Source organism: Uranotaenia lowii, chromosome 3 (assembly GCF_029784155.1).
Source record: "Uranotaenia lowii strain MFRU-FL chromosome 3, ASM2978415v1, whole genome shotgun sequence".
Taxonomy (NCBI): Eukaryota; Metazoa; Arthropoda; class Insecta; order Diptera; family Culicidae; genus Uranotaenia; species Uranotaenia lowii.
Window position 1 is genome coordinate 70,406,673 of NC_073693.1, and position 144,179 is coordinate 70,550,851.

The following is a 144,179-nucleotide window of genomic DNA, read 5'->3' on the forward strand; positions in this document are numbered from 1 at the left end:
GCTGTACAAAATCTGATGGCAGGGGTGAAGCGTAAGGCCCGGCAATTCTGATTTAGAAAAGCGGAAGCCTAACTGAATATTTTTCCTGAATTTTATACTTATTAAACTTGAAGAACAAATTTGATTTGATTTTTTAAATTAACGATTTCACAGATTTACACGCGTTTTCCCTTGACAAAATTTTGACCGTATCACCCTTTACTGTTTGAGATTCATAATACTAAATTAGTTGATATTGTACATAAATATTTAGCTAAAGAGGTGCAACTTCGAATTACTATTCGAACGTTTCATAGATTAGTTTAAAAATTCAAATCGATTAAAAAATTAAACAATCAAAATAATAGAAAAATTTAAAATCTGAAGATGTTTTTGTCAATTTCAATAATGGGTCAAGGACAAATGATGCAATCAATGTTTTTCTTTTTTTTTTATATTGTTTGAATTTTTTCTGAGAAAATTATGTTTAAAGAACACATAAATTCAGAATCGAGAAATAAAGACAAACTTATCTAAAAAATTAAAAAAGTTTAAATAGTGAGACTGTTCAATTGAGAAAATTGATTGTAAATTAATAAACGGAAAAGATAACATTTTAGAAGGAAAATGTTTCAATAAAAACGTCTTACTCTTTTTAAATCTTAACAGCATTTCATGTGTCTATACTTTATGTTTTAATGATTGTGATTTCAAAACTTTTGTTTCCTGAACCCAAAGATTTTGTCAGATTTTGTTTTTCAATTCAAGTTTTTGTGCTATGTATTCATAAGTTTAAAAATTAATCTTATCCGAATCTGAAGAAAAGGTTGTAAATTGTTAACAAAATGCTAATTAATATAAAAAATTTAGCTTTATTTTAGTAATTTTACCAATTCCTCGATACAGAGGATGAATGACCACGAAGGTTAAAATCCTCTTTAAATAAATAAAAAAAGAATTGAATAGAATAGATCTGAATCAAATTAATCACTGATAACTGATAAACCAACAAAACAACATAAATGTCAAAACTGATTACGGATTTTGTTTTTCTTCATTCAATCAAACAATAATATTTTGCCAAAATTAAAAAGGAAATTTTTTAGTTTAATTCTACTGTTTTTTTTTTAATTCTGAAAGATATAATTAAAATGCTTCTATTCTTTTTTCGCAGAAGTCAAAATTTCTGGCAGGCTTTTAAAAAGTTTATCATTGTGTAAAATCTTTGTTTTTAAAATTGTTTGTAACGTTATACAGTTTTGACAGAAAAGTGCGGAATTTTTTAAGGAGTCTAGCTTTTTTCAAAAAGTAATTGAAAAACAAAAGCTGATGGATAAAAAACGAATAATTGTGATTTGGATTCAGGGCACCCAAATAAGTCAAAAATTAGCTTTCAAAGTGCGCACTTCGGAAAACTGTTAATTTTGTGGCCTTGTGTAATTGATGTTAAAATGGTTGGTTTCTAATTCCGAAATTGTTATGTTGCTACAGTTCTTAAAGAAGCCAAATTACAAAGAGGAGATAGTGTTTTTGAGTGTCAAGATTTTAGTTTCAATACGAAAGGTTTGCAATTCGAATTTTACAATGAAAAATTAGCTTCAAGAACGCATATAGTGGAATATCTTAATTTAAGAGTGATATAGGATGTGATGAAGTACAAAATTCTGCCAGAGGCGAACCAATTTTATGACATGTTTGTTAACAGTTACTTTTAAATACCTTTTGAGATCAAGTAATTTCCCTTTACTTTTTCGATTGCTTTGATTCAATAAAAATCTTTTTTTTAGAGACAAACCCTTTCAAAAGTATTTTATTTAATGATACAGTTTTAATTTCGACATTCGTTATGGTTTAAAGTAAAATTGATAAAAATTAATTGACACCAGAATCTAAGCTGATCCAGTATGTTCTTTGATGAAATCGTAGAAGTATCCAACATCAACGAACACATCGGGTTTGTCGGTTCCACAGGCACCATCAACAGTGTAGCTAGCAATACCGACCAGGGCATTATCACTGACAGCTGGACCACCATAATCACCCTAAAATTTGATGAAAATTATTTAAAAAAAAAAACTTCGAAAACCTTAAACTTTCAACTTACCACACAAACTCCAGCTTCCTCGGTCTTGGCACAGAGAGCTCCCTGGTAGTAACGATCTCCAAGCTCGGTTTGGCAATCTGCTTCCGACAGAACGTTCAAGGTGCCAAACTTCAGTTTGTAGGAAGTGTTCTCCAGCTCAGCAGTGCGTCCCCATCCGGCCACAGTAATCGGACCACCCTCGGAGAAGGCCGTTTCATGAAGAGTAGCAGCACCCAGAGCATCGGTGAATTCTACGGGTTTGTTCAACTCCACGATGGCCAGATCGTTCTTGAGAGTGGCCTTTTCGAAGTTTTCGTGTTCGGTGATGGCCTTGATACGACGATGAACTCCGGCGATCATCAACCGTTCGCTACCCAGGAAGGCTCCCAGCCTCTGTTGAGGAATTCTAGAAAAAAATGGGTTAAAATTTTCAACAGATGACTTTAAAAAAGAAGTATTCACTGGTTGTCGCCATCATAGAAACAGGAAGCAGTCGTCAGCAGGAACTTTTCAGTGACCAGAACAGCACCGCAGCGCAATTGTCCCCGGAAGGTGATGGCGGCCTGGAAAGGAAACTGTCCACGTTCGGCAAACTCTCCTCCCACAACTCGATTCGATGCTGCCAGGGCGCTTCCAAACAGAGCCACTGTGGCCAAAACGGACAGGAAAGCGTTCATCTTGAGCTGTTTCTACTGCGTGTAGGAAAATTGGTTCCAAAAGCACCTAACAAACCTGCTAACTGACTTGCTTGCTCTTCTGCCACCATCCGGAGCTCCTTTTATATTAGTCCAAAATCTGCTGATTAAACTGCTTTCTCAAGGACCTCTCGAAAAATTAATCCCCTACCCTCTCAAGGCTGCCTGGCTCAATGCATTTTGGAACTCGACAAAAGTACTTGTACACATGTAGTCGGGCGAATGTCCCTGCAGCTTATTTTTTGCCATTTATTTTTCATTCTCAAAACAACAAAAAAGGGTTCCTCGGTTGCCGACCGTATAGTCGAAATTGCACCAATCAATCTACAATTCTACAATTGCACAATCAATGCTGAACGGGCGCGAGAGTTCCAAATTGTAATTCCGCGTCGTCAGATTTTCCTCAATTTGCCTATATTTGATGAAATAAAAAAAAATCCTACAACAATCCATATCGAGTCAATTAATGGATAAAACTTGACGAAACCCATTGTTTGCCATTCCCAATACTCATTGAGGCGAGAAGTATTCTTGAGAACGCGCCGGCACCTACATTCCTTCTTTGCATTATAATGTGCTGGTTCTGGGATCTGAAAATTTCTCATTCCCCCGGCTAAAATAATGGAGTTTTTTTTTCAACCGAGTAACAAAACAAAAGGGTCAAAACAATGGTCCTGGTACAGCAACTTGTTCTGGAATTGCGTTTGTGTGCAGAAAATTAATTTTTCATTTATGGTTTTCCGTGGCTTTAAATTGAATTTGCTGACCAGATGCTTAAGTGGATAGAGCTGATCAAACAACTGAAAGAATTGCGCGGAAAAGAGAAGCAATGCAGTTGAAGGTAACACATTAAGGAAATAACATAATATGAAAATAACCGAATAACGAAATTGTCATGGAAAAAACGAAATATAAAAAAAAATTTAACAGAATTCTATTAATGGAATTTTGACATTGCACTAAGGAATAATATGAATATCACAAGCCCTTACCACACACTCATGAGATGTCTACCGGTACAAAATGAATGGCATACTTCAAAGCCATTTTCCATACTGGAAAATCGCATGTTGTTCAATAGAAACAAATGTTAATTTTACACATATTTCAATTAGAACTTTTAAGTTCCTTTCAGATTTTAATATTCAGTAAAATTAAAGACAAAAATCTTTTGAATTAAAAACTAAATCCTATTCCAGATACAAAAATTTGCAGTATCTTGCACAAATACATACTACAGATAGAGGATTGCTTAATTTTTAGTAAGCTTGTGGATTTGAAACTTAAGAGCTAAATCTTTGAAGACGAAGAAATGTTTTCAAGGATGATTTTAGAAGCTAATGGATTTTTATTGCTTCAGAACACATGAAAAATAAAAAGTGAAAAAAATTCGGATTGTCTCCACCCCTGCATCTATGTACCACCTATAATGTGAATGTCAAAAAACATGGCAAATTTGAAAATTTATATAAACAGCGAAAACGAAATTATTGCGACACATTCAACAGGGCATAACTTTTTTACCATTGGGTAAAAACCAACCAAATTTTGCTCACTTTCTCATTGATGTGTATTGTTTACATGCTGTCAAACTCTAAGTCGTGTTTTTCGATTCAACGAAAATGGAGGTGAACCAACACAAGTCGAGAAAACAAATTCTTTCCAAACACCTGGAATTTTCAGACCTGTCAGCAGTTGAGAAAATATAGATCATTCACCATTCAACCGTCTCCAGAGTGTTGAAGCGGTTCCAGGAGCAGTTGACGTTCAACCACGGCAAAGGAGCTGGAAGAAAACCGGGACGAGAACAAAAAGATGGAGGGAAAGATGAAGCGGATGATTACAGCAAATCCCAACGTCTCAAGCCGTAATTTGGCTCAAAAGATCGACATGTCGCAGAGCTACGTCCAGAATGCAAAGAAGAGAGTTAGACTACATACATACAGGGTACAGAACTTCCCAAATCGCAATGAGTGGCAGCAATCGACGGCTAAAACTCGGGCACGGAAGCTCAACGAGAAGATGCTGACAAAATAATGGCTGCTGTGTGATGGACGACGAAACGTATATAAAAGCCGATTCTAAGCAAATTCCGGGGTTGGGGTTTTTCACCGGCAAGAGCAAGTTCGATGTGGACGACAAATTTAAGAAGAAGAAAATGTTGAAGTTCGCCTCCAAAAATCTCGTTTGGCAGGCCATTTGTCTTGCAACTGAGGAGTGAGCCTTTCGTGACAAAAGGCACAGTAAATGGCGAGATCTACAAATTAAACTTTTTTGGCCACTACTGCTACTATTCTAAAATTTTCCTGGAGTGGTAAGAGGCCAGATTGTTTTAGTTTGTTCATAAAATGACTTTCCTACTTCAAATTCCTCACCAAATTCCAAACGAAATCGTTGATTGAAAGCTTAGAACATCAAATTTATTAAACTTTGCTGACAAATTAAACAAAATGACAAACTTTCAAACATCTCCAAAATCGAAAAGAGGGCTTCCATTCAAAATAACCAATAATTTGACTATTAAACCGATCAACGTGAAATTTGGTGTGCAGCCGATTTCAAGACCGTGAATTGTTTCTATAATATTTTCAAACCCTTCAAAATCCAAAACTGTAGGGGGTGGGGTAGACTGCCCAAAACATGTGAAACGTTATGCGCTGCAGGCTGAAATTGATGCTAGTCCTAGTACAAGATCTCATGGCAAATTTGTCGAGGCGGTCGAACATATGAACGCCTCATTAACAGTGCTGAACACCACCTTTAAAACAGTTATCCCATTTTTGAAGCCTAATAACTTTTTTATCTCAACTCTTTTCGAAATGCAGTCTTCGGATGGAATATTTTTCATAATTTAGGCTTTGAGAAAACCTGTTTTTGAAAGAAATCGGCAGAGAGAAACCAAAGTTATTTATGAAAAACTGGTTTTTCATGTTTCTTCCGAACAAAATGTCTCATAATCTTATACAAACTTCAGGCTCGTTGAGCGACCCCTTCCCGTGATCCGATCTCGTCCAAATTTGGCATGAGATCTTATACTAGGCCAAGGATCAATTTTAGCCTGCAGCGCATAACTTTTTCAAAAGTCTGATCATTTGGTGCACTCTAGGGGGGCTCCCACACAAAATTAACAAAAATTGACCAAATTTCAACAATCCTTGAAGATTTTTTGTTTAAAATTGATAAACGTAAGCATTTTGATATAATTAAATGACTTATTGAATAGAAAAAAAAAAGTTTTAACAAAATTTGATGATTTATTGCATTGATAGACGCTTCCCATTTTCATTAATTTTCATAAATGAAGATTCTCACATTCAATAGATGTAACATACATTTAATTTAAAAAAAACAATGTCTTAGTGTTTTCATAAAGTTTGGAAAACTTTTTAGTAATGTACAAATTCGCCTGAATTTAAATACTCCGATCGTTTTTTTTAATATAAGCGTTAATTTTTTGTATTAAAGAATCGTTGAAACTCCAGGCAATCTAGAACATTTTGTGGCCCTCGAAGCTCTTTTTGTAAAAGTGAATGTTTGTCTTAGTCTGCATATATCATTTGGACAAGTATACATGCATCTACACTGACTAAATTACAAAACAAAAATCTGAAAATTTCTTTGAATTGATATATGCCAAAAAGGTACAAGTGAATAAAAACTTTTTTCGAGAAAAGACGCTTTTCAATTGTTGTGTTTGGCCATTTTCCACACATTTTTTGAATCCTTCTCTTTTGAACGTAAAAGTATGCGAATATAATTTTGAAAATCTGAAAAAATCACCAAATATAATTTAAAACATGGAGAATCGTTAAAAGAATTATTCATTGTAATATCATAAGATTGTAAACGTTACATTTTTTCAACAATTTCATTCTTCTTTTTGTTTAATTTTATCAATCAAATTTTTTTTTTTTTTAATAGTTTATTGACGCTTTAACCTCAGAGGTCTTTCGCGTCTCTTTTTTAAAATAATATGTAAAATCTACAACTATTACATAACTAATTTCTTAAGTCTACTTCACAAAAGTTTGAATAAATTTGTGTCTTTCAAAAAACTAATCACTAATTTTTCTTTGCGATCCTCATTCGTTAATATGTCTTCTATCGAGTTTCCCAAATTAAGCTTTTTAATTTTACTGAGTAGCATGGAACATTCAAGGAAAATATGGTGGATAGTCAAACGAGTTTTACAAGTACCACAAAGAGGGGGATCAGGGGTGAAATTATGAATCCTATTCGATTCGAGTTACCCGTTTCGAGTTGAACTCGAATCGCATTAGAATCAGTATTACGAATCTCGTTCGAGTTCCAAATTTTAACGTACTAGATTTCTAGTAAATCGGGTAGTAGATCATCGCGAAACGTTCCATTCGAATCGAGATCGGTAATGCCAAAGTTGGTCGAATCGAACGAAACTCGATTGTTTCGAGTTCCATAATCCCGCCCCAGAATAGGGGGTGAAAAGGAATTCATGGGTTGAACGACTATGTCCGATTCTCAGCCTAGTTAACACTTTCTGTTCATATGGGCATTTACGATCATTAGGTTTAGAGACATAATTCTTCACTTTGAGGAGATCAGGACAAGGATTTAAGGAGGTCCATTCAAGCTGCCATGCCTGCCAAATTTTTCTCTTGATTTCTGCTTTTGCATCGTCCCCAGAAAGCTCATCGAAAATTCTCCATTCTGATTCACTAGCTTTAGCTAAGGAATCGGCATTCTCATTTCCCGAGATTCCAGCATGTCCGGGTATCCAAACCAGTTCAATGTTTTTATTTTTCAAAGCAGCCTCACATAATTGAATCCACGAATGTTTGGACTTAGCAGATTCTAAAGCCCTGAGGCAGCTTGCGCTATTAGTGAGGATCACACATTTTTTATTGTTAGGAGCATATTTTACCGCGAACCTAATTCCCATGATCTCCGCACCGAAAACGGAACAACTTTTTTTCAATTTCTTACTGTACGAAAATTCCGCTGAATATATTCCAAAGCCGGTATTGGTATCTGTTTTAGAGCCATCAGTGAATATAAGAGTGTGGTTTGGGTATTTTTCCGCTATCAATATATTATAAACAGGTTGAACTTTTGCTGGGCTATCTCCAGCCTTGACTTGATTTGCTATGGACCAGTTTATTTTAGGAGGATGGTAATCCCATTTGGGAATACCCCATCTCCATAAAGGAGTGATGTTTGGGAAATTGGAAGACGTAATAGCTTCAAACGAATTTTCGGCTCTTTTAATCATCACTAGATTTTCAGAAGTACGACCCATTTCTAACATGCGTATGGCAATACTCGCTTCGGCGAGTGCAACTCTATATCCAAATGGTAACTGGCCAAATTCACATAACGTTGCCTTCGCCGGACTAGAAAAAAAAAAAACAAAAAAAAAATTTTTTTTTTTGGAGAATGGTGAACTTGAAAACTTTGGAAAATGGACGATCATATACATTAGTGGGGAGCAAGGTTGCCGAAATCACAGAAAATTCTATAATTTCACAGAATTTTGTGCAACTTTTCATCATAGAATCTGTGTCACAGAACAAAGAATTTTGGAAATATTCACATATTTCACAGATTTTTTAAATTTTGTACGTATTCCCAAAATTATCAATTTTCAGACAACAGAAGTAGTTTTATTTAACTTTGTTTTTTTTTTAACAAATTAAGATCGGAAATGTAAGTTTTTTTTTCTAAAGTGAAATTAAAAAAAGACTCATTTCTTTGTGATTTTTCAAAGAAATTTAAGCTGTTTCCATCACAGAAATACTGGTTGAAATCACAGAAATTCAGAATTGTTATTTGCAAAAACACAGAATTTTTTTTTCGGCAACCTTGGTTGGGTAGGATAATTCATTTCCAATAACGTAATATTTCTACCATTTTTCAAATGGAGCAAATTTAGTAAAAAAAATTCTAATAACAAAAAATGACTTATTACAATGAATCTATAAAGTTTTTTGAAGCAAACAAGAATATTTGATTTTGTTTTTTGTAGCAAATTCTGTTTTTTAAAGCAAACAAGAATATCTAGGCAGAAGCTAATTGAATGAAGGATGACATAAGCTTGCCAGGCATCTCGGTTTAATCCAGACTTGTCCGGATGTTTAATAGAACATTTGTCAAGTTGCCCGGATTTCATTGAAAAAAGCCCGAATTATGCCCGGATTTATTCACTTTATTTTCCAAATCAAACCAAAAATAACGAATGGGTTGTTAATTTTTTTTTTTTTTACGTACAAAACGAATTTTTTTTGGAAGCCTAAAATACGATTCAAAATCTGTTGATGAGTTTTGATGAAAGACTTTGAACTTCCATTTTGTTATAGCTAAGTCCCTAGTGATTGGATATGCAAAATTTTGACAGCGTTGTGTTTTCTGTAAGAAGTAGGTACTAACCAAAAATTTTTAAAATTTAAAACTAACGTTTTTCCGAGTTATTTAAGATGCAAGAGAAGTAGACAAAAATGATTGTGTGCGGTTTTCTTCAAATCCCTCATTATGAAATCGAGACCTGACAAAACCGTTTTATATGCCGAAAATCACTATGCTTCAATGGCGAAAAAGAATGAAAACACTGTCAAGAATGTTCACAAATATTAAACCAAGTGTTTGAGTGAAGCACGTGAACGGAAACTACGTCTAAAGATCATCAGGGAATTCAAAGCTCATACCTAGATTTAAAATTAATCGTAAGCAAAAAACTCAGTGTGTTTGTTATTCTGTAACATCTCTGGTTCTGACAAGGTCCCTAGCTCAATGAAGTTATATTTGCTGGTTGTTTTAGGAAAAGTATCATAATTCAGCAAGACTTTGCTCCCGTTGGAAAAAAAATTATGACGAATACTTTTGATTTCGATGTTTACAAAAACTTGAAAAAGTAGCCTTTTTCCTACTATTTTTATTTTTACTATGCTGACTGATGTTTCATTAAAAATGTGTTTTAATGAAACAAAAATAATCAAGTGTTGGTAAATTCGAAACAGAAGAATCCGCCAAATTATCACCAGTGTCTGCCAAATAAGAAGTATTGGTCAAAACTGTAGCGGAAATTGAAGAAGAAGGATGTAGTCACCTAAATAACCGCTTAAATGAAGTAATCCTGGGAAAATCTGATCAATATCATAACTGAAAAAAAGTGTTCGCCGATTGATGGCAGATACCAAGAATAAAGTATGATTATTTCTGACAAAAAACGATAATTTTTTTCATATTTTTCCATCAATTTTCATTTCTATCTCAGGAATTTTCTTGATCAAACGAATGGTTTCCCAGATACGCGTATTTATAACTGTCCAATTTTTAAATGAACTAAGCATTTATTTTAAAAAAATAAAAGAAGTATGTTTATTTTTAAGGGAGTTGTTTCCAAAAGCGATCAAAACAGTCACAAATGAGTGAATTCACGTAACAAAAAAAATTAAACTTTTTAATTTTATGATTAAACTTTTTCATTTTCTAACAAAAAGAATACGATGAGACGATTCTGAAACACAAAATTTTATCGAAATCGGTAGATCTAGTTACAACAGCGCGAATGAGTGAATTCAAGAAGGGTGAACTTCTACAAATCGAACATAATTTGGTTATATTTTTTAATTATTCATAATTTAAAAAAAATCGAAAATATTGGAATAAAAATTAAAAAATAATGAAAGATTAAACTTCAAATATGGTTTGTGAAAACAGTAGTAATTTTAACGTACTTTAGCGTACGATTCCTCAATATGTTGTTATGCAAGTGAGAATCAAAATAAAGAAAAAGTTAGAAAACGATACTGAAAATTTAAGATTAAACAAATAGGATGAACAAGATATCACTCTACAGAAAATTTAAAGGCTTTAAATAATGGATCGGAGTAGCTAGGAATTTCGTGACGTTAATCCAGCACACAACCCTGTTTTGTTTATACAAAGTGACATCGTGTCACAACTTTAAAGTGGCATAACTTTGTTGTAGTTGTTAAATCAGAGAGCTACGTATATCAAATTTTAGGAAATAATTTCATGCAGAACTTGTAATAAGAAATCGGGATTTTTTTACTCCACCGCAACCCATAAACATTTAGTTTTTTTAGTTACCTTACTTACTGCTTTCTTAGTTTAAATTCTACTTAAAAATTCGATTCTTCTTATCACGTGTTGGAGTTATTCTTCCTGTCGTTTGGCTGTAATACAGATAACAAAGATCAACACATATTCCTAATAAAGGTAGCACCGAAGAACTGTCAACAGATTCGTGTTTCGTTAATTGTAGAACCTAAATCTGAAATCTGGATGTCTTAAAAAAATTTAAACATTTCCATCACATAAATTTAGTTTTAAACTAAAACAGAGTATTCAAAAAGATAATTCTTCAATGTGGCTTAAAACAAATTATTTTCTTCTTGTGAACAAAAATTATCATATAAGATTTTTTAAATGTCCTCTATTTGTGATTTACAAAACCATTCGAGTGTACGACCAACTTAGAACGGTCACACTCCGTCAGTTCCGATCAATTTACACTTGATTTGATGCGTTCAATAATTTTCGCATTTCTCACCAGATTTTTTTTGGGATAAATTTCCGTTCTTTTGCTTTGCCAGAGCGACACCTCTAATCCCTTTTCCCATGTCGCCGAGTACTTGGGCTAGGTATCCATACCGGTCTCTCATCACTTAATCCCTCCGGCTTTTGAATTTTGACAAAAATACGTTCATCAAGCACACGTTTGCCGTTTTATTTTCGCCAGCATTTACCACAGGATGGACGACGAGCTAGCTATTTATGCCTGACGTATTTTTTTTTCTTTTTGAATGATTTGTAATTTTTATTTGGTTTTGATTGAAACTTGATTAAAAGACTTGAAATAACACATCTGAGTTAAGAAGATCCCACGCTGGATGTTTGAAATAAGCCTTGAAAGGTTGTAAAAATCTCTAAATTTCAACTATGGTTTCAAGATAATTTTTATTCAAGAATATATCGTTTCGTTATCCAGCTAGTTGAAAACATCCGACAAAAACTTAAGTGCACCAATTTGAACCGAATTATTCTTCATGATTTGCTTGCCTAAATAAAGGCACTTTGAAACAATATTTTTTGTCGTATTTTTGTAGTTGAAATTTGGGTGTTTCAAAACTGCCGGATTTGCCTCAAATCTACGTAAGAGCGTTATCATTAGGGTCAATCGTTCAAAATCAAGGAATTTTGAAATTATTGTCAACATGTGACCGGTCACGGAAAAAAACATCACACAGATTGGTCACCCTACGTGGGCGATTTCACACTTGAAAATCGCCAACCGAATGCGGAGAATCCGTCAAAATGCGTTAAGAAGTTGCACTTACGCTTATCTATGGGTACAGGTATCGCTTGGAGGCGTATCAAGTTTACCTTAGAGGCCAAGTGAACGCACTTCATGAGAATAAGAGTAGGTACTTGAAGGTGTGAGCACCGACCTTAAGCACACATTCTCATTGTCAAAGGATTTGGACATTTTTTTTCTTCATTCGCACTTCTTCAGAGCTCATTTTCATCGTACTCGAAAGCCCCTTTGAAAAAACTGTGTTTTCATCTTTTTTGTCCCCGCAAAAAACCTCTTAATGCCATTATTGTGCGAGGTGTAAAATACCTTGCAATAATACAGAGAAAGGAGCTTTACTCGACTCCTCACTTACCGACAAGGATTCTCGAAAAGAAAACGTGTATGGGAAGGATCTCTCATTCGGGCCGATTTGCAAGGATAAAAGGTAATTTCACCGCTTTTCTGACCATAATTAGCCGGTAATGGGCGGGATGTGTTTGGCTTTGAGAAGTGATAATGAGTTTGAGCAGCTTATGGTTTTTCTCCTCCATTCAGGGAACAAATTTGTCTCTGCCAAAAATAGTCTCTGTTCAAGGTACCACTTCTCTACTTGCTGTTAGAAAATGATAAAATCAGAATAGTTGATGTTCGAAAAATATAAGGTTATGAAACCATATTTTCTGGCGAATATATCAGGACTCAAAAGATTCAACAAAATTATTTTTAGAGTTATTAAACTTTGTTTGTAAAATTTTACAAAATGTAACTTGAAGATCATTTTTCATCACTTTAAAATGTTTCTTACATGGAAAATTTATAAAGAAAATATTCATTTCAGTATATCAATCGTTAGGGTGTAATCAGAACTTCATAATGACAAATTTTCAAAGCAATGGAAAACTCAACTTTTTTCAGAAAAAGTTATCTAAAATGTTCATTATGGGTACAATTGATCCCTATAATTCAAAAAGGTATAGTCTTCTTCTGAATGGATCATCATTGCTGATAACGAGATCTCTAATATTTATCCAATAATTGTCTAAAAGGGCTAAATAAATTGATTTTCTCCTAATTATATAAAATAGCGCCTATAAGTATGCAATCTCATCAGTGGATGAGACAAAGTTATGGAATTTTCTTCTTCTGACACTTACAAATTGTGAAATGAGAAAAAATATGACCAAAATAGCCAATTCACATTCCATATTGGGTTTTAAGTTTGACTTTTGTTTCCAAAGATAAGGGCTTCCTGATTAAAGGATCAAGTCTCCTTCAATAGAGCATCAAGTCTGACTCAACTTCCAAAATATTTTAATTTTTCTACTCCCACGACAATGCTTATAGTTCATCTACGGGTTCATGTATCGTTCTAACTTTTGGAGCATGAAACTTGAAGCTTGAAGTTAGGTACACGCTGTCAGAAAATGTAAAAGGGTACGAGCTGCTAAATTTTTCCAAAAAGATATGTTGAAAATAAGAAAATGGGATCCCCAAGTATCCCCAATCTCCCCTAAGGTAAGCATATTAAACCTGGCATTTTTTCATTGAAACACTGGGTTGCTAGGTGCCCAGATTTGTCTGTAAAACACAGACTTTTGACCCTTCGTCCAGATATTGGTCAGACACAGATTTTGCCCGGTTTTTTTTTTTGCTCAGAGTGCCCAGTTTTTACAGATTTTCAAAATTGAATGATGAAATAAATAAATATTCATGAATATGATATTATTCGTAATTGCAAGATAATAATTAAAATTTAGCTTATATGCGTTGATATTTCATAGATAATTCATTAAAAATCAAACAAACACGAAGAATCCTCCCCCCGCTCACACATATCGTTGAAATTTTTGTTTGATTCCAAATTTATAATCTTTCTTGTGCACAGATGAACAGACTTTTTTCCCAAATTCCTCAGATTTTATATGCCCAACACCTGGCATCCCTGTTGGAACATAACATTTACACTAATTACACACATTTACACTAATACATTAGGATGGCACCAGAAATGTACATTCAGAAAAATACTTATACGCATGCCATAAGATAACTTGTGTCAAAGGAAAAAAAATTAAAATCATAGGATTGTTTTAAGACCAAAATGAATTCTTCAGATGAACACCTACTTCAATGAGTCGTTGTTGGTGAGTCTTATAGAAACAGGATTTTGGATATTTTCATTTTACTTTCTGGACAGTTTGTATGCAAGACCATCATTTCACCATCAGCAGCACATCAACACTCGATTCCAACGAAATTGTTTTTTGCCACATCCGGTCCTTTGACCTTGCACTTTTCCGATTATTATGCTGAAAAGTAAACAAAAAAGCATTGAAAGAATTTCATAAGACTCCAAAGAAAAACAATTTTGCTCTCTAAAAGCGATTCATCAGACGCATCTTAAGAAAATTATTATAAGAATTTGTTTAAGTGTAAGTAAAATTAACACACTCATTTTGTGGAACGCTTTAAAATTGTAAAAATTACCCATTATTGCGAACGTCAAAGATCTGTCAAAAAACGGGTCATTTATACACTCTTTTAAGAAAAGCGTACAACTATTTGTTCAGGAATTTTAATAATTTTAAGGTACCGTAAACTGGGGGAACTTTGATCATCAGGGTAACTTTGATCAACATGAAATTGTTGCAGATAATTATCATTAACTAAGTCTGAAGTTTAAATATCTGAAAACTGTTTTCTTCGTTTGAAAGCCTATAAATTTAGTTTTAAATAGGCTGAATTTGGTTTGCAGTTGGAGATTATTTTTATATTACTTTTTTCGAAGACTCCCAAACAAACACCTCTTCTGATAAAAGATAGCATTTAGAAGCAAATGGGTTGTTTAATATGAATGTATAACTTTTTTTCTTTGCGTAGGTATAATTTTTGAGTTATTTTTACGGTCATTCTATGATTTTTTTTGTATATTTGAAAACACGGACATTGTCTTTGATGATTGATTCAGTAAAATAAAGTACATAAATACTACAACACATTACAAAACAATAAAGAAAATGGTTTTAAGAGATATGTTTCGACACCATATGTACCATGTTTAAGTGAAAAACTGCAAAAAATTCTAGTAAAACATGATATGACACTAGCCACCAAACCGAAAGAGAAAATTAAACACGAAGTTTTCACTAAAATGAAAGACACTATTCCAAAAGAAGAACAACGAAATGTGGTCTATTCCATACCATGCAAAGACTGCCAAGATCTAGTGTACATTGGCCAAACAGGTAGAATGCTCGAAAAAAGATTACAGGAACATGAAAAATTAATCGTAAAAAACGAACCAAAATCGGGATTAGCGCAACACGCAATAGAAGCGCAACACTGTTTCGACTTCAAGAAACCAGGAGTACTCGAGCGGAATCTGGGAGTTCGGGAAACCAGAGAAGCTGCCGAAACCCTACACATCCAAGTAAGAGGAAAGGAGCGAACAGCGAATCAACAAACCGAAGTAGGAAAACTAGCTACCTACAACGGTCTCATAGACAAACTGAGAGGAGAGACAGTAAACAAACCGACAAGCAGCCGAACAGAATAAAATTGGGCTGCTTTATTTTTTGTAAGTGATGTGAAGTATTGTAATTTTTATAAATGTAATTTAATTTTTAAAAGTTTAAAGTTATTACTAATAGAAAAGCAGCGGCTAGACCAGCCAAGGCAAGGTACTCTAAGAGTACGGAACCTCAGGGCCGACTGGCTACTGGGTAACCAAGGACTTTTACGGATAAAATACAAGAACCCGGAAATTTCATGTTTCTATGTTTCTTTTTATTAAAGTTTTCTTGTGGCGTGTTGTCTGTGTGTATAAAACAATGTTCTGTGTCTTGTGTGGCGTGTATTTGGCTCACTAACTGTGGTTGCGCTGCAGTTGCTGTTGCGTCGCGACGTCGTTGTCCCGGAAAATCCGTTCCGGAATCAGGAGGGCCGTCGAGGTAATGGCGTATCGACGGGGTGCCAAAACCGTCGGCGCCAGCGGGCGTTGCTGGACTCGGTCGTTGCAGGCGTCTTCCTTCATAGGCTTTTAATCGATCTGCCCACGAGAGTGCCCCGTATCCGGACAGACCGAGAAGGGAAGTTCTCCTTGGTAATTAGGGGTCCTCAGACCCCGAGAACATTGTTGCTGATCCTTTACGTTGAGGCGCGAGACCACAAGGGATCTGCGGGCCGAACCGTGAAGAGGTCAAACCGGTATTCGGGTGAATTCCGTGGACGTTCACAAACACTATACAGAAACTTGACTACACTCACGGACGCCTGGTACAGAAGAGACCTCGAAATATGGAAGCAAGCTTCCTTTTCGACTTTTCCATTCCATTTTCCACATGATCCTCCTTTTCCTCCATTGACAGCAGCTCGTTGCATATGTAGCCTACTGTGGTGCTATCTTGGTGTCAGACTGAACAAGGAACATGAATTTTCTAGAGCTAAACATTCAAAACTACAAACGAAGACAAAAATCTAACGATTTGTAACCAACCGGTTACAAAGTGTTTAATAAAAGTCAATATTTTTAGACGTCTGATGATGGGTGAAGAAAAGTAACCCGAAACGTTACGTAAAATTTAAAAAAGTTGTTTCACTCACCGAAAAAACTCAATAAGCAAAAACCGTATAAAAAGTACCGGTGATAAACTTTAATTCATCAAAACATTAATTTGCAAACTACGTTAAGAAAAAAAGTCAAGAACATGCTTATTCACTTGAGACAGAACTGTGTGAAATAAATTCTTATCAAATCCTGATAAAACTCAATTTGTAAATGTATGTTCTTTAGAAAGATGTTTTCAAAATGGTAAATTTGGCATTTAACAATTGGCAGGTATTAAGTGGCAGTTTTTCAAAAAAATGTGGTAAGTTCAGTTTCTTTTGAACTGGAACACTTGATTAAGTTTGAACTTTTACTGTTGAAGGATTGCGCAAATATTATTTTTCATTCCTTCGATGCCTACGATCTGGCATCTCTGCTCGCGCAAAAGAAGTTTGCTGCTCATGACCAGGGGTGCCAGGTGGTTTTGCCAAAATCAGGACAACGTGAAGAAAAAATCAGGACATTATTCAAGACACCTAAGAATTTATGAATTTAACATGCAACTCTTTTTAGATTGCATAAATTAAGGAAAATTACAGGTGCTGTCTACGCCCTCATTTATGCAACACACGTAAGCAGCTTGTTGGCTGGCCTGGAGTTCATATCGATAAACACCATTTAAATATCATCTGAACCGAAGATTACCATCGGTAGGGTATAGCTTTCCTAAATGGGCCTTTCGGGTTATTTGCGCCTACGGCCGTTTGACGTAATGGCTGACAAGACAACATATCTAATGAATGCATTTTGCGGGTGATACGCTTTTAACATAAGGGTAGAAAGAATTTTATGAATAAACCAACTCAAAAAAACAAAAAAAAACTAACAACGTTTTGATACCTTTTGATGTAATATTTTGACTTTTAAAAATTTAACGTAAAGAAGCTCACAACAAAAACTTGGGTTGTTTTGATTTCTTATTCAAATGAGCTTTAGATAAATCAAATTTAAGCTTTGGTGATGGTTTAATAAATATTGGAAAGTGTAGAATAAATATATGATTTTTATCAACATTACTTTGAATCCAAGCTCTAATTAACATCTTAAGAGAGAATTGAAGATCTCTAAACGGATTTGATAAAGTTTTTCTTATAGATGAACTGCCTCCATAATACGGCATCCCTAACTTTTATTTGATTCTATAAAATAATAAAAGAAATTGAATTTTTTAAACTTCAGCTTTGTCGTATGAAAGTTATCAGTTTCTAGCATTTCCAATGAAATTATACGAAAATATTGCCAAAAAAACACAATTTTCGCCTGAAATATAAATAGTTATGATAAAATCGATTTCTCATAAACTGAAGGAAATTTCAACATGAAATTTACTCCAATGTATAGAAAACAGATGTCTGCTCATGTGTATATAGTTTGTGAACACATATGCGATGTAATATTTGATTAAATCAGTATTATTTATAATAGGCGCATATAGCCCGATTCTCCCCTAAAACGAGTTTAACTTTTTTTTTTAATCGCAGGTTTGTTCGAAGTTTATATAATTTACTTTCAAATTCGATTATAATTGAGATATTTTGCTGAAAATTAGGACATTTTAAGACAAATTTTCAAAAACTTCTGTTGAGCTTCGATATTTCACAATAATCAGTCTGTATCATTTGTCTTGATGTGCTCTTCATACATACTGATCTAGCATGTGAAAACATCCACCTGGACAATACGAATCGCTGATTCCCCGGATTCTCTTCCATTCGCATCGCCCTAGTGCCTTTGATATTTATCGCCTCGAATCAAATGCTTTCCGCCGTTTATCAATCGATTAGAAGGGGAAATTAATTTCATTATTTACCAACACTGATCCACTTTGGTTCCATAATAGTGTTATCAGTCGTGTACATTTACATATTCGTCGGTGTTGATTATCTGCTGATTATTTCGTGTGGGAGGGTTCGCGTTTGATTACATTAATATGATTTATTAATGCTATAAATTACTGTTCCCGTACAAAGAGCCGAAGGTACCGATTACTACCGATACCTTTTTTCAGCCAGCGATGTTCAAATGAGTATTTCTTTCAATTGACGTAAACAGACTGAAAGCATTGTCGACTCAAGTTGGAAACTTCTGTCGTTCTAATGAAGTCATCAGCGCGGGAAATTTTTTAAAAGAGCAACATCTGGACGACAAACCACACATCTTGATCGGGATCGGCCTTGCCTTCTTATCATGTCGGATTAATCAGGATAGTTGAAAGTTTGCCATCCTTCATTACATTGATTGAAGTTGACCGCCTACGACAAGGCGGAAGAACAAAAATTTTCCCGCGCATATCAGCACTTTCGAAAAGACACAGAATCAGATTCGATCCCTGCTTGCTTACTTCGAAAGCTTCTTGCGGTGGTAATAGAAGCAGATTTTCCAGGTCAATCGACGTCCCGGATTAAATTGCCTGGACCCGAAAAAGAAGAAGTCTTCAAGGGACTGAGAAACTTGATACAGTTATTTGCTGCGCGTTTCCTATTTTACGCCTACAATTATTATTCTGTTTTGTCGTTGTGAATTTATCGTTTTATTTGTCTGTCAGAAATTGATACTGCCGCAAATCCTTATTTTGGGTGTGGTACGAAGTTTTTATGTTCTTCTTCTGAAAGAAACTGTTTCCAACAGATGACAAATCAAAGAATGCAAACTTCCGCCAGTTGGGACTGAATAAATAATTTTGAACCAAAACCAGCCCAGGATACGATTTTTCTCGTTCGTATAGCTTTAAATGAAAGTTTTCATTGAAGGAAATACATATTCCGAAGGCTGTATAAGACTGTTTCAAGTTTCCAATTTTGTGAACTAATTTTTTTTGCATGTGCTAAAAGTTCTACGATAGATATGAATTAAATATTTGAATAATTTTGAAAGATTTTCATATTAAAACGTGAAATCCTGTAAACAACTTTTTTCTGCTTCTGAAAAAATTTAAAAAAATGAACCAGCTTCCGGATCAGGATTTTTAATTCCCGTTCCCTCTCTGAATCCGTCATGTATCGATTGAAATTAATCAACCGTAATTATCGCAAATATAAGCACAAGTTGCAGAGCCGGAATCGAATGATGACGACGCCGCACTGCCGGCCGGATTTTTTGAATAGAGGTTCCCTGCTGGTTGGAGACAAATTCACTTCCTCTCGATTTCAAATTTCTCGAGGCAAGAATGAAACATTCTCCGTATCCCTCTTTGCTCCTATCGGCGTCTTTGGATTCCAGACTTCCTCTCATCAGAAAGGTAAACTAAATTCTCTGCTGCAAATGAGACGCAAAATTTCATTTCCTAATGATTAGACGTAATCTGTTAGGCTGGGAAAGTTTGTCAATTTTTTGGTAAAAAAATTTCAAATTTACAAAATTTTGAAACATTTAAAAAAAGAAATCAATAATTGGAATTTAAAAGTTGAGATTCGATATTTGATATTCAAAATTTTGAATTCTATATTCGATATACGCCGAATAAAGAAAATTAGTACTTTTGAAAAAACCAAGGATAAATAATGAAACGGGAAACCTAGAACAGAGAGAAAAATCCAAAATCTTCGTATCGGAATCGAGTAGAGTTTTGAAAAATTTTAAAGTTATGAATTTTTAAATTTTGAAAAAATACAATAAGACACGAAAAACCAATAACAAAAACCAAAAACTTCTACGAAAAAGTTTTAAATTCAATTTTAAATGCATTGATTATTCATTCATAATTTGAAAAACAAACTAAATGATTAAATCTGAAAAACTAAATTATTATCATAGTATTGAAATTTAATAAAAAAAAAAAGGTTTTCTAGATAATAAAACAATCAAGAAAATCAAAAATCAAAACCATAAAAAAAATATGCAAGTAAAAAAAACCAAGCAAATTGAAGAAAAATCAAGAAAATCAAAAAAATCTACAAACCAGAAAAAATTAAGAAAATCAAGAAATACAAGAAAATCAAAAATATCAAGAAAATCAAGAAAATCAAAAAAATCGAGTAAATCAATGAAATCTTAAAAAGCAATCAAATCAAATCAAGAAAATCAAGCAAATCAAGAAAATCAAGAAAATCAAGAAAATCAAGAAAATCAAGAAAATCAAGAAAATCAAGAAAATCAAGAAAATCAAGAAAATCAAGAAAATCAAGAAAATCAAGAAAATCAAGAAAATCAAGAAAATCAAGAAAATCAAGAAAATCAAGAAAATCAAGAAAATCAAGAAAATCAAGAAAATCAAGAAAATCAAGAAAATCAAGAAAATCAAGAAAATCAAGAAAATCAAGAAAATCAAGAAAATCAAGAAAATCAAGAAAATCAAGAAAATCAAGAAAATCAAGAAAATCAAGAAAATCAAGAAAATCAAGAAAATCAAGAAAATCAAGAAAATCAAGAAAATCAAGAAAATCAAGAAAATCAAGAAAATCAAGAACATCAAGAACATCAAGAAAATCAAGAAAATCAAGAAAATCAAGAATATCAAGAAAATCAAGAAAATCTAGAAAATCAAGAAAATCAAAAAAATCAAGAAAATCAAGAAAATCAAGAAAATTAAGAAAATCAAGAAAATCAAGAAAATCAAGAAAATCAAGAAAATCAAGAAAATCAAGAAAATCAAGAAAATCAAGAAAATCAAGAAAATCAAGAAAATCAAGAAAATCAAGAAAATCAAGAAAATCAAGAAAATCAAGAAAATCAAGAAAATCAAGAAAATCAAGAAAATCAAGAAAATCAAGAAAATCAAGCAAATCAAGAAAATCAAGAAAATCAAGAAAATCAAGAAAATCAAGAAAATCAAGAAAAACAAGAATATCAAGAAAATCAAGAAAATCAAGAAAATCAAGAAATCAAGAAAATCAAGAAAAACAAGAATATCAAGAAAATCAAGAAAATCAAGAAAATCAAGAAAATCAAGAAAATCAAGAAAATCAAGAAAATCAAGAAAATCAAGAAAATCAAGAAAATCAAGAAAATCAAGAAAATCAAGAAAATCAAGAAAATCAAGAAAATCAAGAAAATCAAGAAAATCAAGAAAAACAAGAAAATCAAGAAAATCAAGAAAATCAAGAAAATCAAGAAAATCAAGAAAATCAAGAAAATCAAGAAAATCAAGAAAATCAAGAAAATCAAGAAAATCAAGAACATCAAGAACATCAAGAAAATCAAGAAAATCAAGAAAATCTAGAAAATCAAGAAAATCAAAAAAATCAAGAAAATCAAGAAAATCAAGAAAATAAAGAAAATCAAGAAAATCAAGAAAATCAAGAAAATCAAGAAAATCAAGAAAATCAAGAAAATCAAGAAAATCAAGAAAACCAAGTAAATCAAGAAATCAAGAAATCAAGAAAATCAAGAAAAACAAGAATATCAAGAAAATCAAGAAAATCAAGAAAATCAAGAAAATCAAGAAAATCAAGAAAATCAAGAAAATCAAGAAAATCAAGAAAATCAAGAAAATCAAGAAAATCAAGAAAATCAAGAAAATCAAGAAAATCAAGAAAATCAAGAAAATCAAGAAAATCAAGAAAATCAAGAAAATCAAGAAAATCAAGAAAATCAAGAAAATCAAGAAAATCAAGAAAATCAAGCAAATCAAGAAAATCAAGAAAATCAAGAAAATCAAGAAAATCAAGAAAATCAAGAAAATCAAGAAAATCAAGAAAATCAAGAAAATCAAGAAAATCGAGAAAGTCAAGAAAAATCTATAAAGTCAAGAAAATCAAGAAAATCGAGAAAATCGAGAAAATCAAGAAAATCATGAAAATCAAGAAAATCAAGAGAATCTAGAAAATCAAAACAATCAAGTAAATCAATGAAATCCAAAATATCAATCAAATCAAGAAAATCAAGTAAATCAAGACAATCAAGAATATTAAGAAAATTGAGAAAATCAAGAAAATCAAGAAAATCAAGCAAATCAAGAAAATCAAGAAAATCGAGAAAATCAAGAAAATCAAGAAAATCAAGAAAATCAAGAAAATCAAGAAATTCAAGAAAATCAAGAATATCAAGAAAGTTAAGAAAGTCAAGAAAATAATGAAAATCAAGAAAATCGAGAAAATCAAGAAAGTAGAGATAATCAAGAAAATCAAAATAATGAAGATAATCAAAAAAAACAAAAAAAATCAAGAAAATCAAGAAAATTAAGAAAATCATGAAAATCAAGAAAATCAAGAAAATCATGAAAATCAAGAATATCGAGAAAATCAAGAAATTCAAGAAGATCAAGAAAATCAAGAACATCAAGATAATCCATAAAATCAAGAAAATCAAGAAAATCAAGAAAATCAAGAAAATCAAGAAAATCAAGAAAATCAAGAAAATCAAGAAAATCAAGAAAATCAAGAAAATCAAGAAAATCGAGAAAATCAAGAAAATCCAGAAAACCATGAAAATCAAGAACATAAAAAAAAACAAGAAAATCTATGAAATCTTAAAAAGCAATCAAATCAAGAAAATCAAGAAAATCAAGAAAATCAAGAAAATCAAGAAAACCAAGAAAATCAAGAAAACCAAGAAAATCAAGAAAATCAAGAAAATTAAGAAAATTAAGAAAATCAAGAAAATCAACAAAATCAACAAAATCATGGAAATCAACAAAATCAAGAAAATCGAGCCATCAAGAAAATCAAGAAAATCAAGATAATCAAGATAATTAAGAAAACCAAGATAATCAAGAAAATCAAGAAAATCAAGAAAATCAAGAAAATCAAGAAAATCAATAAAATCAAGGAAATCAAGAAATGCAAGAATATCATGAAAATCAAGAAAATCAAGATAATTTAGAAAATCTAGAAAACCAAGAAAATCAAGATAATCAAGAAAATGAAGAAAACAATGAAAATAAAGAAAATCAAGAAAACAAAAAACGAAAAAAAATCAAGAAAATCAAATAAAATCAAGAAAATCAAGAAATTCAAATAAATCAAGACAATCTTAATGAAAAACAATTAATTCAATAGAATTTTAATTCATTAGATTAATTGAGGAATTTCAAATTAAAATAAACAGAATGAAAAAAAATCGAAAAAATTAAGAAATTCCAAAACCTAAATAAAAATCCTAGAAATTGAAAAAAACAACAGAATCGAGAAAAAAATAAAAAAACACACAAATCAAGAAAATTAAAAATAATCAAGAAAATCAGGAATCAAGAAAATCAAAATAAATCAAGAAAATGAAGAGAAGAATACCAAGAAGATTGATAAAATTTAAAAAAAAATCATGAAAATATGGAAAATCAAGAAAATCCAGAGTACAAACAAATAAAAAATATCAAGAAAATCAAAAAAAAATCAAGAAAACCTTACAAAAAAAAAATATTAAATCGAGGAAATCCACAAAATCAACAAAAATTCTACCTAACCAAATTTTTGAAGGAAAATCGAAAAAATCGGAGTAAGCAGATTGAGAGAATTTCATATCAATTCACAATCTCATTTTGAATTCAGATTAACGGTATTGAATAAATACTTTGAACTACAACGTAGTGTCTTAAAATTTTTTCCTGCAAATTTGCCGTTTTCACCCGGCCTATTCCTCCAAGAAGAAGGAAACAGTTTACAGTTGTTCGTCTTGATCCCGGGTGACAGTTTTCCCTTCTACACAGCTCTCGGCTGATCCGATCATAAACACTCCAAGTGCTTTTCTGTTTTCACAATTAAATTCGGTTTAGCTTTATGTGTTTACACCGCAGCATTAGGGACGGGAGCCGGCAGAATGTAAGTTGGCTGGGCCAAGGATTCGATCGAAAGAGGAAAGGGAGGCTTACCTCGGGACTCAGCGGGAGGCCTCTTCTTCGCCAGAGACTACCGAACGAGAGCTTAGGCCCTCCGTCATGCCCAAAATCTAGGATGTGTTGTCGGTAAACAAGCTGTCGGCTCTTATGTTGCCAAAAGTTGATATACCTAGCAGATATAGATTTTCAAAGCAACTCGACATTTGCGAGATTGGCCTCGGGCAGAATTTATCTGGGTTACATTGCCGGAAAATATAATTATCTTTCTGTGAAGTTTCCAAGATTCGATTCCGACAGGGTGAGAAGTACCGCTTGATGAAATATTGGAGTTTTTAAATAGCAATTATGGAGGATCAAACATACGGGACCTGGTGAGATTTTTGTCGTTAAATACTGCTGCACAACCCATTCATACCTACGTCTTTGGAAGGTTTTTTTTTCAATGATTCGACCCTTTTCAGCTGTGAATGGGATACATTGTAATTTTCTATAACTAACAATGGGTACTCGACTAAAAGTTGTTGAGATATCGCTCCATGGTGGCATTTTGATAAATTTGTACAGATGATTCAATTTTTAATAACGACCGTTTGTTGGTGAAACATATCTTTTGTTATTTAGATAAGTGGTAGATTCAGAATGAACCAAGATGATAAAGATATGTAGTCATTTTTCAAAAATAATTAATTGATTTAAAAACATAATGATTCCAATTGCATATTTTGTAAGTCCGTTTTTACACCTTTTCGAAAGTTGGAAATGAAACACAAAATTTAAATAGTTTGCATTCAAAAATTCTCTTGCTTCTTGAACGTCTCTGTTCTTTCTCAAAAGTACTGAACAGCTATCTTTTAAAGTGTGTAATGCAGTAAGCACACCACTTAATAACTGACTACTTATGATTTCAAGTACTTACTTAGGCGCACAGTTCTCTAGTTGCCAACACCATCGACTTAGTAACGCCTCAAGAAAAAAAGTAATCTAATAAAACGAAGCTTCTTTAAGATGTTTAGGTTGGACCGTGGAACAAGTTCCATTTTATGATCCCTAACTTGAGAAAGTTGTACTTAGACTCTCAGTAAAAGCTAAGTCTTAAGTTGAAACATCCACCTTCGAAGTATAGGAGGCACTTTAATTTGAAGTACTGCTTAATCTAGTATACCTATAATCACAAATGATAACGAAACGATGTGAAGTCAACTTTTAAGCAGAGCTTCTGTTTTGAATAATGTTAAAAAAAATCGCATAAATAAAGCCAATTCTTCAAAATCTATCTCTAATTGTCTATAGATTCGAATGAGCCAGTTAATTCGAACAGTCTAAATATAAACTTTGTGTTTTCTATCAGTTGAATATAGAAACCATAGACATAATATTATCGATGTTTTTAATTTATATAATAGAAAAACTTATTGCTATTTAGTACATTCACTGATCGTGTATGAACCGCTTATTTTAACTTTCTCATATAACTCATATTAATTGATTTTAAAATATGCCTTTAAGATTTTTCATTAAAGAGAGTGAGGGCAGTGTCCTCTCTATGAATAGTTTCCTCGATTTAATGTGTAGATCGGAATATTTCATTGGAGCCAAATTTGAATTTACATTTCATACAAAATTTGTTGTATGATTTTCGAAACCCATCTGCATTTTCAATAATTAGATGACAATTTTACTAATTAAAAAAAAGAAAATAAGGAACCATCCTGAGTTTTTATTTCGAGAACTTTCGAGATTGATTTCGAGATTTTTAGCATCAAAGCTTCAAAACGGCGATTCAAAACTAAAAACTCAGAACCAGATTCACTATCTAAAATTTTCAGTAAAAGTTAGTTCCACAAGCCGGATTGATTTTTTTTTAAATAATTAATCCAGGTTGAAAGCAAAAACTTCAAAATTTAAATTACATATTAATGATTCAGGAAATGGAAAGCAGATTTCACATCTTAAATGATTTTTAAAAATCTGATTTAGAATTCCAATTCAGAAATCGTATGAAAATTCAAAATATAAATATCAAAATTATTATTTTGTTGAGGAATACAAATCGCAAATGATCGCAGACATATCATTTTGATAGAAAACTAAATTTACAAGTTGGGGTGGTCGTTTAAGCCTAATGGCTAACGTGTCTGATTTATAAGCCAGAGGTCCAGGGTTGTATCCCACCACCCTAAACTCTAGGTTAGGTTAAGGAAATTTTGCGAGTCTTCGGACGTAAAATGAACACAAATATAACGAAATTAATCGATGTAACCAAGAAAACTAAAGTTGTAATCTATACGGAGTATGAAACAGATCGCATATATGAATCAGCTCAAGAAAAAAAATCAGATGAAAATCACAAATATACAGAAAATTTTTAGTTTAATTGAAAGTTTTGTCTTATGAAAATCCCTGATTTAATAAAACATTCATTTTAAAAGGCACCTGAGCACAATGATGTTGGAAATTGTTCTTGATTACCAACTTTTGTCACTGACTGTGCGTATTCAATTTTTAATGAAATTTATCACCCAGATAAAAAAAAAATTCTCATGAAATAACTTTGATAATCGTGTTTAATTTTTCTCAAAATTGATCCAAAAGAATTACGTGTTGTCTGATAAGTAAAGTTACAAATACTGTTGCGTGAAAACATTAAACATGAAACCAAAGATCTATAATAGCAACCTTAACAAAGATTTCTGTCTAAGATTTGAAAAAAAAACTACGATACGAAGAGCAATATGCCTAGAATCGTTAATGCAATCTAAATTATAATTTAACAATTTTGATAAGCTATATAAAAGGCAAATCTCTTCACCCCCAAACGAAGGATTAAGCCTCCCTAAACTTTAGAAAAAGCTGTATTTTTTATGCTCGACAAAAATGCTTTTCATGATTCTCTAGGATCACCTATCGTTCAAATCGTCCCGTTTCTTCACAGCAACTCAATGAGAGTGTCCACCCAGGGCATCCCTGAATACCGAAAACGATTAACAAATCCCGGAAATTTCCAAACCCAATAGAAAATGATAATTAAAAAAAAACAATACACGATTTGAATTGGAAAAATGGGTCGGAGGGAAATGTTTTATTTGTTGTCGGCGGAAATCATTATGTTTACTTGGAACTAAGAAATTAATGCCAAAATACTTTTTTTTATAATTTTTAATGGTTTAAAAAGTATATTTTTTTGTTGGTTTTATATTTGATAATTGAATTTTTGAAGCTGGAAATTATTCTAAAAACGTGAATACACCACATGTTAATGGTTTCGTACGCAGAAGAGGAAAAAAATCTCCTTTATGAATTCTTTTTGCAGGATCTCAAGAAATCGAGAAAACTTGAGAAGACATGACGAAAACAGAATAATATGATGTTGCTTAATTTTTCAAGAAACAGACCTATTTACAATAATTCTTTGTACCTCATTAGTGCCTAAAGTGTATCAAGATGTATTTCTCTATGTGAATATCTCTACGCAATAATGTCCCACTTGACAGAGTTGCATGAAAAAATCTGACTTTTGGAAAAGCAATTCATTATATTGATTTTCATTTATTTATTATTGGAGGGTTTGAATAAGTCTTCACCTTTTTATTGTAAAATTTTCCCTCGACGTATGATTTCATCTAAATAGTACTAAAATTTGTTTAAGGTTTTTTTTCTTCTTTTCTGTCTGTCTGTTTCGATTTTGTGTTAAAGGGTGATACGGTCAAAATTTGGTCAATATCAACTTGACGTATTTCTTTCAATTTTGCATTTAAAAAACCTGAACACCCCTCATTTTGAAGGTGTGTGTGTGTGTGTGTGTGTGTGTGTGTGTGTGTGTATGTGTGTGTGTGTGTGTGTGTGTGTGTGTGTGTGTGTGTGTGTGTGTGTGTGTGTGTGTGTGTGTGTGTGTGTGTGTGTGTGTGTGTGTGTGTGTGTGTGTGTGTGTGTGTGTGTGTGTGTGTGTGTGTGTGTGTGTGTGTGTGTGTGTGTGTGTGTGTGTGTGTGTGTGTGTGTGTGTGTGTGTGTGTGTGTGTGTGTGTGTGTGTGTGTGTGTGTATGTGTGTGTGTGTGTGTGTGTGTGTGTGTGTGTGTGTGTGTGTGTGTGTGTGTGTGTGTGTGTATGTGTGTGTGTGTGTGTGTGTGTATGTGTGTGTGTGTGTGTGTGTGTGTGTGTGTGTGTGTGTGTGTGTGTGTGTGTGTGTGTGTGTGTGTGTGTGTGTGTGTGTGTGTGTGTGTGTGTGTGTGTGTGTGTGTGTGTGTGTGTGTGTGTGTGTGTGTGTGTGTGTGTGTGTGTGTGTGTGTGTGTGTGTGTGTGTGTGTGTGTGTGTGTGTGTGTGTGTGTGTGTGTGTGTGTGTGTGTGTGTGTGTGTGTGTGTGTGTGTGTGTGTGTGTGTGTGTGTGTGTGTGTGTGTGTGTGTGTGTGTGTGTGTGTGTGTGTGTGTGTGTGTGTGTGTGTGTGTGTGTGTGTGTGTCTGTGTGTGTTTGTGTGTTGAATGTTGCTCCTATTTCGATTTTCGAATTCACTCTTCAGTTGTCAAAATGCCGTCCAAGGAATAAGAGCAGCGTATAAAAATTTTGCTCGCGCATCGCGAAAATCCGAGCTACTCGCACGCGAAGCTGGCATAATCGCACGCAAAGTTGCCAAATCAACCGTTACAAATGTAATTAAAGTTTTTGGGGAACGTTTGTCGACAACCAGGAAGTCTGGATCGGGGGGAAATCGAAAACCGGAAGCCGCTGAGACGACAAAGAGAGTTGCCGGTTCTTTCAAGCGAAACCCTAACCTCTCTCTCTGAGATGCCGCAAATAAGCTGGGTTTATCGTCTACAACCGTGCATCGGGCCAAAAAACGAGCTGGACTATCGACTTAAAAGAAGGTAGTGACTTCAAATCGCGATGATAAACAAAATACGACGGCCAAAGCGCGAACCCGGAGGCTGTACACGACGATGCTGTCGAAGTTTGACTGCGTGGTTATGGACGACGAAACCTACGTCAAAGCCGACTACAAGCAGCAGAATGAATTTATATAAAAAAAAAAACAACAATTCCTAAGCTTTCAAATGCACCCTTCAGATCTGCAACACGATGTTAGATGAGAAAGATATGAAGGAGATAAATTTGCAAGTTTTTAAAAGAATGATCCCAAACTTTTGGCCGATACACCATACTGAGGGGTGATCCCAAACTTTTGTACGATTACTTAAGTGTCTATTTTATTAATTAAAAGTACATTCTTAAATTTTTACACAAAAGTTTTTGATTGTGTTTTGAGAAGTATAGAATACGGATTCTAATGCAACTCAAATTTTGAAATTTGGATCACCCTATCGCGAGATGTTTGGCTTTGAATATTGAGTGCGATTTTTTGAAATTGTTCTAACTATAGGTTAAGTTTAAGGTGCAAAACTAAAACATTATTTCTGGGTAAAATACCTCTGAAATAGCTATTGCTCATTATCTTTCAATTGCTCATTATCTTTGCAAATCAGAAGATTTGCAATATGTCCTAAGACGGCTGAGATATGAACGATCCTAATTTGAATGTTTTATAGCGTGTGATCCCAAATTTTTGGTCGGCAGTGTACATTTATCTATTGAATGCATCATCAAATCATAAATACATCCAATTTTTTTATATTAAGTTTTTTCTCAAAATAAATTAAATGTTTTAATGCTTGTTTGTATTCTCATTGATGAAATCGTAGAAGAAACCAACATCGATGAACACACCAGTAGCTCCGACTTCACAAGATTTTCCGACAATACCGTTAGAGATTCCTATCAAGAGATTATTGCTCACAGCTGGACCACCGAAATCACCCTTAAAAAATCAAAATACCATTATTTTAAAGAGAATTGTTCTGCAAAATATTTTTGTTTTTCAAAACTTACAGAACAAATGGCAGCATCATCAGATTTGGCGCAGAAAACTCCCGGGAAGTATCCATCGCCCAAGGCAGCCTTGCACTCCTCTTCGCTCAGGGCGTTCAGGTTTCCGTACTTCAGCTTCCAGTTGTTGGTATTTTCCGGACCGTTTCCGGTGTTTCCCCATCCGGTCACAGTGATTGGAGCATTTCCGGTGAAAGGAGTCTTACTCACGGGCACAACATTCACCAGATCCGAGATCTCAACTGATTTGTGGAGTTCAACGATGGCGAAATCGTATTTGCCCTGTCCGGAAGCGATATCGAAGTTGTCGTGCAACCTGAGAGATCTGGGGTGCCGAAACCATCCATTAATGGCATCACTCAACTCCGTGGCACTGTAAAAAACTTGAAGACGATCGAAATCGACACTGGAAATAAGAGTCCATTAACTATAAAGGTTATTCTTCTAAAAGATAAAACAAAACTTACAGATTAGTTCCGTCAAAAAAGCAGGAAGCCTGAGTCAGCACGAATTTCCCAGTGATCAGAACTCCTCCGCAGAGCAGGACTCCTTCAGGTTTCCGGATGGCCACCTGGTAGGGGAACTGCCCCTTTTCGGCATACTGTCCTCCAGGGATGCGAAGTGCGACCGCGTTGGCGTATCCAATAGTGGCCAAAACCACCACCAGGGCCAGCAGCATCGTTGTGAAGGTATTCATCGTTTGTTTGATCCAATCGAGTTTGCGAAAGAGTTCCGAAGTCACCGAGCGATTCCGTTGAATAGCTTGAATTCATTCGTTTTGATAAGAAATTTATAGTCAATCTAGTTTAATTTTAGAATCTTTGGAAAATGAATTGAGGTCTGATGGGTTGAAATATCACCCTCAGAATTTTTGTTTTTCCAAAGATAACACACTCAATGATCAATGTTAGTGGGTCTTACGACTGTAATCTAATCTACTCTACCAATTTAAAACTGAAGTATAGAGGCATTTTACCCCACAAATACGCTTCGAACAGAAATCGAGTTCCTTCCGGTTCTCTAGTGGATCATTGGAACTTTAGATGTACGTCAATGAGAAAGACCGTCAAACGAGGGTTTTTACCATCTTGAGAACATCTTGAAGAATGCTTCAAATCTTGCTTACTCTTCATGCCACTAGCAACTAACTTTTATGAGAGATGTGACAGCTTTTGTGCACGATTGTTCGATATTTTTATATTTTAAATACGAAAACTGTTATGATCCTTTTAAGTTTTAAAATTCCTTTAAATCTTAACTCAAATAATGCATTTTAGATTTAAAAAAAAATAAATTTTACTTGCTTGTTTTTTTAAAAACATAATTTTTTTTACATTTTTTTTTTGAAACATAAAAACATTTTTTTTAAACATAATTTTAAACATGATTTTGGATTTAGACAATGTTCAGCCATAAACATTCTTTTGTCCGATATTCAAAGTCGGAAAAAATAATTGAAAAAAACATGCGTCTTAAGAAAACAGTTTAAAAAAAATAACTTTGAGCATAAGATTTCCCGGTTTTTTCCGGGTTTGCCCAGATTTTAAATATACAATTTAGGAAAAGTGTGATCCGGTCCGGTTGCCAGGATTTCATTAGAAAGCTCGGATTTTGATTTATTCTGATTCTCATTCTCAAGTCAAAAAGCTGCCACTTGTGGCCTAGAGGATAGCGCTCAAGTCTTCTAAGGCAACAGTCCTTAGATCGATTCCCGGTCACGGCATACCTACATAGTACACATTCTGTGGGCTGGGGGTTTTAACATTTGTAAAAGATGCTATCCATCATATCCTCGAAAGAGATACGCTTAGTGTTGAATTTTAAAGGAATCTCTTCGAGGGAACGTCAAGTTTCATTGAGATGCTATATGTGTTTGTGTTTGATTTTTTAACTTTAAAAAACAAATTGTATTGTAAAAATTTTAAATTATGCGTCCAAAAAGAAATAGTTAAAATTTCTTTAAAATTATCATGAAAGGATTTTTGAAAACCTTAAATGCAATTTAAAATCTGCCAAAAAATTAGGATGAAAAAAAATTGTTCAATTTTCTTTTCTAGATTTTTGGTAAGTAAATCCTAGGTTTTTACTAAATTTGCCCGGATATTGCCCGGATTTAGGTTGACTATTTTGAAATCTTATTCCCAGATTTCACCTGGTTTTTTGATATAATAGCCCGGATACGTGCTAAAAAAATACTGGTAAGTCTACTCTTGAATAATCGTACGGAATCATGAAAGTTTTATTAGGTACTATCTGATTTTACCCGGCCTTGCTCGGGTTCACATTAAATATATATCAAAATGAGTCTGTTGACTTTTCGAAATTTTGGAAGCTTTGTAAGTTTGGTTATTCTTTTGAAGATTTGATTGGAATTATTTACAGAATGTATCGTTTTCGTATTATTGGAAAACTGTTAGTTATGCGGTTCGCCAACATTTCTTTGAATCCTTATTCATTATATCTCGAAAAACATTTTGAACCTCCTTGTTTTTAGGAAACTTGAATAGATTTAGTCTTATATTTTTAATATTTTTTTATTCATCAAATGCTATCTTTTTTTAATATATTTTCCGTGTATTATCTAATAAACATCTTAAGCTTGTAAATACATGTGAACGATCTTTTTTGAAGATTAGCCCACTTTTCAAGATGGATGATCTCATCGTAGATAAAAATATTCGAGTTTAATTCACTTAGAAGTTTCTAAAAAGTCTCCCGCTGAAGTCTTGTTGAAGACTTACTGCATGTTTTCTGTATTGGCTTTTTTTTTGTTGAAATTCACATTTTTTCTAAGAAGTTAAAAGTTCCATAAAAAGTTACAAACCCAAGGAATATTAATAGAATGTAGTGCCAAGGCAGCCCTGCTCTAGTAGGTATTGGTACAGGCTGCGACGTCACAATCACGAAAAATCTATTAATTTTCAAGGAAACTTGCCTTTTTGTAGATATCTCAAAGAATATGTTGGTAATTTTCCACTTTGATAATCATTACATAAAATCGCATTAAAAATGATAGCTCAAATCGTTAACAATGTTAATGCGATTCGCAGTTCCTACCAAATAAATAAACGATCGTAAAAATAGTTACTTAAAGTCGGTATAAATCGGATATGATAAATGGTCCGCCATGTTTGCAAATTTGTTCTCCCGCGCGGGATTCAAAAGAGAAAACAACCTTGTTCTCTGCGATAAGCAGTGCAACCAGATTGCTAAATATCCTGGGAACTGAAATTAAGGACGAAAATTCGTCAATGATCACACAAATTGTGCAGCCAATGATTGAATTTGTGGCAATTTCATCAAATGCTATCTTTTTTTAATATATTTTCCGTGTATTATCTAATAAACATCTTAAGCTTGTAAATACATGTGAACGATCTTTTTTGAAGATTAGCCCACTTTTCAAGATGGATGATCTCATCGTAGATAAAAATATTCGAGTTTAATTCACTTAGAAGTTTCTAAAAAGTCTCCCGCTGAAGTCTTGTTGAAGACTTACTGCATGTTTTTTTTTGTTGAAATTCACATTTTTTCTAAGAAGTTAAAAGTTCCATAAAAAGTTACAAACCCAAGGAATATTAATAGAATGTAGTGCCAAGGCAGCCCTGCTCTAGTAGGTATTGGTACAGGCTGGTACAGTGCAACCAGATTGCTAAATATCCTGGGAACTGAAATTAAGGACGAAAATTCGTCAATGATCACACAAATTGTGCAGCCAATGATTGAATTTGTGGCAATTTGTTAGAGAAAATTAGAAGGTTTAAGTTCAAATGTGAGAAACCAGTGCTCAGAGAGAGTGAAAATGTGCAAATTGTTGCAACTTGTGAAGCAGTTGTGGAATTTCGATCATTACCACTCCAAATGCAAAGCATTCTCTCTTAATTTCAATCCCTTGTAAAAATCAGATCATTTGGAAAAATTGTCCTATGAGAAAAGCAGCAAATATTTTATTGGCGCCCTCTAGCATAATTTCAGGTTGTACGAATAAGGTGTTGAATATCGTCCAGTCTGTATAATTCTTATAGCTTAAGCCAAAAGTAAGAAATATGTATTGATATATATTGAATCCACTTTGGTAGGTAAATGCTGTTTTTTAGAGCTTTATACGATGATTCTATGATGTATATGAAACTTATGACAAAATTTGTTGAGAAATATACCTTTAAAAATGTTTGCTGGAATGTTATTTTTGAAAGCTTCTATTTCTTCAAGATCAGTACAAAAAATATTTAATTTTTGAGTTAGTTTTTCAATAAAATAAACTATCAAAGTTTAAAAAAAAGGTGGACTTTCTCAACTCAAATAAACAAAACTTGAGAATTATTACAAAAAGTTATCATAAACCTACTTTTTTAACAAAATCTTAAACTTTTATTGTTATTTAAGTAAACTGATGTAAACAATCATATCATCTAGATCTTTTTAAAACGATTTTTTTATGCACGTTTAAGCTTCAAAATGACACTCCATTCAATGGCCAACAAACTTCATCTCATAATCAAATAGAAGACTTACAGAATAATTAAAATGTAAAAAAAAATTGGAATTCATTTTCGTTCAAACACGTGTCCTTCAATGAAACTTTTCCATACAATTCAATTTTGTATGGAAATTTGTATGGAAGAAGAAATTTTTGCACATTGAATCATCCAGAAAATTTCAATAAGCGTGGAATGAAAGTGTACTTTTATTTTGGGTTTTGACTATTCTTAAGCATCATTTTTTGCTTGCACGACAAAAAGCTAAGTACTTCATGGAAAAAGTTATAAGCATTTCAAAATAAAAAATCTAAATCCATTGAAAAGTATTTAAAAATGGCAGACTATGCTTGCTAAAGCTATTAAAAATTAAATGAAATGTTTTTGCAAACGATATATAAATCAATAAATTTCCTGGCTATGCAAAGCAGTTTTCTGCGATTTTTTATTCTCATCGTTTATACAGCTTTTAAATAAGCTGTCATAAGCGCAAAAATTAAAAAAAAAAATTGAAAAAAAATAGTATAACATAAAATATCTTGACTGAAGTACAAGTTTGGTTTGTGCATAGTTTGTATGAATTGTGCTGCAAGAATCAATTATTATTTTTTATCCAGAGTAATATATTTTTTTGGGACTTTTAGTACATCTCTGGTGATTTTCGAGTGGAAAAATTTTGTTTTCCTTTTCAAATTTCCATACAAAATTAAAATTCGTTGTGCTAATTCAGAACTTGATGCTTCCAAAAATTTTACTCAATCAAACGACAAACGTGATGGAAGGTGTACAAATTTAAGAATTTGAAATTTCCATACAATGCTTGTTTTGGAAATCAATTTTAATGAATTCTACCCGTTCATTTCCACCATTTTTCATTTCTTCTATAACTTTCTATCCGTCAATACTAAAAAGATCTCACTTTCCACCGACAAGGACGATAAATTAAGTTATTATTAATTTCGATATAAAATCATAAGTAAAATAAGAATTCCAAATGCTATCAAACGTGTATTAGGAATTGACGTTTCAATGATGTTTCGAAATAACAATAAGAAATTCTAGTGCCTAAAATTTTTTTGTATTTATCGCTCAATTTGTACAAGTCTTAAATGCAAAAAAAATTTACCAAAGGATTTCAAATTTTTCTCTCAATTTTGCTTATTTTAGTAAAAAATATTTTTAAGAGAATGTTTTTTGCGGATTTTTTTGTTTTAGTTTTGTTTAGGATAGGGGAGAATAAGGACACTTGATCCCTGGGGATACTTGATTCCTTAGCTATATCTCCAAACTGGAATGTCGTACAAAGATCAAATGTTCTAGAAAAATGTGCCAAATGGAACAAAACAGCAATGGTTGAAGCTCAAAAAAATTTAACAACATAAGTGTTTGGGTTATTGAACTTTGTTTGAAAAAATGTAAATTGAAAATCATTTTAAAATGTTCCTAACTAAGAAATATTAAAACAAAAATATTTATTCCAATACATTAATCTTTCGAGTGTAAAATGAATTTTAAAATACAATATTTTCAAAGCGATGGAAAACTCCCAACTTTTTTCAGAAAAAGTTTTCAAAAATGTTGATTTTGGGTACAATAGATCCCTAATATATGGGTACAAATGATCCCGGTATATTCTTCTTCTCAATGGATCGTAGTCATTGTTGATTATGAGATTACTAATATTTATTCAATAGCTAATATTCATCCATCAATTATCTGAAGAAAATGGCTAAAATAATTGATTTTCTCTTGTTTATAAAAATAGCGCCCGTAAGTATGCAATGTCTTAAGAGTAGAGAATAAGCTATAGAATTTTTTTTTCTGACAATTATAGATTGTGAAATGAGAACAAACATGACCTAAATAGTCTTGGGGTTTTGTTTGATTTTTTCCATGGATTAGGGCTTCCTGAATAAGGGATCAAGTCTCCCTTAACTTCAAAAATATCGCAATTTTTTTACTCCCACGAAAATGCTTCTAGTTCATCTAAGGGTTCAAGTTTCGTTTAGGAGCATAGAAACTTGAAGTTACACGCTGTCAGAAAATGTAAAGGAGTGCGAGTTGCTAAATTTTTCCAAAAAGATATGGTGAAAATAAGAAAAAAGGGGATCAAATATCCCCACTCTCCCCTACAGTTTATATAAAAAAAATAGGAACCTTCAAAAGTGAATTTAATCTACAATCTACTCTCTGTAAAGACCTTTAAATTCAATTCGAACAAATTTGTCAAAAAAAGCTCACTCAAATATTAAAGGAAATCACACCAACGAATCGGTCAAAAATTCAGGTTTCATGATATTAAAAAAAACACCTTGGATTGGTGTTTTGGATGACATGTAGATTGATATCTATTCTGACGATCATTTTATTGTCCTTTCTACCAGAGCATCTTTATGCCATGTTAATAACTCAAACCAGGGCCGTAGGAAGAACCGCTTCATGGGGGGGGTTTTGATGGCAACTTTTTTCCTATATCATTTTTGCTTGAACAATACATACACAAGTGAAAAAATGTATATGTACTAAGAACAAATAATTCAGGTTAAAGTTATTTTGCATTAAAAGATATTTATTTTTGAAAATAAGTCCCACTCCCAGGTTTTTCATGAAGCTTCAAACAATATGGGGACTTGGGTGTGATATAGCTTAGTTGGTGAACCAGTTGTCTCCTGGGCTTATTTCTGTGAGTTCCAGCTCAAGAGTAATTTTCGAATACAGTAACAAAAAAAAAAGGATTTTGAACGCTTCATTCAGAAAAAAAACATGTTTTACTCACTTACATAAGCAAGCTTATTCATTTGAACCAAATGTGGTGAAAATGTATAAAATATTCAGAAATTATAACAAAAAATTAGGTTTACGGTTCAAATAAGGTTTATTTTCTAATATTGTAAACTCAATTAAAATTAAAGATTTTAGTTAGAGCTTAGGATTTGAAGAATCTTCAACATATTTAAATAATGTTAAATAAAATTTCCAGCTGAATTTTAACCTGAGAATAAAAAAAAACAAGTTCAACAAATTACATTTCACAATTTAAATCCTGTAATCAAAGTTTTCACAGCTTAAATCAATATTTTTCAAATAACAAACTCTTTTAAATTAATCCAGATCTTATTTTTTATATGTGATCTTCACCAAGTTTGTGTTTCTAAACTGACTTTGCTTGAATTAAAAGTTTTAATTTTCAATCAAGAATCAAAATTATGAAACCGCGATCTCCTTCAATTTGAATCCTTAATTGAATTTTAAAATTGATATTTAAATATTGATTTCAAAACTTAAATTTGAGCTTAATCTGAATACAAACCTTGGATTTAAGTTCCAAGTCTGAATTTTGCATTTTGAACCCAAACTCAAAACCTGAATCTAAATTCCATATAAGAAATCCCATGAATTTGAAACCAAAAAGCGAAATTTTTATCAGAACCCTTTACCAGAAATATTTTAATTTATTTTGAATTGATTTTCAATATGATTTTTTTTTCATATTCATTGAACATATAAATTCAAACAAAATTGTGCATGATGAAATTGATTTACATTTTTCAATTCTTAACTCATGAAACTTTCTTATGTTTCAACGCTGAATATAAATTTAGGATAAAAATTTCAGATCAAAATCTTCAAAATGGTTTGAATTTTAAAGATTTTTTCTTTCATATTCCGAAAATATGAGATTCGAATAAGGAAAACCTTTTACATTTATGATTGAAATAAAACACCAAGGTTCGAAGCAGGATTCTTTATCGATGATGATCCAAACTGAAAATCAAGAACAATAAACTGGATACTGACTTGACTTTTTTCCGCAATTATCCGGGCTGGGCAAATCCAGAAAATTTTATTTTAAAATTTTCCCAAAAATCTAACGAATATACTGGAAAATTTCGGAATTTTTCCATTAAAGTCAAGAAGAAAAACACAAGGGAAACTGATTTAAATTTTTTTGAAACACATCAGCCGATTCAGAATCATCAGATGAATCAGGCTTCCAAGAAATATTTTATGTTTATTTTGACAAAATTTGTTTAAAAAAATTATTTGGACGCAAGATACATTCTTCTGAAGACTCAATTGAAATTTTCGTTTGATTTTACAAATAGAGTGGGAAAATCTGGTTAAAATCTTGACAATCTGGTAAACTTAGTCTAACTTTATTGAGATTCAATATTTGGGACTCAATTATTATCAATAAGTGAGAAATTTTTTGAAAAACTGTTGTAGAATTGTGGTCCTGGAATGAGATTTTGAGGGTTTCGAGTAGAGATTGTTGCACTTTTGTTACTCTTTTATAATTTTAATAGGTTATTGAAATTTGATAAGAACTTTCAAATTTTATGCTAAGCAAAAAAAATTACTTGGCATTTTTTGACCTTCATGGGGGGGGTTTAACCCCCAAAACCCCCCCCCCCCCCCGTTCCTACGGCCATGACTCAAACCATTGTAAAATTATACTACAATCGACATGAACGCATGAGTAATGATTAAAAAAAAGGCGATAGAAGCAAGTAGTGACGAAGGGATTTCCCGAATGCAAGATCTCAAAAAGTTTTTTCTCAAGTTGATAACAACCTTTAATTTAATTAACATTGCAATTGATAAACACGTACAGAGTTCCACTTGAAAGTCTTACTAACGTGCAAGGGGTTTTCATGAGCGTCTAGAATATTTTTCTTATCTTGAAACTTTTTGACTATAAATAACTTTCTCAGCCAGATCGCTTCAAGCCATTCAACGGAATTGCTCGGTGACTTCGGAACTCTTTCGCAAACTCGATCGGACCAAACAAACGATGAATACCTTCACACCGATGCTGCTGGCCCTGGTGGTGGTTTTGGCCACTGTTGGATACGCCAATGCGGTCGCACTTCGCATCCCTGGAGGACAATATGCCGAAAAGGGGCAGTTCCCCTACCAGGTGGCCATCCGGAAACCTGACGGAGACCTGCTCTGCGGAGGAGTTCTGATCTACGATAGATACGTGCTGACCCAGGCTTCCTGCTTCTTCGAAGGAACTTATCTGTAAGTATTTTTGTAGTCAGAAAAAAGATTCATAATTCTATACAGGAATTTCAAATTTCAGCGTTGAGTTCAAACGTCTTGAAGTGTTCTACAGTGCCACTGAGCTGAATGACTTCAACGGATGGTTCCGGTTTCCCAAGTCGCTCCGATTCCACGATAATTTCAACGTCATCGCCGGAGAGGGCAAGTATGATTTCGCCATCGTGGAGCTACATGATGCTGTTGAGGTCTCGGATCTGGTCAATAACATTCCCATGAGTAAGACTCCTTTCACCGGAAACGCTCCAATCACGGTGACCGGATGGGGAAATACCGGAAATGGTCCAGAACACACCAACAACTGGAAGCTGAAGTACGGGACCGTAAACGCGCTGAGCGAAGAAGAGTGCAAGGCTGCTTTGGGCGATGGATACTTCCCGGGAGTTTTCTGCGCCAAATCCGATGATGCCGCCATTTGCGCTGTAAGTCTGAAAGAAACAATATCAATCACTTAAGCTTTTCTTTTACAAAATTCTATATCTCTTTTCAGGGTGACTTCGGTGGTCCAGCTGTGAGCAACAATCTCTTGGTAGGAATTTCCAACGGCATTGTCGGAAAGTCTTGTGAAGTCGGAGCTACTGGTGTGTTCATCGATGTTGGTTTCTTCTACGATTTCATCAACGATTACACAACCAACAAGCCAAATCATCCTTAATAATTGAAATTGTGAAAAAAGTTTTTTTACTTCTTAGTAAAATGTCAACGTGATAACACGTTATTGGGAAATAAATTCCTGTGCGACAATTGAACCGTAATCCTCGTTGAAGTTCTTTTTCTGATCACACATGGATTCCACAAACAACCTCAGGTGAATCATGGAATTCATCAAAATTTCTAAAATCTTCATGAAGCACCAAAGTTGTTTGTCAGGTCACAACACCGTCCCGTGCATGGGATAGCCGTAGTTTTCGAAATGATCCTCATGGAGGCATGAATGTAAGGTGCGTAAGTATTTTTCAACCATATTGCTTCTGGTGTATCAGTTCTTAAATCTGATAAAAATCAAACTCTGCAAATTTGCATCCTACTATATTTTCCATGGCATAAAGGCAAAGTTTTGACTTTTTTTTTAGAAATTATCAATATTTTGTAACCAGTGCGTTAACTTACTGTTCAGTTTAGTGAGAATCATTTGTGTTAGTTTACGTGAACACTTACATACAAGGAGGTGCATTAGTGCGTGAGGGAGAATGATCACCGTAACTTTCCCGAACACTGAGGCAGCACAATTGGGTCAACCTGGCGCTAGTCGACGCCAGATGGAGCAAATGAAGGCGTTAGCGCTACCAATGCGCACAGAGCAAACAGGACATGATGGGAGGAATCACTGGATGGACTTCTAAGCCTTTGTCCTGGGTACGGGGTCAGCGGACTCGCGGCCTAATAGCGTCACTTGGCATCCACACCGCGAGGCAACTACATCCTCCGAATCTTGCGTTTCGCAACAGCGTGCCAAAAGGTGTTAGTGTATAAAAGACATCCAGGTAAACGCTAACCCGAGCCCCGTACCAGGCAATCTGTAGCTAATCCCAACCCCCATCATGTTCCCAGGGCCCCGAAGTCTTATGCTGGAATTTGGCCGACAGCTCCACCTGGCGATCGTCCACAAACTTCGCTGAACAATCAGCCACGTTCGCCCGTCAATCTATTGTCGATCAGGAGCTGTATGCTGGAACGTCCAGAGCCAACCTACGTTATCGTGGTACTCGGTGAACCGCCCATCACCCTGCTCGAGGTTTGGTCCCCAGTTTTGTGCCGGTGTCTCCCGCCCCGTGTCCAATTTACCGGTGATCTACAGTTGGAGCTTGACTACCAATACCGAAGCCCACTGAGTCCCAGTCGAGACGTCACACAACAACGACGAGACTACCACAGACCAGCGCAGGGGACTCCCGCAGACGAGCTCCACCATTCGTCGAAACACCGTACGCCAACTATTAAGGTAGGACCAAACCACATTTCTCGGGGTGAACTTACCGCGTGGTCCATAAGAACCACTTTACTTTATCCGGGTCCAGTGTCCAGTGTCGCGTCCTTAAAGTGCTAGGGAAAATAAAGTGGGATTTCAAACAAACAATCTAAAGTGTTTCCTTGTATCGCGAAATTTCATTAACGAGTGTGCCGTCCCTGAGGCTTAGAGGGGGGGTTCTTGCTCGACTGAGCAGCAGGCTAGCCCGTTGGTTACAATTTTGAGACTTTTTAACGGGCAAAATGCATTGTTTCAATATCAGAAATAATATGGGGATTGTGTGAATGGATTAATCACGCACTTGGTCTTCCGCCACGAGCGTGCACGCCAGTCAGCGAGTCGGTCGGTCGGCGAGCAGCGGGTCAATCAAGCAGTGTGTGACCGTGGCAGGTATTTGTATCATCATGGTATTTAAAGATCGGAAATGCAAAGAAAAAAGAACCGAAAGAAGGAAAAATGCAACCTGCGGCAACTTACACGATGGGAAAAAAAGTATCAAAGTAGCGTTAAAATTTAAATAGATTCACTCATTGGGTACGAGTAAATGAGTAATTTTCAAATTGTGAATAAATTAAATTGGTGCAAGAAGCAAGGCTGGGCGATAATATTTTGGTTCAAGTTTTAATGCAAAATCCAAAGAAAACGTTTAAAAGTAGTGGTATTTGGAAATTATGTCAAAACAGAGAATTGTCATGATTTTTTGGCTAACTATTATTAATTATCTTATCAAATTGAAAAATCAAGCGAGTTGAGAGGACATCTTGAGATAAGATTCTACTATGAAGCGAGTCAAGAGGACAGCTTGAAATTTGGAAAAGCGGGTCGAGAGGACAGCTTAATTATCTTATCAATTGAAATTCAAGCGGGTTGAGAGGACAGCTTGAGATAAGATTCTACTATGAAGCGAGTCGAGAGGACAGCTTGAACTTTGGAAAAGCGGGTCGAGAGGACAGCTGAATTATTTTATCAATTGAGAATCAAGCGGGTTGAGAGGACAGCTTGGGATGAGATTTAACTATGAAGCGAGTCGAGAGGACAGCTTGAAATATGGAAAAAGCGGGTAGAGAGGACAGCTTAAAGTCTGCTTCATTTAATATTGGAACAAATTCTTTTGCTCATTGTGGCGCTCCTAGTGGACGGATTTGGAAACTTTTTTCACCCACGTGTCGGGAAATTCATTACTTTCCACCATGTATTTATGTCATAACACCAAACGATAGCATTTTGTAAACAACCGCCATGGATACCGAACGGAGAGATCAAATTGTGCACAGTTTTCTTGAAAATCCATTGTTGTCGGCATCGAAGCTAGCTAAACAGCTTAAAATGCCCAGAAATACCGTATGGCGTGTTATCAAGCAGTACAAGGAAACATTGACGACGGCTCGGAAGCCGGATTCGAAGCGTCGGAGTGGAACTGTCGACCGGAAACTGCGTGGGAAAGTCATCAAGGCCGTCAAGAGGAATCCCAATCTTTCAGACCGCGATTTGACCAATAAGTTCCAGGCCGCTCACAGTACGGTGCGACGAATTCGTCTCCGGGAAGGAATAAGGTCATTCCGAGCCAGCAAACAACCAAATCGGACGCTGAAGCAGAACAATGTGGCCAGAATCCGTGCTCGAAAGCTGTACGACCAAGTGCTGACCAAGTTTGACGGATGTATTCTGATGAACGATGAGACCTACGTGAAGGCGGACTTTGGGCAAATCCCAGGTCAAAAATTTTATTTGGCGACGGCTCGGGGGGATGTACCTGCAAAATTTAAGTTCGTGTTTGCGGATAAATTCTCCCGCAAGTACATGATTTGGCAGGGGATATGCAGTTGTGGACAGAAAACCAAAGTCTTTCTCACTGACAAGACAATGACATCAGAAGTCTACAAAAAAGAGTGCCTACAGAAACGGATTCTGCCGTTTATTCGTGCCCACGACCGTCCAGTAATGTTTTAGCCGGACCTCGCAAGCTGCCATTACAGCAAAACGGTTATGGAATCGTACGCAACGAACGGGGTCAGCGTAATACCGAAGGACCTCAACCCCCCAAACTGCCCCCAGTTCCGGCCGATAGAGAAATACTGGGCAATCACGAAGCGGAGGCTTAAGGCAAAGGGAAAACTTGTTAGGAACATGACTCAAATGAAGAACTGGTGGAATCAAATCGCCAAAACGGTGGACGAAAAGGGTGTGCGCCGCCTAATGTGCCGTATTACGGGAAAAGTACGAGAATTTCTTCGAAACAGCAATGAATAATTTTTTTAATTTTTTTTTGATGAAAAAGTAAAGAAAATGCTACATTTGTATGAAAAACAAATTATGAATTCGTTAAGAAATGACTGAACTACACGCAATTGTTTGTGTTCCAATATTAAATGAAGCAGACTTCAATTATCTTATCAATTGAGAATCAAGCGGGTTGAGAGGACAGCTTGAGATAAGATTTAACTATAAAGCGAGTTAAGAGAACAGCTTGCAATTTGGAAAAGCGAGTCGAGAGGACAGCTTTAAATATAGAAGAAAGCAGGTCGAGAGGACAGCTTAATTATCTTATCAATTTAAAATCAAGCGGGTTGAGAGGACAGCTCGAGATAAGATTTAAATATGAAGCGAGTCGAAAAGACAGCTTGAAATTTGGAAAAGCGAGTCGAGAATCAGGTCGAGAGAATCTTCTTATCAGTTGAATCAGTGAAAATTGCCCCGGGCCCCCGATGTCTTAATTCGGCCCTGCTCATAATTAAATTATTAAGTGTCGATTCTCAATCATGTGGACCATATCTGAGATCAAGCAGAGCTGGGAAATTTAAGTATGATGTGTATGATAAGTATGATGTTTATAATAATAAAATGTTTGTAATGTTATGTATATAATAATATAGTAATATAATCATGACCATTTATAACAAAAAAAATTTTTTAACCTTTTATCTAAAAATACTTAATTTCATGCGGCACCAGAGTAAAGAAAATAGGATACTTTTTATTATTATTTATTATTTTTTCGAATTTCGTACGCCTTTTTTCTAGAAGTAGAAATTTCCTTAGGAAATTTTAAGGAACACAGGAGGCGTTGGGAAAAAAGATAACACCATTTACCAAACTGGATCCTGGTCTATACCATTTACTAACTAAGAGCAAGTTCACTGGTGTTGGGGGAAAGTGGTAGAAATGTTGACACTTGTAGCACATTTGAAAAATTTCACCATGCCAAAATTTTTTCAAGATCTTTGTGCGTTGTATTTTTTACATTACTTTTTTTCAACCGTATGTGATAGAAATATTGCTATTTTTGCATCACAGCATGCAAGAATACAACACGTGTTGTAAAAACTCTTAAAGGCCACGGAACTTGAAATGTTTTCGCATGGTAAAGTTTTCAAAATGTGCTAAGAGCAAGTTCTTTCGTGTTGGGAAAAAGTGGTAGAAATTTTGACACTTTTAGCACATTTTGAAATCTTTGCCATGCGGTTTGAATAGTTGGTGATTTTTGTCTACCCTTGTTACTGAATCTTTAAAAAGGAACTTTTGAAATACGCTGAAATAGATGGTTGCAAGATGAAGCTAAAGAGTATCTTAAACTAATATTCCAACATCTGGGAAATTTGATCAAAACCACGGAATTATTTAGTAAAAGTCTAAAAGAAAACACTAGAATTTTTGTTTACACTAAACCACATTAGCAGATTATAAATCGTAATGTTTTAGGCTTCCTAAACACAAGTCATGATTATTTGGATAAAACTTGCCATCAAAAATTCCTATTTGGACGTAAAAAAATGAAAAATTGTAATAACTCAATATGAGTTTTTTGTTAGCTTTTACTAACAATGTGAATAATTCCGGGCTAAATCGAGGCTCTTTCCAATGAAATCCGGGAAACCGGACCGGACCGGACTTTCCTCAAATTTTGTGGGCAAGTCCGGAAAAATCCGAGCAATTTGGCGACCTAACCCAGCAAACCTTTTTTGCTAAAAAGACGCTGAAAATTGTCGTGTTTTAATTTTTATCATCAATCTGGCTGAAAGAGGGCCACAAAAATTCACTGATAAACGTGTCTCCAGCTTTGAATCGTCTTGATTTGGAGAAGATATTCAGCAAATCTGTCATCATAAGAAGCCAATTGACAGATCAACCCAAAAAAAAAGAAACGAAAAGTAATGACCCAATGTTTGGCACCTGCTTTTCTCAATGTATTTTTTGTGTTTTGAAATTGGCATCGAATTTTAAAATTCTGGCTGACTTTTTGGTCTCATGCTGCAGTTCGCAGAACCAATTATGAAGACTGCAGTAAAGGGTGATACGGTCAAAATTTGGTCAATATCAACTTGACGTATTTCTTTCAATTTTGCATTTAAAAAACCTGAACACATTTTGAAGGTGTGTGTGTGCAGAATGTTGCTCCTATCTTGATTTTGGAATTAACTCTTCAGTTGTTAAAATGTCGTCCAAGGAAGAAGAGCAGCGTATCAAAATTTTGCTTGCGCATCGCGAAAATCCGAGCTACTCGCACGCAAAGCTGGCAAAATCGCTAAAAGTTGCCAAATCAACCGTTACAAATGAAATTAAAGTGTTTGGGGAACGTTTGTCGACAGCCAGGAAGTCTGGATCGGGGGGAAATCGAAAACCGGAAGCCGCTGAGACGACTAAGAAAGTTGCCGGTAGTTTCAAGCGAAACCCTAACCTCTCTCTCGGAGATGCTGCAAATAAGCTGGGTGTATCGTCTACAATCGTGTATCGAGCCAAAAAACGAGCCGGACTATCGACTTACAAGAAGATAGTGACTCCAAATCGCGATGATAAACAAAATACGACGGCCAAAGCGCGATCCCGGAGGCTGTACACGACGATGCTGACGAAGTTTGACCACTGATAAACTGATATAGCTCTGCCCCACATTTCCATCAACCAAAGGTTCGTGTTTTAACTGCTTAGTAAGTGAATAATACACTGGTTGTGATGGTGCGCTAGCATTCAAAACTTACTCCCGTGTTCTAATGACACGTAGAAAAATATATAGAAATTTCATTATCTACCAAGCTTCAATTTTTCTAGGTGCGAAAGTATAAGTTGCTATGGTGTTCAATTTTTGTTATGTTTTCCTCCCAGTGAAAAAAGTTCCCGATTGTTGAAATGTACTAGATTCATTGAGCTTTGAAATTTGAGAAACAAAATTTGAAACGTGACTACATATGAAAATCAATTCTTCATATTTAAAAAATACTATTCCAATTAATAGGATATTAAAATTTAAAAACTAACTTTACTATATAAATGAATTAAAGTTTAACAGTTTTTAAGAATTAATTTAAGCAAATGAAGAGAAAATGTTCTTTATCTTATTGAGGAAAAAATCGCAGCTCTTGAAAAAAAGACCTTCTGGTGAACGATTTAGTCTAGACATTTTATTAGAGAACATACTTTTTAGGTCATCTGAAATTTCTTCAAATTTCCCCTTGGGATAAAATTTTCAAAAGATTATTCACTCTTCTTCAATAAGAATGGAATTGATCTGATACATTGAAACTAAAATTTAAACTAAATGAATTACATAATTCTTCATAAAAAATATTTTCGAATTGTCTAATGAAAATTGAATGATTTACGAAAAAATCGAAATTCAGCTATTGGTATCATTACATGATCGGGAATCGAAGCTAAGGGAATGATGAGCTAGTTGGCGCCAGGAGCTCTGGGCGATGAATATTTTTCTCCTACACAGGGGGAATTATATCAGCTTATCAGTGGTTTGACTGCGTGGTAATGGACGACGAAACCTACGTCAAAGCCGACTACAAGCAGCTTCCGGGACAGGAGTTCTATACGGAAAAAGGATGGGGAAATGTAGCAGATATTTTCAAGCACATGAAGTACCTGTGCCATCTGTACCTGTGGCTTGAAAAGCAGCATTTTCATAGCTTCCGGGACTGTCAACCAAGAAATTTACGTGAAAGAGTGTTTTAATAAACGTCTGCTGCCGTTCCTGAAGAAACACGGTTGTTCCGTACTGTTTTGGTCGGATTTGGCATCCTGCCATTACGGTAAAAAGGCCTTGGAGTGGTTCTCAAGGACAAGAACCCTCCCAACACGCCAGAGCTCCGCCCAATTGAGAAATACCCCAAGCAACCAAAAGTTCGAATATCACTTAAGGAACGAACTAATAAGTTCATATATAGCTGTACAAAAGTTCTGTGGAACTTTTTTGCTGTTCAAAATGCTTTTTCGAGGTCCATGGAACTTCATTCTTTATCAAGTTCAGCCAATACTCAAAAAAAGCTTTAAAGTACTGTTTTGGTGTCTGTTTCTACTTTTTGGGAACTTTAAAGTTTGTATGAAGAAAAACAATCTACTTGTTACGTACTTCTCATTTTTTTCAAAATCAAGTAGCTATCAAAGGGTTGCAAGTCTTTTTGTACAGCTCAATAGTTCGTAAAAAGTCTCTGTTGTAATATTTTGTAAACTTGAAAGTTTTTAATTAGTTCCAACGGGCGTTCAAAAGCAACTTCGTATTATAGAAAGGCTAAAATCTACTTTTTTCGAACTTCAACACGTGTTTGCATAAATAAACACATTCGTTACTTGGGAAACAACTATATGAAGTACACATTAAGTTCCGGAAGAACTTTTTAACAGCTTGAAAGTGGGAATTAAGTAGAAATAAAGAACCTGAAAGTCGTTTTAAAGAAAATCATGAAATCGAGTAAAATCGTTGCCTACTCATGATGTTCATATAGGGCAACAAGTATGGATCTCAACTTTCAAGCGGTGAGCTCGGGTTCGAGGCTTGGTAAGAACATGTTTTTTAAATGTAATGTGAGTTAGTAACAAATATAGTTCATTAATACGAATCAAAATAGCAGACTTGAGAAGGCAATTGAAGGAGCGGAAGAGTAATTTTTTCGATTTTTTATGCTTCTTATAAAGTGGATTTTGAAGCTGGTTAGAAGTTGTTTGACGATTTATGCGAACTTTTTGTCAACTTTAAAGTTCGTTTAACTACTTAAAAATTGAGCTGAAAAGAAGTTGTATTAGCATACTCGATTAAGCTGATTAAACCTGATAGAGGAATGTTATCCGAACTTTTGGTTGCTTGGGACTGGGCTATTGTCAAGCGGAACCTAAAGAAGACAAAAAACTGCTAAGGACGAGCAGCAGTTCAAGGCAAACTGGCTTTCTGCGGCAAAGAAGGTGGACAAGAGGGCTGTACAAAATCTGATGGCAGGGGTTTAGCGTAAGGCCCGGCAATTTGGATTTGGCAAAGCGGAAGCATAACTGAATATTTTTCCTGAATTTTATACTAATTAAACTTGAAAAAGAAATTTAATCGTATCACCCTTTTCAATGATAATTTGTCGTTCTTAAGCGACCAAAATGTCTTTCTACAGAAGGCGAATTATGCATATGAGAAATGGATGGATTTTTGTTTAGATGTTGAGAACCAAATACTACAATCCTTCCGGCAAGCCATTCCGAAAATGATAGAAAATATAGAAGAGAATTCGGACAAATGGACTTTCGGATTTTCCATACAGTAGAACAGATTATGTTTCAAAACTTTATGTTCTATTTTTATTTGGCTAATAATTTCCTTTGATTAATAGATACTATTTACAACGCTGAAGTGGTGTACAGGTTATTTTGCTTTTATTGCAATGTTTTTCATCTGAACAAATACGCGAACACGTTCAAACTCATTTGGCGTCACTCATCCATTACGGAATATTTATGCGAAAATTAGTGAAAATCTTTCTTTGTTTATTCACGTGACCATAATCAGCATTTCGATTAAAACAGTTCACATTGTATTTTTTTTCAACTTTTTACGTAGGCCAACAACACAAGATAAGAAATTTATTTCGTACCTTATAGTATTTACGTTTAAATCAGCGTCGGGGGGAATTGAGTGAACTTAGGCAGCACTGGTACTTTGCTGACTAGTTTATTTTTGTGCAGAGACCTTTCATCAAGGATGAGAAACAACTTCCTCTGCCAATGTGCCATTTAATTTCGTTTTTCCATTAATTAAATTTACTCTTTTTTCCACCTTCCAAGAACCTAATAATTATATCAATAAATTAACAATAAATATTGCATCTCGTGGGAAAGCTCAATTTGCCCTAGCCTAAGCAGCTGTCTGACGGCAGGAATTTACTTCTCCGTCACACTTTCCTTGCTGGTGTTGATGCTATTGCTGCCGACGCTGAGATTGCTGGAGCTGCTGTTGCTACTAGAGCTAGAGCTGTTGGAGCTGGTGCTGCTGCTGCTGCTAATGTTGCTGGCAGCCCTGGTGGAGTTTTCGTTGCTCTGATTGTTGTTGTTGATGATGCTCGACTGGCTTCCTCCGGTGGGGCTCTCCTTGGGGCTGTTCGGTGGACTGAGGCGGGTGTTTATGGAGAGGTTCTGGGGATAGGCCGCAGCCCCGAACAAACTATTGAGGCCCATGTATTGGGTCAGGAGCGAATGGAAGTGAGGGATTTTATAGTTGGGAACCATGTTTGGATGTATTAGGGGATGACCGGCTCCTGGGAGAAGGGTCGGGTGAAGTCCAAAGTTGGCAGACCAAAACTCGGCCGGAGGAAGAGCCGGATGAGCCAAATGCGGAGGCAGCGGCAGACCCAGCGGGAATTCAGGTAGTCCTGTGAATGAGGGGCAAGAGAAGGGAAAATGTTTGATGAGTTTCTTTTCGTTGGATTTTTGATACAATCTTGACGATGAGTTAGGTAGTTGTTAATCGAGGGTGGTAGCTGAGCGGATTTTAATTGCCGGCTAGCGGCAGGAAGCCCTCAACACCTTTTTGGGGACAGTTGGGCTATTGTTGGTCAAACGTTGCGATAATTACCTTGTTCGTGGTGTAGAAAAGCAGATGTGTCTCTACCCATGGCTTTTTCTCGTTTGCGCCACTTAGCACGACGGTTTTGGAACCATACCTGTAATTTGGATAGAGAAGAGAAGGAAAAAACGCTTGTTAGAAATTTCAATGATAGGGTCAGCTTAATGAGGAAGATTGAAACGTTGGTAATTTTGATAAAATTTACAAGTTTTTCAAAACAGTAATAAATCCGTGAGAAAATGTCTCTGAAGTTCATTTCCTAGACGGTGTTTAATAAATGAAACTGTAAATAGAAATATCCATATCTGTGAATCTTGAAGCACACTCCCTAAATTTCGCAAAGAAGTGAAAGCCAGATTCATAAACCCCTCGATAATACCATTATTTTATTACTGATAAGTGTCCATAATTTGATCCAATTTTCCCACCCATTCAAAATCGCCGAGGCGGAACGAGAGGGAAAAGCTTCAACGACGGCGTCTTTCAATAGAACGACGTCTCTATCCATCGTTGGCGTCGCTCTCTTTCGCGTAGACGTTCATCCGGCGAAGGATTCCGGTCGGCTAATTGACAGAGTAGGGGAGGAGCGGGCTATATGCGCCTATTAAGCAGAACTCTGATTTAATCAAATATCACATCGAATATGTGTACAAAAACTATATACACGTGTGCAGGCATCTGTTTTCTATACATTGAAGTAACTTTTATGTTACAACTTTCTTCTGTTTCCAAGAAAACGATTTTATTATAAGTGTTGTCTAAAATGCCGAACCTCAAATCGTGCGGGCTAAATGCGCCTATTTATGTTTTGAACAAAATTTCTGTTTTTTGGTCAATATTTCCGTATAATTTCATTGAAACTGCTAGAAAGTAATAATTTCCGTACGATACAGCTGAACTTTTATAAAAATCTTTGTACATTATAGTTTTATGGAATAAAACAAAAGTTAGGGTTGCCATACTATGGAGGCAGTTCATTCATGAGAAAAACTTTATCATATCTGTTTTTAGATCTTCAATTCTCTCTTAAGATGTTATTCAGAGCTTAGATTTGAAGATTCAATGATAAAAATCATTTATTTATTCTATTTAACCTATTATTTTAGGATGGAGGCATTTTACAAACATGATGGGGGCATACAAAAACACTCTATTATTCCACTATATAATCATTATTAAACCTCCAAAAAAGCTGAAATATGTTTAATTTCTTAAGTTCATTTGAGTCAGAAACAAAAATCATCCTAGTTTTTGTTTTAAGCTTCTTTACGTATAATTTTTAAAAGTCGAAATATTACATCAAAATGTATCAAAACCTTGTATGATTTTTTAATTTTTTTTGAGTTTGTGAATTCATAAAATTCTTTCTTGCCTTATGTTCTAAGCGTATCACCCTCAAAATGCATTGGTCAGATAAACTGTCTAGTCAACCATTTCATCAAACAGCCGTAGGGTCATTTAACCCGATAGGCCCATTTAGGAAACCTTTCCCCTATAACCAATTATTTGCGCCAATTAGCGCCCGACGTTCTAGAAACGGTTGTATGTAGCTGCAGGACCATTTCGTTCGGGAGGGAGATTTTCGACCGATCATACTTGTTCCGGGAAAGGCGCCACTTCCTTCGAGATGAATCAAGCAGGAAACAGGATATGGACCGTCATCACCGAGTTAGAAGCAACATTTTTCCTAGCTGCAGCTTCGAATACTACAATTCCGAAGCCAATCGAAGAATGTCCCAACGAAACAGAGATAGATAATAGTTTTGTGATTAGGTTTAACAAATCTTATAGAGGGTCCCCAAACAGAACCAAAATCATAGAAAGGGGAAGAAAATTAGCCTGCTCCGGAATGTTCTAATCTCCCCGACCGGAAACTGCCATTAGATTTGATTTGAATGGACAAGACATCGTCACAGCACCTTAACGAGCCGACCAATTGCGGAAGCCACCTTCGGAATCAATCAAATTCTTCCCCTGGATGTAGACTAACCTTGCGACAGTAGACAGTAGCTTTCGAGCGGGGAAGAAGCCCAATTTACATCTTGTACTCGTAGGACTTTGCCCTAGACTGGCAGCCAACCATCCAGCAAGGAGATTGGCCTCCTGGTTCTGGTTTTGTAGTAATTCATGGGAATTTAACGACGGAGCCCAGGCGAATCGGGCAACCGGAGAAACAGATAGGCCATTAGAGCAAGAGGGAACGATTTTCGAATTTCCGATTGGGTGCCATTGTTCAATTTCCCTCGGTTGGATTTGCTTCAACATTCGCAGTCAGTTGGGGGAGGATGCTGCTGATCGGACCCTTTTGGGAAGAAGGACACCAACACACAATTGATTCAATTTATAAACCATCATCTTCGATACAACTGTTGGACATTTGGATGCCCGTTCAGGCAGACAAAACGGGCTTTTGTAGGTTTTGTTTACATCGTTAAAAGAGGCTTTTCAGGTCTCAAAACATGCTTTATCAATTCTGGATGAAGAAAAATCTGATTTATTTCATTCGAATATCGTGTTTAAAACATGCGCTTCATTTTTGCTTTAAAAAAATCCCAGATTCAAATAACTTAAAAGCCCATATTCTTTAAAAAAAAGTCGGAACTTCAAAATCAAACATCTGTAACTTCCCATGCCTTAAGCTGAATTACACCAGTTTCTCAGAGTGTTAAATTTCAATGTGCTAAACAATTTTAGCTACGCATTTTAGAAATTTGAGCTACATTCCTTATGATAAAAGCTATGTAAACTATGTTAAAAATTTAGTTGAGTCTTGAAGAGAAGAGTACAGTAGACAAAGTGAGTAGTGCAGATTAGAAAAGAGTAGAGTAGAGTAGATTTGAATAAAGTAAAGTAAAGTCGAGTAGAGAAGTGTGGAGTAAAGTAAAGTAAAGTAGAGAAGGGTAGAGTAGGGTAGAATCGATAAGAGTAGAGAAGTGTAGAGAAGAGCAAAGTAGAGTAGAATAGAGTAGAGTAGAGTAGAGTAGAGTAGAGTAGAGTAGAGTAGAGTAGAGTAGAGAAGAGTAGAGTAGAGTAGAGTAGAGTAGAGTAGAGTAGAGTAGAGAAGAGTAGAGTAGAGAAGAGTAGAGTAGAGTAGAGTAGAGTAGAGTAGAGTAGAGTAGAGTAGAATAGAGTAGAGTAGAGTAGAGTAGAGTAGAGTAGAGTAGAGTAGAGTAGAGTGGAGTAGATTAGAGTAGAGTAGAGTAGAGTAGAGTAGAGTAGAGTAGAGTAGAGTAGAGTAGAGTAGAGTAGAGTAGAGTAGAGTAGAGTAGAGTAGAGTAGAGTAGAGTAGAGTAGAGTAGAGTAGAGTAGAGTAGAGTAGAGTAGAGTAGAGTAGAGTAGAGTAGAGCTGAGTAGAGTAGAGTAGAGTAGAGAAGAGTTGAGAAGAGTAGAGTAGAGTGGAGTATAGTGTAGAGAAGAGTAGAGTAGAGTAGAGTAGAGTAGAGTAGAGTAGAGTAGAGTAGAGTAGAGTAGAGTAGAGAAGAGTAGACTAGAGCAGAGCAGAGTATAGTGGAGTAGAGAAGAGTAGAGTAAAGTAGAGTAGAGTAGAGTAAAGTTCAGTATAGTCGAGTAGAGTAAAGTGGAGTAGAGTATAGCAAAGTAGAGTCGAGTGAAGAAGAGTAGAGAAGAGCACAGAAGAGTACATAAGAGTAGAGCAGAGAAGAGTAGATTAGAGTAGAGCAGAGTAGAGTACAGTAGAGCAGAGTATAGTGCAGTAGAGTAGAGTAGAAAAGAGTATAGTAGAGTAGATTTGAGTTGAGTAGAGTAGAGTCGAGTAGAGTAGAGTTGAGTAGATAAGAGTAGAGTAGCGTGGAGTATAGTGTAGAGTAGAGTAGAGAAGTGTAGAGTAGAGTTGAGAAGAGTAGAGTAGAGTAAAGAAGAGTAGAGTAGAGAAGAGTTGAAAAGAGTAGAGTAGAGTGGAGTATAGTCTAGAGTAGAGTAGAGTAGAGTAGAGTAGAGTAGTGGAGAGTAGAGTAGAGTAGAATAGAGTAAAGAAGAGTAGAGAAGAGTAGAGAAGAGTAGAGTAGAGTAAAGTACAGTTGAGTGGAGAAGAGTGGAGTTGAGTAGAGTAGAGCAGAAAAGAGTAAAGTAGAGTAAAGTAGAGTAGAATAGAGTAGAGTAGAGTAGAGTAGAGTAGAGTAGAGTAGAGTAGAGTACAGTAGAGTAGAGTAAAGTAGAGTAGAGAAGAGTTGAGAAAAGTAGAGTAGAGTAGAGTAGAGTAAAGTAGAGTAGAGTAGAGTAAAGTAGAGAAAAGTAGAGTAAAGTAAAGAAAAGTAGAGTAGAGTAGAGTAGAGTAGAGTAGAGTAGAGTAGAGAAGAGTTGAGAAGAGTAGAGTAGAGTGGAGTATAGTTTAGAGTAGAGTAGAGTAGAGTAGAGTAGATAAGAGTAGAGTAGAGTAGAGTAGAGTAGAGTAGAGTGGAGTAGAGTAGAGTAGAGTAGAGTAGAGTTGAGTAGAGTAGAGTAGACTAGAGCAGAGTAGAGTATGGTGGAGTAGAGAAGAGTAGAGTAAAGTAGAGTAGAGTAGAGTAAAGTTCAGTATAGTCGAGTAGAGTAGAGTGGAGTAGAGTATAGTAAAGTAGAGTCGAGTGAAGAAAAGTAGAGAAGAGCAGAGAAGAGTACATAAGAGTAGAGCAGAGAAGAGTAGATTAGAGTAGAGCAGAGTAGAGTACAGTAGAGCAGAGTATAGTGCAGTAGAGTTGAGTAGAAAAGAGTATAGTAGAGTAGATTTTATAGAGTAGAGTAGAGTCGAGTAGAGTAGAGATGAGTAGATAAGAGTAGAGTAGCGTGGAGTATAGTGTAGAGTAGAGTAGAGAAGTTTAGAGTAGAGTAGAGAAGAGTAGAGTAGAGTAAAGAAGAGTAGAGTAGAGAAGAGTTGAAAAGAGTAGATTAGAGTGGAGTATAGTCTAGAATAGAGTAGAGTAGAGTTGAGTTAAGTAGAGTATAGTTGAGAAGAGTAGAGTTAAGTAGAGTGAAGAAGAGTAGAGTAGAGTAGAGTAGAGTAGAGTAGAGTAGAGTAGAGTAGAGTAGAGTAGAGTAGAGTAGAGTAGAGTAGAGTAGAGTAGAGTAGAGTAGAGTGGAGTAGATTAGAGTAGAGTAGAGTAGAGTAGAGTAGAGTAGAGTAGAGAAGTGTAGAGTAGAGTAGAGTATAGTAGAGTAGAGTAGAGTAGAGTAGAGTAGAGTAGAGTAGAGTAGAGCTGAGTAGAGTAAAGTAGAGTAGAGTAGAGAAGAGTTGAGAAGAGTAGAGTAGAGTGGAGTATAGTGTAGAGTAGAGTAGAGTAGAGTAGAGTAGAGTAGATAAGAGTAGAGTAGAGTAGAGTAGAGTAGAGTAGAGTAGAGTAGAGTAGAGTAGAGTAGAGTAGAGTAAAGTAGAGTAGAGTAGAGTAAAGTAGAGAAAAGTAGAGTAAAGTAAAGAAGAGTAGAGTAGAGTAGAGTAGAGTAGAGAAGAGTTGAGAAAAGTAGAGTAGAGTGGAGTATAGCCTAGAGTAGAGTAGAGTAGAATAGAGTAGAGTAGAGTAGAGTAGAGTAGAGTAGAGTAGAGTAAAGAAGAATAGAGTAGAGTAAAGTAGAGTAGAGTTGAGTTGAATAAAGTAGAGTAGAGTAGAGTTGAGTAGCAAAGTAGAATAAAGAAGAGTAGAGAAAAGTAGAGACGAGTAGAGACGCGTAGAGTCGAGTAGAGGAGAGTAGAGTAGAGTAGAGTAGAGAAGAGAAGAGTTTTGAAGAGAACAGAAGAAAACGGGAGAGTAGAGGGGGCTTTTTTGGAGTATTTGTTTAGTACAGTGGAGTAGAGAAGAGTATTGTAAGGTAGAGCAGAATAGAGTGCAGTAGAGTTGAGAAGAGTAGGGTAGAGTAGAGTTTAGAGGAGAACAGTAGAAAACAGGAGAATTGAGTTGACTATTGTAGAGTATTGTAGAGTATTGTTGAATATAGTAGAGTAGAGTAGAGTAGAGGAGAGGAGAGAAGAGGAGAGTTTAGAATAAACCAGTAGAGTCGAGTAGAGTAGAGGAGAGTAGAGAAGATTAGAGTAGAGTTGAGTACATTAGAGTAGAGTAGAGTAGAGTAGTGCAGAGAGGAGTGAAAAAGAGTAGAGTAGAGTATAGAGGAGTTTAGAAGAGAACAGTAGAGTAGAGTAGAGTAGAGTAGAGTAGAGTAGATTTGAGTTGAGTAAAGTAGAGTAGAGTAGAGTTTAGTAGAGTAAAGTATTTCCTACCCTTATCTGTTTTTGTTTGTCGCTTATCCACTCTTCTTTGCTTAACTTTACACTACTCAACTCAGCTCTTCTCTACTCCACTTTACTTTTCAATGCTCTGCTCTTCTTTATAAAACTTTACTCTACCTAATTATAGCTCCAGCAAGGAACGTAAACGAAATTCAAAAATATGAAAAATCTGAAGTTCCATAAACAGGAATAATTTTAAAACAGTGGATTTACCCGTGAAGCCAACTTCTAGCATTACCAAATTGCACCAATTACGCCATTTAAACACGCAATTGGGCCGTAAGTCCTACCAATTTGCGAGACGAAGCCCAGAGAGTGACAATTAGTGCAGCTAATTCAATCATGCTTTCAACCACTCTCGGAAAGTGGGTATACATTTGCGTGCAGCAACTGAACCAAGAAGCAGTTTCAAATTGCCAAGCATTAATTACAATTACGGGCAATTAAAGTTAGATTTTCAAATTCCTATTTGCGACACAAATGTTGCCGTCGTTGCAATCGGAGAGTAACGAGTTTCTACGGTTGGCTTTCGAGGCACCAACTTCATTTGGCTAATTTCGCTCGTTTCGGATTTCCTGGCTTTTCGTACCGAAGCACAAATACCGGAAGGTAATTTATAAAATGCATTACCAGGAGCCATCCCGGGCTCGGGGTTTTTAAATTGAGCCAAATTTGTTTGGAATGTGAATGTAGATGGAACCATCATTGTGACATGTGTAAAACCAGTGAAAGGAGCCTCCCTGTCAGCTGTTATCACCCTTCCGGGAGGTTTTTTTCGCCCTTATTTTTAGCATTTTTCAACCAAAGCTAACTGATTCGGATTGCTATTAGACCTACAACCGGCAGTCAGTCAGTATTCTAAGAGCTCTTCAACCTCCGAATAATAGATAATCGCCTGTTTTTGTAGAGCTTGTTTCGCTGCTCTTTAAAAAAAGGAGCGAACGGAAACCCTCCACCCCTAGAATTTCAGGATTTTGAGGAAGAAACACAACCGTCGTTGTCGGCCAGGCGCAATTGAATGTAACAAAATAGCGCTTTTGTTGAGGCGTGTGCGTCCGATTGAATCGTCCCGCGCTTTATCTCAGCAGTTGTCGTTTTCAATCGCCGGGAAACAGAACGAGGGGGTAAATGATTCAAAAATCAAACGATGTCAATTAGATCGGCTTTAATGAGCTTATCGAGCAACGAGCGGGCGATGTGTCCTGTTTTGGTTATTGAGATTTTTTACTGATGTTTCGAGGAAGTTTTTCCACGAGGGAGGGTCGAGCCTTCGATGGCCAAGTGTGAAACTCAAACATGACCGCTCGTTTTCGGGGCGACCTTGTGTCTGGTGAAGGTTGTAATCCTTTTTTAATGTAGCGAAGTTTGGCTTTGATTGAGTCGATAACATTCGGATATTGCTACACCGTTCAACAAAATGTTGATTCAATTTATTACTAACAAAAAAGTGTGAGTATGCAATTACATAGGAAGTAGATCTCTTCGCCTGTTAGTATACGTAGATATTAATACGCCTATAGGTATGCAAAAAAAAGAAATTTGGTTTCGTGACGAAGTTATCCGTGTTTTTGTCACGTCAAGACACGCCACTTACAGGATTTTCACTCAAAACTCGGCTTTTTACTCAACTTAATTCTGTCAACTGATAACCATGATGCTTAAAGCTGTTTCTGAGAGGAACAAAATGTTTAAGAAAACTAGAAGGAGACGTTGAAAACGAACACTGCAACGGACAAAAAACTTTAACAGAATTGCATCAGAATAAATACTCAAGAAAGCTTTTACGAAAAAAATGACAAAAGTCTTGAGAAAAAACAAAAACGATGCAAGAAATGTGCGGAATTGTGTTGTTCCCCCGGAAGATGTTCTATACTTATAGATGTAAAACCCAAAACCGACGATCAGATAAGAGAAAAGCTGATGCTGAAAAGTTTGTTTGAAGTGGCCTGAAATTCTCAATTACAAAAATTAATTTAATCCTTAGAAATTCCATTCTGAAGGTGAATTAGGTTATCGTGGGTGGATTTTTATTCTCCGCACAACAGCAGCAGGAGGAGATGGACCAAAGATAAACACTATAATGGCCAATTGAGGGCGCGTCCCTCCGGCAGCAGACAGACGATTGGCGATGAATAATGATGATGATGACGATGCCGAGAAGCCGGATGATGCAAGGTCCCGGTTAGTCTCAAGCTCACACAGCAGGAAGCTGATTTTTTTTCTGTGGAAATCCCGCCCGAAAGGGTCGGAAAAATCTCGCTCTCCAACTTTTCCCATACAGCCCCCTCAACCATATTGATGATTGGCAAACGGGCGAGACCGAAAAAACCAGCCAACTGAAAACAATATCGAAAGTGGTGAGTTCGCCTTCATCCCTGTAACAGATCAGCTTCAAGCGAGAGAAAAGGGAACGCAAACAAATCCGGCTATAATCTGCTTTTAATGTAATAATATCGTTTTTGGTACACACATCACGAAGCCGGAATCGATCCTTTCTTTCGGTTGTCCTCTCGGCCGATCGATGAGTCCCTCCCCATCCATAATGGCCCTAAGTAAACACACTCTCGTCGGACAATCTAATCGATCCCATCAAAGCACAATTACGCAACGATTAGCTTTTATCACTCCTTCCGTTCCCTCCATTTTCTTCATATCGACCAGCAAATCATCCCCCCTTACCAGAAGGCGTTTAAGAGAGTCAATCTTTTTTTTCCCTCAACTATTCATCGCCATTTCCATCAGTCATTTGACAGCCACCCGCACGGGGGGAGAAGTAATTAACTCGGGCCCGGGACCACCTACTTTTGTGTGCACGGTACCTATTCTGTTCGACGATAAATGAATCTTATTAGTCCGGTCGCATTTGAACCGGCCCCCTCCGGGGTCGTCTGCTATGGTTGCGCTTAAGTCACCCAAAAGCCACCCACCCATGCCATCAATTTTGGATGTTACTAGAGAATGACGTAGGTACCGAACCTGACAAGCCGGAAACTTGCTTGCAAACCGACTTGTCTGTTGGTGGACCGAGGCTTGATTTGCGAGAACCTTCCTAGCTATTTGGTATATTTGGGCCGAGAAAAGTGCATATTTTGCCGACGGCAAGTTTTTGGGCTTTTTGCACCGGGTCAGTTTTTCGGGCGCCTTAACGGCGACGCCGCCAAATGTAATCACATTAAAATTCAATCGACTTACATTATGTGATGAAATTCGACCAGAGGTCAAGATTACCAATATTAAAATTGCAAATAAAACTGAATTGACCATTTTTGACTTCAGTACATACCACTTCGATTTTCTGTTCTCTCTGTGGAAATAGGATATTGGTGTCTTCAAATAAGTTGTTGAGAAAACTATTTCCCACGATTGAACAACAACGAACAAAATTATGCCTCTTTAAAGTTGTGACATGAATTCACTCAGTTAAAACAGAACAGGGTAGTTGACTGAATTCACGACACAAAATTTGAAGTTATTCTGAAAAATTCTTTAGAGCCTTCAAATTTTATGTACACATTTTAAAGTTATATTTTGTTATTCTGACTTGTAGAATCATAAATTTTCAGTATATTTTCCTTAACATTTTCCATACTTTGACTGGTACTTGAATAGCAACATATTGAGGAATCAAACGTTAAAATTTCACAGTCTTTATTTGAAGATTATCCACAAATTTTTTTTTGTTATTTTTTTTCTCTACCATCTGGAGGGTCAAATCAGCTTTCAGGGCATATTTTCCTTATAAAATTTTACAAAAAATAAAATTTTGTGACTTGAGGTCACTCATTCACACTGTTGTCACTCAGCTGGATTCCAACCGCTTTCTATAAAATTTAGTAGAGTACTCCCATCATTTTCAAAGATGATCTTATTTTTTATTGTTTTGCAACGTTAAAGTTCCTCGTAAAAATTGGTTCTCTAAAGGCAAACGGCTTTGCTCTGCTTAACGCCTTCTTTTTTACTTACATAGCCAAAACAAGTAAGCATCCTGGAAAATGAAAGACTGGCGCTCTTAATTTTTCTTTTCAACATAACATCTGTTACATTATACACTGCATTGCAGATATTACTACGGCCAGGCCGACCATGTGGTCAATACCACAAATGAACTAATACAAGAAGGGGAATAAAGCGTGGAGTTCCCTGCCAAACGCTTTATATATTCATATGTACATACATGATGTTAGAATTGGAACGAAAACTTTCAATATATTGAAAAATGTAATGTTTAAACAGCATAATATGGTTGGATCTCACCAATAAATCTTTATTGTCATCACTCAAATTTGGTTTCGATTGCACTTTATCATTTAAACAAGAAACCATTTTTTCACGGAGCAGAAAATTTTTGACATCCTTTTAAGTCAACGCCTACTCGAACTCCTTTATCCGAATCGCTTTGATCTGCCTAACGCCGAGGTATCGAAAATAATCTCATCGTTTTCCATCACACTGAACAAATCGCTGTAGTCGAAAATATATTAGGTATAAGAATCGGAATATCGTCCTCGTCGTTTAAATCTGCCTATTTGTAAAGTAATTTTCCTAATTTCTAAATGGAAGACGCTGGAACTGCATCGTGCTGCATTCCATGCCTCAGCTATCCAAATTAATGCATCTTTGATGTTATATGCTAAAAACTTTCGTTGAATTCTCCAAGACGATTCGGAAAACTTTGCATCAGTTTCTACCGAAAACTATTTTTTATAATCTGAATGATGAATTTTGATGCATCGGCTGGAGCAATTCTGAGTGATTAGAGGGCAACAAAAATGTTGAAATTGAACCATTGACAGTTTGACAGATCTTCAGCTTCACAGTAGGCTAAACAGTTGTCCAATAATGCTAAGCTGCTTGTATCGGAAGCTTAGCGTTTTCTAAATAGTAAACAACATCTTCCAAAAACAACTCCTTAAAGAATTTCCGTGTCATCCACGCGTTTTGGGCGTTTTTTTTCTTCGTGGATCATCATTAGCGGAAGCTTAACAATCCATAAGCATTGCTGAATGTACTAAAAGTCACCCATTTGTTATTGCCTCTTCTTTCTGGCACCGATAGTTTATGTAAAGACAAAAATGCGGAAATATAAATGTTCTTTTCAAATAAAGTCCACTTTTTGCATTGAAAATCTGACTTGCGGACATTATTTTTCTCCGATGTTAAAAAGCATTTAAGAATTTTCGTTTTAATAGTTTTTGTGGGATACATTTTTGTCTCGATTATCGATTACGGCCTGTATTGACTACACTATCGCCGCCTCTTAACCAAGGTTGCCGAAATCACAGAAAAATCTGTATTATCACAGAATTTTGAGCAAAATTTCGTCACAGAATCTGTGTCACAGATCACAGAATTTTTTAAATTTTTACAGAATGCACAGATTTTCAAAATTTGTTACAGATTTTCAAAATTATAATTTTTTGTCATTTTCGGCTTTTTACTTCTGACTATAATTCATGACAGTATGAAAACGAGGTAATGTAAATTGATTTTTTTTTTTTTCAATTAAAACTGTTCGAAATTTCCAATTTGTTAATGTTTGATATGATTTCCCTATGAACTTCATAGAAAAAGCGTCACAGAATTTTACGTTCAAATCATAGAATTCGAGATTTTTTTTTGTCAAATACACAGTTTTTTTTCCGCAAAATTTTTTTTCCGGTCAAATGACATTTTTCGAACTTCAAATGATCATTAACTCCTAATCAAATTGTTTTTTTTTTTCACAAATTTTTCTTCGTGACTATTTTATTTTGAAAACGCTCGTATTTTTTCATTACAATAATTTGACCCCTAACACTATTTACACTAGAACTCTCTTGTTTCTCAACCCATTTTTACATATTTTATAGTTTTTAAAAGCTTGTAACGTGACTCTAATAGACCTCTGAGACAATATTCAGCTACAATAATTTATTGAAAAGTTATTTAAAATTAAAGAAAAAAACGGAAAAACATGTTTCGGGAAAACGACTGTAAGTCAGTTATTAAGTGCTTGAAAAAAATTTACTTAGTGCTTGAGAAAGCTGGGATTTGAAACTATATGCAGCACATATGGGAAATATTTTTTTTAAATTTCTTTAGATCATGGCCCCAAAAAATGAAAAATGTGTTGTAAAAACCGTACTTTGAAATGAATCAACCGCCAAAGCTGTTCCAGTAAAAACCAAACAAATGTCTATTCTCAAGACTGTGTTGTGCTAAAACTGTGCTTATTTGTTTTTGATTACAGTTTTTGTTTAATTTTTTTTTGTATTTTGAATTGTTAACAACAATATCAACAGAACAACATAAGACAAATATGTCGAGGTTCAATGTAAGTTTTGACCGCTATCTCGGATCTTCAGGTAGAAAAAAAAACTTAATAAAAAGACTTAAATTTTGGGTTTGCTCCGCCGTATTACATTTATCTATCAATCGAGTGTCAATACTCAAAATTTTATTTTTGTTTTTCGTTAATTTGATTATCATTTTCATAGCACTTACTTAGTCCCTAAAAAAAATTCTTCATTATATTGGCATAATGATTATAATGATTAAAATTTGCGCTTAAGGTCATATTCAACCGAACAGCTTTGAGAAATCTACGTCAAAAGTAAGGAAAAAATTTCTTTTCATGATTGATGTACTTAAAAATTCAATTTCCCAGCTTAATTTTCAATGAAATTTTGAAAGTGAAGACTTGGAATTACGCATTGAAAATTAAGCTAAAGAAACTTTATTTATGTAACCGATTAAAAATCCGAATCTAATATTGCTAAAGAATAAACTACAACATGAATGTAAATGGAAAAAGATTTTATAAAATAAAATCTTTCTGTCTGTTCTAAGGTTGAATGTAATTATGTGGTATATGAATATTATATAAGTAGGTCAGAAGATTACCACTTACCCAAAGTAGACAAAAAACTGATGTATGTGGAATGGATGATAGCAATATATATGAGCAGCAGAGCAAATGTTATGAACAGATTCACATTTAAAATTAAGCGAAATAATTCCTCGGTTAACAACTCATGGCTTCGAATTACCCCTCTCGATGGTTAAAAAAGCATTTGAAAAACCTTCTCTTTAGAATAGTTTCTATTACTCAGTGTTTTTGAGATTCACAAAACACACCGATGAAGATTTTCTATGAGATAAAATAGCTGTGTTGAGCTGGAAATCTCGAAAACTGTCCCGATTCATCCCGTTTCACGGTAATCCTTCCTGGAATAATGATGAAAAAATGATAAAATATTTCGATGATATCAAATCTTGATTGACGTCGTTTGGAAAAGTTATAACGTAAGAGGAGACGATATATTTTTCTGAAAAAAAAATCAAATTGAAGTGAATATAGATGAAATCTTAAACCGGGAGGAAAAAAAATTGGAATCTGAGTTCTGATGCTTCGTATCTAGTTCTCAATTTGATAAGATTGTTTCAATATGAAAAAAAAACATGAAATCGTATCAGAAATGCTAACTTAAGTCGTTTGCAATGGTGTTACGAATCACAATTCCAACTGCATAGTGAAAAGATTGTAAATAATGTCGTCTGAAGCCAGTTTAAATCGGATATGATTGAAAGTCCGTCATGTTTGCAAATTTTAAAAAGATTTTGCTCCCACGCGGGCTTCGAGTGAGAAAATCATCGTCATGTTCTCTCTGCAATCAGCAGTGCATCCAGATTGCTAAGAATCAGATGGGTACTGAATAATATTGACCAATGGGAGAACTAGAAAATATGGTCGCTGGCAACAATTTGAAGAATATGAGAGCAAAATCTTGCGCTCTCTTGCACTCTTCTGATAGGCACGAATATGGTGTCAGATAATGTCAAATTGGTTAAGGAAATGAAATTTATGTATGTATATTGCCTCCACTTTGGTAGGTAAATGCTGTTTTTCAACTTTAATACGATCTTTCTATAATGTAAATGGAATGTTTGCTGGGAAAAGATTTTCGACTATTCATAACCTGAATCCCAGAAAAAATTATATCCCTTTAATTTAATCGTCAAAAAGGTGTACAAATTTGCTGTGATGTCTTTTATTCGAAAACCCAATAGATTTTCAGTTGAATGCTCTCCTGCAAAAATAAATTTGGAAATATGGGTTTGTATGCCTTAATGTTGAATGCCTTTTGTTAAAGCGTTACAGTGGTTAGATTTAAGGAAGAAAATTAAACTTACACTCCCTGTTTTACAAAAATTTATTGAAAATTATTTTTTATTTTACGAAATACTTTAAAAAATATATGAAAAGTTTCTCAAGCAACAAATTTCTTAAAAAGAAAAATGTAAATGGAATCGTTGAAAAATAAAAAAAAACTCGAACTGAATCCAGAACAACAAGAGCTTTCAGATATTCAACCGAAAAACTGTTTTTTTTTATTCAAAAATTAGTCTACGGATATTTTTTTTTGACAATTAATTAATAACTTGAAATGTTTCGTACTTTATTCAAATGTGTTTTTTGTGGTTTTCAAATTTTTCAATTTGTCAATTTAATTCTACTAATAAAAAGCTACAATTAGGCAAATTTTTACAACGATTCGCAATGGTTCTGATTACATTCCTTCCAAAACATCGGCTAATCCCTTGTTGTCCTCGATTGCCGTATGCGGTGTGTCCCTTCGCATGTTACCAGTTGTAAATCAACCGATATAGCCATAACAACAATAATAACAAAAATGACGTAAAGAGTGGCTTGTAAAATCTGTCAACGCGTTTCGCGCGAGAGGGGGATGAGTTGAAATTCAAAATTCAAACAAAACTGTCAACCCCTCGGTGCATTTTTTTTTTACTTCTCAATTTCGATGTTGATCCGCTACGGTTTTTCGGTCTCATGTGCCAAGCCAAGCCAAGAGCGCTGAAATTGCGCGTGTTCCAGCCAGTATTCGGAAGGACTCAATGAACGAATGAAATCAGAAAAAAAGGGAACAAGTAAATCGCCATAATAGGCATCGGACGCATGTGTACATTGTATTAAGTTTAATTGTAATGTGAAATTAATCGCTTTTAATATACTTATAATAAACATTTTTCACATCGAGCTGTCCTTTTCTGGTAGCTGGGTGGATTAAGAGAGTTTTTCGTTTTTTTTTTTCAACTCCGCTGGTGAAATGTGAGAACTTGATTTATTACCCAGGAGGGTTTCCCTTACCTGGTCTGATCCTAGACACAGATTGGGATTTTCGCCTGGAACGGTGGCTGGGAAAATTTGAATATCAATGCCACTTTGTGTCGGTTGGAAGTTTGGTCGAGTCGATTTGCATAAATTTTGAAACGATACAACTAATTAGCACTGTAGCAAATCGTTTTACTCTAATTTACAAAAAAGGATTACCATTTGTAAAAGAGATAAGCCGTTCTTGATTGCTGCAATGTTTTTGTGACGACGAAGTCGTGCAGCTGAACCGGGATCGGGTCAATCAAAATATTCATTCATAAATCGATTGCCGCCCCGAACGAAGCAATTGGACTGATTAAATGGCGCGAATTTTAATCGAATCAAATCATGCTCCCGGTTGATTGTGGGAAAACATGTAATTTTCCCATTTACAGGCGTTTTCCATTCATGTCGGTGATCCAATTGAATGAGCGACTTATTACATTCATTAGTGGTTCAATTGTTGATCTGCCGGCCCGGTGACGTGTGGCATACCGCAGGACTGATTTCAATTTACGTTGTAATGAGGGGACAAATAGTGGGAAAATTATCATGCGCTGAACTAATGGGATTGGTGTGCTCGAAAACCCCTGAAGTTAGACAATATAAGGGCGGAAAGGCGCTTCTCAAAATGAGTTGAAATAATTTCCTTAATTTTGTGACTTCAAAAAACTTGTTATTTTGGAGTGATGAGAATTTAAAAAAAATGTTTGACTAACCTGAACTCTCGCCTCGCTCAAATCCAACCGCATGGCCAGTTCTTCACGCGTAAAAACATCCGGATATTGCGTCTTTTCGAAGGCTCGTTCCAACTGATGCAATTGGAAGGTGGTGAACGTCGTCCGAGATCTGTTGAATTCAAAATGTTATAAGGTTTTTTTTAATATTGTACATATCTTTCGAAAGTAAAAAAAAATATTTTTTTTTAAGTCTTACCGTCGAATTTTCCTCGGCCGTCCCATATCGTTGGGATCCCCGTCCATTCCATCCAGATCGCCCATCATCGGCAGCTCATCGTCGTTGTCCACGTCGACGCCATTTTCATGCGATTCCACCGGCGAGTCTTCCCGCTTCAAGGAATTGGCATCCTGATCTGTTGAACAAACGGAAACGAAATCCCAGGAAAAAAATGTTAATAAAATAAAACCCAGCGTATAGATAAACGATCTAAAATAAAATTGAATCCTCTAAAAATCAAATAAAGAGCGGTTTGTTCGCCATAGGAAAAACTCGTCAAAAATTGACCGGGCTGCACTTCCTGGCAAATTTGATTCTCCGAACGAGTCGCGTAAATGTTGCGCTCTTTTTCTCTTTATTTTCATTGTGAGCTCATAGAGCTCACAATATTGAAGTGGACAGAGAACGTAGTTCAGGACGATTTTTGTTCCCCCACGTTTTTTTCCATGGTGCCGTGAAAAGCGATTTTCCGCGATTTTTTCCCAATTTTTTGCCAACTCGAGCTACAACCCGGTTAGCACTTGAAAACGTCAATTTTGCCATATGCATAGGAACGAGTAACGGGCGGGGATTTGCGAGCCATTGAAAGAGTTGAACGATAATTCCCGAAAAATTCACCTCTATGCGAGAAAAAAAACCCGAAACAATCCGGTCCACATTCATTCGTCATTCGTCATTCGCCATTCGTGATCCTCTTTTCGACGAAATTGAAACATATTTTGGACAAGAGCGCCAAGGCTTTGTCCAATTAAATAATCATCATTCGCGAATTGCCGGGATCCCTGGACGACGAGGAAGATAACGTTCGGCGTCCTTGTGCGTTTGATTGGGATTTTTTATCCCTTTCGATACGGACTACGTGGATTTTAGTGGATACTAAATCAATTAAAAATCGTAAAATTTTCGATTATAAAATTTCTGGAATCTTGTAAAAAATTCTTGATTCATTTCAGAGATTTAAAAATATTTATAAAATAAAATGGTATTTTCAATCAATGAACTTTCGGTTGAAATTGTTGAGCACTTAAACCCACTATTCCAACGCGGCGGATGTGCAATTGAATTTTGATTTTTCCGGACGGATTTGATTGAAATCGGCTTGGAAAGTAAAAAAAAAAATCTTCACAATATCTACACAAAAACTGCGTGTAGCAAGTTTTGCCAATCAGAGCAATAAGAGCGAGGCACTTTTTTCCGGAGAGAGAAAAAAGGAATTTGATATTTAAATGGCATTCGATTTGATTCGGAAAATTTGGAATGTGACCCGAACAAAAAATTGTCATTTTTAATTGAAGAAATTTCCAGTGATTGTATCTCTCGAATGGGTTTTCATCAGGTTGTTTATTTTTCAAGGATTCCTTGAAGAAATTTGGTTGGATTGTGCACATTTTCTATCTTTGATGAACTCATTCAAAATTTAATCATCTACTGTGAAAGTGCTATTTTCAACACATCCTTCGAAAGTTTAGATTTTACTCGTAACGGTTTAAGCGCCTTTGGGTATGCAAAATTCAAACATAAGAATGTAAAATTTCTGTTTTGATCATTTTATTTCGTCTTTTCACTTCTCAACATACATTGTTTTGTGAAATATATCTAAAAAGATCTAAAGCAGGTAAATTTTAACTTCGAGAAAGTAAAATTTATTAAAAATATTCGAAACGTGACATTTCAGATCATCGCTTCTAGAATCGAATATCATAATTATTTAGCATCAATATTAGAAAAATCTGTTTTTAATATGAAATGGAAAGCGCTCTTAACAAAAAAAAACTTTTAAATATTGAAGAAATTTCCAGTGATTATATCTCTCGACCGGATTTTCATCAGATTGATTATTTTTCCAAAATTCCTTGAAGAAAATTTGTGAAATTGTGAACATTTTCTATCGATGATGATATTTGGGAGGGTAAAATTTAATCGTAAGTGTCTAAGCGGCTTTGGGTAAGCAATATTGAAACATAAGAATGCCAGATTTTGGTTTTGATCATTTAATGTCGTTTATCCATCCTTCAAACACATTTTTTTGTGAAATAAATATTCAAAACATGACATTTCAGATAATCGTATCTCGAATTGAAATATCATAATTATTTAGCACCTATCATGAAAAAATCTGTTCTTAACTATGCAAAATATTTGAATGCCTTTTATGCACGAAAATTTCTAACCAAAATTTTATCCGCTCAGCAGGTGAAATTTTGCTGTATTTTTATTTGGATTCCGTTAAGTTGCGGGTCAGTTGGTGAATTCATAAAAAGTAGTTTACTGTAGACATCTCAAAAATCCACTGATACCTCACCTTGGTTGCGATTTGATGTCAGGTCCTTCGGGACTTGGTGGATTTTTTCATCACTCGAGTATCACGCCAACAATCAATGACGGGCTACTCAAATGTTAAAAAAAAATTGAAACTGGATTTTAAATTTTGACTGCTTTAACTGATAGCTAAAGATTATCACCAATTATTAAACATTCAATGTAAAATATTGACGAGCAAAGCTTCCTAGAGAAAGTTTCAACAAGAAATTGAAATGATCCAAAGTTTTTCGGTCAAGAAATGCCACATCTGGAAAGGAAGGCTTTTTCACTTGACTCTCAATCGTGACTAAAAAAAAAAAAATACGTTCTTCTTCTTTGCTAAACTAAAAAGTTCAAATTCAAAATCAAATTTAAATGGACGACTAAAACGAGTCCAGACACCAGAGTAATAATTTCGATTTAAAACAAACTCCAAAACCCCGAGATCTCATCTCAGCTTCACAATTCTATTTCAGTTTTTAAAAAAAATCTTACTTGTTGATAATAATTTAGTCTTGAATATTGAGTTCAACAAATTTAGACTAAGGTTTGCCAGATTACCCTGAATTTGCACAGATTTTTTTACTTAATTTTCAAAATCAAACAGATTGGAGTTCAAAAAATCACCCTCAATTCAAGTAACAGTCGTTAAAAAACATCGCAAAATCTAACAAAAGTTTTAATTCAGTCATTAGAAATGTGAATTTTGCGTCCCGAACATATGATTTTGACAAATTCTGTCAAATAAACTTGAACGATTTGTTGGAATTTAATGATTCTCAATTGACAGATATCTTTCGATAAAAAAAAACTATTTCCAAGTGTTCAAGTGTTCTTCTTGATTTTAATGGAAAAAAAAAATTTTTAGAAAATTTAAGAAAAAACAATAAAAAAAATATATGCCCGGATTTAGTCAAGTTGTAAGACAAAAAAGCCAGATTATGATTTATGGCTTAATTAGAAAGGATTTTCCATATTCGGAACTTGAAATCCAAATCATTTTAAAGATTTGTATTTGAAGTCTTATCCTCAATTATAATGCAGAGTAAAAGCATAAAAAAGTTTCATGATGGTTTTACGAAGGAATAATTTAAATAAATCTTATTGAAAACTATTACTTCAGAATTGAAATAAGGGATTTGTTCATAATACGTAAGAATATTTATCTGGAATTTATATTTAGTTTTTGATTTGAGGTTCAAAATTCAGAATTCAGTCTAGGAAACTGCAGTAGATCGTAGTTTTATAATTTTGACTCATGATTCAAAATTGAAATATTTTTGTTTAACCAGAGTAAGTTGGTGAAAATCACAAATATTAACTAAAATTTGGATCCATTTCCAAATATTTGTTCTCTTATATAATGTAGATTTCAATTTTTGAAACTTTATGCACAGAATTTTTAGTTTGAAAGACAAAATAATATGTATGATTTTTGTTGATATAAGAACTTGTTTTCAATCGTAATGAGAAATTCAGCTGGAAATATAATTGGTTTGTTGTTAAACATTATGTAAATTGCAGAATCTTCATAAAGAAATTCGAACAAAAATCTTAAATTTCAATCAAGTTTACAATAGTAGAAAATAAATGTTATTTTAACCGATACTTAATTTCTTGCTTTTATTTTTGAATATTTATACGTTTTTATTAATGCTAAAAGTGGTTACACTTGTGGTTAAAAAGTTGGTGATAGCTTCCTACTTACTAATTTAAGTAAAAACAAAAAGTTCAATTCAAGCCTTCAAAGTTTCTCATTAGTTTTTAAAACTTCATAAAAAAATTGGCAACTGAAGCAAGGACTTATTTTAGAAAGTTATTATTTAAATTATATAACTATTGACGTAAAAAACTTTTACGTTAAGTTTGCCAGATTTCCTGGAGAAAACCGGACTTTCTCGGTTGTTGTCAAAAAATTTGGGAAAGATCCGGCTTGTTTTTTCTATAAAAATCCCGGATTCATACACTTAATTTACAAAATTTAACGAAAAACTCTTATAAAGTTGTTATATGTATTTAGTTTTAACTTTTGCGTAGATAAGCTTTATTTATAGAAGATATTTGATCGAAATTGTCATGAACCATTTTTGGATGCCTGAAATACGATTTCAAATCCGCTGATGTGTATTGATGAAGAAAAAGTGTTTCAAGGGTTTCTCCTCCAAAATTTTGTAGAATAGTTCCTGAGTTTTGTCCAAATTTTCCCGAATGTTGCCCGGATTCATCCTAGTTTTGACTGACCAAGATGCCTGCGGGAAAAAAATTACCTGAATATAGTACCTACTCATTTTTCCCTTTTCTTCGTGTATGAATTGTTCAAGAAAAAAGGCTCCGGGAAAAAAAATTACAAAAATCCCTCCCATGAGCCGATTCTTCCTACGGCCCTGCAGTCAGTAAAACAGTATTTTGTTTAAAAAAAAATGACAGAAAAAGAAGAAAATGAATATAGATATGTTTTTCAAGTCAGAGCACGTTTGTAAAACTGTTAAGGTTAATGTAATAAATCTTTATTTGAAGTATTTAAATACAATATAACTCAATATATGAAAATCCAGGCTAGCGATATTGCTTTGAATGTTTCTCGAACTTATCACTCTTTAAAAAAAATGCCAGGCTCTAAAATCTTGATCTTAGTTTAGAAAACACACAAACTTGATAACTGGCAATCTGTCATTGCGATTTTGACTCCAAAATGGAAGATGATATTTTCACTCTTGAGATCATGTCAACTATAAGTTTCAACAATAAACATTTATGGATAAGAATTTCAGTGACATTTTTTTACAAAAAAAATCTAGAAAAAGCAAAAGATGGAGTTATCGCATTGAAATATCACGTCGACTTAAGTGATTGTATTTTTGGCAAAATAACGCTGAGATCAAGCGTTTCCATAAACAAATTTTGGAAAAGAAAAACTTAACACTAAATGTTAACATGATACTGAAACGTGCAAAATAATCTTTTGACTGTGAGTTGGTGACAAAAATAAATAAGGACCAGAAATGCGGTTTTTGTACATTTGCTAGAATAGGTTCAAAACTCTCCTCAAGCCTCAAGCCTTGTTGAGAAATCCCGTAAAGTAGACTAAATGTACCGAAATTTGGCATTGGTCTAGAAAGCAAATTAAACTCGTTCCAACGTTTTTATTTTTAGACCCATTCTTGTTTGCTCTTTTCATGTACAATTCTGTTTATAACAGCTCAAAAATTTGTTAACGAGTTTGTATGAATTCCGCAAATAAAAATAAAAAGATTTTTATGCAAAAAACGTTCAAATATCAGATTACGCTTCAAAACAGTAAAAAAATTAAAAACAAAACATCCTCAATATTTTCTAATTATTGTTTAAGCTTTTCTTAAAATGTTTTGAGTTTTTATATGCCAGAAATGACTTTATAAGTCCAAACCAGGGTTGCTAACATTATTATTTAAAAAATCAGGGACTGGTGAAATAAAAAAAAAAATACGTCAATGTTACGGAAATTTCGCTGTGTGAAATGGCGCAGACCGTGGCGTAGAGAATAGCCTTCCAGTCTTCTAAGCCAGCGGTCATGAGATCGAATCCCGGTCACGGCATACATAATACACTTTCTGTGGGTTGATTGTTTTAGCATTTGTAGGATGCTAGCCATCATGTTTTCGAAAGATGTACGCTTAGAGTTAAGAAAAAGGAACCTCTTCGAGGAAACATCAAGTTTCATTAAGATGTATGTGTTTGTGTCCGTTTTTTAAGTTCTTTTTTTTTTGTCGTCGATCCACATTTTCACTTCCGCTCTGGGATCTATGGCTGTTCCTTACTTCCCATTTTTCACCACATTCGCAAAATTCAGGCTTGTTTTCAAAAATCAGGGAAATTCAATGGCTAATCAAGTTGTCAGGTTGAGTCCCGCAAAATCAGGCAAACCCTGAGAAATCATTCGCATCTGCATTTGCATTTGCATTTGAAATTGCGAACTTTGCCCAAGGAATTGATGCACAATTTCATAAATATGTGCTGTTGCAAATCAAATACTGGTAAAAACAAACATATCAATTAAAATGAATAAATCCGAACGTAATTAGGAGGCATTAACCCAGAAATAACTTTTCCTCCTCGGCAAATTCACAGCAATAAACTTAACGAAAATTTCGTTAAAAATCAATCAACTCCCAAACTCAATCCCTCAACCCACGCTTTTCTTCCCAGATAAGAACCACCATTATGCCGGTGCGAATCAAAATATTTCCCGATAATTGGCAACCAATTTGGTGGCACAGTCGGAATTTTCTGGAACCGGATTCCACCCGGACGCGGAGTCGTTTGATCTCTTTTTTTTTTGTTTGATGATTTCCATCTCCGGCAGTACCCAAATAATGACAATAATGGGCGCCCCTCATTTCCACTTACTGGGTCCCCCATTATTGAATTGCCGCGACACCAAAGTTGACATACAGGAAATTTGTCAACAATCGAAATTTTTATTGAAACCGGATTTGCTGTCAGCAAATGTGCCGATGATGTAGGCCTATTTTTATCGTCATCGTGGGCCCAACCGACAACCGAAACGAAAACGTCTCCGAGTAGGGGGGGATGATTCCGTGCCCGAAACCGCAATCGCAGTGTGTTGGTGATGATCATCATCATCATTGTATTAAAAATTTGGTGCACAGCTTCCAACTGAGTCGAGTGGTAATTTGGTGGTTTGTTGGTCCCAAATTATGTGTCCTGGGGAGGTTTTTTCCCGGTAATAATACGAATATAATCTGTCGATGGAAGCTGTTTATTGCCAAATAAGCAAATCGAACATGAGCTTCCAGACATATGTAACCTTTAGACGATATCGATGGGTGGGAAGGCTTTTCTGTTGATGTGTTATTTTTGTTTTGTATCGATCAATTCGAGCCGGTTTTTTTTTTCGACAAAAATCGGAACCGATCTTGAAAATTATGAATAGGCTTAGTTATTACCTATTTCCAGCTTGAACAGCACGAAACAAATTATTTTCACCTGAATCAAGTTGTGAGTTATCACGGTCGCCATGTCTATTTAATTTCGTTATCAAAGAAGCCTCAGCAACATACGATTTGTCCCAAGAAATATTTTTCAATCCATTCAAAGTGGCCTCGTTCTCAGCTTAAAAACCTATATTATAAACCAAGCATTTGATATATATGCCTAGCTTGTTAAGCTTATTACGCTATTTTGGCCAACAAAGTTTTCACAAAAAATTCTGAAAAAGAAGTTTGGCATAAACCTTATGATTAGACGACATTCAAAGTAAAATGTTTAATAAAAAACTCGTGACTTCTGCAAATCAGTATCTTCTTCCAAATTGCTAGAACGGAGATTACTTAAAATTAGAATATTTACTAACGTATTCAACAGGTTTTGAATAATTTTGTCACTAAACTAAGGTTGTCAGATTGCCCGGTTTTATACGGGTTTGTCAGGATATTTAATGTAAAATTTGGGAACAGTCCGGCCCGGCCCGATTGCCCGGATTTCATTGAAAAATGCCCGGATTTTTTCGCGGTCTAATTAATTTAATTTGGCAAACCAAATTTAAAATAAACATATTGTGATGCATTTTTTTTTTTCAATTATGCCTAGAAAAACATAATTTTTTCTGCAAGTTTATGAAAATAATCATAAAAGGTTTTTCGGAGGCCTAAAATACGATTTGAAATCTGTCAATAAATTTTGAAGAAACATTTTTTTTCGTTTTTTTTCTGGATTCTTGTTGAGTAATTAATTGGTTTTGACAAAATTTGCCCGTATATTGCCCGGATTTATGAACGTCAATTTTTAAATCAAATTCCCGGATTTTGCCAGGTTTTTATAAAAAATTTCCCGGATACGTGCTTAAAAAATTCTGGCGACCTTACACTAAACAATCAAATTAAGGGTGAATTTTTCACAAGATAGTGTCGTATTAATTTGAAAACCTGAATAGGATTATTCTTTGATTCTCATATCACCATTTTGAATCATTGAATTTTTATTGCGTAGTTCAAAGTTCGACATATTATTTTTATTGTTGAAAAATCTGAAAACATGCTTGTAAAATTATTATTTTATCTGTGTTTTACTATTTTGATACTTTTGACTTTTGACTTTGTCAAAATTATTAATTCATAATTTGAAAACAATTCATTAAGATTTTTTTTCTCCAAAATTAGTAAACAATATATCAAAAATAACTTTTTCAAATCCGAATTCGAATAACGAGTTACTAACTAAAATTAAGCGGCATCCATTTATTATGGAACACTCTAAGGAGGGAAGGGGGTAAGCTCGAGCGTTACCGTTACGATGTTTTCCGTTTAAAAATTGATTTCTTCTGGCTGCTATTTTTATGTTACACCATCACAATTTTGCCACATGATGAACAGTTCAACGTCAGCTTACAACAAGATCGAAACTGGCTTGCATCAGTTATTCTTCCAAAGATTCTGGGACAAACTTCCTTGAAATCTAAACTGCATTTCCAAGAAGTAACCGTTAGAAAACAGAATATTAAGAGGTGCAGCATATTTTACATCACAAGTTATGCTTCTTGAGCATAAAACAGAAAATAAACAAAACTACCAGTAAACAAGCAGAAAGCAACAAGTAGTAAAGCGAGCAACAGTTATTTTTAAATTTACAAGAACATACGATTATCACCCTACTTAAAGTTGCACAAACTTTGTCTTTAATGAAAAATCATATGAAAACATTTAAAAATTTCTAGTTTTTGATATATTTGTGATGTCAAAACGTATAAAGCACTAATTGCAGTTAATTTCGATTTTTTTCGAATTAAATTTTACATTTCTTCTGTCGAAAATGTGTTTTAAGAAAATGCATTAGGGTGCTGCATACATTTAGGGGTAAAAAATACAGCAACAAAATTTACTAGCTGAAATCATAAAAAATAATGTTTGGATGGATGAAACTTTGAAATAAGCAAACGCGTGATGCAAAACAATCACAGACCAGCATAAGGAAAGGAGATTTATTAGGTGAATCTTTGATTAGCATTTTGATGCATTTTAGCAAGACTAGAAAATGAATTATAAAAATATTTATATAAAAAATTTTAGTCATTCTCCCAAAAAATATGTTTCCACCAATAGTGTTGGTATAGGATTATAAAAGCAATATAAAGTTTGTAGGTGATATCATTCAGCAAATCCGTCACACTTGATAAAGTTTATTACGCAATCGAAAAATTTGTAAATCTATTGCTCGGTTTTCTAAATTTTCTTTGAAAATTTTAAACTATAAAAAAATATCTCGCATTGTGAGAAACTATGTCATGGTTATTTTGTTATCCTTTAATGATAACTTTATTACATTAAATTTTTTTCAACGTTTTTAAATTTTAATTCTATAATAGGGAAAAATGGGGGAGGGGTATTTTTCAGCTATACGTTATTTTCATAGGGAGGTACGTCGCAGTTTTACAATTTGTGACATACGCGGGAGAGAGGGAAACTTTTTCGTTACAAAATTTACGGATGCCGCCTTATATCAAGAGGTTATTAACCTTCATCCGTCCCTGAAATGTTTACCCGTTACAGTCCCTCGAGTGTTAATTTGACACTCCTGACTAAAACCAATATATCCCTCGATTTTTACGAAATTTATAGTTTTGGAAATCTCGTAACTTAAATATGTTTCTCAGACAATATTCCGCTACCAACTTTCAGTTTTCCGTTATGCAAAGTCTAAGAAAAAATCCAAAAAAACATGCTTCGGAAAAAAAAACTGTAGATTAAAAAAAAATTCCATTAGTGTCAAAGAAAGCTGAAGTTAGGAGCTTAACGTTGCACATAAGGATATATTTTCTTGAAATTAATTAAGATCATGACCACGAAAAATGTGAAAAAAACTGTGTAAAACCGTACTTTTCAACCGTTCTTTGAACCGTAAAATTTGTTTAAGCCATAACAGATAAATTTTGAAAAGAGGATTGAAAAGTTGACGTAATTTGGCACAATTTTGCATTTTTAGATTTTTAAAATACAAAACCCAAAAACTTTGACGGATTTTCAAAGGTAGCTGTTTTTCGAACATTTTTTTTAACTTGCAATTTCTTAGATTTTTAGGATTTAAATTCAATTTTGCTCTGGATTTTGAGTAATTTGAAGGTAAATTCACCTTGAAGCTTTCTTTCTAATGAATATAATTTTTTTTGCGAAAATCTTGCGTGGATTAAGGATTAATAAATTTTTAACAAAAACTCAACGTAAAATAATAAATGTATCCAAACGCTGAAAGTCTGTAAACTAAATACAAAATAATAAGAATAACTATCATTTTGAGTTTAATCGTTAAAAACGAAATTTTGATTGAAGAATTTATTTTATAAAAAAAGCAACATCAAACAACTGTCGAAAGACAGAAGTTTGAAAAATAACATCCGGATTTTGTCGAAATTGCGCAAGTTTTTTCCCAGAATATTTCAATAAAATTAGAAATCTGACGTCCTAATTCTAATCTAAATTGTCCTGTCCGGATAGTATGATAAAACTGCTGAAATGCCGTACCTTAATACAACCAATGTAATTTTCAGAATCAAAGCTACGAGCTTGAAAAATTCAAAACAAGAGTAAAGTTTAATAAAATTTAAACGTATTGGTGACCAAAAACAATCAATTCTTTGGAATAGTCTTAAGTTCTGATGAGTTTTATTTTTTTTAACGAACTTGGAATCTAGATTGAAAAATAAAATATTGGTTCTATTCATTATTTACATCCAAAGCTGGTGTCGAAAACTCAATAATGAAATGTTCTTAAGATCTTTGATTTCGAGTTTTGTCTTAAACTCATTAAATTCGTCGTTTTGAATCTGATGTAATTTTTTTCTGCTCCTTCAAATGTGTTCTTGATATTTCTTCTCATATAAATGGGATTATATCAATTTGTTATATTTAAATTTAATTTTTATTATTGAAATTTTAGTAAGTCATCAATTTTAAAATTCTAGCGCTATTAAAATTTTTTTTATCATATTTATGTGCTCAAAATATTTTCTCAACATTTGAAGCCTAGTACCATGATATTTAAATTAATATTTTTATCAATTTTACAATTAAAACTTTAATCCATTTCATACTTCTGAGTTTGTTTTTTTTTTTAATCTAATCAGAACCGGTTAGTATTTTCTCAACTATTTTTACTTGATATTTTTGAAATTTCAAATGCAGATAAACCATTTATGAATGGCTTTGATAACATCTGGTCTGCAAATGAAAACAATACTAGCTTTGAAATATTAACGCTTGATTTATTCATAAAAAAACTGTCCTGTTTTTTTTTAAGCAAAGTGATCTGGGACCGCCCTTCTTTAATCTGTATATAAATTAACAAGTAATGGTTAAAAAGTGGCCATTTTTTTTTTGTTCACATTATAGTTGAAATTTGTTAGAATTTTATTAAACTTGGAAACTTAAGTCGAGGCATAAAAGCTTAAGAACAACTTTTATTCAAATTTATACTTTATTATACCAATGTGGGGTTAAAAATCACCATCCCAAATCCCAGTGTTTAAAAATGATTATTTTAAATTTAAAAATATGTGCCGTAATCCAGAGTAAGATTGATTACTTTTTTCATTTTTTTCAATTATTATTTTTTGTTAAGGGAAATGTAGCATGTTTCATGTTTTTAAAACAAGTACTGGACTCCTGTGAACGTAAAACATGGTTGCAGAAATTTAATAGAATACTTTGAATTTGATTTAAAAATTGATTTCGTCTCTGTTTAGAGTTTGATGCTTTGGGGTAACATTGATCAGTCTTTATTTTGACGATTTTAACGAGTTTTCTTGATCATAAAGGATACAAAACACCTTCATTATATTTACAAATGCTAGTTTATTAACTGCTAAGGCTGTTCGGAACATTTAGGATATTTTAATATCCTTAAAAATTTAAATAAAATAAACAGCAGTTAGAGCAAAACTCTTGATTGCCACTGCTTATAATCGCAAACGCTATATGTTAACAAATTTCGACCCAAGTATGAGAATTCTCGTGCTTTCATATCTGCGAATGAGCTACTCTTAGAGACATAACTCAAATGATACAAAATTGACCATGAATCTCAACAAAATTGAACACAATTGGGTGACTCAAAAATACTAAATTTTAAACTTTTGATGCAGTTAATTCTGAAATATAGAATGCTGAACTTCGGTGTTTCTTGGTTTAGATTCCTTGGCGGTCCAAAAAAAACATCATCGCGGTCCTTTATGTGTTAAGGCCGAACAACAATCAAAATCGAAAGATGGACTATGATGCTGCATAAATAAAGGGGCTAAATTTTTTATCATTACTAACAAAATCTTAACTACACAAACAAATAAAATTTTGCCTTAATTCAATTCCCTAGGTCCTCGCTCTATTCACCTTTAAATTTTTCCTTTAAACTTCACTAATTAGTAGGGTTTCCAGCCTTTTGTTCTACACTGGCTTACTCTTGGAAAATGTTCCTATTTTTTAAATATCAAAAATTTACCTCAAACTACAATGAAAACTAAACCATTTACAAAGAAAAGAAAATATATCCATCTGTTTGCTTCCAAACGATTTGATTTCATCAGGAAGAGTGTTTGTGAGCCTTCGAAAAAATAGATATTACAAGATTTTAAAATTACATTTTAACATACATTTTAAATTTTCAAAAACAAACCAAGTTTTCCCAATTTGAAACTCAACATAAAGGTTTTTAAACGTAGAAAAAAATTTCGAGATATTTCCACTTTAGACTAAGTTTTTGATGATTATGTGGAAAAATTTCATGTTGATCCCTGGTTTACGGTATTCCCTTGCAAGAAACGCAAAATAATGAAATTATAAGTCAGTGTTAAGAGCTAAAAATTTTGTTTTGAATATCATGAAATCTTATTTTGAAATAAATTCTAATCTTAAAGTTTTGAGACAATACATTTAAGCCTGAAATGTCAAGGTACGTTTTCAATTACTTTAAACATTTGCAACGACTGATTTCTCGACTATCAGCTGTCAACTGTTTTCAAGTGGATTCTCGTTCAGTAATCAAAGTTAATAAATATCACCCATACCCCCGATCAATAATATGTTAATCGCTTCCGCCAGGTGTATTTAATTGAATTATTCACACTAGCTCTCAACCCCCCTTTAATTCAATACAGTAACGAAGGGAAAAACATATGCGCACCCAATTAAATCCAACTGATAAGAGCACCACACCGCGTAGACGACTGACTTCCTCAAATAGACATCAATAAGCTATCGGCAGTTGATTTATTAGATTATCATTTCGTTGAAGGGCAAATGTGGGTAATTGAAAAAAAAAACTAGGAATCCATCCAGTTGGTTTGATTCCCACGGGTAATAAAAATACCATAAATTCTATGTCCTGTTATATGAAAAATTCCAGAAAAATTTAATATTGAAAATTAATCAAAAAACACTTACCATTGCTCTTCATCCCGATGCTATTATTGTTGTTGTTTGCGGTCCGGAAATGGTGCAAACCGTGATGTTGATGTGGCAAATGAAGTGGATGGTGATGATGATTGCCCAGAATTTGATCGATGCTGTAAACGGCTCGCGGTTTGGAAATTGCACTTTCCTGGGGGGATGCCGTCGGAGGAATCGGCGACCGAAGAAGGTGCTCCCCACCGGCCATCGCACTGGACATCATCTCGTGAGGGACCCACACTTTTTCTAAAGCACTTCCGGAAAACTGTATCCTTGATTTGTTGAGCACTGGTTAGTACGACTACTTTTTCCGATTTGTCACTCTGGAAGAATACGCTTATCACAACCCACACTGTTCAAATTTTGCAACAATTTCTTCATCTAAGGCTTTACGATAAATGCCATCCATTTAGTCACTTGCATTTTAGTTGCCCGAAAAACGTCAAAAATAAATCCTATCGCCTATAACGATATTAAACACACCGAAAATCCACCTACGCCTCCCTACGGTAGCCCAAAATACGCCTAGAAGTAGTCCCGACGAACCATTAACGACCAACGTCAACTGCGAACTGAATGAAGAAAGCCACAGCTCATCAAATAAATATTAAAAGTAATAAAAGAGGTCCCTTTTCCGAATGCACCGAAAGCCCATACTCCGTCACCCATACAAATGACACCGAGGCGACCCTTCCACTAATACAGCTCGATACCGAAAAAAGGGCAAAAGAAAACTCCCTTTCTGGCACCGGAGAAAAAGGTGCAAAGAGAAAAATAAGGGGTAGATTTTTTTCAGGATTCTTATCATCCACCGGCATCTTCCACTCCTAAGCTTGCACTTGAGAAGGATTCATCTCTTCGATGAAAATCCTCCCCATTCAAACGGTTTGTCAGAAGAGTGAAGCATCCTGGCGGTTCATCCACAAGTGGGAGAAACAGAAGGTGGTCTCGTTCTAACCCGCGGATGCTATGTTGACATGACAACATACCACGCAGCAGCATAAGTCGTTCATCCACTGACATCAAATGAACACCACAAAACAGTTCATTCGAATGTTGGGAAAACCCGTTCTCTCTTTCTAATCACCATAGCGAACGGTCATCCATTGATGGTGGTGGCATCAGGCAGGGTTCCCACCCCCTAACGCTTTTCGGTCGATGCCTCGATTTGGCTGGTAGTGGTGGTGGTGTTGATTCGATAGTTATTCACAAATTTGACAACCTCCCGACATCGGTAGCCACGGACGAACACGATATGGTACAAATGAGCAATGATTACTTGTGGAAATATCAATTAGCTTCCGGGGGACACACGCACGTTTAGTGGGACAGGCAAGACGAGATATTCGTTGGATCTTTCTGTGGGAATCAATTTCACCCATTAGGGAAAACCTAAAACAAATACCTAACCAATATGATTCATTACTTTGATAAACACGCCTTATCCCAACACACATGTCAGGAAACGATAAACCACCGAGTCGAAGTTCTAAAAGTTTTAAGACGATGACGTTTCAGAGAATTTTGATATATTCAGAATGTATGGTACTACCAAAGAAAATAAATTCTCAAATGTTCAATAACAGATGAACATTTTTCTTTTTCATTAATTCTAGAACCCAGATGTTGGGCAACAAGTTGAGAAAGTGGAGTGCTTCCAGTATCTTGGTAGCCAAATAACGCCTGATGGTGGTACCAGGAAAGACATCGAAACCCGTATCAGAAAGGCCCGATTTGCGTTTGCGAGTCTCCGAAACATCTGGCGTTCACGCCAGATCTCTCTACGAACTAAGATCCAAATCTTCAACTCAAACGTCAAATCCGTATTGCTGTACGGGTGCGAAACTTGGTGCACATATGCGGTGACGACGCGAAAACTGCAAGTATTTGTAAACCGCTGCCTGCGGAATATCATCCGCGCTTGGTGGCCTGGCAACTAGATATCGAATGAGGAACTAAAGAATGATACGGTCAAAATTTGGTCAAGGGAAAACGCGTGTAAATCGGTGAAATCGTTCATTTAAAAAATCGAATTAAATTTCTTTTTCAAGTTTAATTAGTATAAAACTCAGGAAAAACATTCAGTTAGGCTTCCGCTTTTCCAAATCCGAATTGCCAGGCCTTACGCTTAACCCCTGCCATCAGATTTTGTACAGCCACCTTCTTCGCCGCAGAAAGCCAGTTTACTTTGAACTGCTGCTCGTCCTTAACAGTTTTTTTTTGTCTTCTTTAGGTTCCGCTTTTCAATAGCCCAGTATTTCTCAATTGGGCGGAGCTCTGGCGTGTTGGAAGGGTTCTTGTCCTTGGGAACTGCACGTTGTTGGCGGCGTACCACTCTATGGCCTTTTTACCGTAATGGCAAGATGCCAAATCCAGCCATCCGGAACAACCGTGTTTCTTCAGAAAAGGCAGCAGACGTTTATGCAAACACTCTTTCACGTAAATTTCTTGGTTGACAGTCCCGTAAGCTATGAAAATGCTGCTTTTCAAGCCACAGGTACAGATGGCTTGCCAAACCAGATATTTCTTCGCGAACTTTGACAGTTTCATGTGCCTGAAAATATCTGCTACCTTTTCCCTTCCTTTTGCCGCATAAAACTCTTGTCCCGGAAGCTGATTGTGATCGGCTTTGACGTAGGTTTCGTCGTCCATTACCACGCAGTCAAACTTCGTCAGCATCGTCGTGTACATCCTCCGGGATCGCGCTTTGGCCGTCGTATTTTGTTTATCATCGCGATTTGGAGTCACTACCTTCTTGTAAGTCGATAGTCCGGCTCGTTTTTTGGCTCGATGCACGGTTGTAGACGATACACCCAGCTTATTTGCGGCATCTCGGAGAGAGAGGTTAGGGTTTCGCTTGAAACTACCGGCAACTCTCATTGTCGTCTCAGCGGCTTCCGGTTTTCGATTTCCCCCCGATCCAGACTTCCTGGCTGTCGACAAACGTTCCTCATACATTTTAATTACATTTGTAACGATTGATTTTGCCAGCTCTGAGTGCGAGAAGCTCGGATTTTCGCGATGCGCGAGAAAAATTTTGATACGTTGCTTTTCTTTCTTGGAAGGCATTTTGACAACTGAAGAGTGAATTCTAAAATCAAAATAGGAGCAACATTCAACACACACACACACACACACACACACACACACACACACACACACACACACACACACACACACACACACACACACACACACACACACACACACACACACACACACACACGCACACACACACGCACACACACACACACACACACACACACACACACACACACACACACACACACACACACACACACACACACATACACACACACACACACACACACACACACACACACACACACGCACGCACACACACACACACACACACACACACACACACACACACACACACACACACACACACACACACACACACACACACACACACACACACACACACACACACACACACACACACACACACACACACACACACACACACACACACACACACACACACACACACACACACACACACACACACACACACACACACACACACACACACACACACACACACACACACACACACACACACACACACACACACACACACACACACACACACACACACACACACACACGCACGCACACACACACGCACACACACACACACACACACACACACACACACACACACACACACACACACACACACACACACACACACACACACACACACACACACACACACACACACACACGCACACACACACACACACACACACACACACACACACACACACACACACACACACACACACACACACACACACACACACACACACACACACACACACACACACACACACACACACACACACACACACACACACACACACACCTTCAAAATGAGGGGTATTCAGGTTTTTTAAATGCAAAATTGAAAGAAATACGTCAAGTTGATATTGACCAAATTTTGACCGTATCACCCTTTAGGTTTACGATTGCATGTACGTACGTATATCATATTGTTGGATAGGAAAATATACTTTCTGCTAAGATCTAGAACCTGGTTGTTATGATAATATAGATCGTATTTCATGTTAAAAAAATCTTAATTTCGCGGCTGATCATGGTATCGTTGGTCATATCACGGATTTTTTGCGGATTGTCGTACACAAAGGTCGAGTTCATATGTACATAAATACGAGTCTCTCTTCTTGTCGTGATAAAATCATGCAATGCATTTGAATACGATAAAGAATATGCATGGGCCGCAAATTGTAGGTGCAGATAAACGAAAATGAGTTTAAATAACATTCTATACGATATAATCTGTAATATAAAATACGACTTCTGATTGACTGGGAGCATAATTTTGTTATGTACTTTAGGTCTTCCACGGATGCAATTTTGCGGGGGCTTGTTTAATTATGTAAGTACATTTTTCTAGACTAGTAAAATAAGAGAAGCATATGATGTGTACATAAGTCAACAATATATAGAATAACATGGTTACGCAAAACGACGACGATGACAGTTGGATTGGGATTTTTATCTCAACACAAAGCTGAGATATTTAGAGTGGCCCACGTTACCCAACTCTCCCCAACATTTTTGAGATAAGGAGGTTTGCAATCTCTTGAAAAGGATAACAAACTATCTAAAATATGTACAGTACCGTTCATAATTGTATAGAAATAGGAAGCAAGCGCACTGTCACTTCGACTTTGAACTTCCATAACTTTTTACTCTGATGATATTTTTAAATAAAATTTTTTGCGTTAGATAGATCAACTATCACACTATCATATCACAAAATTTGAGCTTTCTGGAGTTTATGTGGCCTGAGAAACAGTAATTTTACGAAAATCGGACTTTTTGGACTTTTTTTATTCAAACTGCAATATCCCTGGAACGCTACATTTTTTATTGAAATTTGGCACAATGATTGCTGAAATATGAAGCTAGCATGTCTGAAGTTTTCGAAAAGTTCTATCGATGAGATCAAAAGTTACGCGAGGTGCAATATTTCAGGCATGAACCTTGAAATGCGATTTCTATAGAATTTTGGACGATTTATGAGAACAATATTATTTCCTCCACCAATCAGACAAAAAATGTCTGGCAAAAGCAATGAAGAAAAGAAAAAATTGAATAAATGGTCCATTTGTGTTTTGAAATCAGAATCTCGCGATATTGTTGTGATTTTTCGGTTGAAATAGATTAACTGTTTGTTAAACAGAGAATATGATTTTCCTATGAAAACATTCGTCCAAAATTCTATAGAAATCGCAATTCAAGGTTCATGCCTGAAATACTGCACCTCGCGTAACTTTTGATCTCATCGATAGAACTTTTCGAAAAGACATGCTAGATTTATATTTCAACAATCACTGTGCAAAATTTCAATAAAAAATATTGAGTAGTTTCAGAGATATTGCAGTTTGAATGAGAAAAGTCCAAAAAGTCCGATTTTCGTAAAATTTCTGTTTCTCAGGCCACACAAACTCGAGAGAGCTCAAATTTTGTGTGATAATAGTGTGATAGTTGATTTATCTAACGCAAAAAACTTGATCAAAAAATATCATCAGAGTAAAAAGTTATGGAAGTTCAAAGTCGAAGTGACAGTGCGCTTGCTTCCATTTTCTATACAATTATGAACGGTACTGTATATAGATATTGGCGAAAGCCAAAGTTGGCCAAAAGTTTAGACAAAATGTTTTTATTTTGAACCTAGCAGCAAGCAAAAAATTAATTCCTTTGAGAATATTTCGCTTTATGGATCCGCCTGTGGGCTCGTTATGTATACTGGAAAAAGTGTTAGCATATATTATGGGATCTTTAGGTTTCAAAAATCTTATGGCACGCGGACCAAATGGGTTTTGACTATATCAAAGACCCCTGAATATATGCAAAAAAAACTTTTTCTCAGAACCCACAGGCGTATTTATGATGCCAAATTTTCATAAAAAATTCATTTTCTGCTATCCGCTAGCTTCAAAATAAAGCTGTTTTGGTGAAAACTTTGGCCACCCATCCTCTAAACTGTTTATAACCAGTTGACACTCTTCACCCTATACTTTTTTTCCTTTATATTATATTGGCAAAAACGTCGTTAAACAGATTCGAACAACTTCAAAAAATATTTCGCTTTATCTTAGCAGCTTTCAACAACCAGCCGACTTCGCATAGAAAAACTCTAATCAACTATGGTGCACACATTATACACTAAAACAATACTTATGATAACCCCACAAATTTATCATTCGTTCGCCACTTCTACTCCAACGTATGGATCAGAGTCGCCGAAACCTCTTACACTTCCAATGTCGAAAGAAGCCAAACGGTTTTCCAAATGGGTGGGTGGTTCAAAATAATTGGAATCAATGGCTGGGTCGTATAAAAGTCATTGTCCGCACATAAGTGGCCATAAAATTGACAGCCGAAACCGTTACCTGAAAACCACAAAATTCCTAAACACCCCTTTTTGTGCGAAAGTGCCAAATCCATTTTGCCACGACGGACGATGGCAACCCAAACTCTTTCTTATGGCTTAAGGTGTCCCTCGGCTGGTTGCCTGGTGGGATTTGTCCCCAAAAATAGAAATTAATTTCAAATCACTGAACCGGGTTTGTCCCTTAAGTAGCAGGTATAATTATTCATGCATGCATTCATAGGAATATGGAATTGTTTGACAGGGGTTTACCTAAATGTGAAATAGTTTAATTCAAACGGCATTGAGTGAACCTCAAATTAGTGAGTTGCTAAAATTTCTTATTTTTTAATAATAATTTAAAAAAATAATCAAGAAGTGTCTTCATTTATGCACGAACTTATTTTTGATAGATTTCTGTCATCAATCTTTCACGACTTTTAAAGACATAGAAGACCAATACACAGGATACAACATCGCTTTCAACCTGATTTGCGACTGAGAATTATATGTTAAAAAAATGAAAATTGAAATAACATTTTAGAAAATCGAACAATACATTTGAATGTGTTATGAAAAGGCATAATTTTTTTTAAATTTGGTCCGGTGTTTGAAAAGACCTATATATAGCGCTTCGAAATTTGGGGCTTCATTGTTTGGATCTTTAATGTGTAACGTTAGAAAGACTGTCCTTTTTATTTCTCCAATGTTTTGATCACCATTCTTCTTCAAGGTTTTTCTTCAGCAAATCCGTTTGATGTCTGTATATTAGATTGACTTGGAGTATTATTTTTGATTCATGAAAATATGGAGCTGCGGCTGTGTTACACTAAAAAATCATGCATCCTGCTGCCAATTGTTGAGGACAGTGTTTAGGCCAAAAGTCACTTTTGAGCAATAAAATTTTATGGCCTCTCAAATGGAAATTAATTGAGGGTGTTCCCGGGTGAGATCTCCTTGAACTACCCTTGGCTGCCTGCCCGTGCTGGGATTACCGAAAAGGGCAAAAGGGCAGATAAACTGGCCCATTTCCAGTCCTAAGTTGGCCACAGATCCCCATAAATCGCACCTCGAAGTGCTGCTACCTTCGAAGCTATTCGGTTGGGGATTCGTCCAGCCGGAACAATGTCGGCCAAATGATCACCGGAGAGGATTTTGTGGTTAGATAAGTCTTGTCAAAACACCATTTACTTACCCGTCCGGCAAAAAGACCCGGGTGCGTCTGGCCCAAATGGAGACGCTGATATTGAGCCTTTAGAAAAACAAAAAAAAATAGAAGAAAACGTGCTATGGGAATCCAAATCCAGAGCAGACGGACAAAGGAGGAAACAATAATTTCTTGAAACAACAAAAGATTACAGCAATACGGACCAAAGGAACGGCTTCGGGGAGTTTAAGGGGAATTTCGGGGGTATCGATTCTTGCTTACATCTTCAGCCAGAAGATGCAGCAGAGAAAGGCTCCAGTTGGGTGTTGTTTTGTCCCTGTTTTGTTGTTCTATGCAACTTAGACAGGATTTAAGGAGTATGAACGTATTTGACGAAAGAGTTGCGGAAACCTTCAGACAATGTTCATTGCCATTAATGGAGAGTATGCAAATCGCATCAATCCAGACGTTTGATAAACATTGTTTCAGAAATTTGGATATTTTGATAACATTTATCATGTTTTATTTTTGCTGGAAAAGATTTACAAAAACAAGTATATGATTAGTAAATATTTTGAATAAATTGTCTAGACTTTCAAATTAATACTGGAATTACCGATCAGTGTTTTTAAGTAATAAAGGTTAAACCGGTGCTTTGATTTTTGATAGGGCGAGCATTCCTTAATCTATATATTATACATGCAGAAAAATCCAAAATATGAGCGCTAATAATCATAGCAGCTTTGCCTACTAGCGACACGTCGCATACGTCGCGACGTTGAGAATCATACCGACGCATAGCGAGTTTCCTAGGAAACTTGAAGCATGCGATTGATGGCCTAAGGAAAATCAACAGAAAATAACGTAAACAATGTTTGTGTACTATATGGAAATCGCCTACTGGACTGCGAAAAGAATAACAAACCTTCGAATGACAGGAATCTCGCTAGTAAAAAGCGTCGCTAGTAAAACTGTCGCTATTCGGTTTGGTGCTATACACATAATATATAAAACAGGGAGAGAGACAGACCATACAGAAATGTGCGAACACGCAAAACTCTTCACTGGATCATCCGATTTGCATGCGATTTTTTTTGTTGTGTTCGTCTTCACGCGAAGAATAACACAACGGAGAGATAATTTCGAAAATGTTTTTGTGGAATTTGAAAATTAATTTTTAGTTTTTATTCGTATCAAATAAAAGTCATGGCACCCAATTTCCATAATTTTCATTCGAATCACCCAGAGTAGGAAGGCGCCAAAAGCAATCAAGGCTTACTGATGTTCATTCATCTCTCTATAGGCAGTTTTGGCGCCCATTTTCGTTACAATTGTACTTTTCACGTGGCACCAGTAAAATGGATACTTGGATGTAGTTGTTCACCTTCCGTATGGGGTGAAAAAAAGAAGGCAATAAGCCGGCATGAAGTATATCTATTTTCGAAAATTGTCATTTTTGCTTCAGCATCAAGGCAACTTTAACATTTTTAAAGCTGATTTATCCAAAGCTAGACGGATTGCCCGGTTTTACCCGGACTTGACCGGGAATTGATAAAACAAAATTTAAAGGGCCCGATTAAGTCGTCCAGCCCGGTTGTCCGGATTTTGATAAAAAAAACCCGAATTTTCCGGATTTAGTCATTTCATTTGCCAAATAAAAAAAATCTCTTATTAAGTTATTATTTTTTAAATTTTGCGTACTAAAACGGAATTTTTCGAGCAACTTTTTAAATAATAATCATGCACGGTTTCTGGATGCTTAACATACGATTCAAAATCTCTGATGTTTTTCGAAGAAAAAAAATTATTGAAGTGCTTTTCGTTTTAATTTTTTTTTTGAGTAGTTTCTGAATTTAGCCCAAATTTGTTTGGTATTGCCCGAATTTCGGATTGACAATTTTGAAATCAAATGCCCAGATATTGTTAGGTTTTTAGATCAAATAAATTTGCCTGACCAGGATACGCTCAGGAAAAATTCTGATCTCTTTTATTTACTCCGTTATTTTGTTTTGTTTATTTTCCAGTTAAATGAAAGACTGTCATATTATTTGAGAAAAATAATATTCTACGTATGACTGTGGAAGTTTTGACATATCCAAAACAACTGAACAGATAACAATAAAATATTTATGGTATAACACCAAGAGAACGTCTTATTTTTAATTATTAGAATAAGACGACCATAAATCGATTTACTTGATTTTTGTAAACGTCAAGAATGAAATGAGTTAGTTCGAAAATAGAATGATATTAACTTTGTAATTCTATGTGAATTTCATCAGAGAACCAAGAAAATGTTAGATACTATCCACTTCCTCCCTTCATACTAAGGTTCTAAAAAACTGAACAAAATTAAGGATATAAATAGGGTTGACTTTGTAAAAATAAAGTTCATAATTTGATCCAACACTCAGTATCAGAAATCAGGAACAGATAATTGGTTCAATAATATCTTCAAATATAAGAAGCTTGGAAAATAAAAATTTTAGTCTCGACGAAAATATGATTCAAGATCCAAAACAGAGATAATGAAAACTGAATTAGATTAGCAAAGACTTTTTTGAATTTCATTTCTGATTTTTAATTCAAGATCTCAAAGTTTAAAAAGATTTCATAACCGTTTGATTTGAAAATGCTGTGAATAAAAATTCCATGTACATACACATATATTGAATGTTCTAATTTTCTTTGTTCAGTGCTAAAGCATCCATTTCTCGATAAATATGATAAAGTTAAAGTCGAGATAAAAAAGATGATTTTAAAAATTAAGAAGAGATTATCTAATACAGAGCACATATCAAATGCATGATAGATAACGAAAAACAGAATGGTATATGGAAATTTATTGATATTTATATATTTGCAGCATAAAAAAAATCGCGAAATTTCATACCATGAAAAATGTTGCGCCATTTCTACAAATTTAATACCTATACGATAAAGAAAATTTCAAACATGGTTTTGGCGAAAAAGGTAAGACAGTTGATCAAAACTGCTTACAATGACGACACATTTCAACAAAACATTTTTTGGCACTTATATTCTGGTTAATAGAAATTGAAACTATCGGTGTCAAGGATCCTCTGTAAATGAAGATATTCGCTTTCCACTTTTGTTGGAAGTCAATCTTCTTCGAAAATTTTTGCCCCTGGAGGTAGGCACTACCATAATATGACAGAAGTATTACGAAAATATTCAAAAAACTGTTCACTCCGTTTGAAGGTAACAATCCAGTTTCATGAGCGTAAATAATTACTTACCTATTTTCTGCTTATTTACATGTTTATTATTTTTGCGAAATTCAAAGGCTTAACGAAGTTTGCCGGGTCAGCTAGTTTATTATATTCTAGATACTATGTTACGAAGTGGAAATGTTATCTCTTTAAATCCTAATAGTCAGACAGGGACAATTTGTTTGCGCGCTCTATTAAGGAAAGAAGTAAACTTTTCGAAAATCAATGCAACGGCAATTTAATCCCAAAAATCTTAATAAATGACAACGACTTACCTACCAACGAATTGCCAACTACGTCTTCCAGGTGTCCAAACATTGGCCGTCGGATTGCTCCTTTATTTGGACAGGAGGTTCTCACGGTACTACGATACAGATGCTTATCATACATCCGATACCTACCTACCTAAGGGTCCGGTGCCGATTGACCGACGCATAGGGCTGAGATAAAAGATCTCCACTGCAGGCGATCCGGAGCCAGCGTCTTCACTTGCTGCCAGCCAAGGTTCTCGTCAACTGTGCGGATTTCAGCGGCTAGACTTCGCCGCCACGAGCTTTTGGGCCTGCCTCTTCTTCGATGCCCATCTGGATTCCAGTCAAGCGCCTCTCTGCAAATCTCGTTTTCATCTTTTCGCAGCGTGTGCCCAATCCATCTCCACTTACGTTCCCGAATCTCGATTTCTAGCGCCTTTTGATGACACCGGCGATGAAGTTCAACGTTTGAGATCCAGTTGCCAGGCCACCAAGCGCGGATGATGTTCCGCAGACAGCGATTCACAAAAACTTGCAGTTTTCGCGTCGTCACCGCATATGTGCACCAAGTTTCACACCCATACAGCAACACGGATTTGACGTTTCAGTTGAAGATTCGGATCTTAGTTCGTAGAGAGATCTGGCGTGAGCGCCAGATGTTTCGGAGACTCGCAAACGCAAATCGGGCTTTTCTGATCCGGGTTTCGATGTCTGGCTACCAAGATACTGGAAGCACTCCACTGTCTCAACCTGTTGTCCAGCTACCACGAAGTTGGAACGATTTTCTGTGTTGATTTCCATCGACTTGGTCTTTCCAACATTGATTTTGAGACCTGCTGTCTTGGAGCTTTCGGTGAGGTCGTCGAATTTGCTCTGCATGTCTTGTTGTGTTTGGGTGAGCAAAACAATATCGTCTGCCAGGCAATCCTCGGTTTGGTCTACAGTCAATCGATCCAGTCAAGATCTCATCCATTACGATGAGAAAAAGCAGCGGTGACAAAATACATCCCTGTCTCACTCCAGCAGTTACCGGGATTGGTTCGGACAAGACACTGCCGTGCAAGACCTTGCACGAAAATGCCTCGTACTGTGCTTCGATGAGATAAACTAGTTTCTCTGGGACCCCTCGTCGTCTTAGAGCAGCCCAGATGTTTTCGTGGTTCAGTCGGTCAAATGCTTTTTCGAAATAAACGAACACCAGCAGAAGAGAGCCTGGAATTCGTTGATTTGTTCCAGTATGATTCGTAGCGTTGTGATGTGGTTCACACATGATCGTCCGGATCGGAATCCAGCTTGTTGCCGTCGGAGTGTAGCGTCGATTTTCTCCTGGATCCTGTTTAGGATCACTTTGCAGAATACTTTGAGGGTTGTACAGATCAAAGTTATGCCACGCCAGTTACCGCACTCTGTTAGGTCTCCTTTCTTCGGGACCTTTACGAGGATACCCTGCATCCAGTCGGCCGGGAATGTTGCAGTATCCCAAATGTCAGCGAAAAGACGGTGCAACATTTGTGCTGACAGGGCAGGGTCGGCTTTCAGCATTTCAGCAGGAATGCAATCGATTCCAGGCGCTTTGTTGGATTTCATGTCCTTGATTGCCGCTTCTATTTCAGCCAGCGAGGGCGCTTCCGAGTTGACGCCATTAATGCGACTTACTGTGAGCGCCTAGAGCTGCGGGTTCTGTTGGCCATTGCTATTTGTAACTCGGAAGAGTTGTTCAAAATGCTCAGTCCAACGCTTGAGCTAATCTGTTCGATCTGTCAGCAGCTGACCTGCTCGGTCTTTCAGTAGCATTCTTGCATTAGTCCTTGCACCACTAAGGCGGCGAGATATATCATATAATAATCGGATATCTCCAATGGCGGCGGCTCTTTCTCCCTCTTCGGCTAGGGAGTGCATCCGATACTTCGATAGTTATTTTTAAACCACAACTACGATTTCGACATCCGTCTTAATAACTTAGAAGCTATACGTTGCACACAAGGAAGTAATTTTTTTTTAAATTTCTTATGATTATGACAACAAAATTTAAAAAAATGTTATGTAAAAACCGTAATTTTTTAATAAATCAACCGCCAAAGCTGTTCCAGTCACAGCATAAAATTTATGAAAAGTGAATAGGAAAGTTGACATAATTTGTGACATGTTAAGATTTATGAAACATGAATCAAAGCATTTCGCAATAAAACTATGTGCAAAGGAAAGCAAATTGCAAACCGGTTCTAGTGATATATTTATATTGGCACTGCGCAGCCTTACAAGAATATGATACATAAAACAGTGAAGCACTTTCTGAATCTTGACTAGGACCACTAGAACCGGTATGAAATTTACTTTCTTTTGCTCATAGTTTTATTGCTTAAATCTTGAGTAAACATACTCTAAAATAAGTGCAATGCCAAATTTGGGTGATAAAAAATGACTAAAATCAGCTACCTTTGGATAGCCATAAAAAATTCTCTGTTTCGTGTTTTATAAATCTAAAAGCGTCAAAATGTCGCAAATCACGTCAGCTTTTCAATTTACTTTTAAAAAAATTTCTACTGTGACTGGCACAGCTTTGACGGTCGATTAATTAAAAAGTACGGTTTTCACCACATTTTTGTTTTTTAAATTTTTATGGTCATGATGTTAAGAAATTAAAAAAAAAGTGCAACGTTTAGTTTCTTACTTCAGCGTCAGCTTTTTCAAGCACTAAGTGAGCACTTATTAACTGACCTACAGCCTTTTTCCCAAAGCATGTTTTCTGAAAAAAAAATCTTTGACATTGAATAACTTTCAAATTGTCCTAAGGCTTGTTTTCCAATCATTATTTTAGAAGTCTTACATTTTTATTTCCATATATTTTCCTATGACAAATTTGACCCTATTTGCCTCAAAGGTCATCGAGTTAAAGGGTGATACGTTCAAAGTTTAGTCAATATCAACTTGACGTATTTTTTGAAAATTTTGAAATTTTGAAAATCCGAGCTACTCGCACGCAAGCTGGCAAAATCGCTAAAAGTTGCCAAATCAAAACGTGCCGGACTATCGACTTACAAGAAGGTAGTGACTCCAAATAGCGATGATAAACAAAATACGACGACCAAAGCGCGATCCCGGAGGCTGTACACGACGATGCTGACGAAGTTTTACTGCGTGGTAATGGACGACGAAACCTACGTCAAAGCCGACTTCAAGCAGCTTCCGGGACAGGAGTTTTATACGGTAAAAGGAAAAGGAAAGGTAGCAGATATTTTCAAGCACATGAAACGGTCAAAGTTCGCGAAGAAATATGTGGTTTGGCAAGCCATCTGTACCTGTGGCTTGAAAAGCAGCATTTTCATAGCTTTCGGTACTGTCTACCAAGAAATTTACGTGAAAGAGTGTTTGAATGAACGTCTGCTGCATTTCCTGAAGAAACACGGTTGTTCCGGATAGCCGGATTTGGCATCTTTCCATTACGGTAAAAAGGCCATGGAGTGGTACGCCGCCAACAACGTGCAGGTGGTTCCCAAGGACAAGAACCCTCCCAACACGCCAGAGCTCCGCCCAATTGAGAAATACTGGGCTATTGTCAAGCGGAACCTAAAGAAGACCATAAAAACTGCTAAGGACGAGCAGCAGTTCAAGGCAAACTGGCTTTCTGCGGCGAAGATTATAGTAATAGAAATACAGACCCCGTTCGTTTTTGGCAACACGCCCGTAAATTTTATGTTGCCAAAATCGAATGTTGCCAAAAACGAACGGTTTGTTTTTGTCACTTTTTTATCTTTGATTTTCATTTCAAATTATTTAAAATTAATGTAAAACCTTATATTTAAAAAAAATTCAATTTGGCTCAATTATATTAGTTTGGAAAAATTGATGTTTTAACTGTGTAAAACTATTATAATTAAGCCGAATTGAAAAATTTCATGCTAATATTACGTTTCACATGAATTTTGATTAATTTGAAATGAAAATAAAAAATAAAAAAGTGACAAAAAAGCCGTCTTTTTTGGATGTTGCCAAAAACGAACGGTTTTTGCTCGGATGTTGCTAAAATCGAATGTTGCCTAAATCGATCGGGGTCTGTATACGATTTGCTTTTGGATTAATGCCTTTGAAGAAAATCCCCTTAAATTTATATATTCCAGATAGCGTCAAGGAACCATCATGAGCTGCAGATCGTATTGTCAGGGGATCAAGTCAAGGTACTACAATAACTTCATGAACGTTGAAAGAATCAGCAATTAGGCAAATAATAAATTGTACGATATAAACTTGAATTTGACAGCAAAAAACAATTTTTCAACTGATCGACAATGAGAGCCCTGCACTATAGTCGCAGAAGACGACCAAAGAAGTCGTCAAGCTTTCCATATTGTTACGAAAAATGTCGTATTTAAAGATATTTCCAATCCCATATTAAGCGAAGACCTACAAGATTACAACCTCAATCATTGCTATGATGATGTAAATTGTCATAGTATATTCCAAAAAGAATCAGAAATCGTGCAAATCGTAATTCAATAAAATCCAAATCAAGAATATACGTGCTCATGTATCGATATGACCTCTAAAATGATACGTATTTACATACTGGTTTTGCTGCATTATATACCATATGTTTACACGTTTATTTGTATTGCAAATTCGAAATACCCACCAAATGGTTTTCTGGGCTCATACGCTCATGATCATAGTTTTGTCATGTTCTTTCACGTGGAAAGGGAATTTTTTATGAAACATCAATGAGTCACACAAACGTAAGCAATTTGCCATATCTTGTGGGGTATCTTGGGACACCTCTATGTTGATGTTTTTATAGAAATTCAGAACTTTAAATACGTGATTACTATTTGTAAAGTTTTCTTATGCCAAATTAAGAGTTATGAAAAATTTTTTATCTATCTTTTCTAATGCGATAGAGACGAACATAAATCCTATATATGGAGTTTTGTCGAAATGTTCACAAGCCAGGTTTTAGGAATTATTCGATCATATACAACTCTCTATTTTTATTTCCTCATCTGAAATTACTTTAAAATAACTAAACTAATTATCAAATTTCAGTTTTGGGTCAACTCATAACCTTCGCACGTTATTTTTCAAATTTGGTGCCCCACAATTCTCCACAATTTATCAAAATCAAAAAAGAGTTTCAAAAGATATCTTAAAAATGTAGAAAACCTTTCAATTTATTTTTTCCTTTTATCCTTTATAATATAGAAATTATTAAAGTAATTATTATAAAAGTATTAATAATTGATATAAGGATAATAAAATAAGTTGTTGGATGTGCGTCATCTATAAAAACAATTTATAACCCTGTTGAAAGTGATAAAATCTGATATTTTCTTAATCGTAACGAAGCAAATAAAAGTTAAATCTGTTTAAATCTGTTTAAATTCATGTATTCGTTGAATTTGTTTTCAACGCAACCTCATGTGTTCGACCCATCTGAGCTGGTTGTGGGTAGCAATGTGGCTTCTTCGTCACTTACTACAAACAGCCAGCAGATGCGGGGTAAAGAATCACACAAGTAGTTTCATGCTGTCGATAAAACAATGCCCTAGCTCACATTTTCACCATCTATTCGTTTATTCTACCCAAAGCGCTCTAGCTTTGACCTTTCCACCTATCAATTTTCATTTCTGTCTTAATTGCTCTCTAAACAAGATTTTCAATTTGCCGATATGCCATAAACTTAGATAAGAATATATCCCAGCGGCGATCAAAATAAGATAACATGAATTAAGATTTCAAATAAAGTTGGAAAAGTTGGGTTGCTTTGCTACACTTTCTTAAAATAAATGATATTTCTAAAAATAGTTGATTTTTTTTGTATCATATTTTTAGGTATCATTTCAATCAATTTCAGCATAAATCAGAAACAACCATATTTAAAGAAGAATTGCAGCTAGAGATGATTTCACCTTATTTAGTGAAACTATAAATTTGTTTTCTAGGATCTTAATTTTCTGTGTTTTTGTAAGTTTCATGAGTTATGCTAAAATTTATGTTTTGTTGGTATGGATTTTCCTCCCTCTCCCTCTTCCAACCAAGGTGAGGAGGGCTCAGGAACTTTCATAAAAACATGGTTATTATCTAAAAAAAAAGTCAATGACACATTTGGCTCGATTTGTTGGTATTATTTGTTTGATAAGGTTTCGAGTTATGTCAAAATGAATATGAAAAAAAAATGACTCCTTCCCTACTACGCCCTGAAAAAAGAGAGGGTCCAAAATTATTCGTAAGCAAACAACGTGTTTTATTAAAGATGGTCCATCTTGATTGATTAGTGCTCGATTAATGCCTAAAAAACTGTACGGGAGCCCTCTCCTCTTTGTACATTCTATCCTCCAATACTTGAAAAAGGTAGGCGTTTCTCAAAATCATACCCAGCAAACATTTAAGAAGGTATATCGCAAGAACAACAGAATTATTCGAACAAGTATTCCAGATGAAACGATTGTATTAAACTTACCAAAATAACATATAGCTACAAAAGTGGAGGCGATATATCTACAATGAAAAGATTCCAACGATTCGATTGCCCCACAAAAAGCAAAATAAACTATTTCAGGTAATTTGAATTAAACAAAAAAAAATCCGCAACCGAGATTTGAACTCCAGACCTCCGAGTTTGCAGTCCAGTATCTTACCACGATGCCAACTCACCAGTTGATATTAACTACGCTATAGCTCTTTATATGAGATTTTCTTTTAACGAACCGGTCAAAGGAAGGGAGAGATCGGATAGAGTGTGAAGGACCGCCCATTTATCGTAAATCAGTCGAATTAGCATATTCTCAACTTTTTGGAGACATATTTACGAATTGACTAAACTGCTATACGATTCACCATTTTTTTGACAAAGCTTGTCGTAAATGAATGATAGAAAATCACTCAATACCAACTTGTTTACGGTGGTTATTTAAAATGTCTTAATATTCGATTTCGATTATCATTTCTATTACGATTTCATGTTAGCTTGGTACCCATTTTTTTACTCAAAATCCCTCAGACAGATAGAAATCCAATTTTATATACATAGATAAGCCTTAAAATGAAATATTATTTATTCTGAGACATAAAAGGATATTTGTCACGGAAACTCTGTTAAAAATTTCTTTCAAGTTGGTTTTTTCAATGTCCTTTTTTCGAAAATTTTGCTTATGAAGCAAAATAACCACAAGAATAATTTACCTGTTAAGCTCAACCATGATGTTTTATTCCAATAAATATTTTCATTTTAACATCTAACCAATTCGAGAATTCTGTAATGAGATTCGGTTTTCAATGTTTCATATTTGTGATTTCAACTTCCTATGTTCGCATTTATTTCAAAAAAATTAAATAATTTTAAGAATTGATGTTAATACTTACCGTAAACAACCCTAATTTTATGCAGCTAGACCGTAATTTTACGCGTTTTAAAAGATCAAAAACAATAATACCAATTTTGAAATCAATTAAAAATCTGAAATGAAGTGCAAGCAATTTTTTTGTACAACCAATACACAAATGGGCTGAATTAGAGCCGGTCACGGTATTTAAATTTAAAAATATTTACAGTCAAACTTGTAAATTCTAGATTCTTAAATCTTAGTTTAAGTGAATTGAAATATACTGAAGTAAATGGAATTTTTAAGAGCTAGGTTATTTTTTTAGCGTTTAATATTTGCTCCGTTTTCTCATTTATTAAATTTTTAAGAAGTTTTAAACTATACTGAATTTTGGATATTTGAAAGCAAACATGTAATCTTACAAGTTTCAACAAATGTGTTAAATGAAATTTTTCACACTTGCTGCAGTTATGTCAAAAATACATGTAATGATATATTTCCATTTTTTTTTAAATTGTTGAATTCTACAATCTTTAGATCATGCATCATTTTCATCATTATATTATCCCTTTATTGGATGAAATATGAGACACAGAATCGGAATCATATTTTTTCATACATGTAGGTTTGTTAGTCAATCGGTTATCAATATTTGATTTTACTTAAAACTGATACTGTTTAAAACTCCTAATCACCAAAACTAAAAGTATTCGACCAAATATGATAAAAGATTCGAGCTAAGAACGCTAAAATATACCAAATTAATCAATCGAAAAAAAAAGCACCAAAACGCTGCTGCCTTGAGCTATATAAAATTATGTGAATTCTTATAGTGAAACGTGTTTATAAAAAAAACCTTCTGAAATGTTTTAAAAAACTTAACTTTTTCATTTTGATATTTTTTTTCTTCAAATTTTCAAATGAATTTATCGAATTTTAAAGTTCAGTTTTTTAACAATTTTTAATTGACTAGCCAAATTATTAGTCGAACTATTTAAATTTTAGAAAAAATTTAAGCAAATTTGTTTTTGATTTTAAATTCTTAATTTTCTGTACTTTACACATAAGCCCTTAAATCTAAATTTTTAATAAGAAAACATAGTTTTAACCTTCTGTTCTTTCCAGGACCCAATATTTCAATCGGAAGTGATAAAATAATCATTGTTAATTACAAGTTGTTATTTTAAACTTTAAAACATGTGATTGAAAATCAAAAAAAAAATTCGATAATTTTTTTTAGATAAAATCGTCTTTTATGAATCGAACATGATTTTCAAATTTATCTTAGAAAACTTTGAAACATTATTTGAAGTAGCAACTTTAAACATAATTTTAATGCGAAATGTTAACTTACTTTGTATTTGCTCTGTTCTTTCAATGTTTGCTGTAACTTGGAATTCCATATTTTTTAATTTTTATCAGTTTTCATTGATCATTCGCGAAATTACCCATTTCCCATTTCAATGTAAGTATAATTCAACATGAAGTTTTTATTTTGAACTTCAAAAATGAACTTTTTAAGCAATTTATTTTGATAACTGGAAGATTTTTCTCTAAATAGGTTTTATCTCTGACTTCTTTCACTGAAACTTTTCAAATAATCATAAATATATATATATTCTTTTTTTTATCAAAATAAATTAAACCATCTGTCATTGAATAAATTCTCCAAGATTCAAATTGGTTTTTTTAGTTATCAAAAATTCACATTTTTATAGCTATTAATTTTTTTTTAATTCAAAAAACTACAGCAGAATTTTTCATTCAACCTTTCAGATGAAAATGAAGAAAGAATTTTAATAAAGATGAATAAAAATTAACAATTATTATCATATTCCTTACAACTAATAATCATGGTTAGTTTTTACTTCATTGGACATTTACTTTAGAATTCATATTTCTTTTAAGCTCTGTGTTTTGGAAATGTTTATTTTAAATTAGCTTCGAAATTCTTTTGGAAGAAATTTCTAGTTCAGAATAAAGAACATCATTTTGAAAAAAAATTTCAAAGACTTACCGAAAATTTTAAACTTTCATTATGAAACGATTTGAAAATTTTGCTTTTTTTTATCAGTACAATTTTTGTGTGTTTGTGTTGTAATCATGAGTGAGAAATAGTGTTTGAAATAGCTCTGCTTTAATTTATTGTTTTTTTTTGGTATTGTTATTATTTTTAGCTAAATTTGAATTTTGTAAATCCAATTCCCCCCCCCCCCCCCCCCACGGACGAGTGCTTCGCACGGGCCTGTTCCAGACTCTTTATTTATCGACTGTGTACAACAAAGAATATCAAGAAGATTTTTCGGCAGATTTTTTTTAAATTAAAATCCTGTGACTGAAGTTTACAAACCAGCTATAATCATGTTGAGGTTTCCAAATTTATGGTCATGGTACAACAAAAAAATACCTTCCCCTACCTTTGATAAAAATTCGTTGCTCCACAGGTTAAACCCTTTCCCCCTATGAGCGATACGTTATATATGGACGCCTTAATATGTGAATGTAAAGTAAAAGCCAGGGATGGAAAACCGAAAAAAGAGTTCAAATGTCAAATTGGTCTGATGAAATCACCGCTTAAAATCACCGCTCAAATTTTGATTCATCAGAATGATCGTTATCAAAACTTTTTTAAGTCTTTGAGAGAGTTTTGCATTGCATTGCGTTTACAAATTCCACCAAACTGAGCATGATTGATCTATAAAATAATAATTTTGTTGATTTTGGGTGGTACCGGCACCAGTTTTTATTATAAACGATAACATTTCTTTTCAAAAAAAGCTCTGTTTTGTGTCGAAAATTAAAAAATAAAAACAGAATATAGTTTTTAAACACTCGACAATCAAACATAATAAAAGATTCCTCAAGACCCAGGAAAAAAAAAAATCTGCCCTAATAAGGTAATAAACTTTCCCAAACGAAATCACTTATTTGCTTCCGCAGACGGCATTGGTAAACAAAAGTCTAATTCAATTTACACGGACCAGAGCGGAAAGGCCAGCAAAAGTTTTCACGTGGGACAAATTCTGCCCAATCAAACAGTTGCGTGCCAAGGCGCATGCTTATCAGAACGCAGTTTCCCCCCTAGTCTGGGAACGTTTCACCCCGAATGTTCGTTGATATGGCGAAAAGTTCATTTCTATGGTTCAGCTACCCGGATGAAGGAATTTTCCCGGCCATGAACTTTCCCTCTCGACGATAACCCGAACCCTTGGAGAAAGACAGTTGTTTTTTCTCTTTTGCTCCAACACACGCTGCCTTCGAAGGACCGATTCGGTCTCCAGCTTGACTCCACCACTCTGCACTGCCGCACAGAGGTTAGGGTTCATCGGATTATTGCATCGATGTTATTGGAAGTGAACTAAAGTCCTTCGAAAAACAATTGTAAGCCTAATGCCCATCCCAAACAATACAAATTGATCCGATTCCGGGCGGATTTGCATTTTTTGTTGGAGAATTCTCGAGCAGTCTGACAGACTATACGCTGACAGCGCACAGAGAGATCATTATTATTTAGTATTACCATTAACGAGAGAATCACGTGAGCTGCCAAGACGCATTAAGAACGTAGGCCTTTATTGCATTTCGGAGCCCGAATCATTGGGAAATTTCACTAAAAATCTTACAAACAACAGTCGCTGTGGGTCATTAGCTGAGCACCCGAATGGATGAACACTGGCCTTAAGAGACTTAGGCCCAAGAAGGTGCCCGGAAAAAGTGAAATCGATTCCTGATCCCCTGCTACCCGTACTCAGTAAGTCGACCACAATCTTAGTTTCGCCAATAAAAACAAAGGATTAGTCGAGAGCAGCTTAGACGAACTCGATCAGACCTGGTCGGACACGTAATTGGAAGGTTTTCTGAAGATTTTTTGTCTTTTGCAGCTTATGTCAAATTATCGTTACGATTTTGATTGTCGAATGAGGAATACGAAAAAGGATTATTTCTAGGGATGGATATGGAAAAGTGGGGAGCCTATTTCGTATTGACCCTTTTGCTTTAAAAAATGGTACCAATTGCGGTCATTGATGATTTGCGCTCTTAGAGCACACTTTTAATAAGAATTTTCTAATGACAACTTATCAGGTAGTAAGCGGCGCTAGTTAAATAGCTTCAAAATAACTGAGATTGAGATACAGCTCAGTTAACAAGTCATTTCCTTCTTAAGCCGTCCGTGTACGCGAGTTCGAGCCTTAGAGTAAGCATCAAACACAGTTGCACCAGATAAGTTTTTCAATAACTGTCCGCCAACTGCATCGTTGATATAATGTAGCGAATGCAATTAAAATGGTTAAACTATTAAATTCGAAATAAAAAAATCCAGAGTTACCGATCGACGAATTAATTGACATTTCAAAGAAATTTAAAACAAACTGACCAAATTGCTTATTTCACTTTCTATCTTTCATACAACAAATTTTGGTTTCGTCCATTCCAATATTTTAATCTTTTACGAAATACACATGCTCGATAAAGGCTTCAACATGCTTCATACATCCATGGGTTAAGATAACTTCAGTAAACCTGAAATCCGTTATCTACTGTAATCAATCGTCATTTATTTTTTGAGAGTTCTTCAAATAGCGGAGTAAAAATAAGCGGGTCTTTTTTCCCTGATAGCATAATTTTGCGTGAAAATTAATTTGCTAACCAAAATATAAGCCGACTAATTTGTTAATAGCGGATTAGCGTTTTTAAGCCAGACACTGTAAATCACTATTTATAAACCCGATTTAATACACTTAACAGTGGATTGGAGCGTTTCTCATAGAGTATAAATTACTCTTGAAAACATATGACACAATGATAGATTCCTTACTTCAGAAACGTACAATTATGATTAAAGAAAAATCCAAAATCAATATAAAAAAACCCGATTTAATTCCCTTGACAGTGGATTGTAGCCTTCCTTATAGTCTGTTAATTATATGTAAAAACTTAGTATACAAAATCATAAGCAATTGAATAGATCTCATGAGGTTTCGCTGACATTTTTTTGAAATCTGAATCATCAGTTATGATCAGAGAATTTCTAACGCAGAAAATCCAAAATAAGCCTGGAACAAATTTCAAATCCTTCTTTTGTCACTTGGAGTTGTAACATCGCAAGGGGAGGATAATAAAAAAATAATGCAAAAAACTGATAAATTTGAAAAAATTGCACGAAATTTTTTTTTGGCTTATTTTAAATTTCTGTAATTTTTGTAATTTCTGTAATTTTTGTCATTTTTGTCATTTTTGTCATTTTTGTCATTTTTGTCATTTCTGTAATTTTTGTCATTTTTGTAATTTTTGTAATTTTTGTAATTTTTGTAAATTTTGTCAGTTTTGTAATTTTTGTCATTTTTGTAATTTTTGTAGTTTTTGTAATTTTTGTAATTTTTGTAATTTTTGTAATTTTTGTAATTTTTGTAATTTTTGTAATTTTTGTAATTTTTGTAATTTTTGTAATTTTTGTAATTTTTGTAATTTTTGTAATTTTTGTAATTTTTGTAATTTTTGTAATTTTTGTAATTTTTGTAATTTTTGTAATTTTTGTAATTTTTGTAATTTTTGTAATTTTTGTAATTTTTGTAATTTTTGTAATTTTTGTAATTTTTGTAATTTTTGTAATTTTTGTAATTTTTGTAATTTTTGTAATTTTTGTAATTTTTGTAATTTTTGTAATTTTTGTAATTTTTGTCATTTTTGTCATTTTTGTAATTTTTGCAATTTTTGTAATTTTTGTAATTTTTGTAATTTTTGTAATTTTTGTAATTTTTGTAATTTTTGTAATTTTTGTAAATTTTGTAATTTTTGTAATTATTGTAATTTTTGTTATTTTTGTAATTTTTGTAATTTTTGTAATTTTTGTAATTTTTGTAATTTTTGTAATTTTTGTAATTTTTGTAATTTTTGTAATTTTTGTAATTTTTGTAATTTTTGTAATTTTTGTAATTTTTGTCATTTTTGTAATTTTTGTAATTTTTGTAATTTTTGTAATTTTTGTAATTTTTGTAATTTTTGTAATTTTTGTAATTTTTGTAATTTTTGTAATTTTTGTAATTTTTGTAATTTTTGTAATTTTTGTAATTTTTGTAATTTTTGTAATTTTTGTAATTTTTGTAATTTTTGTAATTTTTGTAATTTTTGTAATTTCTGTAATTTTTGTAATTTTTGTCATTTTTGTCATTTTTGTAATTTTTGTAATTTTTGTAATTTTTTGTAATTTTTGTAATTTTTGTAATTTTTGTAATTTTTGTAATTTTTGTAATTTTTGTAATTTTTGTAATTTATGTAATTTTTGTAATTTTTGTAATTTTTGTAATTTTTGTAATTTTTGTAATTTTTGTAATTTTTGTAATTTTTGTAATTTTTGTAATTTTTGTAATTTTTGTAATTTTTGTAATTTTTGTAATTTTTGTAATTTTTGTAATTTTTGTAATTTTTGTAATTTTTGTAATTTTTGTAATTTTTGTCATTTTTGTAATTTTTGTAATTTTTGTAATTTTTGTAATTTTTGTAATTTTTGTAATTTTTGTAATTTTTGTAATTTTTGTAAATTTTGTAATTTTTGTCATTTTTGTAATTTTTGTAATTTTTGTAATTTTTGTAATTTTTGTAATTTTTGTAATTTTTGTCATTTTTGTCATTTTTATCATTTTTATCATTTTTGTAATTTTTGTTATTTTTGTAATTTTTGTAATTTTTGTAATTTTTGTAATTTTTGTAATTTTTGTAATTTTTGCCATTTTTGTAATTTTTGTAATTTTTGTAATTTTTGTAATTTTTGTAATTTTTGTAATTTTTGAAATTTTTGTAATTTTTGTAATTTTTGTAATTTTAGTTATTTTTGTATTTTTTGTAATTTTTGTAATTTTTGTAATTTTTGTATTTTTTGTAATTTTTGTCATTTTTGTAATTTTTGTAATTTTTGTAATTTTTCTAATTTTTCTAATTTTTGTAATTTTTGTAATTTTTGTAATTTTTGTAATTTTTGTAATTTTTGTAATTTTTGTAATTTTTGTAATTTTTGTAATTTTTGTAATTTTTGTAATTTTTGTAATTTTTGTAATTTTTGTAATTTTTGTAATTTTTGTAATTTTTGTAATTTTTGTAATTTTTGTAATTTTTGTAATTTTTGTAATTTTTGTAATTTTTGTAATTTTTGTAATTTTTGTAATTTTTGTAATTTTTGTAATTTTTGTAATTTTTGTAATTTTTGTAATTTTTGTAATTTTTGTAATTTTTGTAATTTTTGTAATTTTTGTAATTTTTGTAATTTTTGTAATTTTTGTACTTTTTGTAATTTTGGTAATTTTTGTAATTTTTGTAATTTTTGTAATTTTAGTTATTTTTGTAATTTTTGTAATTTTTGTTATTTTTGTCATTTTTGTAATTTTTGTAATTTTTGTAATTTTTGTAATTTTTGTAATTTTTGTAATTTTTTTAATTTTTGTAATTTTTGTAATTTTTGTAATTTTTGTAATTTTTGTAATTTTTGTTATTTTTGTAATTTTTGTTATTTTTGTACTTTTGGTAATTTTTGTAATTTTTGTAATTTTTATAATTTTTGTAATTTCTGTAATTTTTGTAATTTTTGTCATTTTTGTCATTTTTGTAATTTTTGTAATTTTTGTCATTTTTGTTATTTTTGTAATTTTTGTTATTTTTGTCATTTTTGTAATTTTTGTAATTTTTGTAAATTTTGTAATTTTTGTAATTTTTGTAATGTTTGTAATTTTTGTAATTTTTGTAATTTTTGTAATTTTTGTAATTTTTGTAATTTTTGTCATTTTTGTAATTTTTGTAATTTTTGTAATTTTTGTAATTATTGTAATTTTTGTAATTTTTGTAATTTTTTCATTTTTGTAATTTTTGTAATTTTTGTCATTTTTGTAATTTTTGTAATTTTTGTAATTTTTGTAATTTTTGTAATTTTTGTTATTTTTGTAGTTTTTGTAATTTTTGTCATTTTTGTAATTTTTGTCATTTTTGTCATTTTTGTAATTTATGCCATTTTGGTCATTTTGGTCATATTTGTCATATTTGTCATTTTTGTAATTTTTTTCCATTTTTGTCATTTTAGTCATTTTTGTCATTTTTGTCATTTTTGTCATTTTAGCCATTTTTGTCATTTTTGTCGTTTTTGTCATTTTTGTCATTTTTGTCATTTTTGTCATTTTTGTCAATTTTGTCAATTTTGTCATTTTTGTCATTTTTGTCATTTTTGTCATTTTTGTCATTTTTGTCATTTTTGTCATTTTTGTCATTTTTGTCATTTTTGTCATTTTTGTCATTTTTGTCATTTTTGTCATTTTTGTCATTTTTGTCATTTTTGTCATTTTTGTCATTTTTGTCATTTTTGTCATTTTTGTCATTTTTGTCATTTTTGTCATTTTTGTCATTTTTGTCATTTTTGTCATTTTTGTCATTTTTGTCATTTTTGTCATTTTTGTCATTTTTGTCATTTTTGTCTTTTTTGTCATTTTTGTCATTTTTGTCATTTTTGTCATTTTTGTCATTTTTGTCATTTTTGTCATTTTTGTCATTTTTGTCATTTTTGTCATTTTTGTCATTTTTGTCATTTTTGTCATTTTTGTCATTTTTGTCATTTTTGTCATTTTTGTCATTTTTGTCATTTTTGTCATTTTTGTCATTTTTGTCATTTTTGTCATTTTTGTCATTTTTGTCATTTTTGTCATTTTTGTCATTTTTGTCATTTTTGTCATTTTTGTCATTTTTGTCATTTTTGTCATTTTTGTCATTTTTGTCATTTTTGTCATTTTTGTCATTTTTGTCATTTTTGTCATTTTTGTCATTTTTGTCATTTTTGTCATTTTTGTCATTTTTGTCATTTTTGTCATTTTTGTCATTTTTGTCATTTTTGTCATTTTTGTCATTTTTGTCATTTTTGTCATTTTTGTCATTTTTGTCATTTTTGTCATTTTTGTCATTTTTGTCATTTTTGTCATTTTTGTCATTTTTGTCATTTTTGTCATTTTTGTCATTTTTGTCATTTTTGTCATTTTTGTCATTTTTGTCATTTTTGTCATTTTTGTCATTTTTGTCATTTTTGTCATTTTTGTCATTTTTGTCATTTTTGTCATTTTTGTCATTTTTGTCATTTTTGACATTTTTGTCATTTTTGTCATTTTTGTCATTTTTGTCATTTTTGTCATTTTTGTCATTTTTGTCATTTTTGTCATTTTTGTCATTTTTGTCATTTTTGTCATTTTTGTCATTTTTGTCATTTTTGTCATTTTTGTCATTTTTGTCATTTTTGTCATTTTTGTCATTTTTGTCATTTTTGTCATTTTTGTCATTTTTGTCATTTTTGTCATTTTTGTCATTTTTGTCATTTTTGTCATTTTTGTCATTTTTGTCATTTTTGTCATTTTTGTCATTTTTGTCATTTTTGTCATTTTTGTCATTTTTGTCATTTTTGTCATTTTTGTCATTTTTGGGATTGCAACGCACGCGTTTTTTTCGTCCGCAGAAAATTTCCGTGATTTTTCCAGAAAGTTAGATTATACAAGTGAAATTGAAGTGTTCCATCCATAAATTTTAACGTTTTACGATCTTCTCGATTGTATCCCCGGCGAGCATTAATTGTCCCCATTGAAAACCGACGGAAAAAGTGTGGAATTGTGGTTCTAAATAGTAACAAGCCTTCAGAAATCAAATAAAATGAGGATTGAAGTGTACACTGGCTGGTGATCCATAACAGAGTCGTTGCTCAAAACAAGCAAGCGCCTTTGAATTTGCAATCGAGGAAGTAAAAGTTTTCTTTAACAAAAGGGTGATTAAGAAAACTAACAAAAGATGAATTGGAAAAGTGATTTTATAGTGGCATTAAACAGTATTTTTTTGTTTCGTCATAAGTATAAAGGTTTTCACACACATGTTTTCGGTTGAAACAACATAGGTTAACTACGACTTTTCGAGATTTATTGAGTTCCTAGAAAATGCTTAATGGAATCGAGCTGCACGAAGTTTTGGGGCAGGAGTTGTTTGTGAGGTGCTGTTGAAGAGATGGGTGGATGGCGGCAGATGTTCCGTTTACTCCATAGAAGACGGACGAAGATGTATTTTCACTACCGGTCAAGCTGCGACTGCCAAGTGACAATGAAGAATTTCCTGATTGCTGCGATCTTTTTGAATATTCCAAAAAGGAGCAGTGCTGCTACCCACTTATGGAAATGGGTTTGTAAAAGTTTCCATTAATTATCTTCAGCGGGGGTAATCAAGCTAAGTATAATTTTAATTCCATTCTATGTTTTTATTTGTATAATGATTTTGAATTATTAACTTTCCCTTCTACAAAGACTTGTTATTAAAATGCCCATTTGAATACTGAAAATTAACATCGGTTGTATGTAGTATCGCACCCAATTGTATGTCAATAAAACCATTCTAGTTATTAACAGAACTCGAAAGGTTTTGTTTTCTTCTAATGTTTTTTTTTGTTCTTTTTTTAAGTTTTCCTGGGGGAGGGGATTTGGGAACACTAATTATGTTTTTTTTATTCTTCTAATGTTTCTTTTCAAGAGCGAGCAAAGGCGCTATATCCAAGGTCAATGACCAGAAATGATAGTGCGTCGAAATCCAATACTCTAAATTACTATTTCTATTCACGATATACTTAAATTGTAATTTAAAAATAATAAAAGTCAAAGGAGAAAATTAAAGAAATTTGGATGTAAATATTGGAGTTTTGGATTTCTTTGCAGAAAAACATCTTTTCCATCCACAGAAGGACGAATGCATAGGGGCCATCATCAAGGAGCGCAAAAAAATTTAGCATATGTGCTTCCAACGTTAAAATCTTAGTTATAAGTAGCCATGGAAACGTATGGTACTGTTGTCCACGTTTCTTCTTCCATGTGTTCCAGTTGTCTCTGCGTCCAATACTGCACAGTGGGCCCGGCCTAGTTAAGATGAGTAGTAAATGTACTTTTACTACTCACCGGGATGCTGACAAGATCTGGCTGTGTATGTATCATAAGCATAAGCATAAGCATAAGCATTTTGTCATTTTTGTCATTTTTGTCATTTTTGTCATTTTTGTCATTTTTGTCATTTTTGTCATTTTTGTCATTTTTGTCATTTTTGTCATTTTTGTCATTTTTGTCATTTTTGTCATTTTTGTCATTTTTGTCATTTTTGTCATTTTTGTCATTTTTGTCATTTTTGTCATTTTTGTCATTTTTGTCATTTTTGTCATTTTTGTCATTTTTGTCATTTTTGTCATTTTTGTCATTTTTGTCATTTTTGTCATTTTTGTCATTTTTGTCATTTTTGTCATTTTTGTCATTTTTGTCATTTTTGTCATTTTTGTCATTTTTGTAATTTTTGTAATTTTTGTCATTTTTGTCATTTTTATCATTTTTATCATTTTTGTCATTTTTTGTCATTTTTGTCATTTGTGTCATTTTTGTCATTTTTGTCATTTTTGTCATTTTTGTCATTTTTGTCATTTTTGTCATTTTTGTCATTTTTGTCATTTTTGTCATTTTTGTCATTTTTGTCATTTTTGTCATTTTTGTCATTTTTGTCATTTTTGTCATTTTTGTCATTTTTGTCATTTTTGTCATTTTTGTCATTTTTGTCATTTTTGTCATTTTTGTCATTTTTGTCATTTTTGTCATTTTTGTCATTTTTGTCATTTTTGTCATTTTTGTCATTTTTGTCATTTTTGTCATTTTTGTCATTTTTGTCATTTTTGTCATTTTTGTCATTTTTGTAATTTTTGTAATTTTTGTCATTTTTGTCATTTTTATCATTTTTATCATTTTTGTCATTTTTTGTCATTTTTGTCATTTGTGTCATTTTTGTCATTTTTGTCATTTTTGTCATTTTTGTCATTTTTGTCATTTTTGTCATTTTTGTCATTTTTGTCATTTTTGTCATTTTTGTCATTTTTGTCATTTTTGTCATTTTTGTCATTTTTGTCATTTTTGTCATTTTTGTCATTTTTGTCATTTTTGTCATTTTTGTCATTTTTGTCATTTTTGTCATTTTTGTCATTTTTGTCATTTTTGTCATTTTTGTCATTTTTGTCATTTTTGTCATTTTTGTCATTTTTGTCATTTTTGTCATTTTTGTCATTTTTGTCATTTTTGTCATTTTTGTCATTTTTGTCATTTTTGTCATTTTTGTCATTTTTGTCATTTTTGTCATTTTTGTCATTTTTGTCATTTTTGTCATTTTTGTCATTTTTGTCATTTTTGTCATTTTTGTCATTTTTGTCATTTTTGTCATTTTTGTCATTTTTGTCATTTTTGTCATTTTTGTCATTTTTGTCATTTTTGTCATTTTTGTCATTTTTGTCATTTTTGTCATTTTTGTCATTTTTGTCATTTTTGTCATTTTTGTCATTTTTGTCATTTTTGTCATTTTTGTCATTTTTGTCATTTTTGTCATTTTTGTCATTTTTGTCATTTTTGTCATTTTTGTCATTTTTGTCATTTTTGTCATTTTTGTCATTTTTGTCATTTTTGTCATTTTTGTCATTTTTGTCATTTTTGTCATTTTTGTCATTTTTGTCATTTTTGTCTTTTTTGTCTTTTTTGTCTTTTTTGTCATTTTTGTCATTTTTGTCATTTTTGTCATTTTTGTCATTTTTGTCATTTTTGTCATTTTTGTCATTTTTGTCATTTTTGTCATTTTTGTCATTTTTGTCATTTTTGTCATTTTTGTCATTTTTGTCATTTTTGTCATTTTTGTCATTTTTGTCATTTTTGTCATTTTTGTCATTTTTGTCATTTTTGTCATTTTTGTCATTTTTGTCATTTTTGTCATTTTTGTCATTTTTGTCATTTTTGTCATTTTTGTCATTTTTGTCATTTTTGTCATTTTTGTCATTTTTGTCATTTTTGTCATTTTTGTCATTTTTGTCATTTTTGTCATTTTTGTCATTTTTGTTATTTTTGTCATTTTTGTCATTTTTGTCATTTTTGTCATTTTTGTCATTTTTGTCATTTTTGTCATTTTTGTCATTTTTGTCATTTTTGTCATTTTTGTCATTTTTGTCATTTTTGTCATTTTTGTCATTTTTGTCATTTTTGTCATTTTTGTCATTTTTGTCATTTTTGTCATTTTTGTCATTTTTGTCATTTTTGTCATTTTTGTCATTTTTGTCATTTTTGTCATTTTTGTCATTTTTGTCATTTTTGTCATTTTTGTCATTTTTGTCATTTTTGTCATTTTTGTCATTTTTGTCATTTTTGTCATTTTTGTCATTTTTGTCATTTTTGTCATTTTTGTCATTTTTGTCATTTTTGTCATTTTTGTCATTTTTGTCATTTTTGTCATTTTTGTCATTTTTGTCATTTTTGTCATTTTTGTCATTTTTGTCATTTTTGTCATTTTTGTCATTTTTGTCATTTTTGTCATTTTTGTCATTTTTGTCATTTTTGTCATTTTTGTCATTTTTGTCATTTTTGTCATTTTTGTCATTTTTGTCATTTTTGTCATTTTTGTCATTTTTGTAATTTTTGTCATTTTTATCATTTTTATCATTTTTGTCATTTTTTGTCATTTTTTGTCATTTTTGTCATTTTTGTCATTTTTGTCATTTTTGTCATTTTTGTCATTTTTGTCATTTTTGTCATTTTTGTCATTTTTGTAATTTTTGTCATTTTTGTCATTTTTGTCATTTTTGTCATTTGTGTCATTTTTGTCATTTTTGTCATTTTTGTCATTTTTGTCATTTTTGTCATTTTTGTCATTTTTGTCATTTTTGTCATTTTTGTCATTTTTGTCATTTTTGTCATTTTTGTCATTTTTGTCATTTTTGTCATTTTTGTCATTTTTGTCATTTCTGTCATTTTTGTCATTTCTGTCATTTTTGTCCTTTTTGTCATTTTTGTCATTTTTGTCATTTTTGTCATTTTTGTCATTTTTGTCATTTTTGTCATTTTTGTCATTTTTGTCATTTTTGTCATTTTTGTCATTTTTGTCATTTTTGTCATTTTTGTCATTTTTGTCATTTTTGTCATTTTTGTCATTTTTGTCATTTTTGTCATTTTTGTCATTTTTGTCATTTTTATCATTTTTGTCATTTTTGTCATTTTTGTCATTTTTGTCATTTTTGTCATTTTTGTCATTTTTGTCATTTTTGTCATTTTTGTCATTTTTGTCATTTTTGTCATTTTTGTCATTTTTGTCATTTTTGTCATTTTTGTCATTTTTGTCATTTTTGTCATTTTTGTCATTTTTGTCATTTTTGTCATTTTTGTCATTTTTGTAATTTTTGTCATTTTTATCATTTTTATCATTTTTGTCATTTTTTGTCATTTTTTGTCATTTTTGTCATTTTTGTCATTTTTGTCATTTTTGTCATTTTTGTCATTTTTGTCATTTTTGTCATTTTTGTCATTTTTGTAATTTTTGTCATTTTTGTCATTTTTGTCATTTTTGTCATTTGTGTCATTTTTGTCATTTTTGTCATTTTTGTCATTTTTGTCATTTTTGTCATTTTTGTCATTTTTGTCATTTTTGTCATTTTTGTCATTTTTGTCATTTTTGTCATTTTTGTCATTTTTGTCATTTTTGTCATTTTTGTCATTTTTGTCATTTCTGTCATTTTTGTCATTTCTGTCATTTTTGTCCTTTTTGTCATTTTTGTCATTTTTGTCATTTTTGTCATTTTTGTCATTTTTGTCATTTTTGTCATTTTTGTCATTTTTGTCATTTTTGTCATTTTTGTCATTTTTGTCATTTTTGTCATTTTTGTCATTTTTGTCATTTTTGTCATTTTTGTCATTTTTGTCATTTTTGTCATTTTTGTCATTTTTGTCATTTTTGTCATTTTTGTCATTTTTGTCATTTTTGTCATTTTTGTCATTTTTGTCATTTTTGTCATTTTTGTCATTTTTGTCATTTTTGTCATTTTTGTCATTTTTGTCATTTTTGTCATTTTTGTCATTTTTGTCATTTTTGTCATTTTTGTCATTTTTGTCATTTTTGTCATTTTTGTCATTTTTGTCATTTTTGTCATTTTTGTCATTTTTGTCATTTTTGTCATTTTTGTCATTTTTGTCATTTTTGTCATTTTTGTCATTTTTGTCATTTTTGTCATTTGTGTCATTTTTGTCATTTGTGTCATTTTTGTCATTTTTGTCATTTTTGTCATTTTTGTCATTTTTGTCATTTTTGTCATTTTTGTCATTTTTGTCATTTTTGTCATTTTTGTCATTTTTGTCATTTTTGTCATTTTTGTCATTTTTGTCATTTTTGTCATTTTTGTCATTTTTGTCATTTTTGTCATTTTTGTCATTTTTGTCATTTTTGTCATTTTTGTCATTTTTGTCATTTTTGTCATTTTTGTCATTTTTGTCATTTTTGTCATTTTTGTCATTTTTGTCATTTTTGTCATTTTTGTCATTTTTGTCATTTTTGTCATTTTTGTCATTTTTGTCATTTTTGTCATTTTTGTCATTTTTGTCATTTTTGTCATTTTGTCATTTTTGTCATTTTTGTCATTTTTGTCATTTTTGTCATTTTTGTCATTTTTGTCATTTTTGTCATTTTTGTCATTTTTGTCATTTTTGTCATTTTTGTCATTTTTGTCATTTTTGTCATTTTTGTCATTTTTGTCATTTTTGTCATTTTTGTCATTTTTGTCATTTTTGTCATTTTTGTCATTTTTGTCATTTTTGTCATTTTTGTCATTTTTGTCATTTTTGTCATTTTTGTCATTTTTGTCATTTTTGTCATTTTTGTCATTTTTGTCATTTTTGTCATTTTTGTCATTTTTGTCATTTTTGTCATTTTTGTCATTTTTGTCATTTTTGTCATTTTTGTCATTTTTGTCATTTTTGTCATTTTTGTCATTTTTGTCATTTTTGTCATTTTTGTCATTTTTGTCATTGTCATTTTTGTCATTTTTGTCATTTTTGTCATTTTCTGTCATTTTTGTCATTTTTGTCATTTTTGTCATTTTTGTCATTTTTGTCATTTTTGTCATTTTTGTCATTTTTGTCATTTTTGTCATTTTTGTCATTTTTGTCATTTTTGTCATTTTTGTCATTTTTGTCATTTTTGTCTTTTTTGTCATTTTTGTCATTTTTGTCATTTTTGTCATTTTTGTCATTTTTGTCATTTTTGTCATTTTTGTCATTTTTGTCATTTTTGTCATTTTTGTCATTTTTGTCATTTTTGTCATTTTTGTCATTTTTGTCATTTTTGTCATTTTTGTCATTTTTGTCATTTTTGTCATTTTTGTCATTTTTGTCATTTTTGTCATTTTTGTCATTTTTGTCATTTTTGTCATTTTTGTCATTTTTGTCATTTTTGTCATTTTTGTCATTTTTGTCATTTTTGTCATTTTTGTCATTTTTGTCATTTTTGTCATTTATGTCATTTTTGTCATTTTTGTCATTTTTGTCATTTTTGTCATTTTTGTCATTTTTGTCATTTTTGTCATTTTTGTCATTTTTGTCATTTTTGTCATTTTTGTCATTTTTGTCATATTTGTCATTTTTGTCATTTTTGTCATTTTTGTCATTTTTGTCATTTTTGTCATTTTTGTCATTTTTGTCATTTTTGTCATTTTTGTCATTTTTGTCATTTTTGTCATTTTTGTCATTTTTGTCACTTTTGTCATTTTTGTCATTTTTGTCATTTTTGTCATTTTTGTCATTTTTGTCATTTTTGTCATTTTTGTCATTTTTGTCATTTTTGTCATTTTTGTCATTTTTGTCATTTTTGTCATTTTTGTCATTTTTGTCATTTTTGTCATTTTTGTCATTTTTGTCATTTTTGTCATTTTTGTCATTTTTGTCATTTTTGTCATTTTTGTCATTTTTGTCATTTTTGTCATTTTTGTCATTTTTGTCATTTTTGTCATTTTTGTCATTTTTGTCATTTTTGTCATTTTTGTCATTTTTGTCATTTTTGTCATTTTTGTCATTTTTGTCATTTTTGTCATTTTTGTCATTTTTGTCATTTTTGTCATTTTTGTCATTTTTGTCATTTTTGTCATTTTTGTCATTTTTGTCATTTTTGTCATTTTTGTCATTTTTGTCATTTTTGTCATTTTTGTCATTTTTGTCATTTTTGTCATTTTTGTCATTTTTGTCATTTTTGTCATTTTTGTCATTTTTGTCATTTTTGTCATTTTTGTCATTTTTGTCATTTTTGTCATTTTTGTCATTTTTGTCATTTTTGTCATTTTTGTCATTTTTGTCATTTTTGTCATTTTTGTCATTTTTGTCATTTTTGTCATTTTTGTCATTTTTGTCATTTTTGTCATTTTTGTCATTTTTGTCATTTTTGTCATTTTTGTCATTTTTGTCATTTTTGTCATTTTTGTCATTTTTGTCATTTTTGTCATTTTTGTCATTTTTGTCATTTTTGTCATTTTTGTCATTTTTGTCATTTTTGTCATTTTTGTCATTTTTGTCATTTTTGTCATTTTTGTCATTTTTGTCATTTTTGTCATTTTTGTCATTTTTGTCATTTTTGTCATTTTTGTCATTTTTGTCATTTTTGTCATTATTGTCATTTTTGTCATTTATGTCTTTTTTTTATAAATCTTGTAACTTTCAACAAATTAACCCATTTTTTTTGTTATATTTGTCAATATTGTGAAATTCCTGATTTTTTCATTTTTGTCATTTTTGTCAATTTGTCCATTTTGTCAATTTTGCAATTTTTGACTGGTTGGTCGGCTGAGTCCATTTGCACAATTTTGAAAATGTGGTAATTTTTACAATTTTGCCTTTTTTATTTTGTCTTTTTGTAGTTTTCGGTGATTCAATGATTGAACGCTTTTATAAGCAAAATTTTAATATAATTCAAATGATAAAGGCTGCCACTCTTCCAAAAATCATATGTAAGACTTAGTGGAAAACTGTCATGCTATTATAATAATATTTTATTTGTTTTTTATCCAATTTTTCTCCCGTCAAAAAAAGGTCCTTCATCCAGTCGAAAAAGCAATTCAAAGTTTAAACATTTATCTAGTTTGATAAATTGTGACTTTAAGAGTCCGAAATTCTTCTAGAAAATGCTTCAACAGTGGCTCTACGATTTTTATTTTCTACTGTTTCTATACCTATAATTGTATAATTTGATTTGTGTTTTTTCTATCCCACGTCCTTAATTCTATCATATCTGAGTCTATTAAAGTCAAATAAACAAAAATCTATTTCATTCAATACTCAGTAAAGTAAAATAATGTGATGAAAACAAAAAAAAAAACAAATTCAATTTAATTGGCCACTTTCCTTTTGGAATGCGCCTCGAATTGTGTTGCTCTTACTTATTTGCCGGTAATGTCGTTATGTCACGTTATCAAATTGGGAGGAAAAAATCACGGCAACAAAACGGCGCGTTTCCATCCTAGAATCGAATCGCGAACCTCTGCCGAAGTCGGAATCAAACATCATTGAACAATAATCGATCCACTTAGAAGGGAAGAAAATAGCAAAAAAAAATCAAAAGTCCTAGCTTACAGATGAGCACAATTGGATGGGGTATGAGAAAATCATCGATGGGGAAATCGAAAGCAAGATCAGTTTGAGTGGAAGAAAAAAATGAACAACTCAAACACAGAGCATAATGGCATATCAACTAAATCTCAATAAGTTACAAAATGGAAGGAATATGAAAAATTGTAGCAAATTTATCAGATTTAAGAAACAAAAACTTAAACTTAAATTCAACAGGGTTATTAGTTCAGACTAACTTGGCTTATCAAAGTTCAATTTAAAAATAAAGATAAATTGATTAGAAAATATTGAAATACAGATATTGCTAAATTTTAATCGGCATTTGAATCCAACAATGACAAAATAATTTATCGTATCCATAAATCGATATAATTTTCTGAAGTCCGAGATCACTCCTTTTTTTATTTTGTTTACTTCTCCCTAAATCACTTCTCAATCAATTCCCTTCTGCAACGGAAAGGGTTTCTGAATTGTTGTGGGTGGCAATTCGAGTGGCTTTTTATTTGCAACCAGCCGGCGACCCCTCTAGGATTCTTTCCTTCGAGTAAAAAGCCTGCCGTACAGAACGAAACTGATGAGCTATATCAAGTGGTACTTCGACAGATGAAAAATCGGTCATCAATATTCGAAGGGTGGAGCGTACTAGGGTAGGGGACACCCCTAACTTTTTCTATTTCAATCATACGGTTTTCTTTTAATGTTTTTCTGTTCCTCACTATCTGGTGCTCGAAAACATTCAACTAATACAGAAAATTCGAATTTAAGAAATTATTGTTGTGTTTTATAAATTTTGGAAATCCATCTCTCAAAAACTTGTACCTTAAATTCATTGGAAATATTTAATAACAACAGAAAAGTGGCTGTTTCGCAAAAAGAGCGAGAGCAACAAGAATCATCTCACTGTGAAAGTTATTGCCCATTTAAATATTTCACAGCATATCTCACCCGCCGAAGGATGATTGGCTTCTGATGATTATTATGATGGGGGTGGATGCCGAAAGGAAGTTGCAAATTTGATGATAATTCCGCTAAGTGAGGGGTTTGTAGCGCGATGTGCGATCGTGTCGATGGTGTCTTTTGTAAATTTGTTTGGTTTTTTTTTTCTCAAAGTTGACTGTTGTTAATTTAGTTCTTTTTGCCCTTTAAGAATTTTTAAGTTTGAAAATTTTAATTTTCTTCAAAGCCAATCTATATATATAAAACAGGGAGAGAGACAGACCTTACAGAAATGTGCGAACACGCAAAACTATTCACTGGATCATCCGATTTGCATGCGATTTTTTTTGTTGTGTTCGTCTTCACGCGAAGAATAACACAACGGAGAGATAATTTCGAAAATGTTTTTGTGGAATTTGAAAATTAATTTTTAGTTTTTATTCGTATCAAATAAAAGTCATGGCACCCAATTTCCTTTTTTTTTTTTCATTCGAATCACCCAGAGTAGGAAGGCGCCAAAAGCAATCAAGGCTTACTGTTGTTCATCCATCTCTCTATAGGAAGTTTTGGCGCCCATTTTCGTTGCAAGTTTACTTTTCACGTGGCACCAGTAAAATGGATACTTGGATGTAATTGTTCACCTTCCGTATGGGGTGAAAAAAAAAGAACGCAATAAGCTGGCATGGAGTATACTTATTTTCGAAAATTATCAATTTTTCTTCAACATCAAGGCAACTTTAACATTTTTTAAGCTAATTTACCCAAAGCTAGCCGAATTGCCCGGTTTTACCCGGACTTGACCGGGAATTGATAAAACAAAATTTAAAGGGCCCGGTCAAGTCGTCCAGCCCGGTTGTCCGGATTTTGATAAAAAAAAACCCGAATTTTCCGTATTTAGTCATTTCATTTGCCAAATAAAAAAAATTTCTTATTAAGTTAATTTTTTTTTTAAATTTTGCGTACTAAAACGAATTTTTTTTTTTGAGCAATTTTTAACATAATAATCATGCACGGTTTCTGGATGCTTTAAATACGATTCAAAATTGTCGGATTCTTCTAAGGCATCTTCCAAAATTTCTGATGCGTTTCGAAGAAAATTTTTTATTAAAGTGCATTTCGTTTTATTTTTTTTTTTTTTGAGTAGTTTCTGAATTTAGCCCAAATTTGCTTGGTGTTGCCCAAATTTTGAAATCAAATGCCCGGATTTTGAAATCAAATGCCCGGATATTGTTAGATTTTTAGATAGAATAAATTTGCCTGACCAGGATACGCGCGGGAAAAATTCTGATCTCTTTTATTTACTCCGTTATTATGTTTTGTTTATTTTCCGGTAAAATGAAAGACTGTCATATTATTCAAGAAAAATAGTATTCTACGTATGACTGTGGAAGTTTTGACATATCCAAAACAACTGAACAGATAACAATGAAATATTCCATTATAGAATCTTCTATTCATATTTATGGTATAACATCAAGAGAACGTCTAATTTTTAATTAATAGAATAAGACGACCATAAATTGATTTACTTGGTTTTTGTAAACGTCAAGAATGTAATGAGTTAGTTCGAGAATAGAATGTTATTAACTTTGTAATTCTATGTGAATTTCATCAGAAAACCAAGGAAATGTTAGATGCTATCCACTTCTTCCTTTCATACTAAGGTGCTAAAAAACTAAACCAAATTAAGGATATAAATAGGGTTGACTTTGTAAAAATAAAATTCATAATTTGATCCAACACTCAGTATCAGAAATCAAGAACAGATAATTGGTTCAATAACATCTTCAAATACAAGAAGTTTGAAAATAAAAATTTTAGTCTCGACGAAAATATGATTCAAGATCCAAAACAGAGATAATGAAATCTGAATTAGATTTGCAATGACTTTTTTGAATTTCATTTCCGATTTTGAATTCAAGATCTCAAAGAAGAAAAAGATTTCATAACCGTTTGATTTGAAATTGCTGTGAATAAAAATTCCATGTATATACACATATATTGAATGTTCTAATTTTCTTTGTTCAGTGCTTAAGCATCCATTTCTCGATAAATATGATAAAGTTAAAGTCGATATAAAAAAGATGATTTTAAAAATCAAGAGGAAATTATCTAATACAGAGAACATATCAAATGCATGATAGATAACGAAAAACAGAATGGTATATGAAAATTTGTTGATATTTATATATTTGCAGCATTAAAAAAAATCGCGAAATTTCATACCATGAAAAGTGTTGTGCCATTTCTACAAGTTTGGTACCTATACGATAAAGAAAATTTCAAACATGGTTTTGGCGAAAAAGGAAAAACAGTTGATCAAAACTGCTTAAAATGACGACACATTTCAACAAAACACTTTTTGGCACTTATCTTGGGGTTAATAGAAATTGAACATATCGGTATCAAGGATCCTCTGTAAATGAAAAAAAAAATGTAAAACGGAAAAAAATAGATTTTTAACTTTATGCCAGAAGATATTCGCTTTCCAGTTTTGTTGGAAGTCAATCTTCTTCGAAAAATTTTGCCCCTGGAGGTAGGCACTACCATAATATGACAGAAGTATTACGAAAATAGTCAAAAAACTGTGTCGATTCACTCCGTTTGAAGGTAACAATCCAGTTTCATGAGCGTAAATAATTATTTACCTATTTTCTGCTTATTTACATGTTCATTATTTTTGCGAAATTTAAAGGCTTAACGAAGTTTGCCGGGTCAGCTAGTTATTTATATTCAAGGCTAGCTTAGTTCAAAAAAGCTTGTTCGAACAGGAAGCATTTTGGACAAATGAGCCCTATCTTGTGCATTTTTGCCGAGAAATCGTATGAAGGCTAATTGCGCCAACATACGTATTGAAAATGGAGTTATGGTCGTTTTACTCTCAATTTCCCTACATTTTAACTGTAGTTCAGAAAAAGCATGTTAAAATTAATTTTTTTTAACCAAATGAAACCTATCTCATCTTATATCGTCTGAAGGCAGTTTGAGCCACCGCACGCATCGGAAAATGGAGTGGCTGTTTTCATCCTTAACACCCCTTAATTTTTTTAAATATTTAACCCACAACTCCATTTTTGAAGTGTGCGGTGACTCAAACAGCCTTCATTAGATTTCTCAAAAAAAACGCAACATACATATGTCCCGTTTGGTTTTAAATTTTCTTGTAAAAACATGCATTTCTCTGAAATTTTTGAAAACTGTAGGGGAATTGAGAGAAAAATCAGCCATTACTCCATTTTATAAAGTGTGCGGTGACTCAAATAGCCTTCATTTGATTCCTCGAAAAAAAAAACAGACCAGATATCCACTAGAGTGTCCATTTCCCGGCCATTTTAGCGTTCCCGGGAATCGGGAAATCTTACGATCTTTTTCCCGGGAGTTCCCGGTATCCCGGTTTTTCGATCGGAAGTTTTTGATTCATCAAAAGATTTAAGAAAAAAATTATATTTAAGAGTTTAAGACTAAGCCACCAAAGAAGAACTATCATATTCCTTGCTCAATCTGATTCATTTATCCATTTTAGATCATGTAAACTTTTAGTAATTTAGCACTTTTCTTAGCTTCGGGAATTCCCGGGATTTTTTAAGCGTTTCCCGGTATTCGGGAATTCCCGAATTTTTTTAATTCCCGGAAATTCCCGACTGGGAAATCTCGGGAAGGACACTCTAATATCCACGCATTTGTTCCAAAATTGTCCTGTGCGAACAAGCTTTTTTCTAAATTAATTGAAAAAAGTTGGGAAGTTGAGTGTTAAACAGCTATAACTCCAGTTTGCGCTGCATACAGTGGATGAAAAAGCCTGCGTTCGATTCCTCGAGAAAAAGACACATAATATAAGAATTTTCCTGCCCTAACAAGCTTTTAAATTGAAATCCTCGAACGACGTCTTCCGGAAGCTGTCTACGTAAGATGAAAAAAAAGGACCTGGACCAGATGGCATTCCTCCAATTCTGGTTAAGAAATGCGCCGATCCGTTATCCGTACCAATTTCGATGATCTTTAACCAATCGTTAAGGGAAGGTAGTTTTCCCACCGCATCGAAAATCGCATCGATCACTCCAATCCTCAAATCCGGCGACTTGCATCGAGTGGAAAACTACCGAGGGATTTCGATTCTAAGCTGTTTGCCTAAGGTATTCGAGAGCCTCGTTTATTACGTTCTTTATCAATCGGTGCACCGCTGTATTTCTGTAGATCAACATGGATTCATGAAACGTAGATCTACGACCACCAATCTTATGATGTACGTTTCGAAGTTGGTTACTATAGGCTGGATAAACGTAAACAAGTCGATGCAGTTTATGTAGATTTGAGCAAGGCTTTTGATAGAGTATCGCACAAATTTGTCATCGAAAAAATGCGTCGGATAGGACTACCTGATTATCTTTGCAAATGGATCAACTCTTATCTCGTAGACTGGACTGCTTACGTACGACTAAACAACGTGAACTCGACGCCTTTTCGAATCACTTCTGGAGTTCCACAAGGAAGTCATCTGGGACCTTTGATCTACGTTCTTTTTATCAACGATCTATGCGCTATCATTGAATCGGAGAAGTTGTTGTACGCCTACGATCTAAAAATTTTTCGTTCCAAAGCTTCACTAGTTGACTGCTGTGCTCTCCAAAAAGACATCGATTCAATTCTAACGTGGTGTCATCAGAATGGTATGGCTCTAAATATTTCCAAATGTAGTGAGATATGACACTCTTAAACGTCAACTTGAGACTTTTGGCCAGCAACTCCCGGATAATTCTAGCTCAGTCGCAGAAGACCCTTTGACTTATCTCAGGGTCGGCCTACGGCTGGGTAATCGGAGGGAAACGCGGACAAAATTAAGAACAAACTGTGGGCTTTCTACAATCAAAACAATCAACAAATTAAAACTCAAGACGATCAATTACTTTTATTAAAAATAAGGAGAAAAACTACTTATCAACTTTGGTTCTTTAATTTAAAGCTTTATTAAGCACGCTACTGTGTGGTGTGTTTGTGTAGGGTGTGGGTTGGACGGTGGTCAATCCGCTCTTTCGAAGCTGCACTGCTGCCATCTGGGGTAGTACGATGTGGCGTGAGCAACATTCTGGGTGAACGACAAATTATAGACAACTTTACATTGCTTCGAGTAAAGTTTTCATAAATCCAAATGATTTTGAAAAAAAAACACTCCTTTGAAAAATTTGAGTATGTTTTCAAGTAAATTTAAATAAATTAGCCTGGTAGGAGAGTCAATTCTATCTGATAGTTTCATTCTAAAATAGTCAGTCGGTCAGAGAAAACTATAAGGGCCGTTCAGATACCACCTGGACAACTTAGGGGGAGGAGGGTGTATGGAAATGTCCACGGAGAGGGAGGTAGGGGTTTGGGTAATGTCCACCTGGACAGACTTACTTACAAAATATTTTCTAAAGGTGAATAAATATTAAGATGTTTTCATCAAAATCTTAAAATTTCAAAGCTTTCCGGTTTAAGTTTAAGCAACTTGTAGTTACTTGAAAGCAAGCTATATATATATGATAATTTTGAAATTAATAATAATTATAATTATTACAAATTAGATAAAAAAAAAACAATTTCAAATCTGTCCACGTGGACATCCGGGGAGGGAGGTAGGGGTTTGCCAAATGTCCACGCTTGGCCCCGGAGGGGGAGAAGGGGGTCTAAAATCTAAGTTTTCTGTCCATGTGGTATCTGAACGGCCCCCATGTGAATCAATCTTTTCGTCCATTCCTTAACTTTTAATTTTTTCCAATAATCTATCTTTTTTTATCATATCTTTATATTAATCTTTATGCGCTTCTCTTTGGTCTGTAACGATTTTCTCGTTGTTACTTTAAACTAAAACTATTGGATTTGGTTTAGTTGTTACATTTAATAAATACGTTATATAAAAATTTTAATAGTTTCAGCCTAAGACAGTATAAAATGTTAAGTTTCAATTTAAAATTATCTACGGCTAGTCACTCATTTTCAAGCGGATTTGTGCCAACGTAAGAACTTAACTACACAATTAACACACGACGTATTACAGGACACGACACTTAACGTTCTTACAAACGGAAAAAAGAACTCAAAATTACCTTTTTTGTCGACCGGTTTCGGGCTCGATGTTGCCCATCTACAGGACGATGTCCGACTGATCACACGAAGAAATTACTGGCAGGATCGTACTACGAGTGTCACGAGCCCGAAACCGGTCGACAAAAAAGGTAATTTTTAATCCTTTTTTCCGTTTGTAAGAACGTTAAGTATCGTGTCCTGTAATACGTCGTGTGTTAATTGTGCTACGGCTAGTGGTTGTATAAATATAATTTTCAATAAAATTTCCCAAAAAAAAATGAGATCATGAGGTCCGATAAAGATACAAAACATTTTATAACCATTGAACGATGGCAATTGAAAAACAATCCAAGGATATAATTTTTTTTCAAAATCTGCCAAATCTGCCTTCCAGCTTTAAATATATTACGCCTGATTGTATGCAGCTGCAGAAGTAAACCTAATAGAAAATAGCAAAAATTTATATTTTTTCGAATAAAAAATTCTACCTTACCAATTGTTGGGTCTTTCCCAAATTTTAAAGGAACGTTAATTGACTACTCTTTTAACAAACTGCAATTGAAAATGTGCATTTGGCACGAGTTTTCATTCAAAAATATGTGAAATACTCAGAATAGTTTTTGGAGTAGTAAAAAATTGACCTTTTTTGATGTCGATTTGCGATGCTTCACGGCACATACACATTTTCTCCTATAGCTCACAATAATTTCTGAACCTTCTACTTCAAATCGGTATCCGTCATTTTCAAAAAATTCTAACCAAATCAAAGAAAATAATGATTTATTAGAAGCTAGTATTTCCACCCGTTTGTTTACATTTTCTTGCACACACACGACCTGTCAAAAATTAGCTTCGAAATCGCGAATGATCGTTGCGGTACGTACCGGATGCTCGATGACTTCGTTGGTGAGCACTCACAGGTTAAGGCGCCCGCACAATAGCACGTCGAACGTCGCGTCGCGTCAGCTGTCAACGCTGTCGTTGAGTACTAAAACGCTAACGCGACGCACTGGAATTCACAGCACAATACAGCATCTACTGACAAAGCTTTGCAGAATTTACGAGACCAAATTCGGGGTGCCAAACATCACAAAACAAAGAAAAATGACGATGATTTTATTTTTGAGTATATTTGTGTCGAATTTTAACAAAAAAGCTTAAAAAAGCAATATTCAAACCCTGATGACCCAATGGAATTTTGATTTAATTCAAAATAAAACGTCGACGCTGGAGAACGCTGCTGTTTAGAACAAGTTTAGCGCTTTAGTACAATGCTGTCACTGACGCGACGCACCATTGTGGTGGCTCAAACGGAAAATGGTATCCCCAAAATGAAATGTCAACGCGACGCTGACGCGACGCGACGTCCGACGGGCTATAGTTCGGGCGCCTTTACCTTTACCAGGGTGTTGTTTTCAACAATGGCGGATAGTTGATGGCGGATCAGGAACGGGAACTGGTGTCCTGATCAATTTGCCAAAATGGTGGCAGTTCGTCTGGCGTTGACGAACGGGTTGGATACGGCGTCTTCCTTCGTTGATGGGGATCAGCGGATCACGGCAAGGCCGTATTGGCCGCGCTGAGAAGGGCTCTCCTTGGGAATTACAGACTTCGAGAATCTCTCGAAGTCCCGAGAGATGCCTCCTTTATGATTATGGTTCTTACCTGAACCAGAGGCCAAAGTTCTTTACGGTAAGACGTAGACAACCGTCAGGTAATCTAGGCCGAATCGTACGACGGGATTCCTCAACAAAAACGGGGCACAAGAACAAACACTTTGGTTTCACAAATTTCTTGGCTGTTGGGGAACACACCTGACTCGCACGAACGCCGGAAGAAAAAAGCCCAGAGTCAAAGACCCCTTTTGGCGCGTTACTTCACTCCTTTCCTTCACCTTCTCCATTCAAAATACTTTAGGCGAGTTATTGCACTTTGCATGCGAGCTACACGCATTCGACCTAGCAACCAGTCTTGGTTGCAGACTTGTTGACGAAGATACCACACGCCCAACTTAAAACTAACAATAATTGTATTTGTTAAAACCTATCTTCTAAACATTTATTTAAAATTTGCCTAATCCTAACTAAATTAACAAATAGAAAAACAACAGTTTGAAACAAAAATTAAAACCAAATGGAAAAACTACCTAAGGACTTTGTAACGACGGTTACAAACCTTTGATCTTCGAGTACAAAATGTCATCGACTACTTTATCAGAAAAGGGGTAGGCTTGATAGCGGCACGTTATCCAAACAAACGGGAAAATTGTGCCTAGCCTATTTTTTTTACAGATTTCATCATATACCTGAGAAACCTGTAAACCATAAAAGGATTAGAAAACAAATAAATATTTAGGGCATAAAGCCGATCCACGTTGGGATTTTGAAGCATTGAAGCTTATAACCACATTGGGTGAAAAATGACAGATTGTTAATTTAGTTGAAATTCTTAGAATTAGACACACTTATAACAGGCTAGGCGAGAGTACATAAAAGCTTTCCAGCAAACGAAAAACAGGCATATATGAGCAAAACAGAACCACACATTATTGATTCACAACTACAAAATTTAGGAGATTTGAGTTTACAATGATCAGAACATATTCTAACCTGGATGCTAAAATGAGGGCAAATAAACGATTTTATAATGGCAAAGTTGGCATTTAGCCTATCCACATAGGGATTTTTAAGCAATGAAGCTTTTTTTAATCATAATATTGGAAATAAGGACATTTTTTAAACTTACTTTGTTAAATTCTGACATACATTAAAGAAATGTAGTCGGGCAAAAGAGGGACATGTACACACTAAGTGGAAGGTAAATATAGGTACAATAGTACCTCTGAATCATAGCTTAACCATACAGGAGATTCAGAGCACAAAGTCTTGATTTTATATATTTTTATTTAACTGACCAGTTATCGCTCTGGTTAGACGACTACAATGAGCTTCTGTGACGCCAAATTTAAAACAAGCGATATGCAGTGTTAGCATGAAGCTGTAGCAGTGGATTCCAGAACCAGGATTGACGTATGATACGAAATATCAGAGAACGATATTAAAGGAGCTTTGACTCTTCGTAACACTATAACCATTCTAAAGCTAAGGGAACATGTGTCAATTCAAGAGAAGTGACATATATTAGATGAAACAGATATGACTGTCGACATGCGGTACAAGTTTTGATCAAAAACTTGATTTAATAGGGAATATTGAAGCCTTTTAGCAACCTAAAAAAAATACATATCTAGAGTTTGTTTTGATTAGGTCGTATGAACCAATATAAACAAAACTGAGTTATTGGCTGCAAACGATTGATAAACATGCTTTCTATGTTCAGTAAAAATTTGGTTTTATTTGATCAATAGATAACTTGAATAATTTGATTTGAATTTAAGACAAATAATGACTTTCTAATTTTCGAGTGCATTTTGGTTTTAAAGCCTAGTCCACACTAGGAGACGGTTCGTCTCGAGACGGTCTCAGCGTCTCCCATTTTATTCGGGAGACACTGAGACCGTCTCAGGTTTTCAACAATAACAACAGACAATAAAGTTCGTCTCATAACAGAAATCGCAGTTAATGTTGCCTTGTGTGGACTAGGCTTAACGACGTTTTTTTTTTTTTTTTTTTTGTAGCGGCCCACCACACTCCCCCACACCAAAAGGCTCAATTGAGCCCCCTGGTAATGGACGCTACTGTTCTCAGCATGTCTGGCAGCAAAATGATAATAAGAGTAAACGCGAGCAAATTTTAATCATGCTGAGAACACAAATATTTATAATGTCGTGCGAGGAAATGTATTATTTAACTAAATTGACTACAATATGAAATCTCAATGGAAAATAATTTCCTTTGAAGAGATTCATTATTCGATATTTACTAATATACTATTTATTTATTGCTAATTTTATTATGTTATGTTCAATAATTTTATAAGATAAAATACAAACTACAAGATTTTTAAGAAAAATAATATTAGATATTAACGCTACAAAAGTACAAAAGGTAAACAAAACAAAGACTGGTTGATGATCGACTGTTTTAATGGTTCAATTTTTCTTTCAAAAGCTGTATCACTTTGGTTTTGAACATGGAACGATTGGTTATGTTTTTAATATCCGTTGGTAAGGTGTTGTATTTAGTAGGTCCAATAAATGAAATTCTTTTTTGCCCTAATGATGTTGTGGATCGGCTTCGTTGCAAGAAATCTGACTGGCGAGTGTTATGAGTTCGCAACCCCGTAGTAAAATGGAGGTTTTGAATATTTTCAATTGAGTGTAGATTATCATAGACATATACAACAGTTTGCAAATCACAGAGTTCAGATATTGGAAGAACGTTATGCGTTCTTAAAGAGTAAAGCTGAAGGGTAGGGAATAACAAAGGGAGCTTTAAGATGTTTTTCAAGCATCTATTCTGGAGCGTTTGAAGTTTCTGTAAGTGGGACAAGGAGGCTCTTCCCCATATCATAATAAGGTAGTTCAATTGAGAGTGGATAAACGCAAAATAAAATTTAAAGAGAACATGTTGTGGAACAAAATTTCTCAGTTTCCAAAGAACACCGCAAAGAGGAGTAATTTTTTTTTCCAAGTGTTCAATGTGACGATTCCATGAGAGAGTTTCATCTAAGTAAATTCCCAAGTATTTAAAATAACTAACTCTCTCAATAGTATTTCCATTCATAGCTGGGTCATTAGTACGAAGTAGCTTTTTATGCGAAGAACGAAACAGTAGGGGAGAATGAGGATACTTGATCCCTGGGGATACTTGATTCCTTAGCTATATCTCGAAACTGGAATGTCTAACAAAGATCAAATGTTCTAGAAAAATGTGCCAAAATGAGCAAAACAACAATGTTTGAAGTTTAAAAATTTTTAACGAAATAATTGTTTGAGTAATTGAACTTTGTTTGAAAAATTTCACAAAATGTATCTTGAAGATCTTTTTTCATCACCTTAAAATGTTCCTTACTTGGGAAAATTATGAAAAAAATATTTGTTCCAATGTATCAATCGCTCGAGCGTAAAATGAACTTCATAATGCCATATTTTCAAAGTAATGGAAAACTCTCAACTTTTTTCAGAAAAAGTTTTCTAAAATGTTGATCATGGGTACAATTGATCCCCTAGAGTTGGGTACAATTGATCCCCCTTCCAAACGGCATATTCTTCTTCTGAATTGATCGTCATGATTGCTGATTACGAAATTACTAATATTTATCCAAAAACTAATATTTATCGAACAATTGTCTTAAGAAAAGAGCAAAAATAATTGATTTTCTCTTAATTATATAAAATAGCGCCTTTAAGTATGCAATGTTATTAGCGTTGAGACAAAGTTATAGAATTTTCTTCTTATGTCTGCTATAAATTGTGAAATGAGAACAAACATGACCAAAATAGTCAATTAACATTCTATCTTGGGGTTTTGTTTGATTTTTATTCAAGGATTAGGGCTTCCTGAATAAAAGATCAAGTCTCCTTCAATAGGGGATCAAGTCTCCCCTATCTTCAGAAAAATCGCAATTTTTTTACTCCCACGAAAATGCTTCTAGTTCATCAACGGGTTCAAGTATCGTTCTAATTTTTGGAGCATAGAAACTTGAAGTTACAAGCTGTCAGAAAATGTCAAAGACGGCGAGTTGCTAAATTTTTCCAAAAAGATATGATGAAAATAAGAAAAGGGGATCAAGTATCCCCACTCTCCCCTATGTATTTTGTTTTAGTATAATTTAGTGAAAGTAGGTTTGAATTGAAATATTTTGAAAGCAGTTTTAGGTCGTCTTCAATGTGCTGAATTATAATATCAGGTGAAGTTTCAGAATAAAAAATTGCTGTATCATCGGCAAATAAACGTGCTGTGCCTTTAAGTTGAAGGTTACATAAATCACTGACATATAAAAGGAAAAGTAATGGCCCGATATTACTCCCTTGTGGTACACCGATATCAATATTTCTTAATTCGCTTCTTGTGTTTTCAATAGCCACAAACTGCTTGCGACCTTCTAAGTAGCTACGAAGGATATTATTTGCTGTTCCTCTTATCCCGTATTTATACAGTTTGGACAATAATATGTCATGATTTAGAGTATCGAAGGCTTTTTTGAGATCCAAAAATAGTGCCCCAACAATATTTTTTGACTCTATTTTACATATGATGGAGTCAACTAATTCTGAGATGGCAATTTGAGTGCTCGAACCTGATCTAAATCCATATTGCAGTTTATAAAGTATATTGTTCTGATTTAGAAAGTCTACAATTCTATTAACAAGAAGCTTCTCGAACACTTTACTAAAAACGCTTAAAGTCGAGATAGGGCGATAGTTATTGACGTCAAGCAAATCGCCAGCCTTAAAAACAGGGATGACTTTCGCAATTTTTAGACAGTTCGGGAAAACTCCTGACTCCAAAATTTTATTAAAGTATTGTGTAAGTATGTGCGAGAATGTTTCGTGGTTATTTTTCAAGACATTAACAGGGAAACCATCTGGTCCATGACCCTTTTTATTTTTAAGTGAAAAAATTACAAGTCGAACCTCGTTTACACTAGCGGGCCGTAAGAATATTGTATTTTCTACCTGTTCGATTTGAGTCAAATGATCATTTTCAGTATTTACTGGAATCTTTTCAGCCAGGTTCTTTCCAATTGTGGAAAAGTGTTTGTTAAATTTCTCACAAATCTGTGTACTATTGGTTATAACACCTCTTTCATCTGAAAGGTTAATTGAGGAAGTCGTTTTAGATTTACCTAAGAGCGTATTAATGTTTCTCCAGAGCTTTGAATGTGGTGAATTATTTAATAAGCGCTCGTAATAGAGCCTTTTACATTCTTGTTTTTTTGAACTCAATTTTTTATTTATGTGAATTAGCATCTCTTTTAAATTGATATCATTTGGATGCTTTTTCGATCGTTTTAAATAATTCTCTTTTATTTTGATGAGTGTCCAGAGGTCAAATGTCATCCACGGACAGCAATTTCTTTTAAGTTTTACCCTTTTATTAAGTGTTCGAGAAGAAATTTTCACAAAGCGATTGTAAGTTGATGTGATTTCTTGTAGGCCTTCATCAACATTTTCTGGTAGTTGAATACTGTTTAAATAATTCACAAATAAGCTGTTTAGTTTAGCGTTATCAACTATCTCTTTCCTAAGAATTGTTACATTTTTATCACATAATAAATTGAATGATGTGAGTATTTGTAAATGGTCACTAACATCAGAAAAGATTGTATCATTTTTCAATCGATCTAAGTCAATTTGCTTCGATATAACGTGATCTAGAATATTCTGAGTTGTTGGCCTAGTAGGAAAGGTGTTTGTACAAGCGTATCCAAAAGATTCTAAGATAGATCTATATTTTGCTACGGTATTCAGGTTAATCAAATTCACAGGAACGTTTAGGTCACCGACAATGAAGCAGGAGTGATTATCAGCAACAGACGTTAGAAGAGATTCAATTTGATCACAAAACATGTTAAACGGGAATGAAGGGGGTCTATATACGCCATGAACACAAATTACTTGACCACTTGTACAAATTTCGACACTAATTCGGTGAAAGCCATCAAAAGTTATATTTTCAGTAGTTTTAAATTTCAAATTTGTCTTTATATACATAGCTAGGCCTCCATATGGTTGGTCGCGGCAAGAGAAAATCGATGTATATCCCGGAATGTTGTAAATACAACAGTTATCTTTACCAAGCCAGGTTTCACAAACAACAATAACATCGATACAAACATTAAAATGATCAATGGTCTGTAATATGCAATCAAATTTATCTAAATTATTCATACTACGTACGTTCCATTGCAAAATTCTAAAGGATCTTGAATCATTATTAAAAGTACTTAAATTAAAATCTTCTACATTTTCATGGTATCTATTCATTAAACTATCCATTGAATAAAATATATTTCAGTTTTAAACATTTGTAGATCTAAGATCTTATTTTGATCGTGGATCAGCATTGTTCCTTTTTCGTTTGGGTGAAGGACTTTCATTTGGAATCGTGGATGTGTTATTTCTTTGCTGAGTGACATGCATGCTCATGAAGCGATTCATTTCAAATTTAGTTTTGATTATATCAGGTTTTGAATTATCTGATTGTTTGACCAAAATGGCACCATTTCTTCCGGGCCAAATGTATTTGGCTCCAATTAAGTCTTGATATTCGCGCAATTCAGTTAAAATTTCCATGGATAAGGGCGTCAATTCATCCCTTATTGTGACGTTTAGTGGTTTACCATCAACTACTAATGAAGGATCTATTGAAGAAGAGGCAAGTTTCCCAAAAATTCTTTTTTTACTGAAAATTTCTTCTTTTATTACTGTATCTTTTAATAGAACTTTAATTGGTGGAGACTTTTCATTGGGTTTATTGGATGATATTAATCTAACAGCGTTTAAAATGGATTCAGTTTTAAGGTCGTAGCCAAAAGCTGCACTGAGTTGCCGTGTAGCCAAAGGACGTAAAAATCTGTTTGGCTAGTCGGTTTTTGCGACGTTTTGCATTTTCGCCAAAATCGCGTCACCAAGTGTTACAAAGTTAAGAAATTTAAACGAAAATGGTTTTTTAAAGTGGTTTATTCTATCTGAGTTAAATAAATTTTAAATTTCATTGTTGCTGTTGCTAGGTAAGTTCAAGAAGCATAGTTTATATGGCCGGATATATTTTAAGCTTCATAATTTTTCATTACAGTGGCAGCGGTTAGGTTACCGCAGTTATCGGAGTCACAGGTAGAAACCAGCTGTCCAATCGGATAGTAATACATACTCCTGGTGCAAGCAGCCCCCACAGCTCCAATTCCAGGCTGCTGCAGCGATGAACAAGAGATTTTTCATTGGCAGAGCAATGTAGGCGAAGCAGATGGCGAGATCCGTACCTCGTTGTTGTGCAATTCGTAGAAACCGGAGATCTTGTAGAGCGCATATCACAACGGGGATCCAGATAACACTCTTGGTGTTCAATAGTAAGTCCTCTTTCTGTTGTTTTATTTGAAGGTGCTTTGAATACTGCTACATAAAAAACCCTCAAATTACATGCGAGTAATTGTGCAGATATGCATAAGCACATTAATCATGGTAGAACCACGTAGAACTTTGGCACCTAAAACAAGTTAGCTTGAAATAATGAAGTTTAGGACAAGTAAAATCAGGTTTTGAGATAACATTTTTTAATTTGCAAAACGACGTTTCAGCCAATTGTGCAATGCAAAAGGTTGTATGAGCATGTTTGCTTGAACAACTAAATGTATGCCTCTATTCAATACACGAGCATATTTATCATCTTTTTTAGTATCGAAAACGAAATTTCCAGATAATTTGGATCAACACTTTAAATATTGGAATTAAAAATGTGTAACAAAACTTCAACAGCGATTTTCTCGAAACAAGTCTTGTGGCTCATACGACCTAATCAAAACAAACTCTAGATATATATTTTTTTTTTTGAAATTTTTTTTTCCACGGAAACGATATTTGTACGGCTTAAATGATTGAATAACCATGACGCGATTTTAACAATTAAATATCTTTATACACAGCAAAAAAAAATGTAACGATGGACGATGTACTTTCTGGGGATTACAGATTTCTGTTGCAATAATACATCTAAATGATGTACACAACTCGAATACGTCGTGAAGTGTAATATCACAACCTTCTATGTGATATCGCATCAAGTAGTCAATGTTTTATTTTGTTGACGTTCAAATTTGATTTCATTTCAAAAATTAAGAAACAGATTACGAACCTCAGCTGTATTTGTTTGGCTTGTAAGTACTACCAAAATTAATCAAAAATATAAGCAAACCCACAGCTTGAAAAATAATTTAATTATTTTTCATTTTTTAGGAAATTTGGCCCATATGGATCAGCGGTACAAAACATATTTTTTGTCTCCAAACAGCCGGGTACATCAAGACAATGTAAAATTAGGTACCTTTTGCGACTCAAGTTATGTGCAGGTATTTGATGTAATATCACACTACTTTTTTTGCTGTGTATGAACGGACATTTACCTCCACAAAATTCTGTTACCAATCCAAAGATAGAAGGGACTGAATACTTGTCCATTATAAGGAAAATACACTAATTTTGCGCTTGACGTAACAGATATAACTGATGTAATTTAGATCATATTCTTCTATGATTTCAAATCGGTTAATATTAACAGATAGCCGAAAGCAATGGGAACGTATGCGATGCGTTTGCGATTCACATTTGAACACATGTGAAGAGATTTTATTGAACGGAGTTACTAGGAGAGCAAAGAGATTAGATAAATGAAAAATCATATTCCAAATTGGTAAAACGAGAAAATATGGAAGAATACAGCTTGTGCAAATGCATGTACTACATATGCACTATTGGCATACCCTTCTCGAGAGAAAATACGTACAAAGGTTAAAAAATACTAGCAAGAATTTAAAACTGATTCAGATTCAAAACATTTTCTTCAAATGTTTTGAACTTGAAAAACTTCTGAACTCTGCATGCAATAATTGACCTTGACCTATTTTCTCCCCCGCCCAGATACAGCCTCATTGATTTCCAATAGACAGAAATATGAGATAAACGTATCTGGGAAGTACTGGATGAGTCGCCTCGTACGACATGGACCAGTATCTCAATGGCAGTATTCTTTAGGCCGCTGCCACACTAGCAACCAGTCTTGGTTGCAGACTTGTTGACGAAGATACCACACGCCCAACTTAAAACTAACAATAATTGTATTTGTTAAAACCTATCTTCTAAACATTTATTTAAAATTTGCCTAATCCTAACTAAATTAACAAATAGAAAAACAACAGTTTGAAACAAAAATTAAAACCAAATGGAAAAACTACCTAAGGACTTTGTAACGACGGTTACAAACCTTTGATCTTCGAGTACAAAATGTCATCGACTACTTTAAGCCGCAATTCCATCGTCAGGGACCTTGGCATAATTTTGGACACCAAACTCACTTTCTCGCAGCAGCTAAGGGCTTTGCGGTTCTTGGCTTCATGCGACGAAACTCGCAATTCTTCAACGACTACTACAGCCTAAAAGCACTTTATTGTGCTCTTGTACGCAGCATTGTCGAATACAAATGCAAATCTGAGCTCCATACCAGGTTGTACAGGCAAACCGGATCGAAAGAGTACAACGATGCTTCCTCAGATACGCTCTGCGCCAGATACCATGGAACGACGCCTCGAACCTCCCGCCCTACGAACAGCGCTGCTTGTTGCTGAATCTACCGACGCTGGCATCAAGGCGCATTCTCCTACAACGGCTCTTTATATTTGATATTCTACAGAATAATGTGGACTGCCCAGAATTGTTGTCGTTACTTCCGTTTAACGCTCCTGTAAGATCAACTTGGACGCAGGAATTTCTCAGACTTACTACTAGACGAACCCGGTACGGACAAAACAACCCTTTGGATACATGTTGTGCTCGTTTCAATGAAATAGTTTCTAAGGCTGTGTTCAAAAGTAGAATAAGATAGTATCTTTTTGTAATGTGTACATCTCTAAATCAGTATTTTTCTGGATTGTTCACAAAGTATAGGAGTATTAGGGGTTAAAAAGGTACTATATCTCCGTTCGAAAGCTCGTGCGGCGTCTGAAACTATGTCCAATCGATACTCTGGACATTTTCACTAAAGGAAAGTAGATTTTCATGAATTTGGTTCATGTAAGAGGAAAATATGAAAATTGTCGCGGTTTATATACTTTTCTCCCCATTGTGCAATGGTAGAAAATTTAATGACGATCATTTAATCCGAACATTTCAATGCTCTAAAATCCATTACTTTCTTATTAATATTATATTTTTGAAAATTGAACGGAAAATCGGTGGGTGTTGCTAGTTTTTTTTTATGAAAAAAATACATTGCTCTGTTTGAGGCGTTATAAAAAGGGTGATACGGTCAAAATTTGGTCAAGGGAAAACGCGTATAAATCGGTTAAATCGTGTATTTAAAAAATCAAATTAAATTTCTTTTTCAAGTTTAATTAGTATAAAACTCAGGAAAAATATTCAGTTAGGCTTCCGCTTTTCCAAATCCGAATTGCCGGGCCTTACGCTTAACCCCTGCCATCAGATTTTGTACAGCCACCTTGCTCACCTTCTTTGCCGCAGAAAGCCAGTTTGCCTTAAACTGCTGCTCGTCCTTAGCAGTTTTTTGGTCTTCTTTAGGTTCCGCTTGACAATAGCCCAGTATTTCTCAATTGGGCGGAGCTCTGGCCCTAACACGCCAGAGCTCGGTTCTTGTCCTTGCACCTTGTTGGCGGCGTACCACTCCATGGCCTTTTTACCGTAATGGCAAGATGCCAAATTCGGCCAAAACAGTGCGGAACAACCGTGTTTCTTGAGGAAAGGCAGCAGACGTTCATTCAAACACTCTTTTACGTAAATTTCTTGGTTGACAGTCCCGGAAGCAATGAAAATGCTGCTTTTCAAGCCACAGGTACAGATGGCTTGTCAAACCAGATATTTCTTCGCAAACTTTGACAGTTTCATGTGCTTGAAAATATCTGCTACCTTTCCCCTTCCTTTTGCCGTATAAAACTCTTGTCCCGGAAGCTGCTTGTAGTCGGCTTTGACGTAGGTTTCGTCGTCCATTACCACGCAGTCAAACTTCGTCAGCATCGTCGTGTATAGCCTCCGGGATCGCGCTTTGGCCGTCGTATTTTGTTTATCATCGCGATTCGGCGTCACTACCTTCTTGTAAGTCGATAGTCCGGCTCGTTTTTTGGCTCGATGCCGGTTGTAGACGATACGAAACTACCGGCAACTCTCTTTGTTGTCTCAGCGGCTTCCAGTTTTCGATTCCCCCCCGATCCAGACTTCCTGGCTGTCGACAAACGTTCCCCAAACACTTTAAGTACATTTATAACGGTTGATTTGGCAACTTTTAGCGATTTGCCAGCTTTGCGTGCGAGTAGCTGGGATTTTCGCGATGCGCGAACAAAATTTCGATACGCTTCTCTTCTTCCTTGGAAGGCATTTTGACAACTGAAGAGTGAATTCCAAAATCAAAATAGGAGCAACATTCTACACACACACACCTTCAAAATGAGGGCTGTTCAGGTTTTTTAAATGCAAAATTGAAAGAAATACGTCATGTTGATTTTGACCAAATTTTGACCGTATCACCCTTTACTATTTTCTTGCTACTCCTACTGCTTTGTCGTCTTCGGCAAAGTTGTTACCAAAAACTTTTCCAATAAGCTCCATATATTGAAATTTTATTTACATTGCGTGGGAACCAAGAATTCAAGAAAAACCGTGAAGAAACTTTCGTGTTTTTCTATTCAAAATTTCAAATCAAAACCCGGGTACCTAAATCTCATTTAAAAAATCTGCAAAAATTATGTCGTTCGTTTTGACCAAAACCGGAACTTTTAAGACTACAGGGTTTTAAAGTTTGAAAAAAGTTGCAAAATGACACACCCTATTGTACATCTTCAATGTAAATGGAGCGGATTATCAGGGATTATTTCCTGTGCCCAAGAATTCTCAAACATTTTGAATAACGTGCTATTCCGGGAAAAGTTTCTGACACCCTGGAAGCAACACGCTATTTTTCAAAACTTTTTCATTTTCAAACACGCACTAAAGAATTATGTAAAATGGAGTCCAGTGCATGAATTGTATTCAATTTTTATAATATTTTTGTTTTCATTTCGCGGCTTTGAAATATGGTTATTTTTTATTTACAAAAAATATAACCGAAGCTAACTCGAAACATATGCAGATTCAGGATCAATTTTAAGAAGGTATGCTGAAAACTCTGCATTTTATACCAAACCACAATTTATTATTGTTACCAAAGATTGACATTCCCGAGCCACAGAATTCATTTTAAGGATTATCATAAAAAATTGTCTCTGGTTGAAATTTTTTCCATGGAGACGCCAAGTTGCCGCTATACGTGTTTAACTCGATTCATTTTTCTTCTTCCTGCGGATTTCTTGAATTAAAACTTGGTATGTACGTTTTAATACAATTGACACGTCCTCAAAAAAGCAGACAATACTGCTTCTTGCGATCTGATTCAACTTCTGTAGTGCGTAGGAAGATGAAATCGTTGCTCTTTTCTTTTATTTTACTCTCAATTGAATCTTCATCTCGCTCCCCTTATTATCGGTCCTCGGTACGGATGCCTGATCCCGGGATGCAAATTTTTCAACACATCGGAAGACAAAATTACGCAAAATCGCAGGAAGACGATTTTTCTTCCCATCATCCCTCCGCTCCCTCTCAAAAGAGTGCCAAGTGCCTGTGCAATTCGGTATGATGATGACTTTTGATTGCAATTCATCAAGTAATTTCGGGGGCACGCGCGTGTGCTCACCAAGGCGGAAATGAATGTATCACTAAATTAGACTCGTTTCTATTGTCATTTCGGGATAATTAAAATTACTCTGTTCCGTTTCCGGAAAAGTTATCGCTATGGAGAAACGAGGTTAATTGAGAAAATTTTATGTGCACTTATTTGTACCGAGGAATTCACAAAATCCTTAATTCAAATTAAGGGAAATTCAATGAAATTAATATGCTGCTTATTCTGTGTTTCAAGAATTTTACAAGTTCATAAAATGGGTTTCACATCCAGTTTATTCGTAGCTTCAGAAACAATCCCTTCAATCAATATCCAGTTGATAATGTCAACCATGAAACAATATTTATTCTACAAACAAGCCACCCATTCGAGTAACGTTTCAGTAAATCAATTCAATATTAAGCTAATTCATTCAAGCCAGCTCCCACAACCTAGAGCAATCTCAGCCCTTGTGTCCTGCGACTGGGAATTGGGTGGATTGGTTCCCGCAGAATTCACTTCACGCATAGTTTCATTGGCATATTCTTTTTGTGCTCGGTTTTCTTTTTTCATCTGCCGAACCCCGGAGACATAAAGCCTTGAAATGGTAACGAGGAACGTCACCCGTTTGGCAGGGACATGTGCCGGTGTGTTTATTCAACCAACATTGGTCCGGTGACACAAAACGGCAGTCGGCAGTCAAACTCCCCGGTGCAGGAAACGAAACTTCGAAAAGCGCAACAGGACCAGGATGCCAGAGTTTAATAAAACTGTACGATCATGTTGCCAAAATTGTGAAAAAGGGCATTTAAAAGTTTAAATTAAACATTAAAGATTTAACAATTAGGAAAAGAAAAGTAAAATTTGATTATTGAGAATCTAAAATGACATAAAAACAAAATGGACAAATTGTCCAGAAAAACAAGAATTGCAAAAACGATTAAAATGGCAAAAATGGCAAAAGAAAACAAATAACTAAATTATGTTAAATAGAACGAAAATGACAAAAACGACAAAAATTACAAAAATGACAAAAATGACAAAAAAGACAAAAATGACAAAAATGACAAAAATGACAAAAATGACAAAAATGACAAAAATGACAAAAATGACAAAAATGACAAAAATGACAAAAAAGACAAAAATGACAAAAATGACAAAAATGACAAAAATGACAAAAATGACAAAAATGACAAAAATGACAAAAATGACAAAAATGACAAAAATGACAAAAATGACAAAAATGACAAAAATGACAAAAATGACAAAAATGACAAAAATGACAAAAATGACAAAAATGACAAAAATGACAAAAATGACAAAAATGACAAAAATGACAAAAATGACAAAAATGACAAAAATGACAAAAATGACAAAAATGACAAAAATGACAAAAATGACAAAAATGACAAAAATGACAAAAATGACAAAAATGACAAAAATGACAAAAATGACAAAAATGACAAAAATGACAAAAATGACAAAAATGACAAAAATGACAATAATGACAAAAATGACAAAAATGACAAAAATGACAAAAATGACAAAAATGACAAAAATGACAAAAATGACAAAAATGACAAAAATGACAAAAATGACAAAAATGACAAAAATGACAAAAATGACAAAAATGACAAAAATGACAATAATGACAAAAATGACCAAAATGACAAAAATGACAAAAATGACAAAAATGACAAAAATGACAAAAATGACAAAAATGACAAAAATGACAAAAATGACAAAAATGACAAAAATGACAAAAATGACAAAAATGACAAAAATGACAAAAATGACAAAAATGACAAAAATGACAAAAATGACAAAAATGACATAAATGACAAAAATGACAAAAAATGACAAAAATGACAAAAATGACAAAAATGACAAAAATGACAAAAATGACAAAAATGACAAAAATGACAAAAATGACAAAAATGACAAAAATGACAAAAATGACAAAAATGACAAAAATGACAAAAATGACAAAAATGACAAAAATGACAAAAATGACAAAAATGACAAAAATGACAAAAATGACAAAAATGACAAAAATGACAAAAATGACAAAAATGACAAAAATGACAAAAATGACAAAAATGACAAAAATGACAAAAATGACAAAAATGACAAAAATGACAAAAATGACAAAAATGACAAAAATGACAAAAATGACAAAAATGACAAAAATGATAAAAATGATAAAAATGACAAAAATGACAAAAATGACAAAAATGACAAAAATTACAAAAATTACAAAAATTACAAAAATTACAAAAATTACAAAAATTACAAAAATGACAAAAATTACAAAAATTACAAAAATTACAAAAATTACAAAAATTACAAAAATTACAAAAATTACAAAAATTACAAAAATGACAAAAATGACAAAAATGAAAAAAATGACAAAAATGACAAAAATGTCAAAAATGCTTATAATAGGTATAATGGGGGTTGGGCAGTGAGAATTCAGAATTGAGAATTGAAAATTGAGAATTGAAAATTGAGAATGGAGAATTGGGAGTTGAGAATGTAGAATTTAGATTTTAGAATTGAGAATTGAGAACTAAACGTTTAGAATTGAGATTCGAGTTTTGAGGATTGAGTTTTGAGATGTGTGTGTTATGCATTGACTTTAAAAAAAAATATCAAAATAAATTAAACAATCTAGCTTCACTGCCCTAAAACATCCTCCGCAAATTTCTAGCTATCCACAAAGCGTGCATGACGGAACAGCAAAATTGCCACAATCCAAGCAGAAAGTTTATTGAATTTAATTTACTTTGGTGCTCGGTTCTAGCGATTCACCCCCTATGTCCTGTGAAATTTTTCCTATTAGCCGGATCCCAACCGAAGGAGGAAGTTCGACACCAATAGCAGTGAGCGGCCAAATTCCACAGACGAGTCAATTGGGAATGTTCTTTTCCGATATAAATATAAATCTAAACGACAAACAAACATCCAACTACAGCACACCGCAAACTTTTCCGATTTTCCTGGACTTCTTATACAGCGTCCTACTCTTTCATAGATCAGCGAGAACGAGTAAACTTCCACTTGCGATGGGAAATTTGGCCCTCACCCTCCAATAAATCGCATACACACAAGCCGAATGATATAAACATTATAGAATAAATAAAACTTATTTATCAATATCCTGACCCGGGGGCATAATAACCGTTTTGCTGCTGCCGTTGCCGGGGCCACTTTACAAGAGTTTGACGCTTCGAAGCGAGTTCGGACCGTGGGTGCTTCCAGAATCGAAAGGACAACTTTACGAGGACGATCGTTTAAGTTGTTCTACGTTTGGATGCAAGGAGGAAAACGTCGTTCAGAAAATGTGAAAATTCAATCACTACCATTATGGAAAATTCATCAACAGCTGGTAATTTATTCCATAATAATGTGCTACACTAATTGATGTCTAAAAAAAATAGATCCTACTTGTCAACTTTGATTTTGGATTGGAATTGATTTTGGAAATGTAATATAAAACTACAAAAACAACCTTAGCTGATTTGGTCGACGAGTTAAATTAAACTACACGTGAATATGTCTCTTAGAATATGTAGGAATCAGAGATCCACGGCCATCAGGACGTTATTCTGCGACCCACGAAACTTTTCTAAAATTGAATAAATTTCTTGAATTTTTCCTACAATATCATTCCTACAATACTATTCAGAAAATATAGGTTAATAGTCAAAGGGAAATAGTTGATATGTCGATGCCTTTTCAAACATTCACTTCAGGTGTTAAAACGGATCATTCGAAGTGTCAAAACGAATAATCAACGAGTTTTGTTATCTTGTTTTAAATAAGTTCAGATTTGTTTAATTTTAAGCTACAAAGGAATCAATCGTTTATTTTTATTTTATTTACATATAGAATGTTAGCAAACATTTAAGGAAAACTGGTTTATTTTCAGACAATATTCATTCATTCTATTGGCTTCAGATAATGTTTGTGGCCAGGTTTTGCACAGGTGAACAGCATGTTGAGCGTTTTTTTTTTAATAGCTAATTGATTTTAGAAGATTTTTTCTTCCTGAATTTTAATCTTCTATAAAATTTTGTCTATCACTCTTGGTTTCGGTGGTATGCCGATGGAAAGTTTGAAATTCATCACTATTTAGTAAAATCAATCAGGGATTGAATCTTAAATCAGGATGCGAAGAATGATTTATAAAAAAAGATCCAGAATTAATAAATAAAATCTTTGAAAAATATCTAAAACTTCAAATGAGTGGGAAAGAAGAAAATAAGACGGTACTATTTACCGAACAAATAATGGGTTAACGGACGCTTTTGAAGTCGGGTGCCATAGATTTTTTTAAAAATAAAATGAGAAAAACCCTGATACAATAATGGGATCAGATAGTGTTCCTAATGACAGGGTTGATTCAATTCTTCAACAATTATCTAATAATTAACTTAGTTTCAATTGTCAGCTTTTGGTAGTTTGAACGTTATTATTTGAATTAAATAAGCGTCTGTGGAGTATTTCATACAGAAAAATTGCCTTAATAAAACATTGAGCTGGTCAGAAACAGTTTCAAACGTTTTTGTAATTACTATTTGTTTATGTAATGTTTAGAAGATAGTGTACAGGGCAAATCAACTGCAAAATAGAGATAACCCTTTTGAGAAATCTAAAAATGCGAGATTTTTATCAAACACAGAACATTTACTACGAAAAACGGAGTTTTTTTCATGAATTTTTGAATTCTTGAAGTTATACTGATAAGTTCCAGTTGTTTCGTCCAAGTGCTAAGGAGCTTCTGAGTGCAATGTTGAACCTATACTCGACATTGTCGACCAAATCTTCCTCGTTTTTCATGAGATTCATTCAAAGCATGGTTTCCAAACTAGACTATTTTTATTTTATGCTAATGGATGTTTTGAATAGTGCATATCGTCAATTAAATGCGGTTTAAAAATGGCTGCAGTTGTTTTGTCCAATTTGGAATATGTATGCATATATTTTTTATTAAGTAAGCTTCAAAATACAAATTCCCTATACATAAATAGCGTTTTTGTTGATTCAAAATAAATATTTATTTAAGTCATAACTAAGGTGTATTAACAAAACCAAATCTTTATATAAATTAGTAATCCAAAACAGAAAAACACTTTTTCAGCTTAAAACTCATGGTTTACTTGATTTATTTTATTTATTTATTTATTTACATAGTATTCCGTCTCACGACATAACTTGACGAACATAATTCCTAAAATTCACTCGGTCCATGGCAACCGTTCTCCAGTTCCTCGGGCACCCCACGTTCGCCAGATCACGCTCCACTTAGTCTAACCACCTAGCTCGTTGCGCCCCCGCTCGTCTTGTTCCTACCGGATTCGTAGCGAACACCTGTTTTGCAGGACAGTCGTCCGGCATTCTCGCAACATGTCCCGTCCAGCGTATCCG

The 144,179-nt window shown here is 33.8% G+C and overlaps 4 protein-coding genes across 4 annotated transcripts; 1 reads left to right on the forward strand and 3 right to left on the reverse strand.

The window, feature by feature from the left end:
- Positions 1 to 1,856: 1,856 nt before the first annotated feature.
- On the reverse strand, positions 1,857 to 2,739 carry LOC129752281 (serine protease SP24D-like). Its single transcript, XM_055748068.1, has 3 exons — positions 2,525 to 2,739; positions 2,084 to 2,468; positions 1,857 to 2,021 (listed from the first exon to the last, which is right to left on the reverse strand). Exons 1-3 carry the CDS (start codon positions 2,737 to 2,739, stop codon positions 1,869 to 1,871), a joined length of 753 nt encoding a protein of 250 aa, XP_055604043.1. The 3' UTR covers positions 1,857 to 1,868.
- Positions 2,740 to 15,914: 13,175 nt separating this feature from the next.
- LOC129752283 (serine protease SP24D-like) lies at positions 15,915 to 30,937 on the reverse strand. The gene is made up of 4 exons (XM_055748069.1): positions 30,708 to 30,937; positions 30,244 to 30,646; positions 30,068 to 30,172; positions 15,915 to 16,049 (listed from the first exon to the last, which is right to left on the reverse strand). Exons 1-4 carry the CDS (start codon positions 30,935 to 30,937, stop codon positions 15,915 to 15,917), a joined length of 873 nt encoding a protein of 290 aa, XP_055604044.1.
- An 8,524-nt stretch (positions 30,938 to 39,461) lies between these two features.
- LOC129758637 (chymotrypsin-1-like) lies at positions 39,462 to 40,495 on the forward strand. The gene is made up of 3 exons (XM_055756184.1): positions 39,462 to 39,743; positions 39,805 to 40,204; positions 40,273 to 40,495. The coding sequence occupies exons 1-3, from the start codon at positions 39,514 to 39,516 to the stop codon at positions 40,435 to 40,437; spliced, it is 795 nt and encodes a 264-aa protein (XP_055612159.1). The 5' UTR covers positions 39,462 to 39,513; the 3' UTR covers positions 40,438 to 40,495.
- A 9,134-nt stretch (positions 40,496 to 49,629) lies between these two features.
- LOC129755164 (retinal homeobox protein Rax) lies at positions 49,630 to 81,209 on the reverse strand. Its single transcript, XM_055751522.1, has 5 exons — positions 80,622 to 81,209; positions 66,874 to 67,030; positions 66,657 to 66,786; positions 50,582 to 50,669; positions 49,630 to 50,378 (listed from the first exon to the last, which is right to left on the reverse strand). The coding sequence occupies exons 1-5, from the start codon at positions 80,848 to 80,850 to the stop codon at positions 49,891 to 49,893; spliced, it is 1,092 nt and encodes a 363-aa protein (XP_055607497.1). The 5' UTR covers positions 80,851 to 81,209; the 3' UTR covers positions 49,630 to 49,890.
- Between the last annotated feature and the right edge of the window lie 62,970 nt (positions 81,210 to 144,179).

Excerpts from the sequence above, each read along its gene's own strand:
- LOC129755164 (XM_055751522.1), bottom strand. The coding sequence starts at position 80,850 with ATGATGTCCAGTGCGATGGCCGGTGGGGAGCACCTTCTTCGGTCGCCG. Across the intron at positions 67,031-80,621 it reads CATCGGGATGAAGAGCAATG|ATCAGGATGCCAATTCCTTG; the intron begins GTAAGTGTTTTT and ends TTTGTTCAACAG. Across the intron at positions 50,379-50,581 it reads TTTTCTACACCACGAACAAG|GACTACCTGAATTCCCGCTG; the intron begins GTAATTATCGCA and ends CCTCATTCACAG.
- LOC129752281 (XM_055748068.1), bottom strand. The coding sequence starts at position 2,739 with ATGAACGCTTTCCTGTCCGTTTTGGCCACAGTGGCTCTGTTTGGAAGC. Across the intron at positions 2,469-2,524 it reads TTCTATGATGGCGACAACCA|AATTCCTCAACAGAGGCTGG; the intron begins GTGAATACTTCT and ends ATTTTTTTCTAG. Across the intron at positions 2,022-2,083 it reads AGGAAGCTGGAGTTTGTGTG|GGTGATTATGGTGGTCCAGC; the intron begins GTAAGTTGAAAG and ends ATCAAATTTTAG.
- LOC129758637 (XM_055756184.1), top strand. The coding sequence starts at position 39,514 with ATGAATACCTTCACACCGATGCTGCTGGCCCTGGTGGTGGTTTTGGCC. Across the intron at positions 39,744-39,804 it reads TTCTTCGAAGGAACTTATCT|CGTTGAGTTCAAACGTCTTG; the intron begins GTAAGTATTTTT and ends TTCAAATTTCAG. Across the intron at positions 40,205-40,272 it reads ATGATGCCGCCATTTGCGCT|GGTGACTTCGGTGGTCCAGC; the intron begins GTAAGTCTGAAA and ends ATCTCTTTTCAG.
- LOC129752283 (XM_055748069.1), bottom strand. The coding sequence starts at position 30,937 with ATGAATACCTTCACAACGATGCTGCTGGCCCTGGTGGTGGTTTTGGCC. Across the intron at positions 30,173-30,243 it reads ATGATGCTGCCATTTGTTCT|GGTGATTTCGGTGGTCCAGC; the intron begins GTAAGTTTTGAA and ends TGATTTTTTAAG. Across the intron at positions 16,050-30,067 it reads CTACTGGTGTGTTCATCGAT|CAACGCCCGCTGGCGCCGAC; the intron begins GTTGGTTTCTTC and ends GACCGAGTCCAG.